At 43.1% G+C, this 144,179-nt stretch overlaps 2 protein-coding genes across 2 annotated transcripts; one reads left to right on the forward strand and one right to left on the reverse strand.

Moving 5' to 3' along the window:
- The first annotated feature begins 23,310 nt into the window (after positions 1-23,310).
- ERMN (ermin) lies at positions 23,311-35,808 on the forward strand. The gene is made up of 3 exons (XM_073634128.1): positions 23,311-23,821; positions 32,463-32,573; positions 34,538-35,808. The coding sequence occupies exons 1-3, from the start codon at positions 23,611-23,613 to the stop codon at positions 34,963-34,965; spliced, it is 750 nt and encodes a 249-aa protein (XP_073490229.1). The 5' UTR covers positions 23,311-23,610; the 3' UTR covers positions 34,966-35,808.
- Positions 35,809-41,248: 5,440 nt separating this feature from the next.
- On the reverse strand, positions 41,249-118,174 carry GALNT5 (polypeptide N-acetylgalactosaminyltransferase 5). The gene is made up of 10 exons (XM_073634129.1): positions 115,837-118,174; positions 83,406-83,572; positions 80,197-80,316; positions 78,547-78,682; positions 72,736-72,855; positions 67,395-67,512; positions 63,388-63,711; positions 58,461-58,541; positions 55,995-56,153; positions 41,249-48,803 (listed from the first exon to the last, which is right to left on the reverse strand). The coding sequence occupies exons 1-10, from the start codon at positions 117,768-117,770 to the stop codon at positions 48,663-48,665; spliced, it is 3,300 nt and encodes a 1,099-aa protein (XP_073490230.1). The 5' UTR covers positions 117,771-118,174; the 3' UTR covers positions 41,249-48,662.
- Positions 118,175-144,179: the final 26,005 nt, after the last annotated feature.

Genomic DNA, 144,179 nt, shown 5'->3' on the forward strand with positions numbered 1-144,179 from the left:
TATTGTGGATGTGATTGTTTTTGCCATATTAATTGTCCCTGTACATCACCAGTGTCTTTATCCTGCTCCTCTTCTTCCTTCACTTCCTCAGGCACCTCGTTCCAAGCTCGTTTTTAGTTCTAATATAGAAGTAGCTTATGTTAATTTTAGGTACCTGGCAACTGGACATTCCTTTGCAAGTTTGCATTTTGAGTTCTTGGTTGGCAAAACTACTGCCAGCAATATTGTACATAATACCTGCAGAGACATCTGGAATGTTCTTAGGGATCTGGTACCGAAGAAGCCCACTCCCTAATGCCCCGTACACACGGTCGGATTTTCTGATGGAAAATGTCCGATCGGAGCGTGTTGTCGGAAATTCCGACCGTGTGTGGGCTCCATCGGACATTTTCCATCGGATTTTCCAACACACAAAGTTGGAGAGCAGGAGATAAAATTTTCCGACAACAAAATCCGTTGTCGGAAATTCCGATCGTGTGTACACAAATCCGACGGACAAAGTTTATATGTCTGTTATGTGTAGTTGCATTCACATGCTGAATAAAAGGGCTTTAAAACAAAATATAAAAAGGGATAATTAAAAAACACATAATGTAACCAGAATAATTTTTATTTTCCAAATTTTTGTGCAAAAATGCACCAAAAATAAAGTTTGTTTTCAGTGAACTACACCATTTTTTGGTTGTTTATTTTTGCCAACCACAACAAAGAAAAATAAATTAACATATATCAATTTGAACAACACAAAAAAAAGGCATACAAAAAAGAACAATATAGAATCTGAATATTTTTTAGCAGCAAAATCTTTTTGCAAGAATGCAACAAAAATTAAAACTTAGTTTCCATGAACTATACCATTTCTGGGTTGTTTTGGCAACCACAACAAAGAAACATAAATGGACAGGTATCAAAACAACACCAAAAATACCCTTCTGCCCGCCCTGCACTGTACCCTCCTGCCCACCCTGCACTGTACCCTCTTGCCCGCCCTGCACTGTACCCTCCTGCCCATCCTGCACTGTACCCTCCTGCCTTCTCTGCACTGTTCCCCTTCTGCCTGCCCTGCACTGTACCCTGCTACCAACCCTGTACTGTACCCTCCTGCCTGCCCTGCACTGTACCCTCCTGCTTGACCTGAACTGTACCCTCCTACCCACCCTGTACTGTACACTCCTGCCCACTCTGTACCGTCCCCACCTGCCCACAATGTACTGTCTTTGTGAGAAATGCTTTATATCTGGCTTTGTGAGCAATGCTTTATAATTGGCTTTGTGAGTACTGCAAAGCCAGTTATAAAGCATTTTTCCAAAAGCCAGTTACAAAGTATTTCTCACTAAGCCAGATATAATGCATTTCTTACAAAGTCAGTTATAAAAGAGTACTGCTTTATATCTGGCTTTGTAAGCAATGCTTTATAACTGGCTGCGCTATACACTGGTATAAAATTCCAAAACTGTGTATAAACAATAGAGGAAAAAGAATCAACATATAATACTGTGCAATAAATTTTAATGCAAATATTAATAAAGTGAATAGTGCTTAACCACTTGCCTACTGGCCACCTAAACCCCCCTCCTGCCCAGACCAATTTTCAGCTTTCGGTGCTCTCACACTTTGAATGACAATTACTCAGTCATGTAATACTGTACCCAAATGAATTTTTTGTCCTTTTTTTCCATACAAATAGAGATTTATTTTGGTGGTATTTGATTACCTCTGAGTTTTTTATTTTTTGCGCTATAAATGAAAAAAGACCGAAAATTTTGAAAAAAAAACGCATTTTCTTTGTTTCTGTGATAAAATTTTGCAAATTATTAATTTTTCTTTATAAATTTTGGCCACAATTTATACTGCTACATATCTTTGGTAAACATAACCCAAATTAGTGGATATTATTTGGTCTTTGTGAAAGTTAGAGAGTCTACAAGCTGTGGTGCAAATCATAAAAAATTGATCACACCTGATGTACTGGTGGCCTCATCTCATTTCTTGTGACCCTAACAAGCCAGGAAAGTACAAATACCCCAAAAATGACCCCTTTTTTTAAAAGTAGACATTCCAAGGTACTTAGTAAGATGCATGGTGAGGTTTTTGATGTAATTTTTTCCCACAATTCTATGCAAAATTAAGATTTTTTTTTCCCACAAAATTGTCATTGTAATAGGTTATTTCTCTCACATGGCATGTGTATACCACAAATGATGCCCCAAAATACATTCTGCTACTCCCCCTGAGTATTACGATACCACATATGTGGGACTTTTTCACAGCCTAGCCACATAGAGAGGCCCAACATGCAGGGAGGACCATCAGGTGTTCTAGGAGCATAAATTACACATCCAATTTGTTGACTACCTATTACACCTTTAAAGGCCCTGGAGCACCAGGACAATGACACGTGACACTGATGTGGCACTGATGACAGATGGCACTGATACGTGGCACTGATGGTACGTGACACTGATGTGGCACTGATGACAGATGGCACTAATATGTGGCACTGATGACACGTGACACTGATGCCAGATGGCATTAATATGTGGCACTGATGACACGTGACACTGATGTGGCACTGATGACAGATGGCACTGATACGTGGCACTGATGACACGTGACACTGATAATAGATGGCACATGACACTGACAGATGGCACTGATATATGGCACTGATGACACGTGACACTGATAACAGATGGCATGTGACACTGACAGGTGGCACTGGGGACAGGTGGCACTGGAGACAGATGGCACTGATAGGTGGCACTGGAGACAGATGGCACTGACAGGTGGCACTGGGGACAGATGGCACTGATAGGTGGCACTGGGGACAGATGGCACTGATAGGTGGCACTGGGGACAGGTGGCATTGGGGACAGATGGCACTGATAGGTGGCACTGGGGACAGTTGGCACTGATAGGTGACACTGGGGACAGATGGCACTGACAGGTGGCACTGGGGACAGATGGCAGTGATAGGTGGCACTGGGGACAGGTGGCACTGAGGATAGGTAGGCATGTATGTTTTGTTTTAGTTTGGCACTGTAATGTTTTTTTCACACACGTTGCAGTTACGAAGCTCTCCCTCCTCACATGCGGGAGAGCCGGCAATGAGAGATGATCTCATATGTTTACATACGAGATCACCTCTCATTGGACACTCCGATCGAGTGCTAAATGGGCGCTGTGATTGGCCATTTAGCACGATCTGTGATTGGCTGTGTCCAAGGGACACGGCCAACACAGATTTCCCCTGATGCGCGCCCGCGGTAGCGCACAGGGAGGAAGTAAACAGGAGGATGTCCAGGGACGCCCTCCCGGCAATTGAGCGCCGCGCTGTAGCCGTCTTTCGGCTATAGCGTGGGCACGTAGTGGTTAAAGTGCATATACTGTATTTTAAACATATGTTTACTCATTCAAGTGCATCAATAATAGTAATTCATCAATGAAGTCCATTCAAGATATGCAGTGAGTCAAATTCTTGTGATGGTGCTCCAAACTCTTCAATGTGACAGCACGCCTGTGCTCCCCCCCGCACGTAGATATGTAACAATATTTTATATATATACATACACACACATGTATATTATATACATATGTATGCCCACCCAAGCGTATGACTTTCTTTACTTCGCTGCTATGGACTCTAGCCCCAGACCTTTTGTAGACCTAGCAATGCCCCTGATACACATTATTAACACACACCCATTGGTTGCTAGAGGTTACTGCACATTAATAACACACACCCATTGGTTGCTAGAGATTACTGCACATTATTACCACACCCATTGGTTGCTAGAGGTTACTGCACATTATTAACACACACCCATTGGTTGCTGCACATTTAAATAGGTGCAAGTCACAAAGTGCTAAGCAGCATATATCAACCACTTAATTTTTGCAGACCGTTCTGTAGCTGATAAAGAGTCCCAGGTACCATAATATATGCGAGCCACTTCTTACCATGCTCTCTTCTTCTTTACATGGATCTCTGAGGTCATATATTGCCAGACGTTATCTGACAAGCCGAATGATTTCCTTATTGTCATGAACTTGTCGCTTGTTCTTTCTAGCCCTAGGCATGCTTCCTACTGTCTTCCACACTCACGTACATCCATATAGGAAGTGATGTATTTGGGAGGAGCAGAGATCATGTGCTTCCGCAGACTTCCGTGGAAGTTGCAACAAAGTCGCAGTGTCATACATGTACATGCGCCTGCATTGCGTCTTGATTACTTTCTATGGAGAACAAGTCACACTGAAGACGGAACAAAGTAGTGCAAAAACCTTTTTTGGAATTGCTGCGGTTTGAGTCGCACCAGTTAAAACGGTTACTATTGAAATAAATTAATTTTGACTTGTCATGCGACTTCACGTGTGTCAAGTCACACAACAACTCGCAGTAGTGGAAACAGAGCCTTAAGGTTCTGATAAGGATATTCTGGTATTCAACCTAAACTTTGTGATTGTATAAACTGAAGGAGGAGGGAGGGGGAAGATCAAAAGCATACCATGACAAAATGGCAGGGGGGACTTGGAACCTGAACAACATGGCCGCTGCATACAACTTTTTATGGGCCCAATGTGCATGACCATTACAGGGGGGGGGGTCAGAGTCTTGACACCCAATGCTTATAGAAAGTAGGCATAATGCTGCTGGGTGTCAATTAAAACATAAGAGGATCAGTGCCACATTGTTGGACTTTAAAGCCGCTTTCGCACAGGCATTTAGCGGTGAACATCGAATGATTCTCAGCAGGGATTGACAGATGTGTGCAGATAGCCATGGCTGCCAAGCCCATTCAGCGCAATGACAGGCTGTTGGCAGCCACAGCTATTCATGGCTGTTCACACAGCCAGCGATTACCTATGCACAAAGTACATCCAGTCACAATCACCGCAGGCAGGCATGTACTGGTCATCGGGACTACCGGGAGTTTCCCAGTGGACTGATGGCTCAGTGGGCCGGTTTCAGTGACGGCCTGTCAAAGTAATGGCTGCGCAGCCATTAATTTGAGCACCTCTGTACTGCCTGTAAGACAGGCATCACTAAATGGCGGACTGCGCTCTGGTTCCGGCCCCAGTGACCATTCCACCCGGACCGCAGCCTCGACCGCAGCCTCGCCAAGTAGTTTTCTGTGTGCCCACTCCCCGTCGCCAGCTCATAGTTACATAGTAGGTGAGGTTGAAAAAAGACACAAGTCCATCAAGTCCAACCTATGTGTGTGATTATATGTCAGTATTACATTGTAGATCCCTGTATGTTGCGGTCGTTCAGGTGCTTATCTAATAGTTTTTTGAAACTATCGATGCTCCCTGCTGAAACCACCGCCTGTGGAAGGGAATTACACATCCTTGCCACTCTTAGGCCCAACATCTGAGAGTATAGTTTTCAGGCAGAAAGTTACCGCGATTTGCCACGTTTTTGCCACGATTTTGTACAGTTCAAAAGGTCACCAATGTAAAAAGCAGAAAAACGCCTGTAATCTGCCTAAGGCCCCTTTGACACTACTGCGACTTCAAAGTCGTGTGATTTTGCCGCAATTTTTGACGCTATTTTGCCATGATTTCAGGGAATGCCTATGTAAACTTGAGGTCTACGGACCTCAACTCACGTGAAAGTTGGACGAAAGTAGTACAGGGACTACTTTGAAGTCGGCACGACTTGAAGTCGCACAAATATAAATGGTTATCATTGGAAGCGACTTGCAGTCCCAAGTCGTAGGACAAGTCGCACAAGTGTGAAAGGGGCCTAAAAAGAGTTCCAGAACTTATTTGAGCTTCAGGCATCTTGGGGCTTCTGGCTTCAAGCGTTTTGGAGTGGAGATGTGAACCATCTCCATAGAGAATAGTAGATTTTTTCCCCTCTAGCGTTTTGTAGCTTGAGGCTTCAAGCTACAAAACGCTCAGGTGTGAATGGGGCCTTATCGTCTACGCAGTTTAAGGTTAAACCTCTTTTCTTCTAATTTTAATGAGTGGCCACGTGTCTTGTTAAACTCCCTTCCAAGGAAAAGTTTTATCCCTATTGTGGGGTCACCAGTACGGTATTTGTAAATTTAAATCATATCCCCTCTCAAGCGTCCCTTCTCCAGAGAGAATAAGTTCAGTGCTCGCAACCTTTCTTCATAACTATTATTACTATTACTTTACTACAAATAAAACACTATAACATATTATATGTACACCTAATGGAATATATTACTCTATTCTTAGATCTGGTTGTTTCCACGACATACATTCCTGTTCAGTGGACATACCTTGCCCCAATTTTTTGTTTTTCTTTTCCGCTTGCCCGATGTGGCACCTATACCTACGCCGCCTCGGCTACCGTAGAGAGGCTATGTCCCTGGCCCACCTTGCTCCCACCACCACGCACTGCACCTGCTGCCTGAGTTGGTGAGTGCGTTCAGCACAATCTGCTCTATATATTGAATGTTCATTTATCTATATTCTCTACTTTTTTACATGGACATTATGGTTCATTATATTTTTATATATACTTTACAGGAAAATTTGTTTACATCAGCTCCTGATGAGTGGGTATAGACCCACGAAACGCATCGAGCCTTGCCATTTGGTGCCCTAACTACATCTTACATGGAACCATAATCACTTATACTAATCGGTTTCCTTTGATTACATCAACTATTTTCCTACGTAGTTAATGCACATTTACAATGTGGGTGCATGTATTGTGATCAGGCATGTTGCTGCTAGCAACATCATGCTTCTCTACTTTCTCTATTAATATCTAATCACGTGCTGCTATTTGTCTATATTCTTTCTTATGCCTATACTATGTGTACATCATTTATACATGTATGTAATGAATTATTTTATTGTATATGAAATCAATACTCCTTTACTGTGTGTTATATTTTTTAGAAATCAATAAATATTTCATAATGCAATTCATAGATGGTTATTTTACCTCCACTACCCAATTGCTTCATTTTAAAGTCCCAACTTCCTATTTATTTGTTACCGAAAACCGGGATGGAGGAACATATTTGTTCCTCATTTAAAGTCCCAAAACCCCCTCATTTAATTCTAACTAATATCCTCCAGACCCTTTATTAGTTTTGTTGCCCTTCTTTGTACTCGCTCCATTTCCAGTACATCCCTCCTGAGGACTGGTGCCCAGAACAGGACAGCATACTCCAGGTAAGGCCGGACCAGAGTCTTGTAGAGTGGGAGAATTATCGTTTTATCTCTGGAATTAATCCCCTTTTTAATGCATGCCAATATTCTGTTTGCTTGTTAGCAGCAGCTTGGCATTGCATGCCATTGCTGAGCCTGTCATCTACCAGGACCACCAGGTCCTTCTCCATCCTTAATTCCCCCAGAGGTTCTCCCCCCAGTGAGTAGATTGCATTCATATTTTTGCCACCCAAATGCATTATTTTACATTTTTCTACATTAAACCTCATTTGCCATGTAGTTGCCCACCCTATTAATTTGTTCAGATCTTCTTGCAAGGTTTCCACATCCTGCAGGGAAGTTATTGCCCTGCTTAGCTTAGTATCATCCGAAAATACAGACATTGAACTGTTTACCCCATTCTCCTGGTCGTTTATGAACAAATTAAATTGGATTGGTCCCAGCACAGAACCCTGAGGGACCCCGCTTTCCACCCCTGACCATTCAGAGTACTCCCCATTTATCACCATCCTCTGAACTCGCCCCTGTAGCCAGTTTTCAATCCATGTACTCCTATGGTCTATGCCAACGGACCTTACTTTGTACAGTAAACGTTTTTGGGGAACTGTGTCAAATGCTTTTGCAAAATCCAGATACACCACGTCTATAGGCCTTCCTTTATCTAGATGGCAGCTCACCTCCTCATAGAAGGTTAATAGATTGCTTTGGCAGGAACGATTCTTCATTAATCCATGCTAATTACTGCTAATGATACCGTTTTCATTACTAAAATCTTATCTATAGTCCCTTATCATCCCCTCCAAGAGCTTGCATACTATTGATGTTAGGCTAACTGGTCTGTAATTCCCAGGGATGTATTTTGGCCCTTTTTTAAATATTGGTGCTACTTTGGGTTTTCAGCTGGTACCATTTCAGTCAGTAGACTGTCAGTAAAAATTAGGAACAATGGTCTGGCAATTACTTGACTGAGTTCCCTAAGGACCCTCGGGTGCAAACCATCTGGTCCCAGTGACTTATTAATGTTAAGTTTTCCAAGTCTATTTCTAATTCTGTCCTCTGTTAGCCATGAGGGTGCTTCCTGTGATGTATCATGAGGATAAACACTGCAGTTTTGGTTACTGAAGCCCCCCGATTCCCTTGTAAAGACTGAGGAGAAGAATAAATTCAATACCTTTGCCATCTCTCCATCCTTAGTAACCAGATTCTCTTCATTATTCTTTATGGGGCCAATATTGCATACTGTTCTCTTATTGGGTGTTCCGAGATTGCAAATAGGACTTGTTACTATACTTACCTCGGGTTTATGTGCTTTAGTCATTTTTAGTATGTCTGAGAATACTACCTTGGAGGTCCTTTTCCTCAATTTAGCTCCTAAGTCTCCAAAATCGTTCTTTAGGACACTCCATCTGTCTCTGACTTTGTCATTGGTGCCAACGTGCACCATGACAGATGGGTCTTCCCCAGCCTCTCCCAGCAATCTGTCCACCAGATCTGTAATGTGCCGAACCCGAGCGCCTGGTAGACAGCATACAGTTCGGCGCTTCAGGTCTTTGTCACAGATTGCCTTCTCTGTCCTTCTAAGAATTGAGTCCCCCACCACCAGAATCTGTCTTCCCTTTCCCTTTGCTTCCTCCCCACTCTCACTGGAGGAGTTCTTCCCCTGGTAGCTGGGAGAGTCCCTCAGCTCCAGCAGTGCTGGTCCCTGACTGGATTTACCAATGTCACTCAGGGGAGTGTACTTATTGGGATGTTCCAGCCCAGGAAAGGCCTCCCTGGCACTTTCCCCTCTACCCTCCCTGACTGTAACCCATCTACTTTTTTCTAGTGCCTGCACCTCTTTGTCTCCACCTGCCTCTGTGCTGGCCCCTGCCGGCACTTGCCGGGTACGTTCCTGGCTCTCCTTTAGTATGGAGGGACTTCTCTGTGCTGGCACTCACAATACACAGGTACACACAAAACACAGGTACACACAATACTCAGGTACTAATGATCCACACAATACTCAAGTACTAACGATCCACACACACTACTCAGGTACTACTCCCAACACTCACAATACTCAGGTACTCCCAAAACTCACAATACTCAGTTACACACAATGCTCAGGTAATGACAATAATCAGGTACTCACAATACTCAGGTACACACAATACTTGGGTACACACAATACTCGGGTACTCACAATACTCAGGTACTCCCAATACTCAGGTACACACAATACTCAGTTATCCACAATACTCAGGTACTCACAATGCACTGTCAGTCAGGTTTTGTAGTTTGTGTCTCTGTGTCACTCTGCACAGCCTCCCCTGTAATCTGACACTAGCAGTCAGTCACCTTCAGTGCCGCCGCTTCACTGATCAGCCTCTGACTCTCCCTCCGTTCTGCACTCCACTTACCCGCCGCCTCTACCTGTCAGCCTTCCACCTCCCGGTCCCACTGGATGTCCTCCTAGTCCCGCTGGATGTTCCTGCATGACGTTAGCCCTCCCACTTCACTTGTTCACTTGTTTTTGTGTGTGTTTTCAAAATTAAAGTGGGCCAGTCTGGATGAAGTCCAGGGCCCAATTTTTTTAACCCAGTCCAGCCCTGACCGCAGGTAATCATTAGATGGGCGAACAGTCACAAATAGCTGTGGCTGCCAACAGCCTGTCATTGTGCAGTATTGGCTCTGCATCTATCTGCACACAGCTGTAAATCCCAGGGTTATCAAAAACGAAAGATAAAAATAAATAACCCAATAAATGATAAAATAGCAAAACCAGTATCATCTTACACATGCGTTTTGGTTTGGTTATCTTTAAATAATTTTGTCCTTTCCTCAGTCCATAGCTAGGAGATGCTTTGTATAGAATTAAAGCTTTCTATGATCTGCAAGATGTCACTTGGATTGAGCCTGTCTGCTAATTCTACTGAGACTGTAAGTTACAGCTGTCTTTCCACAACTGGATCAGATATAGAGATCACAATTTCAGCGCTTAGATTGGAGAGGCAGAACAGTCAAAAAATCTGGAATATACTGTGAGATGTGATTTGGACCCTGGATATATAGCAGTACAGGACAGTGTAGCCAATTTCATACAAGCCTATACATGCCTGCAAGCTAATCACAGCTGTCTACAGCCTACAATACCAATACTACAGTGATTGCCTAAAGGGACTGTTATACAAATCAAGTTGTGCATTATACATGTATACAGTAGAAGCTCCCTGCATTACTACATGCTGATCAGATTTCTGCTTATAATACCAACAGTGTACATATCACCTCTAGGTTGTCATATTGGATTGAATTTTACAGAAAATGTAAATTACCGCAGCAGATTGAAAAGAAAAGGTCATTTTTAATAACACCAAATTACAACATGGCTTGTGTAGCAATTGTATATGCTATATTATTTATTTTTATATTTGTTATATTATTTTTCCACCAAAGTGGAGCTACCCTTCAAGATGGCCAAACACATTGCAATTTGATAGAACAACAGAAGTTTCTATTCTTTTTTTATCAATGGACTTCAAAGAGATGGGATAGACATGGCTCTTACTGAACCCAGTGAAAAAATCTAATTGTTTTCAAAGACATTGCAGTTTTTTTTTCCATCTTTGATTTGGATAACCTGTATTGCAATTGTCAATTTGTTGCCAAGTTTTTAGAAAAAAAACTCTTTAATCACTGGGACTTTTAAGATGCTAATTCAAACGCGTAAAACAATATTATCTAAAATGTCAATCAATTTATTCACAGTGTATAAAACAATTTCTTAGATCATCATAAAATACAAATGAATACTCTGCCTCCTCCAGGCTATTTCAGTACTTCATGTAACTGCAAAGTTGGCAACATCAACTAATTTGACTACACAGTGCCTCAGTTAACCACACCCCTGGACCATAACAATTCCTCATAAATCAGATTCTTTATTTCCACTGATGTCACTATTGTCTTGTAGGTTGGTCATCTGGTGAGGTCCAGGCAAATACTGTAATAATGTTTTTGTGGATTTCAAGACCCACTTCATCAGGTATCTGTGATTACTCTATTACATTAAAGATGGTGGACATAAAGGTTATTACATAGTGCCAAAACTCACATAAATCCATAAAAAACAATCCACAATTTAAAAAATATTTATTTGTGTACATAATATTGATAGCATTGAGTGATGGAAGGGTTGTAGACCTCTATATCACCAAGCCAACCCCTTTTCAGGAGAGGGCAATTAGAATGGTATTCATATGATGACCAACATATTGAAGGTTTCAATATCCCATCCACAACCCTCTGAAGGGGTCCAGATAATCTGTTAGTTAACCACAGATATCTATATTATAGACCAGATAAGTTGGATCCTATTAGTAGGGCCAGTGCCTATTGACATTGCAAATAATTTCCCATACCCATCTTCTTCACTTTCTGATGATCAGAGCAGTCAATGATGAACTTTGGATCTATGTAATTGGTGAAGATAAACTCTCCGAATTTAACTTCATCTATTGGGACCACACCACGTGAGCAGTGTACAAGACAACAATGACATCAGTGGGAATAGAGTCTAATTTATAAGGAATGGCTATGATCTTGGGGTTTGGTTAGTTAAGGCACTGTGTAGGCATATTATTGTTTAATGGTGATGTTGTACACTTCGCAGTTACATGAAGTATCAAAATAGCCTTGAAGAGGCTGAGTATGTACAAGTATTTTATACTATACACCACTTAACACAGCGCCTTGGAAATTCTTTAGTAATAACCCATTCAATTATATAAGTGCTTGTGTATGTATTAGTAAAACAATCTAAACCAAACAAATGTGTATAAAAAAAAATACTAAAATTAAAAACTTAAACTGGTAAATGTGAAGTGTTTGCTGCAGCCTCCCTAAAGTGTTACTAAACCCACAACAGTAAAATCAGTCTGTATATGCAGTAAAGCATGCTTGTTATACTCACTGTGGAACCTAAGGGGTTAATCCTCAGCATTGTGTAAAAGGCTGTTTGACCCTGGCTTCTCTAATCCTACCCTTCTTCCACAGTCCCCAAACCTTCTCCCGATAGTACAGAGCTTTATGGGCAAGTTGCATTTGCCGAGTTTGATATGTATTGCTAGAGTTATATTTTTTCTTAGGCCCCTTTCACACTGGGGCGGTTTACAGGCATTATTGCACTAAAAATAACGCCTGCAAACCGACCTAAAACTGCCGCTGCTGTTTCTCCAGTGTGAATGCCCGAGGGCTTTCACACTGAAGCGGTGCGCTGGCAGGAGAGAAAAAAATCTCCTGCAAACAGCATCTTTGGAGCGGTGAAGGAGCGGTGTATTCACAGCTCCTAAACCGCTCCTGCCCCTTGAAATCAATGGGGCAGCGTGGCTATACCGCCGCTGTAGCGGTGCTATGCGAGTGGTTTTAACCCTTTTTTGGCCGCCAGCGGGGGTTAAAACCTCACCGCTAGCGGCCAAATACCGCCCCTAAAACGACTGTAAAGCGGCGCTAAAAATAGCCCCGTTTTATCGCCGACACCCCCACCGCCTCAGTGTGAAAGGGGCCCTGGGAAGGTGCATGTGATTAGCAAAGGGCCAATCAGCACTGTCCAGACGGAGGTTCATGGTTCCTACATCCTCATAGGACAGTCAGAGGAGAATGAAAACTCCTCATACAAGCTTTAACTAGACACTGACAGAAGTCATAAGACTGCTCTATACTGCTGGTGAGAAAATGCATTCAGCAGTTTATATTTACTAAAATAATGGCATTTCCATGTTCTGTGTACTGTGGAAGACCAGATATAGTGAATGCAGGGTCAGTGGTGGCCGCTGCCCACCCATCCATACGTCCAGCCCCCTAATCTACATGTGGGGCACCGGACGCATGGATTTCAAGGTTTTTTTTTTATTTTGAAGCATGTGATTAGAGCCTGAGGCCCTAATTGGTTTCAAGAAAGGGTTGGCTCGGGGCGCATAGCACTGCACCCCAAGCCCACCTACTTGTGTGACAATAGCAAATTAATATTCGCTGTTGTCTTCCTAATTCTCCTCCCAGCGAATCAGGAAGCAGTTCCTGTGACCTGATTGGCCTGGGAGTCTTAGGACTCCCTGGCCAATCGTGTCTCAGGAAACACTTCCTGTTCACCCAGGAGGAGAATCAACGGCCCGGCTCTTCATTCCCCCTGACACCAAAGGTAATGCCCTGATTGCCGCCGTACCGTCCATCTCCTGTGGGAGGGGGGGGGGGGTTGGTGTTAGTTTGCCGCCCCCCCCCCCCCCCCAATATATTAAGCACCATCCACCACTGTGCAGGGTCCTGGGTTTAGTAACACTTTAATACAATAAATGTGTCAAACAGGAAATCAAAAATTGTAGACACCATAAGTTCTTTAGTTCTTTCTGCACTATTGGAACACTGCTATTGATCTGGTGAACCATTTGGGACTTTATATGAACTTGATAATTTGGGGAATGTAATCCAGATATTTAATAAGGATTTATCGCCTCCTGGAATTGATGAACACTTTTTGATTTCCTGTTTGACACATTTATATGTATTTTATGATGTTCTAAAAAATTTTGTTGTAAACATTGTAAATGCATTGATCAATATTCAGAGAATGTTATTTTACGTATTTGAGGAAGCTTCTAAAAAGTCCCAATAATGAAAGAGTTTTCTTTACATATTATGCTATAGGGGATGTGGTACGATGGACCAGTGTTTGTTAATTATTTTATTGCCCAGTTTTGACTTCACAATCAAAGGAATTCTGATGGTGACTCAAACTTGTGGGTGCTAGTTGCAGTTATGTTACGCAACCCTTTCATTTTTTTAAATTATACCTTTTGGCCAATAAAATCAAGTATAGTTATTAAAAAAAAAATCTTTTTTTAATACAAATACAAAAGTTTACTACTGACAATCTGAGTACTTTAGAATTAAATGTTCTGCTTATTGAAAATGACCTGAGAATCTTTTATACCATCCGCAGGGTATTCATGTTCCCTGCTTATAATTCATGTAACTGCATTGTGCAATTGCTCTGTGCAAAAAAAAACAACACAAATGACTCTGACACGAATGCCTTTGGCATTGCTTATTATCCAGGAGAACATTATTAAGTGAACATTCCATTCCATCCCATGTTTTTAATTGTTAATGATCCTTAAACTGAAATAATGGATGTGAAAACTCCCAATAAAACAGCTTTAAAGCAAAGTAATTATTTCAACTATATAACTATACAGTAGGTATGTTAACGTGACTAGAGTGGATGAAAATGTTTGACTACTATTAATGCATCAAGAATTTATCTCATTATCTCTTGTCAAAACAAGCTTTCTACACCATAGTGGATGGTTTTCATCTCCAAAAGTAACCTGCTTACAATTTTGTAAAAGGTTTTGACCATTACATCCTGTACAAGCCATGTTTATAACCACAGAGTTAAAAGAAAAAAAATGATCCTTATGTGTTCCAGACATTGAAGTCCTATACCCTCTTGATTGAGGAGTATAACATCTGAAATGTATAAGCAATATTTTGCATTCTAACTGCGCTGAAGTAAACATTTAGCCTTAAAAGAAACCCTCTGAGACCATAGTCAATAGTCTTTTTGTTTCTGTACATTTTATGAGAGACGCATGCTGTGTACTGATACGGAATATAATCAGCGCAACCCACAATTAGAATTTATGTGCACACTAACATTCAATATAAATTGCCTTCTAACATGGCTTTGACTGACGCTAATACCACCTAGAAAAGGTTTGTACACCTACACCGTAGTGCAGGATTGGAGCAGCCCCCTTGGACTTTTTAGGCAGAAATGATCAAAAAGATAATTTTATAGTAAAAGGCAATATAACTGCCACTTTTATTAATACAAAACATAAAAACTTGTTTATATTTAGACATAACCAACAAGGAAAATAATGTAAAACACACAATACAAAATTAGAAAAAATGGTGGTGCATCAAAACATATTTATCAAAACCAACAAAAGGCAAGTATGCCCTGTGCTGCCAGAGACGAGCTGTGGTCAGTCAATAGGGATTTCTTGCGTATAGACCAACATGTTTCGGAATGATAATGTGTATTCCTTCATCAGGAAAGATTATGTCTGGGTAACTTTAATTCTCATTTTCTGAAATGTAAACCTAGTCGCATGATAATCACACTGTAAAGCACGATGTGAACATAGCAAGCAATGTAAGAGTATAAATTAGGTATATAATATATTATGTAACCATTCTAATACTCACGTGATGATCCACAGTACAATAAACAAAAAAGGAAACACAAGGAATAAAATCAATGGGGACTCCCAAAGTGACTGAAGCAGTCCGCAGAGCAGCAGATGGGTGAGCGTGCATCCCAGGATGAGCAAGCTGCAAACATCCACAAGAAACGCCTTGTAGGCTATACCAGCCAAAAAGGAATCAGTATCTAAAGCAAAAAAAGCAATTGGAGGAGCGTATTAACACATACTTCCTAAACTTAAACATCAGCAAACAGGATGAATGTTGCATAGAAATAAGGTAGGGGAATCAGATATCTCATCACCCCACCATAGAGTATATTGTCTTTCAACACAACAATTCAGATAACCACACCATGGCAGCAATGCTCAATCAGAGACATGCCTGTCAGGTGTGTCTGCTTATATAGGGAGTATTTCTCAGGGAGCATAAGCAGTGGGGAGGAGGTGCTGGAACCCTGACATCAAAGACGCAGCCAATCAGGACAGCTCAGGACAGGGACAAAGCGGTTCTCTGATGTAAGGGCACGCGGCGCAGCCCCGCCCATAGAGCAGGATAACGTCACACGTCATGGGGTCACCGGCGCAAAGAATTCCGCAGCAGCGTCATCTGTGGCAGGGGTGGGTAAGAGCTCCTCCCCGCAAAAAGGCCGCGTGGATAGCAGGAAGTGTAAACCCCCAGTGCCGTCCACTAGCCACAAGCAGGTGGAGCCTACCCGCCGGGTGGTGTAAGCAGAAGACTCCACAGGGGACACGCACATAGCAGATCCGCGGGCAACGACAGTCACAGTGGGCAATTAATGATTCAAAAACCACAATGAAGAAACATACAAGAACAAAAAACAGTGATCGATTAAACAAAAATTATATACATCGGAAAAAGCAAACAGGGAAAGGAAGAAAAAATATAAAATATAATGGGAAAGAAAATAGACAAGGATACAGAATACCAGGGATGAGCAGATCTAAAATTAAAGATTAATGATTAAAGAATTACAGGGAGCTGTGATCAGTGTCCTGTCACTAGGCAGAACGGGGAAATGCTTGTTTACATTGGCATGTCCCCGTTCTTCTTCTCTGTGAAACGATTGCGGGTATCCCCGTGGACTTGGAGTCCACGGGACCCGCGATCACACTCACGGAGGTCATAGCAGGCGCGCACGCCCGCAAACCGCTTCTTAAAGGGCAATGTACAGGTACGTTAATCTACCTGTATGTGCCCTTCTGCCAACGTATATCGGCGTGAACCGGTCGGCAAACGGTTAATATATGTTGATATATGCTTTCCAGAATTAATTTATAGTTTTCCCGACAGCAACATCCACAGTCGCAAGAGAGTAGATCTACCACGGTGGGGGTCCTGCAATTTACTTAATGTTTAGGGTGAAAAGTGTGCCCCTTGGGTAACCAGATATTTTTGCATCTATCAATATATTGACAATAGGCACATCTAGTGCCTAAAATTTTACACGTCACCTCTTGAAGCCCTATATTCACTTGATACCAGCTTGTCGCCCACATTGTGGTTTTTGAATCATTAATTGCCCACTGTGACTGTCGTGGCCCGCGGATCTGCTAGATGGCGATGTACGTGTCCCCTGTGGAGTCTTCTGCTTACACCACCCGGCGGGTAGCCTCCACCCGCATGTGGCCAGTGGGCGGCACTGGGGGTTTACACTTCCTGCTATCCACGCGGCCTTTTTACGGGGAGGAGCTCCTACTCACCCCTGCCGCATCGTATGACGCTGCTGGGGAATTCTTTGCGCCGGTGACGCTCTGACGCATGGCGTTATCCCGCTTGATGGGTGGGGCTGCGATGCACACCCTTGCATCAGAGAACCGCCTTGTCCCTGTTTTGAGCTGCCCTGATTGGCGGCGTCTTTGATGTCAGGGTTCCAGCACCTCTTCCTCACGGCTTATTGGCTCTCCCTGAGGAATACTCCCTATATAAGCAGACACAACTGACAGGCATGTCTCTGATTGAGCATTGCTGCCATGGTAGGGTTATTTGCATTGGTGTGTTGAAAGGTAACGTACTCTATGGTGGAGTGATGAGATATCTGATTCCCCTACCTTATTTCTATGCAACATTCATCCTATTTGCTGATGTTTAAGTTTAGGAAGTATGTGTTAATACGCTCCTCCAATTGCTTTTTTTGCTTTAGATACTGATACCTTTTTGGCTGGTGTATCCTACAAGGCGTTTCTTGTGGATGTTTGCAGCTTGCTCATCCTGGGAAGCACGCTCACCCATCTGCTGCTCTGCGGACTGCTTCAGTCACTTTGGGAGTCCCCATTGATTTTATTCCTTGTGTTTCCTTTTTTGTTTATTGTACTGTGGATCATCATATGAGTATTAGAATGGTTACATATATTATATACCAAATTTATACTCTTATATTGCTTGCTATGTTCACATCGTTCTTTACAGTGGGATTATCATGCGACTACGTTTACATTTCAGACAATGAGAATTAAAGTCACCCAGACATAATCTTCCCTGATGAAGGAATACACATTGTTCATTCCGAAACATGTTGGTCTATACACAGGAAATCCCTATTGACTGACCACAGCTCGTCTCTGGCAGCACAGGGCATACTTGCCTTTTGTTGGTTTTGATAAATATGTTTTGATGCACCACCATTTTTTCTAATTTTGTATTGTGTGTTTTACATTATTTTCCTTGTTGGCTATGTCTAAATATAAACAAGTTTTTATGTTTTGTATTAATAAAAGTGGCATTATATTGACTAAAAAGTCCAAGAGGGCTGCTCCAATCCTGAACTACGGTGTAGGTGTATAAACCTTTTGTATGTTTAGGATGTTGGCAGTCCAAACACAAATATATCCCATTTCCTCTTTCCTCTAACACCAACTAAAGTGTGTCCACCCAACTCTTCTAACAAACATAAGGTACAAATAAAACGTGCAGTGCAATCACATAGTAAAATGACATAAATCAAAAAAAGATAATATTTGAAAAAAAATATCAAGTAAAGACCTAAATAAAAAACAATAAGAGTCCCATATACAAGTGCTCCACCGCAGTAAAAACATAAAGTGTCAGTTCATATGTTGATCTTTAATTATATCTTCCAATGTGTTCGCTCCCACGGCCTTCATATAAACTGCCTGATCACCTCCAATATCTGACCCCACTACAGAGTCATATTAGCCTTAGTGGATTCCACACTAGATGGTACTGGGGTGCTCCTTCTGCTATTGCCCCTATTGCCCCGAAATCCCGCTACTCCACTACTTGGTTCCCTATTATCAGTAAAACATGTTATAGAATACAAATAGAGAAACCGTAGTGCTCTCTTCTTCCAAATAATTATTATAGGTGAGCAAAGGATTAAAAACACTCACAAGGATATATAAAAACCAAGCATGTATTCAGCTCACCATGCTGACTCATATGACAAATCATAGGCTTCCTCCACCTGTACGTGTTACGCCCTCCTCATGGGCTTCTCCAGCAGGTCTGTGTACTCCATGTGACCTGAGAAAAGTGTGTGGGCCGCTCAGGCTTGATAGAGAGGGGGTATGTAGATAGTGCATTTGCAGCTGCTGCTAGAGTGCTAACAGGGGAGGGAGCCTATCCTGGCTCCTACAAAGGTTCAAGAAAGGAAGGGTGAGCCCTGGAAGTCACACATCTATGGTGTCCTGCTGCAATGAATGGAGTGGCAACCTCAGCCTGGACTCCAACCAGACCACGCCCCCTGCGCACTCCATGGTCTGGGTGAGTTTTTTTATTTTTTGCTGCATCCCATCCCTGTATACATCATATATTCTTTAATTGGATAAGGGAATTTTTAGGTGATAAAAACACACACTACACAGGTTATTACATAAAACGCACTAGAAACTTTATGACCTCTACCTATACATAAAAATTTAAAATGGTGATTCAATAGCAGTCTTTATATCAGCAAAACATTGTAAGATACTTAGAAAAATATGCCAGGGTTAATTGCCTCAATGCCATACAATATAGCAATGCCGAGTGAATATCTCATGAAAATCAAGGTACTGCAACTTGTTTCTGATGCATACGTATACAGAATTTCTATGTGTTATGGACAATCAATCTACGCATTTCGCTGCTTGCTTATTCAAGAGCACAGGAAGAAAAATTAGTATTTAAGCGGTGGCATGTACATATTTTTCGCACCACACCCACTAGAAACTGGTGGACAAATCCCTCTGTGTGGAGCTGCTAGGAAGAGGAGGTCAAAGCTCACACAAGGTCTAAGCGGAGATACTGAAATACTGATATTTTTTGGATCACTAGGGTGTAAGCAAAGATCTGCCTCTGGTGTACCTGTTTAATTGCTTACTTGACTGTCTTTTTTGCTGGGTGCCTGAGCTGCAACAGAGATCCAGACAAAAAATAATTTTAGTAGAGTGAAAAACTTTAGACAATGTTTTTAATGATCTGCATGTCTTCCTTTTCAGGTAACAATGGTATCCACCATTTCTTGTCCAGGTGTCGCAAGGACAGGAAATTAAAGAAAATCTCCCCAGAAGGGGCACAGAAAAACCAAAAAATAAAAAACCTGACACATCTTAATGCTTCTACACACTATCCAAAAGTAAAAAAAATGACTTAAAGAATGAGTAGTGAACTTAATTTAATGGGGAAAACCAACCGCAAGTGATACTGTATATTTTATTAATAGGTGAAGTTTGGTGGGCTGAATCACCCACAAAGAGATGTCCATTCCATAGTCGCTGGCCAATAGTGATTTTGAGCAGAGTTTGGCAAACATGACTATGTTAGAAAATTTTTCAAATAAGTAATTTTTCTCCTTCACTGATGTGTGCTGACGAGGCTGCACTGATGGGCACTGATAGGCTGCACTGATGAGGCGGCACTAATGGGCAGTGATGAGGAGGCACTGATGAGGCTGCATTGATGGGCACTAAAAGGCAGCACTGATGAGCACTGATAGGCGGCACTAATGAGGAGACGCTGATAGGCGGCACTAATATGCTGCACTGATAGGTACTGATTGGCAGCACTGATGGGCACTAATAGGTAGCACTGATGCGCACTGATTGGCTATGTTGAGGCTGCACTGATCATCAGGATACTAATGATCAGTGCCCTGATTATCAGAGTAGATGTCCCATGTCACATTTGCCAGTTTGACTGAGAGCAGCAAATTTAGTAATGAAACAATGAAATAGTAATAATAATAATTAAATAATAATAATGAAATGTTAAAAATGCAAAACACCATTAAATAACAAGTCTGGCAGCTGGTCTAACCCTGCCTGTGGAGTGGCACATTTGTGATATATATACAGCCTACTGGAGGAACAGTAACAGTGACATTTGCAAGCAAAATGACAGTCCCCATGCAAAGGGAACAATGTAAATTTTACTATCCATAGGCAACGCTTTAAAAGCCATTACAGGTTACCACTTTAGATTTACAGAGGAAGTCTGGTGCTAGAATTACTGCCTATAATCTGACTTTCACAATGATACCTCACATGTGTGGGACGATCGCTGTTTGTGTGTGTGCGGGACCGACACACGCGTTTGCCTTTGCATGCGAGCATGAGAGGACGGGGCACTTTCATTTTTATTTCTTACCATTAATTTTTTTAAACTGATGCTTTCATATTTTTTGTTAATTACTTTTATTGCTGTCACAAGGAATGTACACATCCTTGTGATCGCAATAGGCAGTGACCGATACTCTGTATGGAGAGATCTGGGGTCTTTGAGACCCCAAACTTCTCTCTGCCCTTAAAGGAATTCAAAACACCAATACCTGTGTTTTTAAATGCTTCGATTTTTCAAAACTGGCGCCAATGGTTACCGAGTAAACCGGAAGTTATGTCATGTCATTGTTTCCAGGTTTACTGTTACGAACAGCCGATCCGATGGGACGGGAGAGCCCGTGAGAGCTGCAGAACTTGGCAGGAGGGGAGGACGTTCCCTCTCACTGCTTGTAATAGCAATCAAGTGGCTAGTAAGCTGCTCCGCTTGCTATTACTAGAGAGAGCCGACTGCCGGCTCTAAAAAACGATACCAGTGTGATGTCTGCAGCTACAGGCATCATCCCGGTACAGACGCCGCCCAGTTTTGCTAACCGTCAGTGTTTCTACTGGCAGCCAGTAAAAACCGGGCACTTTTCTCCTGCTAGTGACAGGAAAAGTTTGTCAGTAAAAAATATGGCTGTGACACTGGGCATGTCAAGCTCCAGTCCGGAGCCAGCCAAGAATGCTACTGTGTGTTCGGGCAGCACCAGCTGGGGGCTGGTCTGGTGGAGGTGATGTCTGAGCATGTCGGGTGATGTCATGGTGCAAGGGAGCCAAGCTGAGCGGCTGGAGCCTCGCATGCGGTTCTGCGGGACAGAAAGCAAGGCAAGCCGGGAGCGGGACTGTCAGTGCTGTTTGGACTGGAGTGGACTGAAGGGGCCACCTGACGTGGAGAGAGAATGTCACTGTGACTCAGGAGGAATCGGTGCTGCTGCACACTGCTGTCAGTGTCACTGTGAAAGTCAATTTCATTTGTGTGTGCCGCCCATTCTAATTTCTGAGTCCTGTCCCCGAGCTACTTACTTACTATATCGACAATAAAATTGGAAATATGTTTTTTGCCTTAATATCTACCTTACATCATATTACTAATTGCATATTATACTTGTTTGTATCCTAAATACTGAAATTTGCACCTAAAATTGTAATTTTGTAACTTTTGGAAATGCCAGTAAAAACGTGGCGGTGCCAGTAAATGTTAGATGTCGTGTCAGTAAATTTCAATTTAGTAGGATGGCAACAGTGACGCCACCCCCCAAAAAATGGCACCCCAGTCAAACACCTTGCTTACCTTGTGGCAAATAGGCCCCTAAGTACAAGATCCTCTTCCTCACAACCGTGTCCAGGTGTTTGTAGGGATCTGCAAGCAGGGAGCATATCAGAATTTTAAGAATAAGGGGGTACCAAAGTAGTGCCCTCCCATGTGAATGTGTAAGGGGTACATATTACCAAAATTCCCTTTGCAAAGTGAGGTGAAGTACCCTTAGTAAATAAACCCCATAGAAGCTAAAAAAAAACAGGGCACGTTTGTGTTTTTTTCCAAGTGTGTGTGGTTTTTTTTTGGGGGGGGGCATGTTTACATTTTCTTCAAATTTCTTTTAAGTGTGTGTATTTTTTGTTTGGAGGGGGGAGGGTGCACATTTTAATATCTATTTATTTGCCATAAATAATTTGTTAAGGATAGAGAAAAAATGCATACTTTTCCCTAGCTGAGTGAACATAATAATATTCATTTTATATTGTATTATTTTACACACTAACTCCCACGTACATGTGCGGGACTAGTGTCATCTCACGCCAGCCAATCAACATGGCCGAAGACCCAAACCTGGAAGAAGACAGGGGGAAGATGGTGGTGCCAGTGATGGACATTGCAATGCTGGAGCTGAGGCAGAGTGTAGTTCTGCGTTAACCAAGCACTGAAATAGCAGTATTTAGCAGTATCGTATCATATATGTATCATGTATTACGTACATACCACCAATTCATGACATTCAACTGCTTTTCCAAGTTTATTCTATAATACGGCTGATCTACTAACCAACCAATAACCACAGATGGGTATTTTTTTTTTTAATTGTGTCAAAAGTTCAATAAGAATATTGAAGTAATTAGTGTTTTAAATTGGAAGCATTTGTCTAATGACGTTCCTGAGCAGATTAATAGAACAGAATGGTCAGTGTTGAATTATAAGCTGGTTGCCTGGACCTAATGTGACTAGCAGTGGTCATTTGCTCCGGATTAAAGATTAAGAACAATTGTTTCTCTTGTTTACAATCAAAGCACAAAGGGCCATTCTTGTAGGAACTGAAAATCTCCACTGCTATCGGCCTAAAATTTGTAATAACTACAGGCTGCTTACACAAAAGCTTTATTACACTGCCCGTCCCCTTATAAGAAAGGCAAATGTGTCTACAATGATTCATGCTAACTCCAAGAAACGCGTGGGGTAACATCTCTGGAAGAATGGTGTTTTTCTGGAGATCGTTTTAATCTCCATAATGTCATTGGACCCTGTTTGTTTAAGCTGCGCGCCTTTGCTTCAGAAGTCCTAACCCAACCAAGAAACCAAGGCTATCATTTATTCAGAATTATTTGACATTGTCAAGATTCACAACAAGGATTTACAGTTATCTTTAAGACAATTATAATGGCAGACGAAATCCAACTCTCTGAATGCAATGGAGATAGACATCCCGAAATACCACAGATAACCAATATTATAGATGATATGGATACATTTACAGTATGCGAAAAGCGTGAGATAAATCCAGTGGTTTCAAGTGAAAATAAAGAGGGATCTGGTATCTGTTTAGAAGACAAGATTGATTCTTTGGAAATCAAGGAAAACACTGAAGAAGGTAATAAAAATATTTTTTTTTTTTAGGTTTTTGTGAATTATTTACTAGGTTTATTTTACTACTATTTTTAGGTAAATTGGTCACTCAATAATTGTTGAGGTTTCCACAATCTGGTTAAATGTAGTAGTCAAGTAGTCCTGATGGCTAGAAAAGTGTTTGTATGGCCAATATTAAAAAAAAAAAAAAAAACTCTGATGTAGTATTATCATCTCCACAGGTGACCTAATGTGAGGACTTGTCCAAGAAACCAATTAATTTGTTTGTTTTACTTTATTCCATTTTCGGTTCTTGTTATGTTCTTACTTGGTATGTTAACTGACATCTTTCAGTGCTAAATGTTTGCTACAGATGTTACATCCTTGTTACATCCTTGTTATGTCAGTTATGTTATGTTAGTGCATAATTTGTTTTAAAACCCAATACAAATCTATTGAACAGAAAAAAATAAACTCAAGTTAACATATTTTTTAATAGGTTAATGTTAGTAAGGAAGCAAAATGAGATCTCACCAACATGGACAGACAGCAAGACAATTTTTTTTGTCTGGACTTCCACGTTAAGGTACTTTGCGTATATTATAGAAGGGCCTCCAGTGGATAAAAGATCTACTGTTTGAGTTGCCGTTTTTCAGCCAGAAGCCTAATCAGTAACATGAAGTGTATTGCAGGGCTTCATAGTACATGCACAGTTTTAGGATATAAGCTTATGCATCCATGTGTGCATGAACATAACTAAGACCTTTTAGTAGTCAGATACACAATACACAAATGAAAGACTGTTTTACCCTCCAAAGGAGTTACTGTATATGTCGTTCCATCCGGTCCTGAGATACACAGCTCTCTTACCAAGCACAGCCCTGCTTGGCAGGGCAAGAGACCTGATTTTTTTCTACTGCACCAAAAGTAGCACTTACTGGTCTTGACTTGACAAGGTCGTGAAAGCAAAAGCACCAGATTGATTAGCCCATTTGTTGCTGTTAACTCTCCTACTATCAGCATGTTCTTTGTTATCAAATGAGCATTGCAACATGGCTGATTGGCTCCTTGTGTTGCTTCTCCATCTCACAGTCTGAGTTCTGCTGCAAAAGGGATTGCAAGAGGCTGACACCAGGCCAAACTGAGGTACTAACACAGCTTACATAGAAAAAATACATATACAGTAAACACCTAAAAAAATAATACCTAAGAAAAATTCTGTAAAATAAACCTTTTTGTGAATTGAAATTACTTTCAATTACGTATTAATGATTACAGAGCTGAATGAATTTGTGTTTTTATATGTGCATGGAGTTTAGCTTTAAAGACCACCATACATTCTTTATTTTCCTATAATTTTGTATTATTTCTTGCCAACATTGGATGACATGAAGAAAAGAAGAGGCTAAATATGGGGCACATTTGTGCTTTTTTTTTCTCTTGTTGTGGATGTAGTTTTTTACCTAGTTGTCAAGATGCAGTTTTACAAATATCCCCTTTATGTTGTATAATTTTTTATACATTATTGACAGTTGCCAATTGCTAATGGCTACTTAGTTTCTTGCCTCACTATAATTAACTTTAAACATAAGAAGTCCTATGATTAAAGTTGAGAGAACTGGCTTATGAAAAGATGTGACCTGGATCATGCTATGCCAGCTTACCCAATTTCAATATCTGCAAACTTTTGACTGTTTACGCCAAAATAATTTGTGCCATTTTGATTGACATTGTGCCTTTGTGCAAATTGTTCCTGGTGACTTGTCATGTGTGCCCTCTTGTCACAATCATATTTAGGCATCAAAAATAGGATGGCCGCACTTCCAATTCGATGCAAAAAGAAAATTTATTGAGAAGTATGAAAACAAGTACAAAGGATCAATGACATAGGCAAAGACAGGGGGAAAAGGTGACGCGTTGCACCCGACTACAGTGCTTTGTCAAGCTAGTCGTGTGAAACGCGTCACCTTTTTCCCCTGCCTTTGCCTATGTCATTGCTCCTTTGTACTTGTTTGTATACTCCTCCTCGATACATTTTCTTTCGGAATCGAATTGGGGGTGTGGCCATCCTATTTTTGTTCATCTACATCTTCCTACAGCAGTGGCAGGGATTGCATACCACCTGATGCTTGTTCATTTACAGCCTAGCAGTTTTCAACTGGAGCAGTTATTTTGTTTCGTTATATTTAGGCATCATCTTGCCCACCATGATTCCCATTATAACATGTAACTATTTAAGTAAAAAAATATTTATTATAGAATGTGCTATAGATGCATGCATGCCATCTGCCATAAAATCATTTTTAACTATACAGATTAGAAACTAGAAGAGAGGAGAGGTGATTTCAAGTTTCTTGAACCAGAGTGAGTCTTTTGACTCCTGTCAACAAGCACTGGACACAGTTCCCCCTATAGTTAACTTATAGAATTTAACCACCAATGTCCAGAGGTGGCCAGAAGAGAGGCACAAAAAAAATTGCAGATTGCAAATTTTGAGGCTTGGTGCTGCCCCCTCTAATCCTGCTACACTAGGCCTTTGCCCCACAGCTCCCATTGTAGAAAATACAACTCTGTCTCCTATTGTTCTATGTCTCTCTGCCCACCCTTTCCCAAGACTAGTTGGGCAGGGTTGGGTCCTTAGACACAGCTCCCTTATTAAATCATCTTTACGTTCATCCTCTTCTTGGGAGGAAAAAGGCCCAGAATTAACATGCCCCCACTCCCTCCTCTCTCAACCCTCCCCCCTCTCTCAACCCTTCCCCCACTTTTTATTTTTCTTTTTCAGTGGTTGGAACCGCCTAATCTAGTTACTTGTTTTTACTTTTTTGAGCAGGTATTTTCCCGTTAACGGCCTATTTTGTACAAAGTCAAGTTCCTCATGCTCTGTATTACGATCAATCAGATTTTGTGCGTGTAATAAAAAATGTATTGAAACCCCCCCAAAAAAAACATAGGAGAACATCTCCCATCTTTGTCTGGGTGTAATCATTCCCGACATTATCTCTCAGGATCTTCATTATCTCAGCATCTTCATCGTCTTCCATTAGTATACTTTCACGTGGTGCTTTAATTTTATCATGATCATTATTTTCCATAGACACAGTGCATTTGGTAACTGCTAGCTGCCAGGAATTCTTATCAGTTCTTCTCAATTAGTGCACGATAACTGCAAAAGAAACTGAAAGTGTTGTCCATCTGCTTTACATAAGTGGAGGATAAGTTAGGAAGGCCAGTTGTTGTCGGTCTTTTAGTGACCTGTGTATATTCAGTACCCACATTTATCCCTACACCTCTTGCCCCCTCTGGAGCATGTCTCAGAACTATATTTTTCTTTTAGTTTGTTCCTGTAGAAAGAAACAGCTTTTAATACTCCCTGTAACATCACCAGGTTTGTAAAATGTTTTTAGGGACAGTACTGGGACGTTCCTATTAAGGTAGACAAGCCCCCAGAACTATATCTCCCAAAAGCCCTATCCCTAACTACAGAGCACAGACAGGCTATTGGGACAACATTGTTTTGCTGGTAAATAAACTAATGAATGCATGTAGAGTGGGACAGAAAGGTATGGGAATAGGTCCACAGAGTTCCACAGTCCAGCATTGAGTGCTGACAACCTTCTTGGGGTTTCCGTGCAAGGAAGGTACTGGGGTTGACTTACTAACTAAAGGCATATAGGTTGTTCACTTTGCGAGGGAAGTTGCACTTTGCAAGGAAATTTGTCCCAGAGCTTAATGAATGAGTGAAGTTTCACTTTGCAAAAAAATACCCATTCATGTGCAAGGCAAATAAAAAATCCCCCAAAAACAGCATTTCTGCTTGCACGTGATTGAATGATGGAAGTCAGCAGAGCTTTATCTAATTCTTTAAGCTATGGGACAAGTTGTTGGGGAGATGTACTGGGCGGGGGGTTAAGATATGCAGCAGGCTAGATAAAAATGTTCTATTGAATGTAAAGAAGCTATTTAGTAATTCTGACAAGGTGGAAAGCGGGTTATGGAATTCTCTGCCGTGTACACATGGGCGGACTTTTCGGCATCAAAGGTCCGACGGTCTTTCCGAAAGACTTTCGAACGAATGGACTTGACTACACACGATCACACCAAAGTCCGACGGATTCGTACGTGATGACGTACGACCGGACTAAAATAAGGAAGTTGATAGCCAGTAGCCAATAGCTGCCCTAGCGTCGGTTTTTGTCCGTCGGACTAGCTTACAGACGAGCGGATTTTTCGACCGGACTCGAGTCCGTCGGAAAGATTTGAAACATGTTTTGAATCTAAAGTCCGTCTGATTTTCGCCCGAAAAAGTCCGCTGCAGGTCTGATGAAGCCCACACAAGGGCGGATTGTCCGACGGATTTGTCCCGTCGGACCAGTCCGGTCGAAAAGTCCACCCGTGTGTACACGGCATAAGAATCTCATGGCTCTGTTACTATGATAGATTACTGTTTTTTTGTGTAGCACCTTCCTAGGTAGGCTGTTATTTTTTTTTTTTTTTGGTAAGGAAAATTTAGTAACCAGCAGAGCTGTGTGTGATTGCTTTGGGCTGCTCCAGGCTCTGCAGACTGCAAGTCTGGCTTCCTCCTGTTTTTCTGGAGCTTTCCAGAACATAGTGGGTGGGAGAGTCAGATGAGCAGTCTAAATATTTATGTAACCCCAATCATTCCCTGGGGAGGTGTTGCTCACAAAGTGGTTGGGGGTACATAAATAGTTCAGAGCCTCTGAGAGCAGTGTTCTTGTCCAGAAGGAGAAATTCCCAGCCAGGGAGGGCTGCCTGCCTTCCTGGCTGTATTGTTGAAGGTCCTGCCTGCTCATCAGGATCCCAGCCTTTGCTGAGAGGGCCTGCTCAGCCACAAACCCTTTCAGGGACTAAAGAGGGGTACCACAGAAGACCTGACTTGGGAGTTTACCTGTCTGCTGGAATTAGAGTTGCATTGTATGCTGGAAGGACACTGTGAGTACTGACCCAAATGGAGAAAGAATTTCAGTGACCGTTTGCCTTTATCACCCCTGCTGCACAATGTACGAGGCTTGCCTGGCCTGGGTCATTGCTATTGGTGCCCCAGTGCTGTCCACTTAATGTTCCACTGTTTAAGAGACTGTTCAGCAGAGCTGCTACAAGGAAGAATGTCCTCATTGCTCCATTTAGTAATGTGGAGTATCTCACAGCTCCCTGAACCCATTCAAGTTAATACTGCAGGGGTTTCCAAACTTTCTAAACAAAGGGCCAGTGTACTGTCCTTTAGGCAAAGTGTTGCCAGTGAGAGTAGAAATTGTCCTGGCATCAGTGAGAGTAAACAGTGCCCCATCTTTGGTATTATGGGGAATAATAGTGCCCCATGACTGGTGTCAATGGGAAGAATAGTGCCCCATTGTTGGTGTCAGTGTGAGAAATAGTATCCCATTGTTGGTGTCACTTGCAGAAAATATGCCCTATGTTTGGTGTCAGTTAGGGAAATAGTGCTCCAAGGGCCGAATGAAGGCAAGCAAAAGGCCACATCCAGCCCCCGGACCACAGTTTGGAGACCACTGTAATACTGCAATAATGCTTTTAAAAAGGCAACTCTTATGGACTGTGTTTCCTGAATCAGAGTGTGAAGATGCTGTTTGCCTGGATGCTGCACTAGCGGGAATAGAACATGGTGCACTAAATCAATGGCCCTAGTCAAGGGTAGCGTTACATGTGATTCAAGAGCTCTTGGCCCTCCACCCTCCTGAGGATCCTCTGTGGGATTTCTTTTCTGTACATTTTTTTTTTCATAAAGTGCCCCAAACAGCATTATCCTATAAATGCAAGCTGTTTCCATTATTGGAGTGCATTGTGAGCTGATTGCTGCCCACAGATTTACAGGTAACCAAACATATTCGATTAAAAAACAATCTTCTATTGTTGTCTTCTTTATTATGAACATTAGCAGTCTTCATAGCCAGTCCACTGGATCACTAATGGGCCCAATTTTTAAAGCACTTTTATCTCTACCAATGACAGTTCAGCATGTTTATAAAATAATGCAGGGCAAAGGTAATGGTTATCTTAGCCCCGCTTATCCCCAGCAGCATATACTAACCTCTCCTGGCTCCCCTCTAATATACTCACCCACTGGGAGTAAAGTGAAATACCAGGTTGTACTGGGCATGGGTAGATATAAGGCAAAGTGCTCTCATATGGTGTAGGGAAAGGAATCCATAGACCTGTGTGATCTCACCCTGGGCTTTCTTTGGCTCCAATGGCCATACAGAACAGCATGGGAGCAAGGAAAGGTGAGTATCTGCTGCTGGGGAGGGGGGGAACCTAAGTTAATTTTTTACTATGACTGCAAAGTACGGTTTAAGAAATTGTATATTTTGATAATATCCTGAAAATTAATGACAGTACCATTATATTAGATAATAGCAAAAGGGCTGTATAAAATGGCCACCTAAAGCATCAGAAATCTACATATATCCTACTCTTGTTTTGCCATAAAATACACTGGCATGTATATGTACCCATATCATATTCTGACTTTTTGTTTGGAATGTACAACCTGTGATGTCACAATGGGGTTAATTTACTAAAGGCAAATAGACTGTGCACTTTTCAAATGCAGATGCCCTCTGCAAGTGCAGTTGCTACAGACCTCAGTAAATGAGGTAAAGGGGTTGATTTACTAAAGGCAAATAGACTGTGCACTTTACAAAGTGCAGTTGTATTCTGCAAGAGCAGTTACTCCAGAGCTTAATAAATGAGCAGAAGCTCTTCTGACTTCTATCATCCAATCACGTGAAAGCAAAAATGTTGTTTTTTTTTTTTTCCTTGCATGTGATTGGGTATTTTTTGCAACGTGAAGCTTTACCTCATTTACTAAGCTCTGGAGAGTGCAACTACACTTTGCAAAGTGCACAGCCTATTTGCCTTTAGTAAATCAACCCAAAAACTTCACTTTGCAAAGAGTACCCAATCATGTGCAAGGTGAATAAAAAAAAAACACTCTTTTGCTTGCACATGATTGGATGATAGAAGTCAGCAGAGCTTCTGCTCATTTACTAAGCTCTGGAGCAACTGCACTTGCGGAGTGCACAGTTTATTTGCCTTCAATAAATCAACCCCATTGAGTCCTTATTTAGGCTCATGATAGCTTTCCCTTGTGAAGGGGGGAGGGGACTGACATAATGTTGCAGATAGCACAGAAAATCTCGGTACCACCGGTGTGCCCAGAGCGATGCATCCACTGTCTAGGAAAAAACTAATGGGGCGTACACACGGTCGGACTTTTCAGCTACAAAAGTCCGACAGCCTGTCCGACAGACTTTCGACGGACTTTCGACGGACTTGCGGCGGACTTTCTAACGAACAGACTTGCCTACACACGATCACACAAAAGTCCGTCGAATTCTTACGTGATGACGTACACCGGACTAAAATAAGGAAGTTGATAGCCAGTAGCCAATAGCTGCCCTAGCGTGGGTTTTTGTCCGTCAGACTAGCATACAGACGAGCGGATTTTTCGACCGGACTCGAGTCCGTCGGAAAGATTTGAAGCATGTTTCAAATCTAAAGTCCGTCGGATTTGAGGCTGAAAAAGTCCGTTGAAAGTCCGGAGAAGCCCACACACGATCGGATTACCAGCCAGCTTTAGTCCGTCAGCGTCCGTTGGACTTTTGTAGACGAAAAGTCCGACCGTGTGTACGCGGCATTAGAGATTGCAAAAATGGACTTTGCAGGCACACACATAAGAGAAAAGGTATTGAAATTTTTAATTGGATAAAGTTAAAAAGGTAATATACAAAACATAAAAAGAACACACATCATACTAATGATGACATAGAAAATATGACCGCAGAGACTCAAGTAACACCTCCAATTATTATAATCTAATCCAATTTGGATAAAAATGAAATGTAATATAACCAGTAGCAATATCCAAGAGGAATGGGGTGCATGAAGCAGTAGAGTCACAGTGTGGGGTCACGAGAAGATATTCCGCTCTACATGTTGCGCACACAATTGCGTGCGTTCAGGAGCTTATAGATATAGTATGAAGGTTTTTAAGGTATTAAAGTATGGGGATCATGTATGAATAAAATCAGACAGATAGAGAATCCCCAATATTGAAATAATATTCAGTGACTGAAAGGCCTATAGAAAGCGAGGGTGGGGAACCATAGAAGCCGGGACTTGTGTTATAAACGCACTTTTTAATAAAAGGTATTATATCGCCACGATCTGGACTGGCAATTATCGTAATGAAATTAACCAGTAGGGTAGGCTGTCCAATAGTTAGCAACAATATCAGACAGATAAAGCCTTAAGTAGTAGTTATAAGTATCACAGAGTGAGCGAATCGTGCGTGTGATCCCAAGCAGAAGCCTGTCTAGTTCCTTTAGATAATTTGAGTGCTGGCTTCAAGAAATATGTAATATAAGCTTGATGATGGGGAACATTTTCTAAATTTAATTTATTTTTGCTTTAAAGTCACTAAATCCTGTGTCCACTATTGCCAAATCTGTATTACCTAAAATAATAATGAAAATGACAAAATAGAACATGAATAATAATGTACAGATTATTAATAGGGATATAAAATGTTTATCCAACCAGTGGCTCCCTTACTGTACAAGAAATCTGTCATTCAAAATGATGATTGTTGTATAATTCTAATGTACTTATATTTTCATCTTCTGCAGAACATCAGGCAGAACAACACACAGTTCCTGCACAAGATTCTGGAATGTTAACCAGCCATAATACCCATTCCGAGGAGCACAACAATGGAGAAGATTGTCAAACCACATTAGGTAGAAACAGAACTTTTACCATTTCTATCTTATAGCACAATTATATTTTAAATTGGCTATGGAACTTTTTACTTCACTTTATGTGTGACATAAACGTTTGCCCTTACGCGTGGCTGGTATTGGATGTAGTATAAAAGCCTTACTCCAGTCAAATGCTTTTCTTGTTTTAAATAGCAGAGGAAGTAAAAACACCTGGCGGGTATTTATTGCTGGCTGAGTTCCAACGGGGAGATTTCCCCTCACTTCCTGTCCTGTGTAAGAGGGCAGAAGTAAGCAAGGGATAGGAAATTTCCACAATAAGGGGAACAAAAAACATTTTTTACAGAGTGGGTACAGTCTAAAACAGTGGTGACATTTCAACATAAAATTTTCCCAAATTGCACAGTTGGACACCAATATCCCTCAAATTATGAAGAATAGAAGATCAAACATACATTGTATTTTGAAGGTGCCTGCTTACTTGACACCAACCACAGGCAGCTTTAAGAAGAAGTACATCTAAAGCTCGTTCAGCTGTACTTCTCCTGTGGATAACATTTTCTTTTTTTTGAAAGGTGTTTATTTATTTTTCATCAACACAAAAAGAACAAACAATATAGCACCCTACAAGGGTAATATAAGTGTGCAGCATATAAACATATATGTATCATGTCTTGTAGGCCGACATGGCCAACTGAAATTAACGTGAAGGAGCAATACTACCCGGTCCCCCCACAGCCAAATCAGTGGCGGCGGGGGTAAGGGGTCATCATGAGCTAGACCAAGAAGGTACATTTTCAAAAGGAACTAACTGAACCAAAACATCCATAGCATACACACAAGTGGATAACATTTTCAGCAGATAGCAAGCTAAAGCTCGCTGTCTGCTAACGTCACAGAGCTGGTCCAGGCTCGGGCAAAATCGTGACAATGAAGTCAGGATCTGCCCACATGCCTGGACCAGCACCTGGCTCAGCCTCTCAGCGGGCTGCTGAGAGCCTGAGCCAGCCACTCCTGCCCCCTCCACAGCCCAGCACTCCAGTGAGCACTGGGGGGGCAGAGCAGAGAGCTAGTGACTGACGGTCATCAGTTCTCTGCTCGGGGAGCCTTAAGAACCGAGTGTTCAGCGATGTTTGACCGCTCAGTTCTCAGTACAGATGCGGCATCGGACTGATGTTAAAAATTATGGGGCCCCATACAGCCTACCTGACAGGGCCCCCCTTCCCAACTAAAATAATAAATGAAATTTTTGCTTAAAATAATCTAAAATCATTATTAGTGGACACAAACACGACAACATTTGTGCTAAATCTAAAAGATAAAAAAACTATTGAGTTAATAAACAAAGTTGTGTGTGTGAATGAGGTTTCCATCCTAAAATGACCCGACTGTGTGCTCTTAGCAGCTGTCAGCGGGAGGGAGAGAATAGGAGGGAAGCTGGCAGCATTGCAAGGGAAAGGGCAAACAGGGGGGGCCCGGACAGCAGGTGAAAGGGGGGCTCACAGGGGGGCCTGAACAGCAGAGGAATAGTGATGATCAGAGCAATGGAAGGAGGGGATGGGGGTGCAGTTACTAGAACCAATCCCCCTGCTGTGAAGCAGAAGAGGAAGAGGAGAAGCTGGCATCTCTGCAGGGGGAGGAACAAGAGGTGTCAGCAATAAGGCAGTACAGCCGGCCTTCATGCTCGACAGGTGCCCACGCCCCCCTTTTGAACTGATGGGGCCCGGTAAAGGAGAGCTGGCTGTACTGCGTTATCAGCGGCCATGAGAACATCTATAAAGAGATAGAAAGAGACTTTAGTAGAGTTTTAATTTTCCAGCCTTTGCTAAAAAAATAAGTTCTATTGATTGCTACTGGCCCTACCTTCTCTCACAATTTAGCATGAGATCTCAATATTACCATTTCATATTAATACACAATATCATGTACTTTGCTTTTTTCTTTTTTTTTTTTTTTTTTTACATTAACGTTATATACTTTTATAGAGGTGGAAAGTGACAATGCCCCAGCACATGACTCTCCTGGTCTGGAAGAAATAAACAAACCTGAAGACCAAGAAGAAAGCAAAGCCAAAGCAGAAGATCTATTTATGTACGAGCCGGCCAAAACCCTTTCTGAAACTAGGGAAGAAGAGATGCTGACTGAGACAGAGGAAGAAAACACATCCATTGAAACTGACAATGATTACGGACATGGGTCATGTGATGATGAAGAAGATAACAGCCCCGGGCCAATCTTCTCGCTCAGTCCAAGTGGCAGCCATCTTGAATCCTACTCAGATGAGCAAGTACATGGAAACCACCCCGACATCTCCAAGAACAGTTATTCCAGATACGACACCGTATCATATCGGAAGATCCGCAGAGGAAACACAAAACAGAGGATAGATGAATTTGAATCAATGATGAATTAACAATTGCCAAAGTTGATTATTTCCTGTTGATGTATGCAATGTGTTGACTAATCATTTCCTCTATGATTTCCTCTGTATAAAGAAAGCAGAATAACCCACTTTCCAGTAGTTAGCATCAAGTAATATCTTAACAAAGAATTTGCGGTATACATTACTATGTCCTATTTAAAAAGATACCGTAATTGTGTGGAAATGATATATTCTGAGGGAAGAGTTCCCATAGCTAGAAAAAAAAAAAAAATTGAAAAAATTTGTAAAATATAAATGAAATAATACACTTGTATTCCCACTCCTATCTGGTACTTCATGTAAAAAAGGGTATAGAAATATAAAAATACGGCCATGGTTTAGCACAGAACTAGTCAGAAATTAAAAAAAGAAATAAAAATGATGTAATGTAAACTTTTAACCTTGGTAACCAGTTATAAACCGTGTGCTTGCTTACAGAGCCAGCTATACACTCACTGGCCACTTTATTAGGAACACTTTGCTAGTACCGGGTTGGACCTCCATTTGCCTCCAAAACTGCCTTAATTCTTCATGGCATAGATTCAGCAAGGTGTTGAAAACATTCCTCAGAGAATTTGGTCCATATAGATATCCTAGCATCACGCAGTTGCTGCAGATTTGTCGGCTGCACATCCATAATACAAATCTCTCGTTTCTGCCGTTTCACCACATCCCAAAGGTGCTCTATTGGAATGAGATCTGGTGACCGTGGAGGCCATTGAAGTACAGGGACCTCATATGGTTTTGATGAAGACCTAAGGCCAAAACACGTCAGCATTTTTGGATGATGTTATTGCTGTAATGCTTAGATAAATATTTTCTATGGAGAAGCTATCGAGTTGCCGGCCTGTACTTTCTATGGATCTTTAGTGATCTCATTGTCATGTTCAAGAAACCAGTGGTGAGATGATTTGAGCTTTGTGACATGGTGCATTATCCTGCTGGAAGGAGCCATCAGAAGATGGGGACACTGTAGTCATAAAGGGATGGACATGGTCAGCAACAATACTCAGGTAGGCCGTGGCATTTAAATGATGCTCAATTGGTACTAAGGGGTCCAAAGTGTGCCAAGATAATAACCCCCCCCACATTACACCACCACTACCTGCCTGAACCGTTGATACAAAGCAGGATGGATCCATGCTTTCATGTTGTTTACACCAAATTCTGATCCCACCAACTGAATGTCACAGCTGAAATCGAGACTCATCAGACCAGGCAATGTTTTTCCTATCTTCTATTGTCCAATTTTGGTGAGCCTGTATGATTTGTAGCCTGTTTCCTGTTCTTAGCTGACAGGAGTGGCACCCGGTGTGGTATTCTGCTGTAGCCCATCTGCTTCAAGGTTCGAGGTGTTGTGCGTTCAGAGATGGTATTCTGCATACCTTGGTTGTAACTAGTGGCGTACACACGAGCGGACTTTACGGCAGACTTTGCCCGGCGGACGGGATTTAGTCGGACAATTCGATCATGTGTGGGCTCCAGCGGACTTTGTTTTCTCAAAAGTTGGACGGACTTAGATTTGAAACATGTTTTAAATCTATCCGTCGAACTCGAGTCCGGTCGAAAAGTCTGCTCGTCTGTATGCTAGTTCAAAGGACAAAAAGCCAAGCTATGGCAGCTATTGGCTACTGGCTATGAACTTCCTTATTTTAGTCCGGTCGTACGTCATCACGTACAAATTCAACGGACTTTGGTGGATTGTGTGTAGGCAAGTCCGTTCATTCGGAAAGTCCGTCATAAAGTCCGCCAGGCAAAGTCTGCCGTAAAGTCCGCTCGTGTGTACGCAGCATTACTGTTGCCTTTCTATCATCTCAAACCAGTCTGCTCATTCTCCTCAGACATCAACAAGGATTTTTCATCCACACAACTGCCACTCACTGGATATTTTTTCTTTTAGGACCATTCTCTGTAAACCCCAGAGATGGCTGTGCGTAAAAATCTCAGTAGATCAGCAGTTTTTGAAATACTCAGACCAGCCTGTCTGGCACCAACAACCATCAGTCAATTAAATCCCTTTTCTTCCCCATTCTGATGCTCAGTTTGAACTTCAGCAAGTCGTATTCACCACATCTAGATGCCTAAATGCATTGAGTTGCTGCCATGTGATTGGCTGATTAGCAGCTTGTAGCAAGCAATTGAGCAGGTGTACCTAATAAAATGGTCAGCGAGTGTAGATATTAGAACAAAGATGGGTAGTTAGGCACTCACTGAGATCTGGAGGTCATTGAATACTGCCATTGACTGCTCTATAGGGTTGAATGTTTTCTTTTTAATGCCTTAAAGATGAATTTCAGACATTGTTATATTATATCTGTACATTAGCCTAGTTTGGACCAATGTTCCTGGAAGATGTAAATCAGTGAAGTAGACATCCAACGCATTTTGGGGGTCAGAAAAAAACTCCACCTTGATCAGGACTTCAGTTAAAATAAGAGCCTTGAATGGGCACGAAAAATAGTTTCCCTGTGTAAATCTATGTAGGGAAGCCAAGTACTCGATCAGGAGAGTTACTGGACAGCAGTATATGAATGAGCAACCAAGATCTTGTTCTTGATTGATCACACAGATACTGCTGTCCAATAACTCTCCTGATCCAGTACTTGGCTTCCCTACATAGATTTACACAGGGAAACTATTTTTCAAGCCCATTCAAGGCTCTTATTTTAACTGAAGTCCTGATGAAGGTGGAGTATTTTCTGCCCCCCAAAATGCATTGGATGATTTTTAGTATAAACTAATAAATGATTTTAGGCTCTTTTACCCTTTGGTCTGGCACGTCTTTTATTAGTGCATGTTTTTTTGGAAAACTTCCCGGGGTACCCACTGGAGGATAGCCTTGTCTGTTGTGAACACCTGAGCTTTTCAAATGTTTTTGTCCTCGCGTTATTTTGTATGAACTCGCATCAAAGTCCCAGTGGATGCTTTTTTCTTCATTGTAGATAAAAGCAAACCGTGCAGTTTTGTCCAAAGATGAATAATTGCCCTGGGTATGGGTGTAGGCCAGAGGTCTCAAACTAGCGGCCCTCCAGCTGTTGTGAAACTACAAGTCCCATGAGGCATTGCAAAGATGACAGTTACAAGCATGACTCCCACAGGCAGAGGCATGGTGGGACTTGTAGTTCTGCAACAGCTGGAGGGGCACCAGTTTGAGACCCCTGGTGTAGGCCATCTATGTACCTCCTGCAGCCTTGCTAAAAAATTCCCAGAAATGGTATTCCCCCCCTGACCTGCCTTGGTGCTAGGACATTGCCAAGACACTCCCAGCTGGTACCGCTCATCCTCTCCAACCAGGAGCAATCTCTCAAACACCTGCACGTGCATGGTTCACTATCTCCTGCATTGCAGCATCACTGAGCTACGGCAACAGGGAAGAGAGAACGCATACAAGCGGGTTTGAATCAGAGAACGTTTGTTCCTGTGATGGTGAAAGTGAACAGTAATAGCTGGAAGTGTCTTAGCAATGTCTTAGCAACAAAGCAGGATGGGATAATGCCATCTCTGGGAGTTTTCTGGCCAGGCTTTGAGAGGTACATAGATGGCCTACACCTATCAAGGACAAGGGTCAAAGCCAGTGAATTTTTGTTAATCTACAGCTGCCCCTTACCTGCATAGGCAGTTTTTGGTAAAGGTGAACTAACCCTTTAAATCTCTTGCAAATGTTTGTAAAATATCGGTTTAAGATTGTAGATGCAAGGGTTGCAAATAAACACAAAAACTATAATAAGTCCTTACAAGAGAACCAGCACGATTTGTACCCGGAAGAAGTCTGATTATGTCAGTTTTGAGACACAGAACACTGCTGAAAGAAAATAAACAGCAAAGTTCTGTCAATTAGATCACATTTTCTGGGAGAAGAATCTTTCTTTTGACACCAAAGAACATCAAACCAGCTAGTGTTGTTTGTGTTTCTTTTGTTTCCCAAGCACAAAGCAGGATTGACTACGCAAGTCTCAGCAATTCCTTCTTCTTATATTAGAACAGTCGTGTGTTTGTTCCTCCCAGCTGCTTGTTTGCCGCAGCCGGCCTCGGTCAATTCAGGCTATTGCGTCCAGTGCTAAAAGCTGCGTCCTTGTGTCCGAAATTTACACAATAAGCTTAGAAGCCGCAGAGGTAAACACATTAATACATTAACCACTTGCTTACTGGGCACTTAAACCCCCCTCCTGCCCAGACCAATTTTCAGCTTTCAGCGCTGACGCACTTTGAATGACAATTGCACGGTCATACAACACTGTACTCAAATGAAATTTTTATCATTTTTTTCCCACAAATAGAGCTTTCTTTTGGTGGTATTTAATCACAGCTGGGGTTTTTATTTTTTGCTAAACAAAAAAAGATGGACATTTTTGAAAAAAAAAAAAATCATGTTTAATAGTTTGTTATAAAATTTTTCAAACAGGTAATTTTTCTCCTTCATTGATATGCGCTGATGAGGCGGCACTAGTGGGCACTGATAGGCTGCACTGATGGTCATTGATGGGCACGGATGGGTGGCACGGATAGGTGGGACTGATGGGCACTGATGTGCAGCACTGTTGCACTGATGTGGGCGCTGATGGGTGGCACTGTGGGCACTGATGGGTGACGCTGGCGGGCACTGGTAGGCGGCACTGCTGACTATTGCTTTTTGACAGAGGATCGCCGGTGATCGGGTTTTTTTTCCTCCTCACGCTGTCAGCGCGAGGAGGAAAAATAGCCGATTACCGGCTCTGTTTACATCACAATATATATGTATATATATATATATATATATATATATATATATATATATATATATTTTTTTTTTTTTTCCCCAGACACTCTAGAGCAGGGATATGCAATTAGCGGACCTCCAGCTGTTACAAAACTACAAGTCCCATCATGTCTCTGCCTCTGGGTTTCATACATTATTCTGTAAGGATAAAATCACATATTTATTGAAATATCATTAAAAAATAACCCCAATGAGAAATTTAGGGGAACATTTAGCAAAATATCACAACTTCATAAAATGTATCAAACATCACTTATACAATATGGTAATCCTGATTGGATAGGTCCAGAGCACCGATGCGTTTCAACTCATTAGGTCTTCCTCAGGGGGATGGCACCTGTTAGTATATCACAGGGATCTCTAAAATACATACAGTATGTATACTTACCTCTGTATTTAGGGGTTAAAGGCTTATTTTTTTAAATTAAAATAATAAACATGTCATACCAGCTCTGTGCAGTGGTTTTGCACAGTGCAGCCCAAACCTCCTCTTCTTGGGTCCCCTGACAGTGCTCCTGACTCCTCCCCCCCACTAAGTGCCCCATAACAAGCCGATTGCTATGGGGGCACTCATGCGTGTTCACTTCCCAGCCCCACTCTGTGTCCATTTACACACAGAGCAGAGCTTAGCCCTGCCTCCCTGCTCCCTCCTTACTGGCTGTGATTGACAGCAGCAGGAACCAATGGCTCCCGCTGTTGTCTCTGAGCCAATGAGGAGGGAGAGTGCCGAGAAAGCTGGTGCTCTCTTGTACATCGCTGGATTGAGAATGGGCTCAGGTACATATTTAGGGGGCTGGGGGAAGGGGAGCTGCATGCAGGTTTTGTTTTACCTTAATGCATAGAATGCATTAGGCTAAAAAGCCACCTGCCTTTAGAACCACTTTCACTTGTGCAGAGAGCACACCAACCTGAAGAGACCCTGTGACTAGACTATACATTTACACGAAAAGCTTCCCATTAGATTATATGGGCATTTTACATATTTTATGCATGTTATTTACCTGTAATTGCTTCCCTCGTGTACACATCCAAAAGCCCTGATACTACTGCTGGGTGCCACCATCTTAGATGTGATGTTAGCACCCCCACAAGTGACACTCTTTAGTATTCCACTCACTCCTTCCCCAGCAGCTCCACAGCAGGTTATATACGGTAGAGAGGTGAGGGGCAGAGGAGCTGGGCCAGCACAAACATTAATTAGACACCCCCGGAAGAGAAGCTATGGCATGCAAGAGAAAAGGCTCTACTAGGTAATTGACTAGTCAAGTTTTCAAAATTTCAAAAGGCACAGTGCAAGTGAATAAAAAAAAAAATGTACAAATCAGGAAAAAGCTGAAAAGACCCCATGGAAAAGCTGAACATTGTTCACTGCCCAAAACCAAAGAAAATAATTTTGACTAGAATTCTAAATTAAAAACATTTTTTAGAACTTACAAACAAAATAAAAGACACGTCCATGGTATTGAACTCTAACATATATCCCTGTTTGGAAATGTCAACAAATGAGTGCAAAAAAAATTCTTATTGTCCAAAAATAATTTATTGCAACATCTTCCCAATTTACACATGAAAATACATTAAGAATAAAAACAAGACTTAACCAAAATGAACATTTCCTTCACATCCACAAAACATTTTAAGTCCAGCTCAATTACAAAATGTCGATAATCATTCTACTGTACCTACTGTACCGTGGAAAAATACATTTCTCTACATTTTCAATCTTGGTAGAACAGAAAAACCTCCGATGACCTACTAAAGAATGTGGTACCTTTTTATGATTTTTTATATTGTTGTTGTAAACACACCCCCTTTCCATCTCTGTGCAGGGAAGCTTGTGCTGAGGGGTGTGGCTGTTACTCTGCTCTGCCAGCACAGCTATGGACCTGGGCAGCAGAGTGGAATTAGAGGAATTAGAGGATATTCCTAACTAATCTTAAAACTGTCCTGTCTTCCCTCCTAACACCTATACTTACTAACTTGTGTAAGAAAGATTCATATACTTAACTATTTTCAGGCCGCTCCCATGTGTTAGCCAGGGGAGAGGAAGGAGTGCCGACAATTGATGGGCCATTGAAGCCATCACTCCAGGCCTTGCTAGCTGTTGACGGCGTGCTCTTTCCTCTATCCCTGCAGCCACCGGTGACTGACACAGGGGATCACTACCGGCCTAAATATAGGTAGGTGATTTGTTGGGGTAGTTTTAAGGCTAGTTAGGATGAAGCTGGAATTCCACGTTAAGTGAGCAAAACATGTTTCAGAAGATATAAAAAAAAAATGTCCTGGATAAGTGATGGGGTGGGGTGGGAAGGGAGTTAACTTTTACCTGCAGATTGAAGTTTAAAGTATTTATTTATTTTTTACATCATTTTTGATTAGATGCATGACCAATACAATAACAATTTTAATATTTAAATTATAACTAGGAAACCCATTGTGATCGGAACATCAAAAATCGAAGGCCTCATTCACACGGCCGCAAAAACAAAAGAAAACAAAAAAATTACGGATCTGAACGCGGCTGCATTGTTTTCCATGGAGACATTCACACAGGTGCGTAAAACATGCACTGCGTTCAGATCCATAACACAAAATCAAAAAGTCTGTATCTAAGGACAAATATATACAGGTATGCCAGATGCAGGTATTGGAAAAAAAAAAAAAAAAAAAACAAACAGGACAGTTTTACACAAGTATTTACTGATCATTACAAAGGAACATTTGTGCCAGAAAAAAAAAAAAACATGCGTAATAAGATCAGGAAAATGTTTACGGCCATGTGAATGTAGCCTTTATGCAGCATATGGAAATTATCAGCTTTGTTCTTTCTCCAAAACCAATGGTCACAGCTGACATCATTAAATAAAACCTCTCATTTAAAGTGGATGTAAACCCGATTTTTTTTTTTTTTTTTTTAATGTCATAATGTAGAGTATAAGATTTCCTATCATTTGAGCCCAGTCTTGCCACACAGAGTTAATCCATCTCTGAGCAATCCTCTTTTATTGTTCAGTGAGATAAAACTTGACAAACAGAGAAAAACTTTGTCAAATCCTCCCCCTTGCTGTGAGTGACAGGTGATTTACATCTCGTGCATTAGCCTAAGACACATGCATTATTTTTTAATTCCCACCCCCACTCCTTTCTTCAGCAGCTCTGCAAGGATTGGCTGTTCTACACCTCAGCATGATTGGGCATGCTGAAGTCATGTGGTTACTTTCCTGTCTTTTCACTGGTTGTTAGAGATCATAGCAGAAGTTCAGTGTAAGAAATACACAGGAGAAAATGCATATTGACAAGGGGAGTGTAGAGGTGGGCGGGGAGTCTACTGACATCACGACTCCACCCACCGAGCTCCAGACAACAGACCCGCCCACAGAATCTGCAGTTTTTCGGGTCTCATAACAGACAGAGGGGAGACATTTGACAGGTAAAGATACATGCAGGAGGCATGTCTATCCTTATAGATAACCCCTATGGCAGTAGTTTAGAAAGGATGACATTGGGTTTACATCCACTTTAAGCCAGGTACACATGGGTCGAATGTCCGGAGACAACGGCAAGTTAAAAAAAAATGTCTGACATTCGGCCCGTGTGTATGTCAGTCTGACAGAAGACGGGAACTCTCAACATCACAGTCCCTGACTGATGTATACCATTAAGTCAATGTGCCAGCATCAACACATTTCATTTAGGTGAGACTGACTCTTTAAAGCGGAACTAAACCCAGCAATTTAAAAGTTTCAAAAAACAGTTGCATTTCCAGCACGTTCCTAGGAACATAACTGTCAAATTTGCTGGTGCTCTCAACCAAACTGTCAAACCATCAAATGGCTGGTGTCATTACTGACCCCATGTGCAGCATTATGGCAGTTGAAGATCAAACAGAAGCCAAAATGGCATCTTCCCTGGTTAAAAAAAGATAGAAGGGTTTAGTTCTACTATAAAACGGCAAAAGAGCTGGACCAGGTATAACCTCAAAGGGTACTTGCAGTTACTGCAATGGATGGCAGTGTGCATACAGTGCCTTGAAAAAGTATTCACACCCCTTGAAATTTTCCACATTTTACCAAAAACGTAAATGTATTTTACTGGGATTTTATGTGATGGACCAACACAAAGTGGCACATAATTGTGAAGTGGAAGGAAAATGATAAATGGTTTTCAATTTTTTTTACAAATAAATATCTGAAAAGTGTGGCGTGCATTTGTATTCAGCCCCTTTACTCTGATACCCCCAACAAAAATCTAGTGGAACTAATTGCCTAATTACTAATTCAGAAGTCATCTAATTAGTAAACAGTCCACCTGTGTGTAATTTAATCTCAGTATAAATACAGCTGTGCTGTGAAGCCTTCAGAGGTTTAATAGAGAACTTTAGTGAACAAACAGCATCATAACGTCCAAGTAACACACTAAACAGGTCAGGGATAAAGTTGTGGAGAAGTTTAACAATTCAGCCCTGGATAGTTTTACCCACTTCCTGACCAGGCCATTTTTTGCGATACGGCACTGCTTTGATTTAACTGACAATTCTGCGGTCGTGCAATGCTGTACCCAAAAAAAAATTGATGTCCTTTTTTCCCACAAATAGAGCTTTCTTTTGGTGGCATTTGATCACCTCTGCGGTTTTTATTTTTTTGCGTTATAAACAAAAAAAGACTGACAATTTTGAAAAAAAAACAAACATTTTTTTACTTTCTGCTATAATACATATCCCCAAATAAATGTAAAATTTCTTCATCATTTTAGACCAATATGTATCCTGCTACATATTTTTGGTAAAAAAATCCCAATAAGCATATATTGATTGGTTTGCGCAAAAGTTATAGCGTCATCTACAAACTACGGGATAGATTTAGGGACTTTCATTTATTTTTTTATTTTTTTTTACTAGTAATGGCGGCGATTTGCGATTTTTAGCAGGACTGTGACACTTTTTGGTGACCAGTGACACCAATACAGTTATCAGTGCTATAAAAATGCACTGATCACTGTATAAATGACACTGGCAGGGAAGGGGTTAACACTAGGGGGCGATCAAGGGGTTAAATGTGTTCCCTGGGAGGTGTCCGTAAATGTAAATGTGGGGGGAAGTGTTACACTGGAGGAAAAGAGATCGTGATTCAGCTCAGCTTTTTCTCCCTGACAGATCAGTGGTGTGCTTTGTTTACATCAGTACACCGCTGATCCGTCTCTCCACAGAACGTTCGGCAGGTCGCGGCAGGCATTGCAGCCGCCGGACCCGCTGATTGGCTCCTGCTGTGTCCAATCATAGCAGGAGCGGCGCGTCGGCCGCCCTGCCACAGTAAATGTACGTGGGGCGGTCAGGAAGTGGTTAAAGCAGGGTTAGGTTATAAAAAATATCTCAAGCTTTGAACATCTCACAGAGCACTGTTCAATCCATCATCCGAAAATGGAAAGAGTATGGCACAACTGCAAACCTACCAAGACATGGCCGTCCATCTAGACTGACAGGCCGGGCAAGGAGATCATTAATCAGAGAAACAGTCAAGTGGCCCATGGTAACTCTGGAGGAGCTGCAGAGATCCACAGCTCAGGCGGGAGAATCTGTCCACAGGACAACTATTATGCCCCGTACACACGGTCGGATTTTCCGATGGAAAATGTGTGATAGGACCCTGTTGTCGGAAATTCCGACCGTGTGTGGGCTCCATCACACATTTTTCATCAGATTTTCCGACACACAAAGTTTGAGAGCAGGCTATAAAATTTTCCGACAACAAAATCCGTTGTCGGAAATTCCGATCGTGTGTACACAAATCCGACGGACAAAGTGCCACGCATGCTCAGAATAAATAAAGAGATGAAAGCTATTGGCCACTGCCCCGTTTATAGTCCCGACGTACGTGTTTTACGTCACCGCGTTCAGAACGATCGGATTTTCCAACAACTTTGTGTGACCATGTGTATGCAAGACAAGTATGAGCCAACATCTGTCGGAAAAAATCCTAGGATTTTGTTGTCGGAATGTCCGAACAAAGTCCGACCGTGTGTACGGGGCATTAGTCGTGCACTCCACAAATCTGAACTTTATGGAAGAGTGGCAAGAAGAAAGTCATTATTTTAAGAAAGCCATAAGAAGTCCTGTTTGCAGTTTGCGAGAAGCCATGTGGGGAACACAGCAAACATGTGGAAGAAGGTGCTCTGGTCAGATGAGACCAAAATTGAACTTTTTGGCCTAAAAGCAAAACGCTATGTGTGGCAGAAAACTAACACTGCACATCACCCTGATCACACCATCCCCACCGTGAAACATGGTGGTGGCAGCATCATGTTGTGGGGATGATTTTCTTCAGCAGGGACAGAGAAGCTGGTCAGAGTTGATGGGAAGATGGACGGAGTGAAATACAGGTCAATCTTAGAAGAAAACCTGTTAGAATCTGCAAAAGACTTGAGACTGGGGCAGAGGTTCACCTTCCAGCAGGACAACAACCCTAAACATACAGCCAGAGCTACAACAGAATGGGTTCAATCAAAGCATATTCATGTGTTAGAATGGCTCAGTCAAAGTCAAGACCTCAATCCAATTGAGAATCTGTGGCAAGATCTGAAAATTGCTGTTCACAGAAGCTCTCCATCCAATCTGACAGAATTTTCCTTCCACTTCACAATTATGTGCCACTATGTGTTGGTCTATCACATAAAATGTCAATAAAATACATTTACATTTTTGGTTGTAACATGACAAAATGTGGATACCAGCACTTCAATAAATGCATTTCCCTAATTTCCAGTGACTGATTCACCCTGAGAAAGGGGACCCTGCAAGACCCTGAAACATTGGCATGGCAGTTTGACCCATGTGACATGATCAGGGGCGGACTGACCATTCGGGCACTGCCCGAGGGCCCCATGCCACTAAGGGGCCCCATCAGGGTTGCCAGCCTCAATAAAACCAGGGACAGCAAGTAAAAATATGTTTTTTTTTTAAATCCGAAGATTATAGCTGCCCTGCCTCTCCAGTACCTTTTCTGTGTGTGTATACTGTGTGTGTATATTGTGTGTGTATACTGTATGTATGTATGTATGTATGTGTGTGTGTATATACTGTGTGGCACCATAATCTATTGCCTGGGGGCCCCATAATCTCCTATTGCCCGGGGGCCCCATGAGTTGTCAGTCCGCCCCTGGACATGATACATTCACCATCATTTGTGGAGGCACATTTTTTGGAGTGCTGGTGAATTACTATTTGGCTCTTTACAGCTGGCTGAGACTGGGCCATTTAAGGCCAGCCTTGCATGAAAGTGCAAGGTCTACTTCTGTTGCAGCCTCCCACATCCTCAATGAAAAAAGGGCTTAGTGAATACTATAAAGCAATACGCTTTTGAAGAAAAATGACAAAAAAAAAACAAAAAAACAAAAAAAAAAAAAAAAAAACTTACTTTGCACATGGCTTCCAGCATACTAAGCAAATACAAATTAACAGTTACAGAGCTAATGTACAGTCTTCACATCAATTAGTTTTTAGAAATTTAACGTAGTTGATAATTTTTGATAATATATTTTACTTCACTGTGCATGATCCTGTTTCCATGATCAAACCAGGGCCAGGAATAAATAAATAATTTAATGGTGGCCAAAATGAACACATAGATTAAAATTATCCAACAAACAGACACATTGTAACAGAATCGTACCATTTGGCTTACAGTGAAACTCCAGTTTTGTTGAAAAAAACAAAAAACAAAAAAAAAAAAAAAAAACACAGCCTTTTTAAGTCTTCTATATACAGTATACTACGAGGATTTTTAGCAAACATTAATGAAACTGAGATAGGCCACTCGGGTGCACCTGCCTAGACGGTTAGCAATGGGTGCTAAGTGGAAGGTTTCTGTCTTTGTGTTTCCTAGTGTTGCAAAAAATAAATAATAATGTAGCACCTGCATCCTTTTAGATTTGCGAAGACAAAACTTCTAGTGCGGTAATCTTAAGGACATTCCCAGGGCTGGGTGGTGCATGACCTGGTATTAGGGTTGCTACCTGTCCGGTATTCACCCGCACAGTCCGGGTTTTGAATCATATGTCCGGGTTTCAGGCGGACTGAAACCCGGACACATTATTCAAACCAGGCTGCGGTTTTCCAAGGAACCAAGATAGTCACACACAAATCTCTTGCCATCCAGGAGCAGCAGGCGGCTGTCTGGGGGCAGGTTCTGCATTAATAGGCGGCAGGGCGATGATGTCAGCAAGACCAATTTGGCCACACCCACTGTTTTCTGTGTGCTATACTACTCTCCTTGAGGCACTCAAAGGTGTCCCAGGCCACTAAAGTGTTGGGGTTTGGCTTGAAGAAAAGGTGGCAACCCTACCTGGTATGTACTCAGGTATGAATACCCAGAAAACAAGCAGTCTCATCCCTGGGTGCCCTACAAGAATGTACAACTGAGTGCACCACCCACCCTCATCCAGCCACAGCAGCTGTCAGCCTCTCATATTTTTAGACCGGATGCTGGCAGTGGGGCTGGACAGCGTGCCTGTGCCTTCCACCCGAAAGCTAAACACTGGAGCATCAAGCACCAGGGTTAAATCCCTAACGTGCATGATGCCAATAGAGAACTATTACTATAGCTGAAATAAAAAAAAAAAAACCCTTTTTCAGCAGTTACAGAAATTGTTGCTGGCTGCAGAAACTGAAAGGTGTTTTAAATAATATAAAACTGCAAAAAAAAAGGCTTGTGTAGCTGTTGGATATGTTATATCCAATTTTCACAAATACTGGAGTTTTTCCCCTTCAAAAATCAGTACAACCCACTAACCCTGATTAAAACAAAAATGAACTACAGGCCTCCCAAAGTCTCATTTACAGTAAGTCCGTGTTCTGTCCATGGTATAAGGTCACAGTGTATGGTCCATGTCTCACTAACTACGTTATAAAAATAGACATAAGTCTGTAATAGCGGCACCTTCATGGCGCAAAGTATTTCTCAAACTGCCACTTTTGAAGCTTATTGGTAGGATTACAGGCATTTGTTCTTAGGGTCTTATGTGAAGGGTCCACCTCTAAACACGTTGGCCGCGGTATGCTTTCCAAAACGAAATGGGATTCCTGTAATGCAAAAATATAAAACAGCACTCAATTACTGGTCATTAGTAAAGGAAAAACAAATTATCCGCCTAAAGTGCCCACAGAAGGACCAGTAAATGATCTCATGTTTGTGAATTACTCCTAAGCTATCCAGATACATTTAGACTGACCAATCTTGGGGAAGGACATCCTCTTGAGGGACCAATCTTGGGGGAGGCCATCCTCTTGGGGGACCAATCTTGGGGGAGGACATCCTCTAGGGGAATCAATCTTGGGGGAGGACATCCTCTAGGGGGATCAATCTTGTGGTGGACATCCTCTTGGGGGACCAATCTTGGGGGAGGACATCCTCTTGGGGGACCAATCTTGGGGGAGGACATCCTCTAGGGGGATCAATCTTGTGGTGGACATCCTCTTGGGGGACCAATCTTGGGGGAGGACATCCTCTTGGGGGATCAATCTTGGGGGAGGACATCCTCTTGGGGGATCAAATCCTCTAGGGGATCAATCTTTTGGTGGACATCCTCTTGGGGGACCAATCTTGGGGGAGGACATCCTCTTGGGAAGGATATCCTCCTGGGGGACCAATCTTTGGGGAGCAGAGAGAGCCTCTGTTTCTCGTGCACATCACTGGATAGAGATTGGGCTAAGGTAAGTATAAGGGGTGGTTTGGCTGGGTGGGGAACTGCACAGAGAAGGTTTTTAACCTTAATGCAAAGAATGCATTACCACTCCAGCTCCGAAAGATTTACCCCCTTCTTGACCAGGTCATTTTTTGCGATACGACACTGTTACTTTAACTGACAATTGCACGGTCATGCAGCGCTATACCCAAATAATATGTATGTCCTTTTTTTCCACAAATTGAGCTTTCTTTTGCTGGCATTTGATCATCTCTTTTTATTTTTTGCGCTATAAACCTAAAAAAAGACTGAGAATTTTGAAAAAACACAATATTTTTTACTTTCTGCTATAAAAACATATCCAATAAAAAAAATTTGAAAAATCAAATGTCCTCATCAATTTAGGCCAATATGTATTCTGCTACATATTTTTGTTAAAAAAATCCCAATACGCATATATTTATTGGTTTGCCGAAAAGTTATAGGGGTTGATTTTTTATTTATTTTTAAATCTTTATTTAAGATTATTTATATCCATACAAAAGAAAACACATACAGAAATAACCATCACTTCTTCTTCAAAAGTACTTTCCCTTATAACCCATAAACCCCCCCACCCCCCACCCCCCTGTCCCTCACCCCCCCGAAACCCCACCCGCAGACTTTATTCAATCAGATACTTTTGCCCTCCTACCCCCTTGGTATCAGCTAGCTCAGCCTCTTCTCCGCATACCTCACGGATTCCTTAAAAGCCACCCAACTGACCCATCTGCCTTCCCCTCTCTCATACTCCACATTTGTCAGCTCTTTCTCCCTTCTCTCAAGGTTATATGTTTCCTGCACTCTTAGAAACCAATCCTTGATCAAAGGGCCATCAGCCTTCTGCCATTTTTTTGGGATCTCACTTTTTGCTGCGTTCAACAGCACAGGGGTGATGGACCTACTGTAGTCTCGGTTTCCACCCTCTGAGCTGTGAAACAGGCATATCCATGGGTCATACGGGATTACTTTACCAGTAATCTCCTCTATTATTTGTAACACCTCCAGCCAATATTTTTTGACAACCGGGCAGCTTCACCACAGATGAGCCATGGTCCCCAATACCTTACACCCTCTCCAACAGTTTGGAGATTTATCTGGTTGGAATTTGCTGATTATCTCTGGAGTGGCATACCATCTAGATAGGCACTTGTAGTTTGTTTCTGTCATTTTAATATCCAATGCTGAGCTGTGCGTTGCCTTCAGAACATTTCCCACTACGTTTTCTACTAGGGTCAACCCCAAGTCTTTCTCCCATTTTTTAATGAATGGCGGTACTTCCATCTCCCCACTATTTATCAGCATTTTGTATATCCTAGAGATGTATCCCCCAGGCTTCTTGCTACAGAATATTTTCTCTATTGGTCTAAAGTCTTTTTCCTCTCTAATGTACCCTGGTAGACTTTCTACAAAGTGAGAGTGCTGAATATACCGCCACTCGTTTATTCTCATTAAATTCCTCTGTGTATCTAGGTGCTGAAAAGTGTAAATTTTTCCTTTATTCATGATATCTTTTAGTTGTGTTTCAGTGTTTGTGATCCAGTTTCCTCCTACTTCCTCCATACCTGGAGGAAACATCTCATTATTTTTTTAAGTAAATCAGTGGTGAATTATACTCCCAACTATTAATTGTGTGCATCATGTCCCACCTTTTAAAAGTGTGTTGTGTAATAATATGTGTTTCTAATCCTAATTTTCTAAACCGTGGCGGATTCCATAGCAGGAATTTTAAACGTGCCCTACTTAATCCCATTTCTAGATTGACCCATCTTTTGTTATTACCCCCTTTAACCCAATCTACAGCCCGTGCTATTGCAATTGCATTACAATATTTTTTAAAGTCTGGCATAGCCAGCCCCCCTTGTGCTTTTTCTCTACATAACTCTTTATGTGCTACCCTTGCTTTCTTATGGTTCCACACAAACCCGTTTATTATTTGTGTTAGTTTATTAAAATATCTTTGAGGCAACGGGATTTGGAGCATCTGCATTTTATAGAATATCTTTGGGGCCACCACCATTTTAATTGAGTTGATACGCCCAATCCAAGAGATCGGGCGGTGTTCCATCCTTTTTGTTTCTGCTCGAATTTCATCCAGTAGTGGTATAAAATTTAATAAATATGTCCTCTTAACTGAATTTGCTAGTTTAACCCCTAAATATTGGATATTGTCTTTAACTGGGCATTGGAATTTCTCCCTAATCCATTCCTCTTCTTTCCTATTGATGTTAATGTTTAGCGCTTCCGATTTCCCCAGGTTGATTTTATAATTTGAAAGCTCTCCATACTTTTTTACTATGGCCAATATATTTGGTATTGAGATCCTCGGGTTCGTAATGTAGAGGAGTACGTCGTCCGCGTATGCGGCCAGTTTGTGTTCCTCCTCCCCCACTGTGCACCCTTTGATGTCTGGATTTTTCCGTATGGCCGCTAACAGAGGCTCTAGAGTTAAAACGAACAGGAGGGGGGAGAGCGGGCAACCTTGCCTGGTCCCGTTCATCATTTCAAACTGCGCTGAAGCCACGTTGTTGACTTTTACGAAGGCTGAGGGGCGACTGTATAAAATTTTAATCCATTTTATAATTTTTCCTCCTACTCCCATTATTTCAAGCGTTTTAATCATGAAACCCCAGTCTACTCTGTCAAAAGCCTTCTCGGCATCTATGGACAGAAATAGACCTGGGGTTCCGCCAATCTTGATAGCCTCTGAGATAAGCAAGGAAAGCACCCCATTGTCTCTAGCCTCTCTCCCTGGGACAAAACCCACCTGGTCCGGGTGTACCAGGTGCGCCATTCTCCCCTTGAACTGTGCGGCCAGTACCTTCGCGTACAGTTTGATATCTGCGTTAATTAGCGCTATGGACCTATAGCTTGAGCATAGGGTGCGATCCTTGCCCTCCTTAGGAATCAGGGTTATCGCAGCCAATAGCGCACCATCCCCCAACTCTCCCTGTGTCCCGAGCTCGTTCCAGAGCCGACAAAGTCTTGGAACCAGTGCGGCCTCACATATTTTAAAGAATCCGGATGTGAAGCCATCTGGGCCTGGACTCCTCCCAGGAGGAGAAGATTTTAGGGCCAGACGGATCTCCTCTTCCGTTATATAGGGGTTGATTTAATAAAGGCAAAAAAAGACTTCGCACTTTGCAAAGTTCAGTTGCACTCTGCAAGTGCAGCTGCTCCAGAGCTTAGTAAATGAGGTAAAGCTTCACTTTACAAAGAATACCCAATCACATGCAAAGAAAATTAAAAAAAACAAACAAAAAAAGCATTTTTGCTTGCACATGATTGGATGATAGAGGTCAGCAGAACTTCTGCTCATTTACTAAGATCTGGAGCAACTGCACTTTGCAAAATACACAGTCTATTTGCCTTTAGTAAATCAACCCCATACTGCCTACAAACTATGAGATAGATAGATAGATTATATCTATCTATCTATTTATATTACTAGTAATGGCGGTGATCAGCGACTTATACCGGGATACCACGATATTGTGGTGGACAAAGCGGACACTGACACTTTTTGGGGTTCAGTGACTCGAATACAGTGATCCGTGCTAAAAATATGCACTGTCACTATACTAATGACACTGGCTGGGGAGGGGTTAACATCAGGGACAATCAAAGAGTTAAATGTGTTCCTAGCCACTGCTTGTCTACTGTGGGGAAGGTGCTTTTACTAAGGGAAGGCAGATCCGTGTCCCTGTGTTATGGAAATATTTCTGATTGTGACTCTAAAAACAAAAGTTAATACTGCAGGAACAGATTCACAGGACGCAATCACTGTGTTTAAAATGTTCGTTCTTGAAAAATAGTATTATTTCATGTTATTTTATACATAGATAAGAAAGAGGTGGTGTGAGATGTCATTAAAAACGAACAAATAGAAATATATTATTAAAAGCCAGCGAAATAATTGCAAAAGTAAAACCTTGAGAGGGGAGGGGGGAGTAGAGACAGAGATAGAGCTTCTAGCAGAAGTTGTGTCTGTGTATTAGGTGAGGGTTACAGAACACATCTCAACAGTGAGAACAAAATAGAGTCTCTTGTGCTTAAAGTGACACTAAAGGTTTGTTGTTTTTTTTAAATGACAAACATATAATACTTACCTCATTTTGCACAGAGTGGCCCGAACCTCATCTTCTGGGGTCCCTCAGGGGCTCTCGCAGCTCCTCCCCACATCAGATAACCCCCCAGGAGAACCGCTCTCCCGGTGGGGTTACCTTGCGGACACTCTCCCGAGTCCAGCATTCAGCGTCCATAGAGGCCGAATGAAGGACTCGGCCCCGCCCCCTGCATCATTGGATTTGATTGACAGCAGCGGGAGCCAATGGCTGCGCTGCTATCAATCTATCCAATCAAGAGCCGAGAACCCCGAGCAGAGAGACAGCGCGTCCCCGTGGGGCAAGTTCTAGGGCTCCGGTAAGTTAAACGGGGGGTGGGGTGCCGGTCACTGCCAGGTGTTTTTTCACCTTAATACATAGGATGTATTAAGGTGAAAAAACACATAGGTTTACAACCCCTTTAAATTAACAATACAGTGAAAGTCCATGTCACTCTGCTTTGCATCAATGCTTTCCCTACTGACAGAACAGCAAATCTGCCTTGTTCACATTGGCGATCGCCGTTCTGCATGTGTACTGAACAATTGTCGAGTGGCGGCGCAAATCGATACGTGCTGCTTGGCTACCGCTATGTGTGATCACAACAGGAGCGGGCCATCAGTGGCACGCCCCAGACCCAAAGGTGCCAGATCACGTACTAGGTATGTGATCTGGCGCAAGGCGGCCGCCCTGCTGCAGTGCATCTACGGTGGGCAGCCGTGAAGCGGTTAGGGTATAAAAAACCTTCAGCATTTACAACCAGTTTAAAGTGAGGGTTAGTGTCAAGGTCAGTCTTACAAGGAGGGTTAAGATGAAGCATTTGCTCTGCTCGGGACTGAAAACTACCATCATCTGTTTTCCAGCACTAAGGGCTGATACATTATGTATCCCTTCTACACTCAACACTAAAAAGTGTTTTTTGCTGGATCTGAAATGTAACCACTTCCGGATCGCCCACCATCATTATACAACGGTGCTTTGAAGAGGAGTGTCGTTGTTATGGCAGTAGCTAGCTGCCATAACCCCAGTATCCTCTACTTCAATGGGCGGTCCGCTTCAAGATAAAAGTGGTCTCTGTGGTGGATTCGCCGCAAGATCACTTTTATCGGTGGCGGGAGAGGGCTGGGATGTTTGCCCTTGTGTGACATGGAGACGAGTGAGGAGAAGATGGCCCGCACCTGTCTCCATAGCATTGCAGGGCGGAGTCGACATCAAAACATCACTTCCGCCCATAGCTCTTAAATGGACATTTTTTTTTTTGTATTTTTTTAAATGACAACATTTTTATTCATTTTTTTTTTTTTTATTGCATTTTAGTGTAAGTATGAGATCAGAGGTCTTTTTGACCCCAGATGTCATATTTTTAAAGAGGTCCTGTCATGTTTTTTTTCTATTACAAGGGATGATTACATTCCTTGTAATAGGAATAAAAGTGACACAATTTTTTTTTTTTTATAGAACAGTGTAGAAATAAAAACTAAAAGGTAAAATAAAGAAGAAAAAAAGAAATTTTAAACGCGCCTTGTCCCGACGGGCTCGCGCGCAGAAGCGAACGCATCCGTGAGTAGCGCCTTCAATGGAAAACGGTGTTCAAACCACACATGTGAGGTATCTCCATGATCGGTAGAGCGAGAGCAATAATTCTAGCCCTCGGCCTCCTCTGTAACTCAAAACATGCAACCTATAGAATTTTTTAAATGTCGCCTATGGAGATTTTTAAGGGTAAAAGTTTGTCGCCATTCCACGAGCGGGCGCAATTTTGCATGACATGTTGGGTATCAATTTACTCGGCATAACATTATCTTTCACAATATAAAAAAAATTTGGGCTAACTTTACTGTTGTCTTATTTTTTAATTTAAAAAAAGTGTATTTTTTCCAAAAAAAGTGCGCTTGTAAGACCGCCGCACAGATACAGTGTGACAGAAAGTATTGCAATAACCGCCATTTTATTCTCTAGGGTGTTAGAAAAAAAAATGTATGTTTGGGGGTTCTAAGTAATTTTCTAGCAAAAAAAGCCTGTTTTTAACCTGTAAACAACAAATCTCAGAAAGAGGCTCGGTCCTTAAGTGGTTAATATGTTAGGATACTACATATTTTAGAAAGATTTCTTTATGCACATGACACAATCAGTGGCTTGGTCTCCCTGCCAGCCCAACCAAATGTAAACTATGGCTGGGGGATATCAGCGGCATGATTGCATCACAGCAAGAATGGCCAATGCCGAACTCTCACAGCAATGGGGAGCGTTTGTTTTCTTTATCCTAATAAAGCTTTCCCTGCCAGATCATTCCTCGGGGTGAAGCAGCCTGCTAGGGACAAGGTCAGCACACAAGATCTGCTTAAAATAGAGTCAACATCCCACCCGAAGGGCATTCTGTCCTCAGAGGAACCACCTTTTCCTTCTTCTGATTAAAATAAATACAGTGTGAAACTTTATAGACTCACCAGCGCTGGCTGAAATGCTGTCAGAGACTTGTGTAACCACCGGAGGCCGCTGTTTAGATTGTCACATTGTAATAAGGCCAATTTATCTTTGCCCCCAGGGGCGATGCAGAGACCCTTCTGTTTAATTAGTCTTAACCAGGTGAAGTTAAACTGCTGGTTCTGTAATTACAAGAAGAATGTTCAAAATCAAGTAAAAAAAAAAAAAACTTCATTGACCACAATTGCAAAGTCTTGCAATGCTCTACACATGACATTTATATGATTTTTTTCACCACAAATAGAGCTTTATTTTTCGTGGCATTTGATCACCACTGAGTTTTTTTATTTTTTGCGCTATAAACGAAAAAAGACTGATAATTGTGGAAAAAACAACCAAAAAAAAATGTCTTCATAAATTCAGAGCAATATGTATTCTGCTACATATTTTTGATAAAATAAAAAAAATCCCAATAAGTCCATACTGATCAGTTTACAGAAAAGTTATAGCTTCTACATACTATGATATATATACTGGAATTTTTATTTAATTTTTAAAATTTTTTATACTAGTAATGGCGGTGATCAGCGACTTATAGCGGGACTGCGATAGTATGGCGGGCAGTCTGAAACTAAGACCCCTTTCACACTGGGGTGGTTTGCAGGCACTATTGCGCTAAAAATAGCGCCTGCAAACTGACCCGAAACAGCCGCTGCTGTCTCTTCAGTATGAAAGCCCGAGGGCTTTCACACTGGAGCGGTGCGCTGGCAGGAGGAAAAAAAAAGTCCAGCTAGCAGCATCTTTGGAGCGGTGAAGGAGCGGTGTATACACTGCTCCTTCACCGCCCCGCCCATTGAAATCAATGGGGCAGAGCGGCTATACCGCCGGCAAAGCGCCTCCGCAGAGGTGCTTTGCGGTGGTTTTTAACCCTTTCTTGGCCGCTAAAATGATGGTAAAGCACTGCTAATAATAGCGGCGCATTACCGCCAACGCACCTCCCGCCCCAGTGTGAAAGGGGCTTAACTGACACTTTGTGGGAACCAGTAACGCTAATACAGTGATCGATGCTTAATATGCACTAATGACACTGGCTGGGAAGGGGTTAACATCTAGGGTGATCAAAGGGTTAAATGTGTGCCTAACAGTGCTTAGTGCGTTTACTGAGAGGTGCTTTTACTAAGGGATGTGCCGGTTTTTATTACCTGCTTCTTAGGGAAACCAAAACCGGCATATCGCCACTGACAGGACAGAGCCGTCTTGTCTTCCTCCTCGCCGATCAGCAAGTGCCGGCGGTCATCTATTGGCGTGCACCCCCTACCCAGAAGTGCTGGATCACATACTAGATACGTAATCCAGCACAGGAGAGCCGCTCTGACACCATACTCATATGTGAGGTGGTGGGCAAGAGGTTACACTAGCTGCATAATATATGGAAAAGGTAAAAAAACAATAGAAGAATATAGTTCAGCCATGTTTTACTGACTATATGGGCACAGATTCCCCCCTTTGTGGAAAGCCTCCTAGAAGGGTGCAAATTGGGTCAGGAAGCAACTCCATATTAATGGCCATGGTTTTGGAATGAAATATCCAACAATCTCACATAGGTGCGAGGTTTAGGTGTCCACAAGCTTTTCGCCATACATTATATATACAATAAATACAGTAGACCCCATTCACACTTGCAAAGGGGGCCGTTAGCAATTATATGTGGGAGACCAAGCAGGGGGGTTCCCGATGATTAGCTGTGGGTGGAAGCCCCATTGAAAGTAATGGGAGGCTGACAGCTCCTGCAGCTAATCGCACCTGCACACTTGTAATCACTCAAGCAGCGATTACCAGTGAATGATCTGGCCTGGACGCATCCAGGGCAGATCATTTGCAGGTAATCACTCCATGTGCGATTACATGTGAGCAGTCACCAATGGTTGCATGAGCGGTTAGCCTCCCATTACTTTCAATGGGGCTTCCGCCCACAGCTAATCATCGGGAACCCCTGCTCGGTCTCCCACATGTAACTAACGACCCCTTTTGCAAATGTGAATGTGGCCTAAAAAAAGACTGTTTGTGGCTCATAAGGACAAGAAGTGGAAACACCATGGGGTGGGGTGGATTTACTAAAGGCAAATAGACGGTGCACTCTGCAAATGTGCGGTTGCTCCAGAGCTTAGTAAATGAAGTAAAGCTTCACTTTGCAAAAAATACCCAATCACATGCAAGAAAAAAAAATAAATAAATGCATTTTTGCTTGCCCATGATTGGATGATGGAAATCAGCAGAGCTTCCCCTCTTTACTAAGCTCTCGGCAACTACTCTTGTAGACTGCAACTGCATTTTGCAAAGTTCGCAGTCTTTTTGCCTTTAGTAAATCAACCCCAAAATCTCCAAAGCACATCATCACCTCTCAATTTTTATGAACGTATCTAAAAGAAAAGCTGAATTGGGCAATTTATTACTTCTAAAAAAAAAAAAATAAAAGTAGTCACACATACCATTTTACTGGCATCACAATCATCGAGGATTAGAGTGGAGTTTTGTAGAGAAAGACATTTGCCCAGGGCGACGTTTGCTACCTAGGATACAATTAAATTCACAACATATAAGCCTGATTTCATTTCACCAATAGAAGAACAAACAAACACACTTTATGTCTAAAAGGAGGAAATCATTTTCCTCTTATTAAGTAGAGCTGTGTTCTAGTACACTCTAGTGGTAACTACGGAGAAATACAGGAAAGCTGCAAACTCTGTAGACCATGTGCAAATTTGCAAAAAAAAAAATCTGAAAAAGATTAGGGAATAGGTTTCTTACAGCAACAAGTTAGACTGCTGGAACGCAGGCCATAGAAGTAAAAAGTATCTGAAGCTAAAATTATTTAAAGTTTTGGATGGGCCATGCACTTCAAGCTCAAGAACATCAGTCATTAGTGTTGGAAGAGTCACGTTTAATTCATGAGATAATGGAGTTGATTTAAAATCTGGTGCAGCCATGCATAGCAGCCAATCAGCTTCTAACTTCAGCTTGTTCAATTAAGCTTTGGTTAAAAAAAAAAAAAAAAAAAAGAAAGCCGAATTGGTTTCTATGCAGAACTGCACCAGGTTTTGCACTCTCCAGTTTTAGCAAATCAACCACACATTGTCTGAGGCTAGTAAAAAAAAATAATAAGAATTCCACACATTTATTTGAAACTTTTAGCGTTGTCTCAAGAGCCTGCTTGTTTGTCTTGTAGGGGGAAAATGGGATGTAGGTGAAATAGATGGTGAAGCAATTGGTCATACTGCACTGTGCATATAGAACCCCGCACAATCATATCAGTGGAAAGATTCTCCCCCCTGCCCCAAATTAATGAAGAGATGAAGTGGACCTAATCCATGTGTTGTGGAGGTGTCCCAAACTAACCAGATATTGGAATGATGTTACTAGTACTATAGCCTTCATTTTAGACACTATTGTACTACAAGATCTTTTAATCTGACTTCTCAATGCATGTACTGCATTGCAATAGTCACTTACAGGCCTAACTGATTACCTAGGCAAGCTGGCCAACCCCCAAATCGGATATGTTGTAGTCCTGGGTCCCCTCTCAGTGCTACCCAAGTTTGGTGTCCTTGTCACTTATGGTTCGGGAGCAGTGCCATGTCAAGCTGACCAAGATTTCCCATAGCCGCCAATGTTAAAAACCGGGAGCAGTGCCATGTCAAGCTGACCAAGATTTCCCATAGCCGCCAATGTTAAAAACCGGGAGCAGTGCCATGTCAAGCTGACCAAGACCTCCCATAGATGCCAATGTTAAAAACCAGGAGCAGTGCCATGTCAAGCTGTCCAAGATTTCCCATAAACGCCAATGTGTCCGTACTCGTGAATGTACGTAAAGTGAAGGTACGTAGCGGGGTATGCCTGTATATATTGCTCGCAAATCGATAGCATTACAGTGGCTGTCACCCCATTCCTCTATGGATATCCTATGGGGACAGCTATGGGTTCAACAGGTGAATGCACTAATATGAGAAAAGCTGACCTATCAGCAACGCAAATTCACAAAGAAATTTATGAATATTTGGCAATGTTGGTTAGATATCCGGGGCCTAGCTTCCTCTTGATGAATTCCTCATAGGTTACTGCAGATGTATTATTTCTTCTAGAGGGGACACGCCCTGAGGATAAATAGTCCACACATTCTGTGTGGACGGTTAGGACTTCTGTTCTCAAACTGGGTGGCTATGCTCCTTAATAACTGAAGGCTTTGGTACTGTTGCCTGAATACGTTTTCAACCTGCCATTCTGTTTAATGAAGTATGTGGCTAAAACGGATAAAGTCCTGGCATTATTGGTGAAAGTGTCACACATAATTCTATATGCCTTCCCAGGTGACTATGTAACCTCTGTACTGTGCGCATGTAAATATGCCCAATAAAAAAGTTATTGTTTTAAAACATTTTGGATAGAGTGGCGATATTTTGAAATCACTTGTTGGATATTTTTCCTTTAAGTTACGGTAATTTATATTATACAGCGCTATGTTTATAAACCCCAGTGCAAACTGATATATAAGTGTCTGTGACTTTAAAGCGGTTGCAAAGGTTAAACTTTTTTCTACAATAATAAACATGTTATACTTACCTGCTTTGTGCAATGGAATTGCACATAGCGGTCCTGAAACCTTGTCTTCTGGGGCCCCCACTGGCACACCCAGCTCCTCTTTTTCTGTATCTGCCACCATAACAAGCCACTTGCTATGGGGGCAGACATGCGGGCTCACTCCAGAGCCGGGCTGTGTGTGTCCATAGACTCACACACTGTGGTTTGGGCCTGCTTATAGGATCTGATTGGCAGCAGCATAAGCCAATGGCTCGCACTGTTGCCTCTGTGTCTTGTGAATGCAGGAAGAGAGGAGAGAGCCGATACAGATGAGCACAGCATTGGATCAAGTGAGGACTCAGCTAAGTGTTTAGGGAAGTGAGGGGATGATACTGCTACTGGGACATTTAACTAATTACAGGGAATGCAATAAGATAAAAAATGTAAAGCTTTTAGAATCACATAGTGTTTACTACCCCAGCATTTTCAGATTCCTGATATGTGCCTGCTGTACCATGTACTTGTATGCAAACGTATCCTGTTCACTTTGTATTGCTTCCTTTGTTTGAAATCTGTGGTTTTCCTGCCAGTTCCTCTGCTTCTCTGTTAAAAGCTGACCACACCGCAGGAGAGCTCACCATGGTCAGTTACCTAGCTATGCTGGGAACTTAGTGTGCTCTCCTCCAATGATCAGACATGTCCTGACATGGCCCCCCCTCCCCCCAATGCACAGCCTTTCACTGAGAAGATCAGTGTGCTGCTGTTTCTTCCCCCTCCCAGCTCTTATGCAGCTGAGAACAGAGGGATTGTGATCACGTATAAAAAAGGGAAAAAAAGGTATTTAGAATGTTTTTTTTTTTTTTTTTTTATATCTGCCTTTCATTTGAATTTTAAACTGAATGGGTTGTAAACTATCCCTTTAAATATAATACTTAACTACTTAACATATAGTGTTCTGTGCTCCCAAAACTTATGTGCAGCACTATACCTGAAAACCTATGCAACCATGTGTAAAACCAGATACATTTTTTTTTTAGAAAACCTATGGATTAGTTTGTGTTATTATTTCATTCATCATAATGAAAAAATAATAAAAATAACCTTAAATTCTTACCATGTCTTTGGTTTTACACATGGTTGCATAGTGTTTAAGGTACAGCGTTGCACCTTTTTTCACTTGTATTGCATTTGTGTACCAGTTTTGGTCCACAAAATTGTGCTTAGCTGCTGACCATATTATTGACTTTCCCCATAAGCACGGAAATAAAGAATATACCGTATTTATCGGCGTATAACATGTACTTTTTTCCCCCTCAAAATAGGGGGAAAATCGCGGGTGCGTGTTATACGCCAACGGCGTACCTCGGAGGGGAAGGAGTGCCCCTGGAATTCACCGAGCTGTCATCTCCTCTCCACTCGGCTCTCCGCTCGGCTCTCACGTCACACACAGTGTCCCGCGTCCGCCACCGGCATTGGACCAGTGTTCTGTCTATCACAGGAGCTGGTCCAATGCCGATGGCGGAGGCGGGACTGTGTATGTGACTGCCAACTGAGAGCCGAGTAAACAGGAGATGACGGCTCGGTGATATCCTGCGAGAGATAAGAGATGGGCGCAGATCAGGCTGCAGATGGGGACAGATAAGGCTGCACTGAAGCTGCAGATGGGGACAGATCAGGCTGCAGATGGCGACAGATCAGGCTGCAATGAAGCTGCAGATGGGCACAGAGCAGGCTCCAGATGGGGACAGAGCAGGCTGTACTGAAGCTGCAGATGGGCACAGAGCAGGCTGTACTGAAGCTGCAGATGGGCACAGAGCAGGCTGCAGATGGGCACAGAGCAGGCTGCAGATGGGCACAGAGCAGGCTGCAGATGGGCACAGAGCAGGCTGCAGATGGGCACAGAGCAGGCTGCAGATGGGGACAGAGCAGGCTGCAGATGGGGACAGAGCAGGCTGCAGATGGGGACAGAGCAGGCTGCAGATGGGGACAGAGCAGGCTGCAGATGGGGACAGAGCAGGCTGCAGATGGGGACAGAGCAGGCTGCAGATGGGGACAGAGCAGGCTGCAGATGGGGACAGAGCAGGCTGCAGATGGGGACAGAGCAGGCTGCAGATGGGCACAGAGCAGGCTGCAGATGGGGACAGAGCAGGCTGCAGATGGGGACAGAGCAGGCTGCAGATGGGGACAGAGCAGGCTGCAGATGGGGACAGAGCAGGCTGCAGATGGGGACAGAGCAGGCTGCAGATGGGGACAGAGCAGGCTGCAGATGGGGACAGATCAGGCTGCAATGAAGCTGCAGATGGGCACAGATTAGGCTGCACTGTGGCACTAATCAGGCTTCAATGATGCTCACTGACCATTATTTTCCTTCAAAGTGGTTTATTAAAAGAAAAAAGTTTTTTCTCCCCTGAAACTTCCCTCCTAAATTGGGGTGCGTGTTATACGCCAATAAATACGGTAATACTCCCAAAACTTATATCATAAAGCCTAGAGCACACCAATACTTAATAATATCACATGTGCACACTGTGCTACACCAGTGTGCAAAACAATGCAAATATAGAAAAGTAAGTGTGCAAAAAATGTGCCCTTTGTGCAAAAACTGCACAGCTGTGCGTGAACACCAGTCTTTATCTACATTCAATTTCAGGCTGCTTCCAATCCACAAGATGACAAACATACTGAAAAATACATTTTGTGTTTACATACACATTACAGCAATTCACAGAACTTCTCTCTTCCTCACTTTAATGACTGGCTTTGTGATCTAACAAGCAGATGAGATGCCCAACAAACCTTTAAATAGATGGCACATTTCTGGGCAGAGATCCCGACACTTACCACTCCGGAAGCCCTGACCAGAGGAGCGTCCAAGTCTGGAAAGACGTTATCTATGTACCACTTAAAGCTTTTGCACTGTAACTTCTTCCTAAGTTCTTTTTGCTGGGTCAGGTCCCCGATTTTGGAAACTTCTTGTAGAAGATGGTATCCATGACCATAAAAAATCTCCTTGTAGTCATCCAGCCAGACTTCGGCAACACGAGCCAGGTTCCTCTCTACTGTTTTTACACGGTCCTTGGGGAACGAGTATGGGTTGTCGTTTCTGAAGATATGACCCACTCTGGAACAGGGGATAATCTCAATCTCTCCACCGCACATCCAGATCTAAGAAAGAAAGTGGTCAAAGTAAATATATGTAATAGTCAGGAAAAAAATGTATTTCAATTCAGGGGGGATTGGATGAAATGACAGGTGCTCTTTAAATATAAGGACTTATTTTTGCTGGTAGTTACAATCTTTAATATATGCAAACAAAAGGTTTTCTATTTAGAATAATAAGCTGTCAGGTTAGTAAATATCCCCAAACTGGGTTTCTTTTACGGCCTGCTGCCATTTTGCTCCTCAAGGGAGGAATAAAGCACTTCAAGCTATGTGCAGAAAGATCACAAGGTTCATAAGCTGCTTAGAAGGTTTCACTTTCATTTTTACTGCTTGCCCTTCCTCCTCACACTTAGAGCCTGGTACAGATGTATTTATCTTCAAACAATCATACAGTTTGTAGTGTACATAGATTTGCAAAACAATGGGATAAAGGAGAATTCATGAACTTTGTTTTATCTCATGGTTACTGTGAAATTGTGTGACTGCATCAATGCAGTGCATGTTATCTCAGCTTGAAGAGCTTGGTTTTGTTGAATGAGTTTACCAAAAATGATAATATTGCAGAATATACAGCCTCATGCCACATATCTAAGCTCCATTTCTTGCTGAATAAACTAAATTATTAATGTATCTTAAATAGAAAACTATTGTGATAAATTACAATTTCTGTCAGGATTTTATTGCTGTCTCCATTGAGGAGATTTTCCCACACAGACGTTAAATCCCAGAATTTTCGTGCACCCGGGAGGCACAGGTGCAGAGTACAGCTTGTTGCCATCAGCCTGTCCAAATCTATGATGAGCTGAGATTTGTGGTGGCTCTAGGTGTGTGCAGTCTATTGCATTAGTGTGTGCATCCCAAACCTCAAACACACATGACTTTCTCTGCAGCCTCAGCTGCTGTTCATTCACAAACTGAAGCATAGTAAACACTTAGTAAGTAAAACACTTTACTATGCTACAGCTATGAATGAACACAGCGAGTGTGTTCACTATGTTCATTTAGAAAAAAAAAGGGGACAGTAAATGACATCCCCCGCAGCAAGTGGGGGGAGAGGAGAGAAGCCAGCAGCACTGCAGGGGGTGCAACACAAGGGTAAGCCTGGACAGTAGGGGAAATCAGCACCACATGGAGTGATTAGGGTGTGCCCAGGCACACCTGGCACATGCCGTGTGCCCGCCTATGGATGGTTGGATGCTATACCGAGTAAAATATGCTCAGCTGAAGAAAATATGATCAGCTTGCTCATTGGAAAGAATGACACTAAATTGAATACTGTAGCCATATAATGTAAGTGACCCAGTGAAGATGACATTGATACAGGGAAAGAGTGAAAGCAAAAGAAGATGGCATTACAAAGTTTAAAGTGGTTGTAAACCCACTTTGAAAAAAAAAATTAACACCTGCAAGACAAAGGCATAATGAGCTAGTATGCATAGCATACTAGCTCATTATGTAATACTCACCTGAGATGGAAGCCCTCGCTGCGGTGCTCGTATAGAGCACCGGCTGGCGACATCACTACCGGGGTTTCTTCCGGGTATTGCGGCTCCGGCGATGTGATTGGCCGGAGCCGCAAAGACGTCACTCCCGCGCATGCGTGCGGTAACAGCACACTCACTGAAGCAATGGCACATACGTGCCGTTGCTTCTGTTTGCTTCAGTGCGCATGTGCCGATGACGTGAAGATCTCCTAAACTGTGCAGGTTTAGGAGATATCCAGGGTAGCTACAGGTAAGCCTTATTATAGGCTTACCTGTAGCAAAAAGTGGTCTTGAGAATGCTGCTAACTGTGGAACTTAAAAGAGAAGTATGGGACTTTTTTTTTTAATCAAACTTACCTAGGTGGATGCAGCATCTATCCAGTGCATTCTTTCCCCCACCGACTCTAAGGCTGAGAACCAAGTGATCAAACACTACTGATTGCTCGGTTCTCAGAGCTCCCTGAGAAGAGAGCCGTGACTGCCAGTCACCGGCTCTCTGCTCTGCCCTCCCTACGCTCACTGGAGTGCTGGGCTGTGGAGGGGGCAGGAGCGGCCAGCTCAGGCTCTCATTGGCTTGCTGAGGGGCTGAGTTAGGTGCCGGGCCAGGCATGTGTGCGGATCCCATGCATAGGGTGATGATCTTTCCGGAGCCTGGAGCGGCTCTGTAACATCAGCTGTCAGCGGGCCGAAGCCCGCTGTCTGCTGAAAATGGGTCACAGGAGTGCAGAACGATCTGTACTGTGATCCACAGGTGAAGTACAGCCAAACAAGCTTTGGCTGTACTTCTCCTTTAAGTGCATCAACAGAGTGCACAGGATGTTAATAGCTCACTGGATTTCTGGTTGGGTCAACAGATTTTGCTTTATTACGATTAAATCATTAAAAAAAAACGCGATCTCGATTCAACCCCCCTCACGATCTCTATTCAGCACTTACATTCATGTAACAAGTGCAGAGCCGTTCTCTACTCACTCAGAGCTGCCAAAAAAAAAAAAAAAAGCCACTTCGGTCTGTAAATGAGGTCAGTTTAACCACTTAAAGCGGAACTTCTGTTATTTTTTCAACTTTCCATCTATTAAATCTTCTGCTCTTGTTGTTTTAACTTAGTTAAACATTTTTTTTCTGCCAGTAAATATCTTATACAGCCCACTTCCTGTTTCTTGTCTGGTCATTAGCCTAGGCTTATGACATCATGCACAGCTCTCTCACTCTCGTGAGAGTTTGTCAGGAAGGGGGGGGGGGGGGGGGGTGAGTCATAAGAGGGCCAATGAGAGCTGCAGAGCTGGAGGTGTGCCTGTGTGTGTCTGTGTAAATCCAGTAATTGAACAGGCAGCAGCTTCAGCTGCCCACAGTTAAAATGGTTGCAGCCAGACTCAGTGGAGGGAGATTTCTGCAGCATATTTGGCAAGTACAGAATCGCAGTGTACATAAAATAATATGCAAAGTGGTTGGAGGGAAGCTTCAGAATGGCAAAGATGTTTTTATTACAAATTATGTGAGCAGACTGCAGTTCCTCTTTAAAAACCAAACCTTTTCCTGACACTTGTTGCTTACAAGTTAAAATTCTGTATTTTCTGCTAGAAAATTACTTGGAACACCTCAAACATTATATATATATATTTTTTAGCAGAGACCCTAGAGAATAAAATGGCGGTTATTGCAATATTTTATGTCTCACTGTATTTGTGCAGCGGTCTTTCAAACACAATTTTTTGGGAAAAAATTACACTTTAATTAATTAAAAAAAAAAAAAAAAAAACTAAATAGTAAAGTTATTTTTTTTTTGTATAATGTGAAAGATGATGTTACTCCACGAGAATCGTGATCTTTATTCTAAGCGAAAAGATTGTGATTCTCGTTTTAGCCAGAATCCTGCAGATCTAATTTCCAGCATTTTTAAAAGAGATAAAACATGGGGATATGTCTGTATTGCAGAGATGTACGAAATATGTTTTTACTTTTTATGAGATATGGAAAATTTTTACTCAACTAAACAACATCAGCGAGTCAAGCCAATAAGGCCAATAATTTGTGTTGTTTGTTAAGATGAATATTTCCTGCTCATGTTTAAAGAGCTTAAAAAACTAAATATAGAGCGGTCCTACAGTTTAAATAACACAGCACACTATATGGTCTACTATTGCCTTATGTTGATGATACACAAGCATGTACATAGACAGACATATGCATATTAATGGATACCTTAAACGATATTTCCATATTTTCTCCTCCCCATACGTCCAGTCCTGGGTCATAGGTACCAAGCTCATAGAAGTATTTCTTATCAATGGAAAACAATCCTCCAGCCATAACTGGACACCTGAAATAGCAGTTAAAGAATATGTTACCCCAACATTCCATATTCCTAATATGAGCCTGCTGTACCATGTATTTGTACTAAAAAGTATCCTGTTCTGTTCGTATTGCTTCATTTGTGAGAAATACCTGGTGTTCCTGCCAGTCCCTCTGCTTTGCTAATGAAAACTGACCAAACTAGGGATGTGAGCACAGTGTGGTCAGTTCTCTAGCTGCGTTGGGAACGCAGCCTGCTCTCCTCCATTCATCAGACTTGTGCTGACCCGCCCTGCAATTCACTGAAAAAAACAGTGTCCTGCTGTTTCTCCTCCCCCAGCTCACTAAACTCCTTATGCAGCTGAGAACAGCGGCTATGTGATCACTTATAAAAAACGGAAACGAAAGGTATTTATAATGTTTTTTATAGGAATATGCAAATGTTTTGCCTTTCATTTCTATTTCAAACTGAATGGTTTGTTTTACAAGGTGAGGGTTTATACTAGGGTTGTCCCGATACCGATACTAGTATCGGTATCGATACCGAGCATTTGCCCGAGTACTTGTACTTGTGCTTCACCCGATACCTGGACAGTCAAGGTGATCGGTGCGGAGGGGGAGTTACAAGCACTGATCACCCTGTATAGATTTCAATAAAGCCTGACAGCCGTTTCTCCGCTTCTCCTCCCCCCCCCCCCCTTTCAGCTGCTTTAGTGAAATCTACACAGCGGTGATCAGTGCTTGTAACTGCCCCCAAAGCCGCACCGATCACCGCTGACTGTCCCAGTATCCTCCTCCAGTGTCCCTCTGTTCTGCTGCTGTCCCCTTCATTGTTTCCCTCCGTGCTGCTGTCCCCCTCCGTTCTCCTCCATGTCCCCTTCCGTTCTGTTCCCCTCCGTTCTGCTGTCCCCCTCCGTGTGCCCTTCCATGTCCCCCTCCGTTCTCCTCCGTGTCCCCCTCCGTTTCCCTCCGTGTCCCCCTCCGTGTTCTGTTCCCCTCCGTTCTGCTGTCCCCCTCCGTTCTCCTCCATGTCCCCCTCCGTGTCCCCCTCCGTTCTGTTCCCCTCTGTTCTATGTCCCCTTCCGTTCTATTCCCCTCCGTTCTGCTGTCCCCCTCCGTGTGCCCTTCCATGTCCCCCTCCGTTCTCCTCCGTGTCCCCCTCCGTTTCCCTCCGTGTCCCCCTCCGTGTTCTGTTCCCCTCCGTCCTGCTGTCCCCCTCCGTTCTCCATGTCCCCCTCCGTGTCCCCCTCCGTTCTGTTCCCCTCTGTTCTATGTCCCCTTCCGTTCTGTTCCCCTCCGTTCTGCTGTACCCCTCCGTGTGCCCTTCCATGTCCCCCTCCGTTCTCCTCTGTGTTCCCCTCCGTTTCCCTCCGTGTCCCCCTCCGTGTTCTGTTCCCCTCCGTCCTGCTGTCCCCCTCCGTTCTCCATGTCCCCCTCCGTGTCCCCCTCCGTTCTGTTCCCCTCTGTTCTATGTCCCCTTCCGTTCTGTTCCCCTCCGTTCTGCTGTACCCCTCCGTGTGCCCTTCCATGTCCCCCTCCGTTCTCCTCCATGTCCCCCTCCGTTCTGTTCCCCTCTGTTCTGCTGTCCCCCTCCGTTCTCCTCCGTGTCCCCCTCCGTTCTATTCCCCTTCATTCTGCTGTCCCCCTCTGTTCTCCTCCTCGGTCCCCCCTCGATCTTTCAGGATGGAGAGCGGAGATAAGAGCCAGTAAATCTGGCTCCTTCCTTTTCCGAATGAACAGTCAGTGATAACTGACTCTGTCCATTCACATAACTAAAACATTGTAACCTGTGTTTACGATGCTTCAGTTTATGAATGGAGAGGAGCCGCTGTCTCCTCTCCATTCATTTTCAGTGCAGCTGAGGCTGCTGAGAAGGGGACTGGGAAACCTGTGTCCTCAGTCCCTTTCCCTGTCTCAAAGGGGAGATGCCTGATATCTTACCAAAGCCCCCCAACAGGACTAATAATAATAATAATAATAATAATAATAATAATAATAATAATAATAATAATAATAAAAGAAAGAATTGCAATAAATAATACAAAGAAATTAATTGTAAAAAATAATAAAAAAAAAAAAAAAAAAAAAAAAAAAAAAACACAACACACTGACACTGCCCACTCCCCCCCCCCTTAAAAAAAAGAAAGCATTTAAAAAAAAAAAAAAAAAAAAAAAAACATAAAATAAATTGTAAATAATAAAATTGTAAAAACAAAAACAAAATACTACAGACACACGTGCCACTGTCACATGACATTAAAAAAAAAAAAAAAAAAAAAAAAAAAAAGTATCGGTAATCGGTATTGGCGAGTACTTGAAAAAAAGTATCGGTACTTGTACTCTGTCTTAAAAAAGTGGCATCGGGACAACCCTACTTTATACTTTACCCTACAGGAAACATAGAACCGATAAAGGAAAAGTTAGAAGCACAAACGTCACTATGTTGTAGACCAGGGGACTCCAAATTTTCCAAACAGACAGTTTATTGCCCTTTAGACCTTAGGGGGGCCGGACTGTGGCCTGTGAGAGTGGAAAATGGAATACAGAATTATAGAATAAGGCCCCATTGATGGTGTCAGTGAGAAGAATAATGTCCCATCTTTGGTGTCAGTGGGAGAAATAGTGTCCCAAGGGCCAGATAAAGGCAAGCAGAGGGCCGCATCCGGCCCCCGGGCCGCAGTTTGGAGACCACTGTTGTACAGCATACTTTGACAGATTCTTCCTCATAGGCTGATTCTGTAGGGTTTCTTCTAAAGGCAAATAGGCCGTTTACTTTGCATGTGAAGTTGCACTTTGCATAAAAATTGTCCCCAGAGCATAGTGAATGCGGTGGCATTTTATTTTTACAAAGAATGTCCAGTCATGTGCGAGGAAAATAAACAAATATATATTTTTGCTTGCGTGTCATAAAAGTCAGAGGATCCTCACCTCATTCATTACTGAACAGCCTATTTGCCTTTAGTAAATTAATCCCTGTGTGTCTGGTTTAGGTGCACTGATAATACTTCTTAAGACCTTACTGATGAAAGACAGCTTATAGTGAATCATCATAAACTGGATATGCAGCTGCGTTTATCATTATGTTTTACCCTGAGTAGAAGTTGTAGGCCTCCAGGAGCTCATACACAGGGTAACTCTCAACCTCCCTCCCCCAATGGCGATTGTAGATGCTATAACTTTTGCGCAAACCAATCTATGGGATATATTTGTTCTTATTTATTTTTTTCTACTAATGGCGGCGATCAGTGTCTTATAGCGGGACTGCGATATTACGACAGACAGACACTACCTGACTACTTCTTTTGGGAACCAGTGACTCTAATACAGTGATCAGTGCTAAAAAAAATGCACTGTCACTGTACTAATGACTATGGCAGAGAAGAGGTTAACATCAGGGGCGATCAAAGAGTTAAATGTGTGCCTAACATGTGTTGCTGTGTGTGCTGTTTTTACAAAGCAATGTGCTGTTTTTTACTTCCTGCTTTGCAGGGGGGTATAAAAAACACTTTGCTGCTGTCAGAAGAGAGCCCTGTATTCATTTACATACACAGGATTCTCTTCGATAATTACCGGAGCTGATCGTCGGGTGCTAGCGACCAAACAGCGGCCGGCACCTGCAGATTGGTTCATGCTGCAGCCAATCGCTGCACATCCAGGGGTGGCGGCAACATGCAAGCACCTTACCCAGGCGTGCGGATCACATACTAGGTACATGATCCGGCGCAGAGCGGCCGCCCTGCCGCAGTAGATGTGCGGTGGGCAGTTGTTATAGAAGTGATGAGAAGGGCAAATGCTATTTTGCCTATTCAAACTACCTCTTGGTTATGCTGAGCGGACAGTCTAACGCCCCATACACACGATCGCACATTCCGACAACAAAAATCATGTTTTTTTTTCTGACGGATGTTGGCTCAAACTTGTCTTGCATACACACGGTCACACAAATGTTGTCGGAAATTCCGAACGTCAAGAACGCGGTGACGTACAAGCCGTATGACGAGCCGAGAAAAATGAAGTTCAATAGCCAGTGCGGCTCTTTTGCTTGATTCCGAGCATGCGTGGAACTTTGTGCATCGAAATGGTCTACACACGATCAGAATTTCCGACAACGGATTTTGTTGTCGGAAAACTTGAGATCCAGATCTCAAATTTTGTTTGTTTGCCGGAAATTCCGACGGAAAATGTCCGATGCAGCCTACACACGGTCGGAATTTCTGACAACAAGCTCCCATTGAACATTTGTTGTCGGAAAATCTGACCGTGTGTACGGGGCATAAGTGTACAGCAAGGGCAGGAGGTAAAAGCATCTGCCAACCCACTGGGGTTGATTTACTAAAACTGGAGAGTGCAAAATCTGGTGCAGCTGTGCATGGTAGCCAATCAGCTTCCAGGTTTTATTGTGAGATTCAGGCTGGGTTCAAACCATTGCGAATTGGATGTGGGATCCCCAGCAGGAGCATTTTGACTGGCTCTCTATGGAGCTGGTTCATATATCTACGCAGCAGGTCCAGTGCGTTTTGCAGAAAAACGCTGTGCGTCTTTTGCTCTGTTTCAGGTCTGAATTCAGCCTAAAATTCAAGCTGAAATCGGACCTGAAGTTAGAAGCTGATTGGCTACCATGCACAGCTGCACCCGAGTTTGCACTCTCCAGTTTTAGGGCCGGTTCCCATTGGTGCAATGTCCAACTTCGGATGTGATTCGCACCAAATCACATGCGATGTCTAGGCGATGCAATTTCAGCCATGCAGATAGTATGGCTGAATTTGCATCGCATTCAGACTAAACTCGCACGTGACCTTTTTTTGGTCCGCAGCAAAATCGGATTGCATGGGTGTTCACACCCATGCGATGCGATTCCTGTCCGAATTTGCAGTTCACACTGCGATATGCAAACTGATTTGGGTGCGTCATTGACTTTCAATAGACACTCCCAGCAGTTCGCACAGGGCAGTGTGAGCTGCCGCCGAGAGACATGCGATGTGTGGATTTGCAGGGTTCCCACATTGCTGCAGTGTGAACTGAGCCATAGTAGATCAACCCCACTGTGTGTTAAAAAAAAAAATTGTATAAGTAACATATTTGGTACATAAAGAACATCAATCTGTTATCAGCAGAGATGGGTTAATGGCAAAAAAACCCCAAAAACAGATAATAGGGTTAGAGCTTCACTTAAACTCGATTGACTTCCCTATTATTGACAGCTGGAGATGATAATAAAGAATTCATTTCTATAAAGACTAGACAAGCTTACTTTATTGGGTCCATTTCTGTTATGTTTTTCTCCCGAAGAACCTCGGTAGGGATCGGTTTCCAGCCAAAATTCATCGGCCATGAAAAGATACCTCTCTGGAAATTGTCCACGGTCATATAGCTGGGATATAAGAGTAGAAAGATTCAGATCAGGACCTGTGCATTGTTATTCTGCTACAGATATAAGACAAGGTTACTGTACATGTAGGTCACTGTGCATGGGAATAATAAAGAATACCTTTTCAGACTATGTTTCAATATTCCAAAAGTAAAGTGGTTGTAAACCTGTACATATACACAGTTAAGCGATTGCCCTCGGGTGATGCACAGAGGTGAAACAAATCCTCCTACATAAGTTGTACCTGTTTATCTGCAGTCTTCTCTACATACAGAATTTATAAAGCTTGTCTGAGTGGTTCAAAAATAGAGGGGGTGGAGAGCTGAAATTATACACTGCAGAGCTCAGTGAGGAGAGCTCTGACAGCTGATTGGAGACTGATTGGGACAGATCCCCTTTACACAGCACACAGGAGCAGAGTTGAGGCTGTCAATCACATGCTGTGTGTTGGAGATCCCTCCCTTATCACCTTTTTTTCTCTTTATGCCCTGTACACACGATCGGACATTCCGACAACAAAATCCATGGATTTTTTCCGATGGATGTTGGCTCAAACTTGTCTTGCATACACACGGTCGCACAAAGTTGTCGGAAAACCCGATCGTTCTGAATGCGGTGACATAAAACACGTACGTCGGGACTATAAACGGGGCAGTAGCCAATAGCTTTCATCTCTTAATTTATTCTGAGCATGTGTGGCACTTTGTGTGTCGGAATTGTCCACACACGGTCGGAATTTACGCAAACGGATTTTGTTATCGGAAAATTTTATAGCTTGCTCTCAAACTTTGTGTGTTGGAAATTCCGATGGAAAAAGTTCGATGGAGCGCACACACGGTTGGAATTTCCGACAACAAGCTCCGATCGCACATATTCCGTTGGAAAGTCCGACCGTGTGTACAGGGCATTAGTGTCAAGAAAACTTGTCAGAAGTGACAGATAGCAGAGGAATGGAGAAGCAGACAAAAATTACACTTAGGGATTGATTTACTAAAGGCAAATGGACTGTGCACTTTGCAAAGTAAAGTGGCACTCTGCAAGAGCAGTTGCTCCAGAGCTTGATGCCGCGTACACACGAGCGGAATTTCCGACAGAAAGAGTTTGATGGGAGCTTTTCATTGTATATTCCGTGTGTATGCCCCATCGGACTTCTCCTGTCGAAAATTCAGACGGACTTAGAAAGAGAACATGTTCTATATTTTTCCTACGGAACAAATTCCTATCGGAAAAAACGATCGTCTGTATGCTGTTCCGACGCAACAAAAATGACGCATGCTCTGAAGCAAGTACGAGACGGAAGCTATTGGCTACTGGCTATTGAACTTCCATTTTCTAGTCCCGTCATACGTGTTGTATGTCACCGCGTTCTGGATGGTCAGAATTTGGTGTGACCGTATGTATGCAAGACAGCTTGAGCGGAATTCCGTCGGAATTCTGTTGTAAAAACCTTCAGAGTTTATTCCTACGGCAAAACCGGTCGTGTGTACAGGGCATAAGAAATGAGCAGAAGCTCTGTTGACTTCCATCATCCAATCACATGCAAGTAAAAATGCTTTTTTTATTTATTTTCCCTTGCATGTGATTGGGTATTCTTTGCAAGTGAAGCTTTACCTCATTTACTAAGCTCTGGAGCAAGTGCAGTTGCTCCAGATTGATTTACTAAGGGCAAAAAACTTTTTGCCCTTAGTAAATCAACCCCTAAGTGCTCTGGATTGAGACAAGTACACACTATAGAGGGATATGCTTTGTTCATATATCATGTCTGAGGTTTACAACCACTTTAATGCAGAATCAGTCAGAATCCACTGAGGGCTGAAGTTTTAGAAATGCAGATGGAACTATCCTAAACTGATAACTCCAATGCAGGTATTTTAGCAAACTTTATTGCAGATTATTTTGCTCTGCTTTGGAAAAATGATTTTAGGCCAGAATCACACTATTGCATTAACGTGCTTGCTACTCTGCATCTTACCGCAATACATAGTACCGCTACAAACATGCATTAGAGCGTTGCAGTGCTATTCGTTTTCAAGGGCACCCCAATGCACTAAGGCAACGCACCTGCACTGCAGCATGCCACAACACACAGCAATGCACCACCATGTGTTGTGTTCCTGAAAAAGGGACAGAGAGGGTTTGCTGCATGCATTAAAGCTAAAAACGTGAACCTAGTCTTCCAAACATAACAGGTCTTCCAAACATAAGCTCCCTGCAATACAAGACACTGAATACTTTGACAGGTGGCAAGTCTGAACTCCTCTGTCTTCCAGGCAAAGACCTCCTTTTGCGTTCCTTTACCGCCCCCTATGTAACTAACGAGGTAAGTAGGGATTGTTTGCAGGAACATAAGAAACGAGACTTCTGGGAGTGTTCTGTACAAAACCTCTGCAAAGTGCCGTATTGCAGGGAATAGAAGTTTGAAATCTTTGCCAATTTAAGAAAGTCTTCGCAGCTTGCAGATTAAAACAGAATGGACTAGGAGGGCTTAAGGCTTTGAGCCTGACAGCATGGGTATGGGGTCGCCCCTGCTCTTAAAAAATAAAAAAATAAAAAAATATATAGGGTTATGTACATTTTATGCCGCGTACACACGATCGGACATTCCGACAACAAAATCCTGAATTTATTTCCGACGGATGTTGGCTCAAACTTACCTTGCATACACACGGTCGCACAAATGTTGTCGGAAATTCCGAACGTCAAGAACGCGGTGATGTACAACACGTATGACAAGCCGAGAAAAAAGTTCAAAAGCCAGTGCGGCTCTTCTGCTCGATTCCGAGCATGCGTGGAACTTTTTGTGTCGGAATTGTGTACACACGATCAGAATTTCCGACAAAGGATTTTGTTGTCGGAAAATTTGAGAACCAGCCCTCAAATTTTTGTTGTCGGAAATTCCGACAAAAAAAATGTCGGATGGAGCCTACACACGGTCGGAATTTCCGACAACAAGCTCACATCGAACATTTGTTGTCGGAATGTCCGATCGTGTGTACGCGGCATTAACTGTATTAGGGGCAAGGTTCCTTTAAGAAAATTTCAAATGGGATTGGGGGTGGGAAACATGGTCACATGACATTTGGGAATTTCTCAGAATGTCATGTGACCCCTGGGAATGTTCTGGAAAGGGGCTTATTATTTATATACGGGACCCTCTCACAGGAGTTTTCCCGCCAGTGTTCAGCTAGTCAGCGTCGGTGCAACAAGTCCCCACCCTCCCTCCCTAGTCGCTAAGTACCTTATGTGGTCTGTCACCCTTCATATTTGTAGGGGGGACTTTGGTTATAAATATTCTGTATGCTCGAGTCCTTTAAGACTGAGCTGTTTTAAGTTTATTGTTTGAAATTTAAGAATTTTATGAATTAATAAAATTATCAGAATGTTGTTATTATTATTTATTGATTTGAATACACCAATAAATGTACTGCGGCCAATTTTTTGCCAACAAGTGGTTTTGTGTTATTATTTAAATAGGTACTTGTCTTTGTGGAATTCGGGGAGGGTAGGTGCGGCCTGCATTCCCAGGGGATTTTTTAATATCATTCAAATACAAAATGACTTGTTTAGAACTTAAATTCTTATAGCAATTTTAGTGGAGTGTTCCTTTAAAGTAGGGCTTTTTTTCAGCGGGAAAGTGGGGGGAACGCAGTTCTGGCACCTCCAACACTGAATGGGGTGCGGGGGGGGGTGCTAAAGGGTCTATTGATGCTGGCTGCTGAGGGATCTTTTGTCACTGGGGTGGATTATTTATTGCTGGGGAGGTCTATTGTTGCTGGTGGGAGATCTATTTTTGCTGGGGGGACCTTATGTTGCTGGAGGGTAAATTGTTGCTGGCAGGGATCTACAGTTGCTGGCTGCTGGAGGGTCTATTGATGCTGGGAGACCTACTGTATTGTTACTGGCAGGATCCAGTGTTGTTGGGGGGTCTATTGTTGCTGGTGGGGGATCCTATTCTTGCTGATAGGGATCTTATGTTGCTAGGGGGTCAAGTAATGCTGGGAAGGATCTACTGTTGAGGAAGGGGTGAATTGTTGTGGGCTGCTGGAGGGTCTATTGATGCTGGTTGCTGGGAGATCTAGTGTATTGTTACATCAAAGGTCTATTGTTGCTGGAGGGATCTATTATTGTTGGGGGGGCATTTTGCTATGGGGGGTCTATTGTTGCTGGGAAGTATTGTGTTGCTGGGGGTCTATTTTGCAGTGGGAGAATGAATTTATTGTTGGGGGGGGGTCTATCGTTCCTGGGGGGAGGGGTCTATTGTTTCTGGGGGGATCTATTGTTCCTGGGGGGGATCTATTGTTCCTGGGGGGCGGAATCTATTGTTCCTGGGGGACGGAATCTATTGTTCCTGGGGGGCGGAATCTATTGTTCCTGGGGGGCGGAATCTATTGTTCCTGGGGGGAGATCTATTGTTCCTGGGGGGATCTATTGTTGCTGGTTGCAGAGGATCCTGCTCAGAGGTGGGTAGTGGATGGAAACAAGGGGTGACTCAGAAGAGGGGAGTACCTACACCCATTCTCTGAGAAAAAAAGCCCTGCTTTAAAGTTTAACTAAAGGCAATTTTTTTTAGTTTTGGAGAGAGTGGCAAGGGATTAGAACACCTGTCAAATTTTATTGCTGTCGTTTCCGCTATCAGGGAGGATTTGCTCTCCCTATTTGTCCTTTTTATCACTATCATCGAAAGTGAAAGAAAATCCCCAATATCTGTTTGCCCTCAGAATAGTAATGAATGGAAAATCTTATAATGGGGACACTAGTTCTGGGGACAAGCGGCTTCCTCACTTTGGAGGAATTTTCTCTCATTTCCTGTTTTGGTTATGAGACAGGAAGTGATGTGAAATCTGCCCAATGGGACAAAGATGGCAAAAACAAAACAAAAAAATTGACAGGGGTTATAACCCACCCTTATACTCTATCCAAAATCACTTTAGTTCTAATGTAAGTACAATTGGCCTGTAAAGAGACAATCAAACCTATCCCTAAGGCCCCTTTCACACTGGGGCAGTGGGGGCGTCGGCGGTACAACAGCGCTATTTTTAGCGCTGCTGTACCGTCGTTCTTGCAGCGGTATTCGGCCGCTAGCGGTGCGGTTTTAACCCCCCGCTGGCGGACGAAAAAGGGTTAAAAACCTCGTACAGCGCGGCTATAGCCGCGGTATTACCGCGGTATAGCCGCGCTGTCCCATTGATTTCAATGGGCAGGAGCGGTGAAGGAGCGGTGAATACACCGCTCCTTCCCCGCTCCAAAGAAGCGGTTTGCAGGACTTTTTTCACCGTACTGCCACCGCACCGCTTCAGTGTGAAAGCCCTCGGGCTTTCACACTGAACAAACAGCGGCGGCTGTTTAGGGGCGGTTTTCAGGCGGTATTTTTAGCGCAATACCGCCTGAAAACCGCCCCAGTGTGAAAGGGGTCTTATTATTATTATAATACAGGATTTATATAGCGCAGCGCTTTACAATCTAAAGGGAACCAGTACAGTTACAATACAATAAAATAAAAGAGGGTTAAGATGGTCCTGCTCATAAGAGCTTACAATCTAATAATGGAGCTTCCAAAAAACAACCCCATATGAATTTATGGAGGGGCGAGCAGAAAATTTTGACTTACAAACTTCTGGAGGGAAAAAGCACATCTAACAACCTGCACACGTAAGCTGTAATTATCAAGGATAGAAAAACAAACCAGCACCTTACCTCATGTCCTTATCGCTAATCACTTCAATTACCGGGCAAGCTACTTTCTTTCTGTTTACTCGAACTTGTTCCAGGAGAGGCTCCAGCCACCCGACATTACATTCGACGTGCGAGTCAAGGAAAGTCAAAACATCCCCTGCAAGAGTGAAAGGCCGCTTTATCATCCAGCAAGTGTAGGATATACGGTGTATACAGAGGCCTCGTACAGCAGAAGTCTGCACTGTGTGCTCTTCAAATATTTACACAAGGATGCAGATTGATTCTACGACACGACTCTGGGTGGAAAGCAGTTCAACGTAGAAGAAAGATCGGGGAGATTCATGTTCTAGGTACTACAAGGCTACAAAAAAGGACCTTTAATAAGATATTCAGGCTGGTCCAACTGGAGCCAAGGCAGAATGTGGCTTTCCAAACCTTTACAAAGTACAAGATTAATTAAAATTTTAGTAGATATGATAAAAAATGGGGAAAAGGAAAATAGGAGGAAAAATACACTGAAATGGGACTTTTGAGGCACAACGTATATATATCTAAAAACTAAATTTTTTAATTATCACTGATCATAAAACATATTTTCCATATTAATCCATATAACATCATATAATGTACATATCAAAACTTCAAAATGTGATGAAACCACATATATTATTAAATATCGTTCATTCCTTTCGTTCCAACGCGTTTCATGGACTTGATCCACTTCTCGGTTCGGCACTGCTCCTTGTGGGCCCTCAGTTCGTTGTAGCCTATAGGCTTGTTTTTCTTCTTCTTCATCTTCTCAGTATTCAATTAACAATTAAGATACCAGGATGAAGAATGTTGAATAATCATTTAGACTATTATTTGAATAAAAAATGTTTGACGACTCCTGAAGAAGTGGATCAAGTCGATGAAACGCGTCGGCCCGGAGAGGATGAACCATCTTTAAATAACATACGTTATTTCACCACATTTTGAAGTTTTAATATGTACATTACATGATGTCATGGGACTAATATGGAAAATATGTTTTATGATCAGTGATAATTAATAAATGTTGTTTTTAGATATATACGTTGTGCTTCAAAAGTCCAATTTCAGTGTATTTTTCCCCTTCTATTTTTCCTTTCCCTGTTTTTATCCCATATCTACTAATATAGTGCTACACAGGGATATAAGTACAGGCATAACACTACACAGGGATATAAGTACAGGTATAGCACTACACAGGGATATAAGTACAGGCATAGCACTACACAGGGATATAAGTACAGGTATAGCACTACACAGGGATATAAGTACAGGCATAGCACTACACAGGGATATAAGTACAGGCATAGCACTACACAGGGATATAAGTACAGGGATGGATAGAGCTACACAGGGAAAAAAGTACAGAGAATAACACTAGACAGGGATAAAACCAAATTGTATGGACTAAAAAGGATGAACACATTTAGATTGGGGATTGGTCCAGATATGATTTTTTTTGGCACAACTCTCAAGTGTTGATAACCAACACGTTTAGGAGGTTATGCACAATTTCCCCTTCATCTGATTTCTATTATGTGAGAGAAATCTTGCTTGGTTAATTTGTCTGGCTGACAATACCTTATATGTGTTTAAACAGTAAATGAAGCCTTGGTCTTGCAATAGTAAAATGAACGTTACCTGTCGCGATATTTGCTCCAGCAATTCTGGCTCGAATTAATCCGTGCCTTTCCTTTAAATGGAGAATCCGCACCTTGGGATATTGCTTCATGTATTCATCTAGCTTTTCTTTGAGGTAAGCTAAAAAAACAAAACAAAAAAAAAAAAAAAACAGATCTTAAAAGGAGATACAACTAGGTGTAAAAGTATAATGAGCCTCATTCATCAATTGTCCTAAAGTGTAGCAGCAGTCACACTTATACTGTACTTTACCCCACCCTCAGCGACCCCTGCAAGTCCTATATTCACCTATCTCCAATCCAGCAAAATATTACCTATGAAACTGTAGACCTGCATCTTCTGAACCGGGTCTGTGCATTCTCTGTACACTTTCCATTCAATCCTATGAGGGTTTATACTTCGTTATCAGCAATATCTCACTAGATCGGAAACTAGGGAGTATACAGCTTACAGGGGGAGGGCAGGCGAGCAGTTACACTTTCAAAAGTACCAGTCACCACTGGGCTTATGGGAAAATCAAAATATTCAGTTTAACCGCATCAGCCCCGGATGATTTTACCCCCTTCCTGACCAGAGCACTTTCGGCGATTTGGCACTGCGTCGCTGACAATTGCGCGATCGTGCGACGTTACACCAAAACAAAATTGACGTCCTTTTTTCCCCCACAAATAGAGCTTTCTTTTGGTGGTATTTGATCACCTTTTTTTTTTTTTTTTTTAATAAAAAAACCACAAAAGCGACAATTGTGAAAAAAAGCAATTTTTTTTTACTTTTTGCTATAATAAATATCCCTTAAAAATATACAAAAAAACAATTTTTTTCCTCAGTTTAGGCCGATATGTATTCTTCTACATATTTGTGGTAAAAAGAAAAAAAAAAAAAATCGCAATAAGCGAATATTGATTGGTTTGTGCAAAAGTTATAGTGTCTACAAAATAGGGGATAGATTTACGGCATTTTTATTATTATTATTTTTTTTTTAATTAGTAATGGCGGCGATCTGTGATTTTTATCGTGACTGCGACATTATGGTGGACACATCGGACACTTTTGACTATTTTGGGACCATTGTCATTTATACAGCGATCAGTGCTATAAAAATGCACTGATTACTGTGTAAATGACACTGGCAGGGGAGGGGATAAACACTAGGGGGGCGATCAAGGGGTTAAGTGTGTCCTAGGGAGTGATTCTAACTGTGGGGGGGATGGGCTACCACTGACATGACAGCGATCACTGCTCCCGATGACAGGGAGCAGTGATCGCTGTCATGTCACTAGGCAGAACAGGGAAATGCTTTGTTTACATAGGCAGACATTGAGTCCACGGGACACGCAGGCACGGTCACGCTGTATGCAGCAGGCGCGCGCCCACTAGCCCCGCTAATTAAAGGGGACGTACAGGTACGACCATTTGCCCACCGCTGCCATTGTGCTGACGTATATCGGCATGCAGAGGTCGGCAAGTGGTTAAAAGGAGCACATCTGAACATCCTTCCTATGAAATATTTTATTTACCTTCTTACTTAGCTTTACCTACTTTGCTTGAGTCTGTCTTTTCAAAGACAGATGTAATACATCTCACTTCAAGCTGAACTCAACTGTATCTGAGCACCAGAACCTGAAAACGCTATTTAATTCACTTTTAATATTCAAAAGCAAACTCCCCCACCCGTCTAGGGCTCCATGCTTTATTTTTCTTAGAAATCAAATTGAAAAACACCCCCCCCCCTAGCATATCTAGCTGTAGTCATCTTAAGGGCAGATAATTCATATGGCATTTACTTTCTGGAATCCATCTGCCCTTAGGCATGCAGGCAGGGGGGTGTGCTTAGCAGAGAAAGCCCCTCCTCCCCTTCTCCACATAAAAAGGGAAAAAAAAGCCATGAAGACTCGTAGGATGTATGACATCATTTTGGCCTGGGCCAGAAACCAGGAAGCAACTAAGGATGCCAGAAAGAAATGTAAAAAATAGTTTTTTTTAAAACAAGTAGATATAATACACCTTCCTATCTATTTACTAAGTCTAGCAGCATAAGGATTAACAATGTTTTAAGCGGAACTCCATCCAAAAGGGGAAGCTCTGCTTGTTTGCCTCCTCCCCCTCTCTGTTGCCATATTTGGCACGTTTTGGGGAGGAGTAGGGGGGGGGGGGAATCGGGCACCTGGTACCTCCCCTTCCCCCGCAGCCAACCCATTCACAAAGTGCAGCATGTGGATTAGGAAACCGTCTGAAGCTGCAAGGCTTCACTACTGGTTTCCCTTAGCCAAGATGGTGGGGACAGCACCCGAGAGCAGATTCCAAAATCAGCTGGGGTGAGGACACTGCTGGATGCCTGGACAGCTAAGTAATAGTAAAAGTCAGCAGCTACAGTACTTGTAGCTGCTGACTTTTAATTTTTTGGTAGGGGGGGCCGGAACGCCTCTTTAATGTTGAATGAGAGAGTTTAGTTCCTTTTGCTGCTGCCTCGTTAACTGCCTGAACTCCTAATATCTTCCAGCTTCTCATTGTAGGAAAAGGCTCCAAGTCTGCACATTTTTTGAACTGCAGTCAACCTTGGAAGAAACGCCTCACTTTTTTTTTTTTTTAATTCGGGTCTGGTTCCCATTTCCAAAAACAAAGCTCTCCAACCTTTGTTATCCTGGGGTCACAATCAAGTACAATAAATAATGGTGAATACGGGATTGAAAACACGAGTGTAGTAAAAGTAGACATTAGCACCATGCCATACACAATCTGTGCAGACGGTAGAGCTGTGGGAGGGGTCCAACAGCTCCACCCACTACAGACTGCATACAGAAAACTACAGGAGGGGGCGGAGACAAGACCAGTCCCCCTGTATAAGAAGAGAGAGCAGCAGTGACTGGTCTTTATTACAGGAAACCTCTGGACAGAGGCAAAGTTTCACACTGGATTACCACACAGATCTGGAAGAAACACACAAAGCACTCCAAGATTTCAGTAAGAATACACATGCCTCCTGTATGTAGACAATATTTACTTATCCCAGAGTTCAGATTTAAACAGCTTGGGTTGAATGCTTTCATAATAATCACTTGTAATGTACACTGGACTGATCAAAGTAAATGTTGCCACAGTATATTCGTGCTCAATGCAGGTTTTTCTTTTACAAAAGCTTGGAAGAAGGTTTCCACACAATCTTTGCAAATGAAACAATGTGACATGTCACAGCAAATGTCTTACTCTACCTTTTGTGCTACAGTCATCCACTAGAATGATTTCTTTGATAAGTTCGGGAGGCGATCGGTTTAAAGCGCTCAAAACTGAGCGGAGAAGTGTAGACCAAACCTCGTCCACAAAGCAGATGATGATGCTTGTGTTGGGGAGATCGTCATGGATCAGTTGGTTGGAACACCTGGAAAACAGAGAGTGTAAATTACGATCCCATACTCTGGACAGATGAGTTACTCCAAAGGCTAAAAAATTCTACATGACTGTCAAAGGCACTTTCAGAAGAATTTCATGGATAAACTTTAGATGCCTTCAGGCTCTCTCTTGTTCCCTTTTGACATTGATGATAAAATGACTGTTCCATTGTTACCCATCTGCTATGTAATAGAAAAAAAAAAAGCCTTCTCTTTGGCATGGTCCAGAACTTTGGATCGGCCCAGCCTGTCTCGTTTGGACTGTTGGTAGCCTAGTGTTTTTTGTTGTTGTCTGTGACCCAATTTGGAATATTTCCCAACACTTGGAGGGCTATTTCTAAAATATTTGTTGGACATATGTTACAAGCCTTTGCTTGCCCTCGTGAATTCTGGCCGTATTTTTCTTAATACAGCAATTTGCTATGGTCGTCATCTCCATCCAGTGGTCATAATGTGGTATTTTCCTGATTAAGGTATTTAAAGCAGAGTTCCAGCCTGAGTGAAAAAAAAATGGAAAGTCAGCAGCTACAAATACTGTAGCTGCTGACTTTTAATATAAGGACACTTACCTGTTGAGGTAGCCCGCAATGTCGGCAACCAAAGCCGACCTGTCCATCGGCTCCGGGTGCAGGCACTGGCATCCTTACTAAGGGAAACAGGAAGTGAAGCCTTCCGGCTTCACAGCCTGTTTCCTACTGCGCATGCACGAGTTGTGCAGAGCTTTCTGAATGGTTCAGTCCTCTTCTGGGACACACACAGGTCCCAGAAGGCAATGGTGGGGAAAGAGGCGTGCACAATAAAACCGCAGAAGTGACGTGCCTCGCCGTAGCGACATGGGTCAAAAGTCCCACAGAAAACATACCAAAAAGGTATGAAAAAGAAAAAATATCCAAAAAATGAGGGGGTTTGTGTTCAATTTTTGCCTGGAACTCCGCTTTAAGGACAAATAACTCAATATGGCCACTAGATGGAGCCGACGATCATAGGAAATCGATTCTGACCATTAAGCAAAATATGGTCAGAATTTGTTATTAATGGTAGGGTTTTGTAGTGTGGGTGAATGACACATCAATTTATAGCACCACGAACCCTTGATGTTAAACAATATGCACATCTGTTACATGGTCATGTTATATTTATTTATTTCAGGTACTTATATAGCGCCGTCAATTTACGCAGAGCTTTACATATACATTGTACATTCACATCAGTCCCTACCCTCAAGGAGCTTACAATCTAAGGTCCCTAACTCACATTCATATATACACATACTAGGGCCACTTTAGACAGAATCGAATTACCCTACCAACGTGTCTTTGGCGTTTGGGAGGAAACCGGAGTATCCGTAGGAAACCCACGCAGGCACAGGGAGACTCCAGGCAGGTAGTGTGTGATTTGAACCAGCGACCCTTTTGCTGCTAGGCGAAAGTGCTATCCACTACACCACTGTGCCACCCAATTATATCCATTTTTGCAGCGGTATGACGGCATAGACTTCCAAGAAGTTTCAACCACTGGGGCTTCTTCAGGTAGTGATTCCCTGAAGAAGTCCTGGTGGGCGAAACATGTTGGGAGTCTATACTGTCATACCGATGCACAAATAAATATAACAACGACTGTGACAAATGTGCATATTTTTTAGTATGTAAGGTTTTTAACATTGCAAATCAATAAATTATGAAGTTTTAATCTCCAACTTTTCATGTATGAGTGTGTACATTTCCCATTAATCCCAGGAATTTCTCTACTCAAATTTGTGATGAATGTTTGTTACATTTGTACAGCAATTTTTTTTAGAACCCCTAGATGTTCTGGTGATTGATCCCAGCTGGGAGAGGAAGTAAAAGAAAAGAACCAATGGGTTTTATTAGATGTGTGGCACCTGAAATGACTCTTTCCCTGTTTGTAGGACAATATGGTCACGTGGAAGGCCAGCAGCCTTCGCTATTTAAAGTATGCGTAATTGAAATGTTTTAAAATGAACTGAGGAAATACAGTAGGAGTGGGTTACATGAATGGAGGAAGGCTTCAAGGGAGTTGGAGGGGTTCCAACATGGAATTCTTCTTTAAAATTCTGTAAGTATAGTGAGGAGGGTTATGTTCAGTCAAACACATTCATCTACTATAATCCAACAGTAAACATTTAGGGCCCATTCACACCACTATGTACCCAGCCCAACATATAGACAAGGCAATTTACCATTATCTTATGTCTATGTGTTCAGTTTACACCCCGCACTGTGAGGGTGTGCGCTGAGAAAAAGAATGACATGCTGCGTTTTTACTCAGTGAAACCTTTTGTTCTGACGCACTGCACTACACCACACCGCAATGTGCTGCCATGCAAAAGGATTTATTAAATTTCACTTTGTGACTCTTTAAAAAAAGTTACAAAAAAAAGTTTAAAAAAAAAAAAAAAAAGTGTCATGAGTTGTAATTAGCACATTGCCCTTTCCTTTCACAGCACACACCAGAAGCCACAATATAACTGGCTGTAAGGACCTATTCACACCAAAAGGGGTATCGCACCAAAACCAACCACAAATGGTGCATGTAGCATTTATTGCAGTGCGCTGAACTGAAAGGATCGCACAGTGCACCAAACCAAAAGAACAGCGGTGTTCACACAATCCGATTACTGAAGATGTCTTTTAGCACAGCTCCAGATATAAAACATTCAGGTGACCCGACGGCTTAAACATATTCCAATGACAGCAGTCCTAGGGCACACAATATCAACTGTCAGGTCCGGATTCATTATTAGGCACACTAGGCTTGCAGCTGGAAAAAGAGGTGGCTTTACCCTGTGCAGTTATCGGCCATCACTAGCAGAGGGACTGAGGCAGATTCACTAAAGGAGTTGAGAATCTTCACTCTAAGAATTGCATGAGTATTCAATTGAATTATCTAATCATGTGAAAAGAAGATTCCAATTTACTTTTAATACCAAATTATGTGCAGATTCCTTTCTCATGGTTGGATAATTGAAGTGAATATGTCCACTTTTTTTTTTTTTTAGTGAGGATTCTCACCTCTTTCAGTAAATCACTCCACCTGTTTTCCCATATAGAAGGGGTATTACATAAAACTTCAGGAGGGCCCAGTCAGTAAAATTTTCTTCCAGTAGAGGTCTAAATGACATGTTTGTGCTATGACACCAATCTTAGTATACAGTATATATAGTCATTGTTGTGTCTATCAAAAAATAAGCAATGTACAAGAGCCATAGCATTTCCATATTATTTATTATCAATTTTCAGTGCACCCCCTTACATCATGTGTCCCCATCAGAGTTCCCCTGTACCTTTTAGCACCAGACAGGCAGAAGGTAGGTGGTGGTATATGCTGCAGGTCTGTGTCCCCTTGCATCAGGTGTCCCCATCAGATTGCCCCCTTATATCAGGTGTCCCCATCAGATTGCCCCCTTACATCACGTGTCTCCATCAGAGTGCCTCCTTATATCATGTGCCCCCATCAGAGTGCCCCCTTACATCATGTGTCTCCATCAGAGTGCCTCCTTATATCATGTGCCCCCATCAGAGTGCCTCCTTACATAAGGTGTCCCCATCAGAGTGCCTCCTTACATAAGGTGTCCCCATCAGAGTGCCCTTTTAAATCAAGTGTCCCATCAGAGTCCTTACATCATGTGTCCCCACCAGAGTGGCCCCTTACATCAGGTGTTCCCATCAGAGTGCCCCCTTACATCACGTGTCCCAAACAGAGTGCCCCCTTACATCACGTGTCCCAAACAGAGTTCCCCCTTACATCATGTATCCCCATCAGAGTGCCTCCTTATATCAGGTGTCCCCATCAGAGTGTTCCCTTACATCATGCGTCCCCATCAGAGTGCTTCCTTACATCATGCGTCCCCATCAGAGTGCTTCCTTACATCATGCGTCCCCATCAGAGTGCTTCCTTACATCGTGTGTCCTCATCAGAGTACTTCCTTACATCATGTGTCCCCATAAGAGTGCCTCCTTACATCATGTGTCCCCATCAGAGTGCCTCCTTACATCATGTGCCCCCATCAGAGTGCCTCCTTACATCATGTGTCCCCATCAGAGTGCCTCCTTACATCATGTGTCCCCATCAGAGTGCCTCCTTACATCATGTGTCCCCATCAGAGTGCCTCCTTACATCATGTGCCCCCATCAGAGTGCCTCCTTACATCATGTGTCCCCATCAGAGTGCCTCCTTACATCATGTGTCCCCATCAGAGTGCCTCCTTACATCATGTGTCCCCATAAGAGTGCCTCCTTACATCATGTGTCCCCATCAGAGTGCCTCCTTACATCATGTGCCCCCATCAGAGTGCCTCCTTACATCATGTGTCCCCATCAGAGTGCCTCCTTACATCATGTGTCCCCATAAGAGTGCCTCCTTACATCATGTGCCCCCATCAGAGTGCCTCCTTACATCATGTGTCCCCATCAGAGTGCCTCCTTACATCATGTGTCCCCATCAGAGTGCCTCCTTACATCATGTGTCCCCATCAGAGTGCCCCCTTACATCATGTGTCCCCAGAGTGTCCCCTTACATCATGTGTCTCCATCGCGTTTTGTTTATAGGCATTTTTCATATTTTGGCTATTCTGAAAAAAAAAAATTATTTCCCCCCCCCCCCAAACTCTTCTAAACGCAAACGCAGCTAAACGCTGCTTAACGCGGCATTTAAACGTGGCCAAACGTGGGTTATTATCTGTCAGGTTAAATCATTCAGGGGAGGTTGTAAAAACGTCCCGTGTACATTAAGCCTAAGAGTGCTCCCTTACATCAGATGTCCCCATCAGAGTGCCCCCTTACATTAGGTGAAAGTGTGGCCTGATCCAACCAAAATCATTGTCAATATTTGGTAGTAATTATCACAGCTACACCCTACAGCTACAGTACTTGAGCAGTAGACGTGAGAAAAAAAATGATCATTATGTCCCTTCTTTAATTCACGCTTCATGTTTCACTTCACGCTTTAGCAGTGCCCCTGTGTATGTGAGAGATTTCATCTATCCCAACTGTGCAAATGGCAAGGTTTTTTCTTTCCACTTTACATGAGCCCTGAATTACATTGTAGGTCAATAGTGGTCAACTTTCTTGATATGGGGGCCTCAAGTGTGGCCCCAACATCACCAAAGGGCAGCACATAAGATTTGGTAAATTCTCGTTATCAGAGACAGAAGACACACAACAGTCTTAATAATAAGACTATGGGCATGAGACAAGAGATGGTCAGAGATTGCAAACATAATACAAGAGATGGTGAGAGACTGCAAACATAATACAAGAGATGGTGAGAGACTGCAGACATAGTACAAGAGATGGTCAGAGATTGCAGACATAATACAAGAGATGGTGAGAGACTGCAGACATAATACAAGAGATGGTCAGAGACTGCAGACATAGTACAAGAGATGGTCAGAGATTGCAGACATAATACAAGAGATGGTCAGAGACTGCAGACATAATACAAGAGATGGTGAGAGACTGCAAACATAATACAAGAGATGGCCAGAGATTGCAGACATAATACAAGAGATGGTGAGAGACTGCAGACATAATACAAGAGATGGTCAGAGACTGCAGACATAGTACAAGAGATGGTCAGAGATTGCAGACATAATACAAGAGATGGTGAGAGACTGCAGACATAATACAAGAGATGGTCAGAGACTGCAAACATAATACAAGAGATGGTCAGAGATTGCAGACATAATACAAGAGATGGCCAGAGATGGCCAAAGACTGCAGACTTAAAGTGATTGTAAAATCAGAAGGTTTTTTATCTTAACGCAATCAATGCATAAAGATAAAAAGCCTTCTGTGTGCAGCAGCCCCCCTCAGTCCCCTTAATACTTACCTGAGGTCCCTCTAGCTCCAGCAATGTTGTAGGAATGTCTCGGTTGTCCGGGACTCCCCTCCTCATTGGCTTAAACAGCAGCGCGGTGCCACTGACTCCCGCTGCTATCAGTCAAAGTCAGTCAGCCAATGAGAAAAGAAATGGGGTGGGGCCGGGCTGCAGCTCCGTGTCTGAATGGACATAGGGAACTGTGACTCGGCTTGGATGCCCCCATAGCAAGCTGCTTGCTGTGGGGGCACCCAACAGGAGGGAGGGGCCAGGGGAGCCGAAGAGGGACCCGAGGAGGGTCCAGGCTGCTCTGTGCAAATCCACTGCAATAGAGCAGGTAAGTATAACATGTTTATTATTTAAAAAAACAAAAAACAGACTTAATCACTTTAAGACAAGAGATGGTCAGAGACTGCAGACGTATGTAGCACGTTTAGGCAGGGTTGCTCCTAAAATTTACATGCCAGGTGTAGTTACCTTGGCTAATTGTTAGGGATCAATTGAGTTCACCCTAAGTCTGGAATTGCTGCACTTCTCTCTTCTGCTGCTAGGTGGCCGGGTACCTGGTGACATTAGATAAGAGAAGGACAAAGCGAGAACAGATTAGGAGTATATGGGGTATCTCAGCCAATGGGCAGGGGTTTTCTTGAATCCCTTGGCCTGCTGGGAGAACCTATATATTTGTAGATCAATGTTTTCACCATACCAGAACATCTAGTGAGTTTTCCACATACCTATGTACATAGAAAAATTGGAATACCCCCAGTTGGGACTTTAAATTGGCAACACTAGAAAGTAGGTAAAAATAGTTTATTAAACTAAGTGAAAAAAATAAACATACTATACTAACATACATATGCTAAAACATACATTGACATAAGACACAAATTGTCTTGCAATAGAATATAAAAAGGTACGTATATTAGGTAGTTGCTCTCCAGTATCTGAAGATACTTTCCGGTAACCAACGTCCGAGAAAAGCTTTCCGGTACCCAACGCGTTTCAGGTTCAACGCCCTTTCATCAGGGGTATTTATATAGGAGAATTAAAATTCTGGTAGATAACAGAAAATAGCATTTTTTGTACCCATTGATAGGAAGAATGTACTTGGTTTGCAGATTCTTAGGCTGTGCATTATGATTGTTGATGTATTGGTACTGGATTAGTATGTGATTTTGGCAAGGTCTGGTAGACTAGTATTATCGCCCCCCTTTCCCTTGTCTGTTCTTTCCCTTTCCAGCTCCTGTTCCTAGCTGTACATCCTCTTGCCTGAGGGACTAGTGAAACGTTATTACCTGCGGGCTATGACACTTTCAACCCTTAGGCTGAATTAGACCTCCATATACGCCATCCACTGACAACGAAAATTGCATCCTTGCCTGAATATTCTGTGTACTTGACTGCTGTGCCATTCACTCTATCTTGGTAGGTTGACTTTCTGAACCTGGGATGCACCATGCTCATTATACCTGTCAATGTGATGCTTTGCATTATAAACTATGTTATGCTCTATTTTCTGTTATCTACCAGAATTCAAATTCTCCTATATAAATACCCTTGATGAAAGGGCTTTGAACCTGAAACGCGTTGGTTACGGGAAAGCTTTTCTCAAACGTTGGGTACTGGTAAGTATTTTCGGATACTGGAGAGCAACTACTTAATATACGTACCTTTGTATTCTATTGCAAGACAATTTGTTATCTATATTTGTGTTTTATGTCAATGTATGTTTTAACAATCATCTTGTGATGATTTTTTTACTTTGTTTAATAAAACAATTTTTTTACCTACTTTTTAGTGTTGTTGCCAATTTAAAGTCCTGCCTGGGGGTATTCCAATTTTTCAACTTATATATTTGGGTGGAGTTAGGTGATCGGGGGTTCTGTGCCACCTGGATGGCTGTCTGGGTGGACGTGTGTTGTATTGCCCGGGTTGCTAAGCCAGAGTTTGGACCTATTCCGGGCACATCTGGCTGCTAGGCTGTCTGAGGGCCTATCCAGACGCAAGAGAGCAGTGCAGGATTGGGACTGCGGCTTGCAGTCCAACCAGAAGTGACGGTTCTGCCGGCCGGAGAACCTGTCGTGGTCGGAGGTAGAGGGGAAGCTAAGAGACCATCCACCTTATTACCAGGGACCACAGGGAGTAACTGAAGCAAGTACCGGAGCAGAATTCTCACCAACCTGGGAAGGTGAAGAGTCTGGAAACTTCAGTGGGTATCAAGCCAGGGACCCAGCCAGCGGAGGTGAGGCTTGCAGAGCAGCCTTGTGTGTCAAGCCAGGGACCAGCAGGCCAGTGGGGTGAAGCTTGAGAAGTATCTGGAGTGCCAAGCTAGGGACCCAAGACAGAAGCGGGGGTGACGCTTGAGGAAGATACTACAGTGAAGATTGGAAGAGCTCAGGGGATTCAGTGGCAGTGAATCATCTAGTTTATTGAGAGAAACTGGAAGCTCAAAACTGTTGCCATAGGAGACAGCATTCCTACACATGCAGATGTGGTGTCTTGCTGGATTCTTTCCCTGCATGGCTGTCCTCTTGTAGAAGTCTCTGAGTCTGCCAATTAACCTTGCACTTGCTTAAGGGTGTCCTGGCCCTAACCCTCTCTCCCAAAGCTCTGTTTAAGAGCAATAAAATCTCTTTGCATTCAAGAAGCGTCTGGCGCCCATGAATCTAACTTGCATTACACCCACTATACCTCACAACCCACTCTGTACAGAAGGATGTCAGCAGTTCTTGGCTCTAAAGGTTCTCAATAGACTAGAGGAGGCCTGGGACCTTGCTACACATAATACAAGAGATGGTCAGCAATTGCAGACGTATTACAAGAGATGGTCAGAGACTGCGGACGTATTACAAGAGATGGTCAGAGACTGCAGACATAATACAAGAGATGGTCAGGGACTGCGGACATAATACAAGAGGTGGTCAGAGACTGCGGACATAATACAAGAGATGGTCAGAGACTGCAGACATAAGAATACAAGAGATGGTCAGAGACTGCAGACATAAGAATACAAGAGATGGTCAGAGACTGTGGACATAATACAAGAGATGGTCAGAGACTGCGGACATAATACAAGAGATGGTCAGAGACTGCGGACATAATACAAGAGATGGTCAGAGACTGCGGACATAATATAAGAGATGGTCAGAGACTGCGGACATAATATAAGAGATGGTCAGAGACTGCGGACATAATACAAGAGATGGTCAGAGACTGCGGACATAATATAAGAGATGGTCAGAGACTGCGGACATAATACAAGAGATGGTCAGAGACTGCGGACATAATACAAGAGATGGTCAGAGACTGCAGACATAATACAAGAGATGGTCAGAGATTGCACACATGCTGCAGGAGACTGTCAGAGACTGTGAACATGCCATAGCAGTTGCTGGAGACTGCTAAGACGTGCTAAGGAGACAGTCATAGCCTGGAGACACATTACATGAGATTGATAGAAATCACTACTATAACAGGGCAATAGGGAACACACACATTAGTGTTTGCATGTGGCCCCGGATTCTAGGTGAACTACAGGGTTGCACTGAGGGTGGAAAACAAGCAGTCAGTGAGAATGATTACATACAGAATTGTCACTCAGGAAATACATTTATTACAAATTCACTTAAAGGGGTTGTAAAGGTTTGCATTTTATTCACCTTAATGCATCCTATGCATTAAAGTGAAAAAACTTCCGACAATACCGCCCCCCCCCCCGTTTTACTTACCTGAGCCCCTAAACCTGCTGCGCTCGCCCCCAATGTCCTCTTTGCCGCTCAGCCTGGCCGTTGATTGGCTAGAGTGGATGGCTTGAAAGCAGTGCAGCCACTGGCTTGCGCTGTTGTCAATCACATCCAATGACGCGGTGCGCCAGGAGGAGGGGCCGAGTGATACAGTGAGAGAGTACCACTCTGTGCAAAACGAGCTGCACAGTGGAGGCAAGTATAGCATGTTTGTTATTTAATTAAAAAAAAAATAAAAAATTCCTTTACAACCCCTTTAAATCATCCAATCATGTGCAAGAAAAGCATTTTCTTGCTAGTTTTCCTTGCACTTAATTGTGTGTTCATAGTGACCATTGCTATATTTCATTCACTAAACTGAGTGACCATTCTTTACTCCTCCGAGAGTGCGGCAAAACCCTAAATTTTGAGCTACCATCGAAACAGGTATTGAGGGGCCGAGCCTCGGTTTTACTGCAATCCCCCCCCCCAAACCGCCCGCTTTACCCTTATTCGGTGGATGGACGGGGTGGTCTATGTACTCCATTGGAGTGTTGTATACTAAGACAAGCTATATGATTACAGAAAAAAAAAAAATTCTGCATGATTACCAGCTTCATATCCTGATAGATAATAGAAGAGAAGTTATCTGGAATGTAGATTTCGTTTTCTGACCCGGTATCATTTATTAAAACAGAAATCCCCAATAAGGAAGAAATACAATAGGCAGGGCTCCGATAGGAGTAGATAACTCCAATACTATCAGCTCTCCCATTCTGTACACAGTGTGTACTCTGGAAGGCTGACAATGTGATATTGGGCGATTTCCAAAAGCATGCCAGTCACGCAGAACGTCTAATCCATCCAGAACGGATCTGCTGAGAACTCTCTAATCTCTGTGTATCTTTTTAGTGTCTAGTGCAAATGTAGACAGGGGGCAACTTTTTACAATAAAGTAGAACTTCAGCCAAAACTTTTAAAAGCCCTGAGAAAGGGAATGAACCGATTCAGACAAAAAAAAAACAAAAAAACAAAAAAACATGCAAGCGATAGCATACTAAAGCAGCTAAATTTGGGGTGGGCATCAAGGTTTTAATAACCCCTGATCGAGAAAGGGTTAAAGCCTATCTCTGGGTAGATCAGCTCTCTTGAAGTCCCTCCTTGTAGTGGGGCTCGGCGCGCACAGCGACCTTTGAAGCTCAACTCAAAAGCAAACATTTCATATAATGCGGCTTACCAATTCTTGGATTTTAGGCTTTTTAGGAATCTTAGGCTTTTTCATTTTCAGTAAGTCTGGGTACACTCGATCCGAATATGCGGTGCCGCACCTTTTTGAAAAAAGTAGTTCCTGCTCTCACTTTTGGTGATTTTGGGTGTGATTTGGATAGACATCTGTGCATGAAGCCGCACATATGTCTTCCAAGTCGCACACAAAGTCGCACTGACATGTGGCTTTGAAATAATGCAATTTCAGATGAAGTTGCACGATTTTAAAGCCGCAGTCAAATGTGAAGGGGGGGTGGGGGGGGGGCGGCTTAAGCTGTTGTGTTTCAACAGACCAAGCTGTCCAGCAGATGTAGCAGTGAAGCAGAGGGTTGAGGAAAATCATTTGCCTCTGACAGGGGTGCTTACAATGATCAGCTTTTATTTACCCCCCCAAAAAAACAAAATAAAAAAAAAAAGTTGCTGTAACTGCTTAATCAGATATACTGCGTTAAGTCAGCTCTCCTGCACGAACCGACGTACCTGTACGTCGGTCCACGCAAAGAGGATAGCATGCGCACGCACACCGCCATGCGCCACGGGGGAGTGCCCTCGGATTCCGCGGACTCGATGTCTGCCAGCGACCCGCAATCGCGGTGAGGAGAGGCGGAACGGAGAACTGCCTATGTAAACAAGGAGATTCCCCGCTTTGCCTGGTGACATGACAGGGATCTACTGTTCTCAGTGATCTCAGTCATGTTCCCCCTACAGTTAGAACACACCCAGGGAACACACTTAACCCCTTGATCGCCCCCTAGTTTTAACCCCTTCCCTGCCAGTGTAATTTTTACATTGATCAGTGCATTTTTATAGCAGTGATCAATGTAATAATGTCACCGGTTCCCAAAAAGTGTCATTTGGGGTCAGATTTGTCCGCCGCAATGTCGCAGTCCCGCTAAAAATCGCAGATCGCAGCCATAACCAGTAAAAACAATACAAAATAAATAAAAGTCCCTAAATCTATCCCATAGTTTCTGGTTGGATATCCAGCATACATTTTTAAACGTTGTCTAATAAAATGTAATTTACATTTTTTATCTTGATGTCTATTTAAACTTATTTTTCTTGGCACCCATAAAATCCCACCAAATTATTTCTCTGACCATACCTATCTCATAGTTTGTAGACACGATAACTTTTGCGCAAACCAATCAATATACGCTTATTGCGATTTTTTTACCAAAAAATATGTAGAAGAATTTATATCGGCCTAAACTAATGACTATATTTGTAATTTTATATATTTTTTTGGGGATATGTATTATAACAAAGGAAAAAAAAAAAATATTGTTCTGTTTACGTTTATAGTGCAAAAAATAAAAACCGCAGAGGTGATCAAATGCCAACAAAAGAAAGCTCTATTTGTGGGGGGGGGGGGGGGGGATACCTTTATTTGGATACATTTTTGAATTTTTTATTTGAAAAATCGCAGATCGCTGCCATTACCAGTAAAAAAAATAAATAAAAGTCCCTAAATCTATCCCATAGTTTGTAGACGCGATAACCTTTGCACAAATCAAATCAATATACGGTTATTGCGATTTCTTTACCAAAAATATGTAGAAGAATATATATCGGCCTAAACTGATGAACACATTTGTAAATTTGTATATTTTTTTGGGCTATGTATTATAGCAGAAAGTAAAAAAAAAAAAAAGTTGTTCTTTTTATGTTTATAGTGCAAAAAATAAAAACCGCAAAAGGTGATCAAATACCACCAAAAGCAAGCACTATTCGTGGGGGGGGGGGGGGAATACCTTTTATTTGGATAGTGTCAACATGACGTTTAATTGTCAGTATCGCAAAAAATGGCCTGGTCAGGAAGGGGGGGGGTAAATCTTCTGGCGGTGAAGTGATTAAGTCAGTCTTGTACTGGTAATCACTACGTGAGGATTCAGCGTTATCCAGCAAGGCAATGCAAACAGCGACAATGACAATGCAAAATCCAGTAATCAGTATCAACCAAATTTGAATTTACTGTCAGATCAGTAAACTATGACTATGGGTATGTATTATAATATATACTGTACACTCTCTATGAGACCTGAACCCTGTACTGGCAGGTGTTATTTAAACAGCAGAGAGGATTAGTATTGGGCGATCCTCCCATCGGTGGAGATGTAGAGATATCAGGACGTTGTAGCTGTAGGTGTTTCCCATGAAGCAGGTGTGATAGAATGTGTCACTTTACACGCACTTCATGGTGACATCACACTACAGGGAGTGATAAGGCAGAAGGTTGTCCTATGTACCTTCTGTGTGAGCCGGCCACCATAATGTGACACCGGCCTATAATGAGTCACGCTGAAGGAATTAGCTATAAGCTGCCAGAAAACAGAGGGCTGAGTGTAGTGTGAAGGCCAGGATTGACATTTTACACCAGGTTACCGATAATCAGCTCTGAGACAAGCTCTGACAAGCAGCCTGCAGAGTTCGGGGACACCTACGGATTGATATTATTATACAGGATTTATATAGCGCCAACAGTTTACGCAGCGCTTTACAACATTAGGGCAGAAAGTACAAGTACAATACAATTCAATACAGGAGGAATCAGAGGGCCCTGCTCCTTAGAGCTTACAATCTAGGATATGCATGACATCAGTGTGAAATATTCTTTTCTATATTAATGAACCACTTGCCGCCCAGGCCAATTCTGCCATTTCTCTCCTACATGTAAAAATCATCATTTTTTTGCTCGAAAATTACATAGAACCCCCAAACATTTTATATATATGTTTTTTTTTAGCAAAGACCCTAGAGAATACAATGGCAGTTGTTGCAACTTTTTATCTTGCACGGCATTTGCGCAGTAATTTTTCTAACGTGTTAAATCAGTTCAAAATCAAAAATCAAAATCAGTTTTGTGCTTTAAAAAAAAAAATACAAAAAAAACAGTAAAGTTAGCCCAATTTTTTTGCAGATGAAGTTACGCCGAATAAATAGATATCTAACATGTCACGCTTCAAAATTGCACACGCTCGTGGAATGACGCCAAACTTCGGTACCTAAAAATCGCCATAGGCGACACTTTAAAATTTTTTACCGGTTACATGTGTTGAGTGTGGTTTGAACACCATTTTCATATGTGGGCGGGACTTACATATGTGTTTGCTTCTGTGTGTGAGCACACGGGGACAGGGGTGCTCTAAATTTTTTTTTTTGAATGCGGTGAAGAACGTTCCAAAGGGCCATGCTGCAAGAAAATGTTGCCAATGTTTTATTGCATTCCTCTGTATGTATTATTACTATCAGACATCTCAAGTCTCCCGTGAGCCGCATTTGGCTGCGGGCTCCTGGACACTCGCGAGCGCAGTGCGATCTCCCGGCTGGGTCTGTCACTCAGCCACAGACAGACAGAGCAGCACGAGCGGCTGAATGGAGGACGGCCGCTCTGTCTGTGGCTGAGTGACAGGCGGATGCAAGGCGCTGCGAGCTGAAGGCAGAGAGGGGGACAGCCCATACTTCTGTCCCCAACCTGCTTTGGCTGCTGCATGGGTACTTTTTTTTGGGGGTCGGTGCGGCCGATTCAGCTGGGAAGGAGGGGGGTGCGCAGAGACAGAGACTGATCTGCAGGCTGTAGCAATTAATATATTTTGTCTTTTAATTGCTACAGCCCGCAGATCACAGTCTTCTCTCTGTCTCTGCGCACCCCCCTCCTTCCCAGCTGAATCGGCCGGACCGACCCCAAAAAAAGTACCCATGCAGCAGGCTGGGGACAGCAGTATGGGCTGTTCCCCCCTCTGCCTCAGCCCACCCCCTTCCTTCTGGGGAATTCTCTGACTGGGATGGCTCACCAGCCCTATTGCAGCCGGACCCCAGGACCAGCAGCCAGACCCTTGGCCCCAACAGCCATACTCCAGGACCAGCAGCCCAGCTCCAGCAGCCAGACCCCTGGACCAGCAGCCCAGCTCCATCAGCCAGACCCTTGGCCCCAGCAGCCAGGCCCTAGCAGCTGTGTGATCAGGCTGCATTTCATTGGGCACTGGTATAGCTGCATTTAATTTGCACTGATCAGGCTGCATTTAATTGGCACTGGTAAGGCTGCATTTTATTGGGGGTGGTGCCGATTCGAAGCGTCACCTCCCTGAAATGAGTTTGAAACCTCCCTGAAATTAGTTTTAGCAGATTTGGATGTCTGAACTATAAAACCATCAAATAAAGAATTAACAGCAACAAAATGTGTGTGCATGGACTTCATTATGGCAATAGAAAATTAATATTACTTAATCTACACTCATTAGGTATATTTGTCATTCCTATTTTCCCTCGCAGAGAACCCACAGAGAGCTCGGTATGACATGTTCTTCCTAGAATGGCGTCACTCTTGCAATCTCCTCCATGCACCAATTCCACTAAAGACAGACTTCCCTGAAAACAAACAGACTCCACAATATGAACAGCAAAATATCCAACTCAGCCACCAGTAAAACAGGAAAAACAACAATGCAGAATTAATGATGGGATGGGTCTGGTAAAGACAATAACAGTTTTAAATCATTAAGGAGATTTTTAGATTATTGAGGCCACTTTTTGCATTTCCCCAAATCACAGCTTTATACAAAGTAAACCTTTAAATTATGGGATTTATATTTACTTGTCAGACTGGTTTAATCCATTATACTAATCAGGGACATCACAAACCCCTTACAGCTTACATTTTTTTCTTTATTCTTCCTGTTTTGTATCTCGATATGGCTGGTCTCCTGCAGCCTCTTTCAGTCTATAGGACTCTTTCCAGTATTGGTTGCAGATCACTGCTCTGCATAAGATTCCTGATGTTGATAACAGTCCATGACTCCATGATGTGTGTTGGCACTGCCACTTCTTGTCTCCATCACTAGTTCATGTGAAGGGGTGACAACATAGAATCACAATTGGCAGACAGTTGTCACCGCATAATAGGAAGGACCTGAATAATTAGGCGTCATTTAACGAAAGCTGCAGTTTATTATATGATTGAAAGTAACATTAAAGTGTTTGTGAACCCAATTCTGTAAAGCACTGTCAGCCACTCTATTATGGTTAAGGATATCTAAAGGTAAATAAAAAGGTAAAAAATAAAAAAAACAAACAGTCAGCAGCTCTCCCATCAGGGATCTGTGAGAACCGAGCTATCGGCGATGTTCGGTGGGTCGGTTCTCAGTGCAGACAGCGGGGGACATCCTCAGCATCGGTCTGATGCTCCATCCACCCAGGTAAGTATGAATAAAAAAAACAAAAAAACAAACAAACAACACCATACTTCTCTTTTAAAGTGATATTAAAGTAATTGTAAAGGTTTTTTTTTTTTTTTTTTTAATAACAAACATGGTCTACTTACCTCCTCTGTGCAGGGGTTTTGCTTAGAGTGGCCCCAATCCTCATTTTCTGCGGTCCCCTGGCGGCGCTCCTCCTCTTCTCGAGTGCCCCCTCGGAGAGCCGCATTCCATGGGGGCACTCGTGCGGGCGCGCTCCTGAGTCCTGCTGCTGCGCCCATTGACACAGACAGCAGGACTTGGCCCCGCCCCCCGTGTCACTGGATTTCATTGAAAGCAGCAGGAGCCAATGGCTCCTGCTGCTATCAATCTATCCAATGAGGACCATAGACAGCGGCTGGAGCTGCTGTGCTCGTCCCCGTTGCTGGAACGATCGATTTAGGTAAGAAAAAAAGGGGGGGGGGGGTGCAGCACAAAAGGGTTTTCACCTTAATGCAAAGAATGCCTCAAAGCGGAGTTCCACCTGGATAAAAAAAAAAAAAAAAAAAAATTAAAGTCAACAGCTACAAATATTGTAGCTGCTGACTTTTAAAATAAGGACATTCCTGTCCAGGGAGCCCGCGATGTACTCATCCAAAGTCGACCTGTCCCTTGGCTCCGGGTGGAGGCGCCGGCATCTTAAGTAAGGGAATCAGGAAGTGCAGTTCACAGCCTGGTTCCCTACTGCACATGCGCGAGTCATGCTGCGTTCTCTGAATGATCCCTCCTAGGACCTGTGTGTCTCCCAGAAGATAGCGGGGGCGATGGAGGAGGGGCCGGACATGGACGGAAGAGGGGTCGGAAGTCGAGCAAATACCTGTATTAAATAGGTATGTGACACCAGAGGGGGGGAGAATTCCAGACAGCGGAAGTTCCATTTCTAGGTGGAACTCCGCTTTAAGTTGAAAAACCCTGAGAGCATAAAACTCCTTTAAAGTAAATTTAAAAAAACAAAAATAAACTTGTCATACTTACACTGTCATACATTGTTTTTGCACAGAGTAGCCCTGATCCTTCTCTTCTTGGGGATCCACCAGAACTCCTGGCCCCTCCCTCCTGCCAAGTGCCCACCAAGCAAGCAGCTTGCAATGGGGGGGGGGGGGGGGGACATGAGCAGGCTCGCTCCTGAGCCGCAGCTCTGCAAGTTCATTCACACACAGAGCCACGGCTCAGCCCCACCTCTTCCCATTGGCTCACTGGCTGCGACTGACAGCAGCAGGAGCCAATGGTTGTCTAAGCCAATGAGGAGGGAGAGACGAGGCTTACTTGCACTTTGCTGGAGGAAGATTGGGCTCAGGTAAGTATTAGGGGGGTTGAATGGTGCATGAGGGTAAAAAAACCTTCAGCCTTTACAAATGCTTTAATTGAACAAGCTGAAGTTGATTGGCTACTTTGCACAGCTGCACCAGATTATGCACTCTCCAGTTTTAGTACATCAACCCCTATGTGCCATGTTGTGTTCTAATTATGTAATGACTGAAGCTGTCACAATTTCACGCTGCATTCCATTTGTTTACATCGGTGTTAGACCTTGTTCATACTTGCTCAAATAATGCCGATAACCATGCCTATATCATTAATGCGCGTTGTTCGTCATGTTTGATGAACATTTATTGTGTGTTAAAAAAAGTGTCCCAAATACACATTAAAAACGCACCCCAGGCAGCTCTTTTTTATCTTTTTTTGGTGAACAAGGCCAAACCACGTGTTGGCACGTTTATGGCACGTTACCATTGGCTAGAAGGAGTTGAGATGGTTCAACTCCATCCAAACACGACATGTAGCTTCATTTCTAAAGTGCAGCGAAGCAAACGCTTCATGTTTTGATAATGCGAACTTCTCTGTGTGCTTTCAATATTATCATATGCAGATAGCTTTACTAGGCATTTGAGGATCATTAAAAACGTGCCTCAAACAGCTGCTTTTCATGCCAATGTGAAGAAGGCCTTAGGAGGTGTAAATGTCTTCACAGTCCTGACTGCAGACCACACCATGAATACGTCTGCACCTATTTTGGCATTAGGTTCGGTAGTAAGCATACTCTGCCTGTGCCAATAAAAGATTAAATCTTTTTAACCGCTTGCTTACTGGGCACTTTAACCCCCCTCCTGCCCAGACCAATTTTCAGCTTTCAGCGCTGACGCACTTTGAATGACAATTGCGCGGTCATACAACACTGTACCCAAATGAAATTGTTATCAGTTTTTTCCCACAAATAGAGCTTTCTTTTGGTGGTATTTAATCACAGCTGGGGTTTTTATTTTTTGCTAAACAAAAAAAGATGGAACTTTTTGAAAAAAAAAAAAAAAAATCATGTTAATACTTTGTTGTAAAATTTTGCAAACAGGTAATTTTTCTCCTTCATTGATATGCGCTGATGAGGTGGCACTGGTGGGCACTGATAGGCTGCACTGATGGGCACGGATAGGCACAGAAAAGGCGGCACTGATGGGCACAGTTAAGGCAGCACTGATAGGGACAGATAAGGCGGTACTGATGGGCACAGATAAGGTGGCACTGATGGGCACTGATAGGTGGCACTGATGTGCAGCACTGTTGCACTGATGTGGGCGCTGATGGGTGGCACTGTGGGCACTGATGGGTGGCACCGATTGATGGCACTGATGGGTGACGCTGGTGGGCACTGGTAGGCAGCACTGCTGCCTATTGCTGTGTCACTGGCAGGGACAGATGATCGCCGTGATCGAGACTGATGTCCCGATCACGGCCGCCGGTGATCGGGTTTTTTTTTTTTCCTCCTCACGCTATCAGCGCAAGGAGGAAAAATAGCCGATTACCGGCTCTGTTGATGTCACATGATCAGCTGTCATTGGCTGACAGCTGATCATGTGGTAAGGGGTCGGGACCGACCCCTTACTCTGATCTGTGATCAGGCGAGTCTCATAGACTCGCTGATCACCGAGCGCACCGCGCGCGCCCTGCAGGGGGCGCGCAGGCCGCTCGTGCACGGGGCGACATCAATAGACGTCGTCCCGGCAATGTAGATCCGCGCTGTTGCCGTCATTTGGCAATGGCCCGGATCTGAAGTGGTTAAATCAAGGCCATCCACAACATCGCCTCCAGCTACATCACCAACCTCATCTTCAGATATTGCCCAAATCGTCCCCTCCGCTCCTCCCAGGACCTCCTGCTCTCTGGCTCCCTTGTTACCTCCTCCCATGCTCACCTTCAGGACTTCTCCAGAGCCTCTCCCATCCTCTGGAACTCCCTGCCCCGGTATGTCCGATCAGCCTCCAACCTGTCCACCTTTAGGAGATCCCTGAAAACTCATTATTCAGGGAAGCCTATCCCACACCCATCTAAGAACTGTCCCCAAGCCACCCCCATCAAATCATTCCCCACATCTATTACCTTTATAACACCACCCTCTCCCTTTAGAATGTAAGCTCTACGAGCCGGGCCCTCCTGTACCTTCTGTATTAAACTGTACTGTAATTGTGCTGTCTCCCCTCTACATTGTAAAGCGATGCGTAAACTGTTGGCGCTATATAAATTGTGTATAATAATAATAATAATTAAATCCACGGAAATATATTTAACACAGCACCATTTTACCATAAATTCAATACAGGGAGAAATACAGAAGCATCAATAAAGCTCTACAGGGTTGTCAAATCATGCCTTTGATTAATGATACATAACTTATACAGGTTACGAAGATTATGTAAGTGCCTCACCTAGTTCTCATCAGTCTAGAACACGTCAAATTCCTATTTGTCTTGCATTTAGAAATAGGACGGATCTCCACACCCATCAACATGCTTTTGGTTATTATCATCAATTAAAGTTACTAACTGAATCAAGAGTAGAATTGGGATCCGCAGGAGGTACCGCATATAGGCAGGTGAAGACTACTTTCTCCATGGCAGGTGGCGCTCAGCCGCAGCAGAACTGCAGAGGGAGAGGAAATCAGGAGGCACATGATTTTCTGGATCACTGGGGGAAGTTATCCGGTAGAATGCTGCTGTCCCATGCGACTCTGGCAGCCATATTGGGTTAGGCAGAGTCTATTTAAAGGGACACTTAAGGTTCCCTTTTTTTTTCTTTTAAAATAACAAACATGTTATACTTACCTCCTCTGTGCAGTTGGTTTTGCACAGAGTGGCCCTGAGGCTCCTCTTCTGGGGTCCCTCTGTGGCGCTTTTGGCTCCTCCCCGCATCGAATGACCCGTCGGAGAAGCGCTCTCTTTCCGGGCACCCGTGCGGGTGCGCTCCCGCGTCCTGCTGCTGCATCCATAGACACAGACAGCAGGACTTAGCACTGCCCCCTGTGCCCGCATCATTGGATTTGATTGACAGCAGCGGGAACCAATGGCTGTGCTGCTATCAATCTATCCAATCAAGAGCCAAGACCCCGGCAAGAGAGGGTGTGCGCGTCTGTGGCGTGGAAACAAACGGGCTCAGGTGAGTAAAATGGGGAGGGGGGGGCCTGGTGCAATACAAGAGGTTTTTCACCTCAATGGATGGAGAGCATTGAGGTGAAAAACCGGGAGGGTTTACAACCCCTTTAGGATCCTGGCTCCCAGACTTGGCACGCATTTTATGTGTCGTTAGTGTAGGGACAGGGACAGTATTAGCAGTAGGGAGAGGTTCCAGATGAGTAGAGAAAGAGCAGGGACACGCAAGCCTTCCTGGAAGCCTCCCTATTTGGGCACAGACCGACCAGTCTGCATGTGGTGGTGATCAAATACCACCAAAAGAAGGCTCTATTTGTGGGGGAAAAAAATGACATTAATTTTATTTGGGTACAGTGTCGCATGACTGCGCAATTGTCAGTTAAAGTAAAGCAGTGCGGTATCGCAAAGAAACGGCCTGGTCATGAAGGGGGGGTTAAATCTTCAAGGTCAAGTGGTTAAAGGTAACTGTGACTTACTGGTCACCATTGCAGCACTATTATTATTATTATACAGGATTTATATAGCACCAACAGTTTGCGCAGCGCTTTACAACATGGGGCAGACAGTACACTTACAATACAAATCAATACAGGAGGGATCAGAGGGCCCTGCTTGTTAGAGCTTACAATCTAGAAGGGAGGGACACTAGAGTGCTTAGTTTGAATCCCAACCAGACCACTGCCTGCATGGAGTTTGCATGTTCTCCCTGTGGTTGTGTGGGTTTTCTCTACATACACCAGTTACCTCCCACACTCTAAAGACATGCTGGTAGGTTAACTGGCTCTATTGTGTGTATGTGAAATAAGGTCCTTAGATGGTAAGCCCCTTAAGAACAGGGACTGATGTGCGGGTCGGATCGCTGCGTATTCCTGTGCGGTGAACTTTGAGCCCCTTCATTGAAGGAGTGAAGTGAACAGGGCCTTAATGTATAACATGCAAAAATCACTTCATAACTTATTGGCACTATATAAATACTTGTAGATCTGGCTCATAATCTGTTTTATTACGCCTTTTATGCTCTGCAGTGCCATGACTGTTGAATTTACCCTGCAGGGATAACCGCCTTAATGGTAAAATGTGTTGTATGCTCGTGGTTGTTTAAAGTGGAAACAAAGTATAAACATTAAAGATTGCCAGCAGGTAGGCTCTTTTATTGCAGAACTGACATGCTGGAAGGGTGGAGTTGGAGCTTTAATATAACAGCTAAATACAATACCCCTGTGTTGCCTCTCCTTCTCCCAGCCTGAGCTCTGCTGTAAATGGACTGCAAGAGGCTGATACTGAGTCCAATTCAGGTAATTACACTGCTTGTATTTAAAAAAAAAAAATACATAAATACAGAGCAACATTAATTGGTGCCCTTTATATTTGCCTAGAGTTCAGCATTACTTTTACATTTGACATTTAAAAGGAAAGCCAGGAATAATGTCAGATCACGTCAAATTTTATTAAACCTGGACCCAGCACACTGCCACATAGGGAACATACTTTTGTAAGTACTGACACGGTGAGAGCCACTTAGACTTTCTCTTTTAGTAGACCCTCTCTGTTTTTTCTTTTTAAATTTTGTCTGCCTGCTGATTTACTTTACTCTTTTAACCTCAATATTTCTTAGCTTCTACGGTCTTCTCTTTGTATCTCCCTCCTAACTTCTAATAACCCTCCCCTCTAGGTCTCTTAATATTTGAAGACTTTATGACATGCCACGGCTCCAATCATACTATGTTCTCTCAACACCAGAGGACTCAATGCTCCCACCAAGCGATCCCAGATCCCGAACTCTCTCCACAAACAAAAGGTCAGTGTAATCCCCCTCAGGGGAAGTAACCCATCATCATCAGATATCTAGGGATCCACATCCCTCAAGATCTTTCTAAACTACTTCTACTACTTAAATTGAACTACTCCAGGATACTCCATTCTACCCAACAGTTTCTCAAAATGTACGTGAAATCCTCCTTTTCATGGATAGGCAAGATTAATATAACCATTCACTTTTTACCCAAATTGCTCTATGTAATTTAAGCTATCCCACTTACACCTCCTAGGAAAGCACTTGTCGTACTTCAGAAAGCAATAAAATCCTTTATTTGGGTCCACAAATCCTCCCGTATTAGCAGACCCACCCTTACCAATCCTAAGTTGGCTGGTGGCCTTGCCTTCCCAGATATTACCACTTACGGTACTTTAAAACGGCCTCTCTTACGAGAATGGTCGACTGGTTCCATAATACTGCCTCTAAATAATGAGTGATCTTAAAAGAGGATATCATATACTTAAAACTCAGATCTCTACCCTTGATAGGTCCTCAGCGGCGCCCTCATAGCGAAGACATATCCTTCACCCTATAAGTATGGGACACTTTGTTATATAAACAATCTTTATCCAAATAAATAGGCCCCATGACCCCTCTTATTTCTAACGTGGACTTCCCCCCCTGGTTCTCTGCACTCCCACCTTCCTGTTAAGGAAATCTTGGGACATCACTAGAATAGTCCAGACTTTGGTCAATGATAACATCCCATCAGCGCAATCCATTACACATCAGCTACTCACCAATAGGTCAGTATGGCCACAAAGACACCCACTTCATACTTTTATTCAGACTCTCAACACCATCTCTTCTCTGAACAGACCTCTCACAGAATTTGAGACATTTTAGTTTCAGGAGCAGAGCCTGACAGATGTGCTGTCCATGATATATAAATTGCTCTTGTCAATGATTTTCTCTGAGACCCCTTCTTTTTGGGCCAGATGGGCTTCCAACCTGGGGACTTCCATATCTCCTTCAGACTGGAATAGGTCTCTCTTGTTTACACATAAACTTTCTATTTCTGTTAAACATCAGGAACATAACTACAAGATTATCTCTCATTGGTACAAATGCCCTACAGATCTCCATGCGATGGATCCCAGCAACTCAGATAAATGCTGGAGGTGCTTGACAGCACCTGGGACCATGATTCATGTGTTGGCCACCTGTCCCCTATTGGACCCCTTCTGGTCAAACATTTTCCAGATTTAAACCAAGATTATGAATGCCTCGTTACAACCTGATGTTCGTATTTCTCTTTTAGCGATACTCCCTGAGTCCTTTAAATGCTATCTGAAAGATTTAATGTGTCACGTCGTGCTTACGGCAGCCAGAACCCTGAAAACATGAATATGTCATAAACTAACCTGCCCTTCTATGGCAGAACGGCTTTGTGAAATGGGTGAGACGCAATTCATGGAACAGATGATAAAAGCTGAAGAGAAACTTGAGAGGCTTCCAGTCGCATGGCTGCAATGGAAATGTTTCGGAAGCTCAGCTGCATTTTCTCAGTACCTGGGAGTGACAGTTGTCGCCAGCACCCCCTAAAACCTTTGGTCACATCCTCTAATTCTGAATGCGGAGCCCTGGATCACCCCTTCATACCCATCCCCCCCCCCCTACTCGTCCGTACCCCCACTTCTTTTTTTGTTCTCTCTCTTTCTTCTCCGTCTTTTCCTCCTATTTCTTCCTCACGCTCTCTCTTCTGTTTGCTATTTCACAATACCCACAATTATGTAGTAACTACGTGCCAGCCATAGGATATATTTATACGATCACAGGGTTGGTATTGACATCTTTTATGGCCAACAACATACTCTAATGGGGTCCCCCCCTCCTATTAGATTTGAACTTGTCATGATCTTTTCTCTATGTATGGGAATTGTTCTCCTGATGAACCACAACTTGATGTATTCAATCCTGTTTATTTCTCTTATATGTTTGTAAGTGACTTGTACCTATAAGTCTTCATTACTCAATGATGTACCATGTTACTTTTTTGAAAAACAAAGATTATACATAAAAAAGTAAGCTATTCAGTGTGTTGTAACATCACAATTCCCTATACAAAGCATGCATGTGTACTTTATACACCTAAAGCTTGTCTGCAGATTTGAACGAGCCCTACCGCATATTTGTAAAATATTTTTTTCCCACCAGTTTAGCGGTCTCTCTGTACACATATGGGTGATATAAATAGACACGACACAGAGAAGCATGAAGTAGGTCAGTTTAGGTGTTGATCTCAGTCATTGCTCTGTTTTGACAAGGTTTCTGATACTATACACATACATACTGTATGTACACATTCACTAAAATGTAAAAGTGAAATAAAAACAAACTATAAAGTAAACATATACATAAGTAGTTTTAAATCATTTTACTTTAAACCTTAGAAGTAGAGCTGTTAAAAAATCCCTAGATAGCAGCTGTGAAAACTCTGTGTGAATATTAACTTTACCTTCAGAAGTTGGATCTGCATTGTGCACAGTATGCAGATACACAGATATAATTACATTATCTCTCCTTTACCAATGTTCAATAGTAAAAATAATAATATCAACAATTCAGGACATAAGGGATGATGTCACTATATCTAGACGGACTTTGTGGCGGGGACTCTCAGGAGTGGGAATACCGGTAATTGTAAATAATTACGTACCGGTAGATGGAAGCCATTCTGGGGGGGTAGGGGGTACATTTCATCCCCTTAGGCAAAGTTCACACTGGTAGCTGAAAAACGGTTGATTATTTTTACCACCCACCTCCAAATTTACATAGTGGCCAAAGGAGTGAGTACACATCACCACAGCCAGGATGCTTTGCAGAAATTTCAACTTTAAGAGGAGCTTCAGTCAGGTATGTGAAAATTAAACTTCCAGATCACCTAGGCGATCCGAGTGTAGGTGGGAGCAGGTACCTATCAAAACCAGGTACCTACTCCCCCTCTCCACCTAAAAAATGTGCCAAATATGTCACAAGAGGGGGGGAGGGGGGGGGGGATGAGTGTAACTTGAAGTTCTCCTGTAAAACATTAGGATCCAAGTTTAATATTTCGAAAATACAGATTCTGTTACGGTGGGAAGGGGAACAAACTGCTGCTGGTATGAAGTGCAGGTCACTAGAGGTGACACCAATATCATGATTTTTTTGTGTAAAATATAGATTTTTTTAATAAATAGTAATAAATGCATTTGTGTCATACATGAAATATCCAAATGATGGGCTGCCCACTATGCAGTCACCAATAAAGTCAAACTAACCAAAATCCTGCTAAGTGTGACCAACTTTAAACTATTCCAACTGTCAAACTCCTGGGTTGTGCTACTTTTTGTAGATCTGTACATCAATCTAACTGTGTGGACTTTTTTTTTTTTAATGTAGCTTATCGCAGACTGACCCACTGCTGTATTCTTCTGCCTTTAGGAACACCAGAACACAATGCAGGAAAGGCACATTCCGCGTTTCCCGCACTGCGTCCAAAATGCACTGCCTTCACGATCTGCTGCGGGTGCCAATATAATGTTAATGGCACCCCAAACACAGGTTACAAACGCAGTGCATTTTTTGGGCACCAGACCACATCGTACCGCAGTACCATGCGATTTGGTGTAGCGTGTTTTTTTTAAAGTAGTGCACACACTACTTTTTGTGCGTTCCGGTGCACTCTGCAAAACCGTACTGCAGGAGAATGCGCAGGAATCGCACAGGAAAACAGATCACGTCCCTGTGAAATTCTGGTGTAAATCAGCCCTTAAAGCTGAAGTTTAGCCAAATATGTATTTTTTCTCTCCAGATATAGTCATATTACTTACCTGTAGTGAAGTATGTCCCACGATGTGCAGGCTGCTGGTTCTTCGGTGAAAGGATGCCCTGTCCTCTTCCTGTCTAAGACTTCTGGTGCCGCTGTAGTTGTTAACTAGGGATATACCGATACTTGTTTCAGTGCTGATAATGGACATTTTCACGAGTACTCATGAAAATGCTCCAAATACCGAAACTGATACTTTGCAGTGCAATTTGCGTCAATACAAAATGAATGGGCGCAAATCACACTGCATAGAATCACATGCGATTTGAACAGGAATGCGGTGCAATTCCTGTCCGAATCGCATTCAATTTCCCCCATCGCTCCTGTATGTGTGTGTATAAAAAGGGAAAGCGCCATCTAGTGGGCAGTTTTTAAAAATGTCCTGCTAACATTAAAACGGAACATCAGTCATTTTTTCATCTATTAAATCCTCTGCCTTTGTTGTTTTAAAACAATATATAGTAAAATGGTAGTCAAATGGATAGTAAAACATTTTTTTCTGCCAGTAAATACCTTATAGAGTCCACTTTCTGTTTCTTGTCTGGTAAAAAGCCTAGGCTTATGACATCATGCACAGCTCTCTCTCACTCTTGTGAGAGCTAGCCAGGAAGGGATGATTAATAAGAGGGACAATGAGAGCTGGATGTGTGTGTCTGTGTAAATCCAGGAAGTGAAAACGCAGCAGCTTCAGTTGCCCACAGGTAAAATGGATGCAGTGGAGGGAGATTTCTGTAGCATATTTGGTAAGTACAGAGTCACAGTATAAAAAAAATATATGCAAAGTGGTTGGAGGGAAGCTTTAGAATGGCAAAGATTTTTTTATTACAAATTATGTGAGCAGACTGCAGTTCATCTTTAAGAACGGTTCAAATGGAAAATCTGCATAGGTGTCCCGGTCACGCCGATGATAGAAAATCACAGCTGCTGTAAGTGCTCACAGGACTGGAGGAGATGAATAGGTGGTCCACCCCCCCAAGCTGACATCACTTATGCCCTATACCCACAAGGGGCCCGGAATTTCAGCCTCCTCCAGCTCTGTGAGCATCTCCAGCAGCCGTGATTTTCTATCATCTGCGGGACCAGGACACCTATGCAGATTTTGTAATTGAACCATAGTTAATGGGAGTTCTAACATTTTTAATAAACTGCCCACTTTTCCCTTTCTATACACACACAGGAGCAATGGGGGAAAATCACATGCGATTCAGGCAGGAATCGCACTGCATTCCTGTTCACATCGCATGCAAATCTTTGCAGTGTGATTTGCGCCCATTTTGTATTGACGCAAATGGCACCGCAAAGTATCGGTGAGTACTTGACCGAAAGTATCTTGCACTAAGAATGATCCAATGGGGACACGCTCCCTTCTTGCCATCTCCTCCATAGAGAAAAGTTCTTTCCTTGACTACACTGCCCAATTACACAGGGGAGAGTCTGATCGGTCACAGGATTCTCTCCCCCATTCAGAAATCATGTTACATGCAGTGTAACCAGTGAACACATTTATCTCAATGGATACAAAGGCAGGAGTGGACCCCGTCGGATCATCTTTAGTGCAGCTCGGCCCAAAGACCTGAAACTGTTAACCCCCACAATGCCAGAAGTTCAAAGACAGGAAGAGGACGGGGCATCCCTGCACAGAAGATTTCTTCAGAATCCAGGAGCCCGCACATTGTGGGACATACTTCATTAGAAGTAAGCAATGTGACTGAATCTGTAGAGAGAAAAAAAAAATAAAAAAAATGTTGATTTTCACTCACTTCCTGTTTTTGCTATAGGACAGGAAGTGAAGGGAAATCTCCCCAGTGGCAAAAAAAAAAACAAAAAAAAAAAAAACACCACTGACAGGAGTTATAACCCTCTTTTACTCTATCCAAATGGAAAAAAAAGGTTTGCATTTAGTTCTACTTTAACCACTTCCTGCAAAATGACATACTTGTATGTCATTTTACTGAAGTGGTTGTACCGGGTTGATGCCTCATTACTGTTTTTTTAGAGCAGATGCAGCAAAGCAGCGAGAGGGGATGTTACCCCCCCCCCCTCCCACTACCTTCCGCTCAGGTCTCCCGTCCCATGGGGAGCCTCAAGCCCCCAGCCAGGATGTCCACCGGCTGGCTTGAGTCGTGAACAAAGCTGGATTTGGCTTTGATCGGGTCTCCGATGTAGTAACCTGGAAGTGATGTCACTTCTGGTTTACTTGGCAGCCAATAGTGCCAGATTTTAAAAAAATCCACAGTATTCAAAAATGCAGATTTTGGCCTTTTGAATACTTTGAAGTGCATAGAAGTGGTTTGGGGTCTTTTAGACCCAGATCCCTCCATAAAGAGTACCTGTCATTGCCTATTACTGTCACAAGCGATTTTTACATTCCTTGTGACTGCAATAAAACTGATCAGAATTTTTTTTTGAAGGGACAGTAAAAAAATAAAATAAATATGACTTTTTTTTTTTTTTTTTTTAAAGTGCCCTGTCCCTTTGTGCTTGCGCGCCAAAGAAAACACATATGTAAGCAGTGTTCATCACACTGTGAGGTATCGCCGAGATCATTACAGCGAGAGCAATAATTCTAGCACAAGGCCTCCTCTGTAACTCTAAACAGGTAACCGTTACATTTTTTTAAAGCATCGTCTATGGAGATTTTTAAGTACCATAGTTTGTCGCCATTCCACAAGCATGCACAATTTTAGAGCATGACATGTTAGGTATCTATTTACTCGGTGTAACATCATCTTTCACATTATACAAAAATGAGAACTTTACTGTTTAGTATTTTTTTAAAATTAAAGTGTATTTTTCCCAAAAAAATTGTGTTTGAAAGACCGCTTCGCAAATACAGTGCGACATAAAATATTGCAATGACCGCCATTTTATTCTCTAGGGTCTCTGCTAAAAAATTACATATAATGTTTTGGGATTCTAAGTAATTTTCTAGCAAAAAAATACAGATTTTCACTTGTAAACAACAGGTGTCAGAAATAGGCCTGGTCTTGAAGTGGTTAATGGGTGGAACCCTTTTACAGGCTGCCTATATATTCCACAGTAAAATGGATATAAAAACCTATAACATGTGCTACAGTGTTATATGCATAGCTCCCAACTGTCCCTGATTTCAAGGGACTGTCCCTGATTTGGAGCAATGTCCCTCTGTCCCTCATCCTCCTCATTTTGGTCTGCTCTATATAGTTGTGTATAAAGCACACTTTATATCTTTCAAAAAGTGTTTCCCAGCGCTAAACTTTTCATCCAAATTCTAAATAGCTGCTTGTAAATTTTAAAAAGCCAATATAAAGGAATAGTAGTGATAAGAAAAAAAAACCCTTGTGGATTTAATTAACTTTTTTTTTTTGTTAATTCTCCTTTAAGGGGGTGTGGCAGGGGGCGTGTCTTATGCCTACATACGTTTGCTAGTAGGTGTCCCTCATTCCCATCTCAAAATGTTGGGAGGTGTGCTGTATGTGAAGAAATGGGCCCCCTGGCTCAATTCAGTAGATAAATAAGAGAACTCCCGGTCACTACACAGTTAAAATACAGGTATATGATCTGCTAAAAGAAAAAAAAAAAAAATACAGGTATGCTTTTAAAGCCCAACTCCAGGACACATAAAAACGATCCCTTTGGATCGTGGGGCTGCACCTGCACTGCAATTGTTAGCAGCTCATTTAGGTCTAGGGGAGTGGTTAAGGAAAATCCACCTACCTGGTCCTCCATTGCTGCAGACCGGTCCCCGTAGTGTCTTCTCCGCCGTGCCCCAGCGATCTAAGGTCCTGAGGTCATCAAGACCAATGCAGGGTACAAATTGGATATGATGATACCCAGGGACAGTCCACTGCCAGAGGGTGGGGGAGTGCCACCTGCCAGGGGAGCGGAGGATCAGGTATGTACAGGCACGTCTCTTCTTCCCTAGAATAAAACAATGAATCCTTCCAGTGCTGGGACAACCCCACTGCAAGGGATATTTTTTACATTTCCCGGAGTTGGGCTTTAAATTCTTTCCAGTCACTTTAATGATTCATACATCTCTGTCCAATAGCACAGCCAGGAGGATGACACTTCTTTCTCTGTCAGGGGTGTCACCTCTCTGCTTGCTGACTGGACAAATAAGGAGCAAACAACACCCATCATCTCGGATTATTCTGCTTTTACCTCCTGTTAGTGTGTTCCCTGTTAGCACATAGGCACACACACACCAGAACCTGATTGGATCCATGCTTTGCCCCTCCCTCTCCCACAGTGCTGTGTAAAAGGGATGACAGGAGGCTAAAAACAACATTCAGGTTCTGTTAGTTGTTTAAACATATATTTACTTATTTTTAAAGGGTCCAGTCACAAGGGGCGCTTGACTGTGTGCCCCGTTTTTCCCAGAACGAGGATGCACAGGTGTTGCATGCATCCTCTTGTCAGCAGTCCACAGAAGTCTATGGGGACATGTGGCTGCATGGACAGAGCTGCTGTGTCCCAATATGACATGTGGGTGCAAGTCCCTGAACTCACCCTGTGGAGTAAATGGTGTCTTTTTACCGGCCTTTAGTAGAACTAATGACAATATTTTTTTTAGCTTTGAATAGAGTGGAAAGGGATTAGAACACCTGTTATTGCTGTCTATGTCCCCATTAGGGAGATTCATCCTCTCTTGTCCTGGCGACCCCATTGACAACCAGGGATCCCCTCATTTTATAGCAATGGTCTCTGCAAACTGCAGCCTGGGGGCCAGATGTGGTTCTCCGCTTGCCTTTATCTGGTCCTTGGGTCACTATTCCCCCTACTGTGACCAACAATACGGCACTATTCCTCCCACCGACACCAATGATGAGACACTGTTCCTTCCACTGACACCAATGATGGAGCACTATTGCTCTCACTGACACCAATGATGGAGCACCACAGCCCCCACTGACACCAATGCTTGGGCACTATTCCTCTCACTGACACCAATAATCAGATACTATTCCTTGCACTGACACCAATGCGGGGGCACTATTCCTTTTATTGACACCAATGATGGAGCACTATTGCTCCCACCGACACCAATGATGGAGCACTGCTCCCACCGACACCAATGATGGAGCACTGCTCCCACCGACACCAATGATGGAGCACTGCTCCCACCGACACCAATGATGGAGCACTATTGCTCCCACCGACACCAATGATGGAGCACTATTGCTCCCACCGACACCAATGATGGAGCACTATTGCTCCCACCGACACTAATGATGGAGCACTATTGCTCCCACCGACACCAATGATGGAGCACTATTGCTCCCACCGACACCAATGATGGAGTACTATTGCTCCCACCGACACCAATGATGGAGCACTATTGCTCCCACCGACGCCAATGATGGAGCACTATTGCTCCCACCGACGCCAATGATGGAGCACTATTGCTCCCACCGACACCAATGATGGAGCACTATTGCTCCCACTGACACCAATGATGGAGCACTATTGCTCCCACTGACACCAATGATGGAGCACTATTGCTCCCACTGACACCAATGATGGAGCACTATTCCTTGCACTCACACCAATGATGGAGCACTATTCCTTGCACTCACACCAATGATGGAGCACTATTCCTTGCACTCACACTAATGATGGGGCACTATTCCTACCATCAAATGCCAATTATGGGGTATTGTTTACTCCGATAAATACCGCCAAGGTATTTTCTACTTACCCATAAAGTCTGAAGGTCAGTACACTGGTCTTATATAGAAAGTTTGGAGACCCCTGCTTTATAGGGATCTCTTCTCACTTCTTGCTGGGGTTATGGGACAGGAAGTAAAGGCAAAATATCCCCAATGGAGAACAGATAGAAAAAAAGAACTAAAAAAAAAAAAATAAAAAATAAAATGAGGGGGTTTAACCTTCGCTTAATCTATCCAAAATGGAAAAAAAAAAAAAAAAAACCTTTTGCCCTTAGTTTCACTTTAACTTTTTTTTTTGTAATATGTGAAATGGGAGTTTCATTTTAAACATTACACTACATAAACACCCGGCATAGTCATGGCCTAGTCTCCCGCGACACTGGAACAATTTTTTTCTTCTTACTGAATTACAGTTCTCATTAGTCTCATTGATATGCTGAGAGCTGCAAAGCTGACATTTATAGTAAAAAAGAGTGAAAGGAGAGAACTTAGAGCTCCTACCCTTTTGGCCTGGTGTCCTCGATGGCTCGATCCAGAGGGATGATGTCACTCAGATAGACGTTAAAGTTTCCTTCCTTCCAACGCTTGTTTGCCTCTTGCTCCTTGTCTTTAGGAACTTGCATAGGCTTCCCAAACTGGCCGGGTGCTTTGAGGTCTCTTGGTCTCACTGTTGCATCCAGTGTTCGTACTTTGTGCATTCGGGTTCCTGCCACTCTGCTCTCTTGATCATGATGGATTAACTGTTTATTTTCCACATCAGCATTAATGGAAGAACTAATATTGACATTGGCCAGTTTATGTGTAATATTCTTTGTCAAAGTTCCTTTTACGCCCTCATTCTCTGATTCTACTAAAAGCCCTCCTTTGAAACCAGTCCTAGAGTTTTTTACATCAACACCCGCGCTGTGTGTAGCTGGCAGTATGGCGTCCTTCGAATTGTTTAACTTTTTAACTGTCTCTTGAACTTGGGGCTCACCAGCTTTCTTTATAATGATGACTGATCCATTGTTGGCGGGTAGTGCATTAGGTCCATCATCTATTACGTTGAACTTTTCAGGATATTGTTTTTCTAGGCTTTGTTCTTTATATTTGTCCAGTTTTAAAGTAGCAGAAGGTGGACCTTCTGCTTTGTCTATTGAGCCTCCTGCAGCTTTGCCCTCTGCTGCAATTTTAGAGTCTAGTGCATTATTTTCCTTTACTATAACTTTAGCGGCCTTCGCCTCTTTGTCCTTACCTCCAACCTTAGAGCCCTCTGCATCCTGACCCTTGACTACAACCTTAGAGACCTCTCCATCCTTTTCCTTGACTAGAACCTTAGAACCCTCTGCATCCTTGTCCTTGACTTCAACCTTGGAGACCCTAGTATCTTTGGCTCCTCCTACAGCAGCGCCTAAATCCTTGACCTTATCACTATCTTTGGAAGCTCTGATATCAGGCTTAAGGTCTCCTATGTCTTTGGCCACTGCATCATGTTCAGGAGCCCTTGCATCTTTGGCCTTTACTTCATCCTTGGATACTATAACAAGTTTAGGGTCGAGAGGCTCCCCTGCATTTTTATAGGCTTCTGCACCCTTAACATCTCCTTGAATCTTAGAGATCTCATTATCCTTGGTTTCCGCAGTGTGGTTAGAGTTCTCTGCCTTTTTAGAGGCTTCTGCATCCTTGAGCCCCCCTTGAACCTGAGAAGGCCCATTTTTAGAGGCTCCTACATCCTTGGCCCCACCATCTTTGCCCTCCAATGCATCTTTAGAGCCTATTGCATCCCTGCCACCCACAACATCTCTAGAGGCCTCGACATTTAATATTTTAGGAACCTCTAAATCACCAACCTTCTTTGTGACTTGCACTGATTCTACAAGTTTGTCCACATTGTGTACCTCCACCTCCCTCACAACAGAAGCTGTCATATTTTGCTTGATAATGAAATTCTCCTTTGCAGGAGTTTTTGACAGATGAACTTTCGCCTCCAGCCTTTGTGTGTCATTTGCTGCCTGTAACTTGTTATATTGCTCCTGACCATGCAGACCAAGGGAGAACAACTTGGTCCCAGGTACGCCCATCGGAGCGATCATTTTATCCAACGCAAGAGGCTTCATAGTCCTTTTCCTCTGCCTGAACATACCTTTCGAGTCCGCATTAGCTACCTTACCCAATTCATCTCCAGGAGGGTGGAATATCCCTTTAAGCTTGGTGGTGTCTTCTCCCCAGGGCTGCCCACCGTTGCCCCACTTGCCGCGGCCCCTTCCCGGGGGCTTCCAGGACTCAGAGCCCCCCTGCTCCCTTTTGAAAAGTTCCTCTCTGTGCAGCTTGCTGTTCGTCTCGTTAAAGGAGAACCTCAGAGCTACCATGTCAAAGATCAGCCAGATGACAGAGGCGACAAAGATAAATGCCAGGGCTCTGCCACTGCCTCGGAAGTACTTTCTTACCCTGTGCATCCTGGAGGGCTGCTGGCTGGCAGAGCCAGGGGCCACTACTGCTGAAGCTGGTCACACAGCCGGCACCTGGGCTGCCTGGCTCACTGCTGCCTGCGTGGCATTCCTAGGACAGGCGATGGGCTCTCTGCTGCGGCGCTGCGCTGCGCTGGGCTCCCTCCTGCTGCGCTGCTCTGCGATTCGGCTCCGCGCTGCCCAGCAGCGTCATCATTGTCCTCCCAGCGCTGCCCTCCGCATGACTTATTATCCCGGATCGCCAGCGGAGCGGAGGTGGCAGCCCGGCAGACGTGGAACTCTCCCCACCCAGCCAGCGCACTTCTCCTATCCCTCCTGCTTGTAGTGAAACTTGAGAAGCAGCCACATATGAGGAAATGGTGTCAGTGAATGAGCCGGCAGAGCAGCCCTCACCTTGTCAGCCTGGCTGGGATAATAACTCTTTCCTTGCTGGAGAGAAGGAAGCAGAAGATGACAGCAAACTCAATGAAAGCTTGCAAAAAGAAAAGGCAAAACATTTTCATTAACCACTTCCTTGCCCAATTCTAACACTTCTCACATATATTCAAAAATCTCTGGTTTTTTTGCTAGAAAATTACTTAGAACCCCCAAACACACACACACATATATATATATATATATATATATATATATATATATATATATATATATATATTTAGCAGAGGCACTAGAGAATAAAATAATACAGCAGTCATTGCAATTCTTTACGTCACTCAGTATTTGCGCAGCGGTTTTGCAAACGCAATTTATTTTGGGAAAAAATACACTTTTAAACAGTGATCATCAACCCTGTCCTCAGGGCCCACTAACAGGCCAGGTTTGCAGGAAAACTGAAATACATCACAGGTGATATCATTTGCTGCTCAGTGATTGCAGTATTCTAGTCTGCATCTCACCAAGGGAATACATAAAACCTGGCCTGTTAGTGGGCCCTGAGGACAGGAGTTGATGACCACTGCTTTACCACACTTTCCACCCGCGCTATAGCCGAAAGACGGCTACAGAGCGGGCTTCCAGTGTCGGGAGGGTGTCCATAGATGTCCTCCCCTCAGGGCCGTCTTTAATATTGATTGGACCCTGGGCACAAATTTTCTTGGGCCCCCCCCCCTCCATGCAATTTCACTCTCCACCTGCTCTGAGACATACAACGAATAGCAACTAGACTTAAAATCAGTTTATTGTATCAGATCAGGCAGCAATTGTGATTGGTTGCCAGCAGTTACAGCATATCACTACCGCTTACTGACTGGTTGCTAGATGTTACAGCACACATAACGGCTCACTGATTCGTTGCTAGAGGTTCCAGCAAATTATTTCTGCTTGTTAATTAGTTGCTGGAGATTACTGTACAGTAATACGGCTCACCTATTGGTTGCTAGAGGTTAGAGCACATCATCTCCTCACTGCAGGGGAGCATGATATACATATGAATGCCACCTTTATTTACATATCAATACCGCCGACCACAGATTTTTTTACTTAGTAATGCCACCGCTATTTACATATGAATGCCAGTTATTTACATGTAAACACAGGGTCTGCAGGTGAGTCATCTGCACACAACAATAGGGTAGAGCTGGGCAGCATTAATACCAGCATTTCACACAGAGATATTAGGACACAGCACAGGACTAAAACTTCAATGGACAAGGGAATTTAAACTGGGATAGTTGGCAAGTATGAGGCAGCTGCTTTGGGCCCCACAACAATGACAGGGCCCAGGGCAGCTGCCCCTTTTGCCCTGTCTTAAAGATGGCCCTGCCTCCCCTAATTGTGTTGCTCGCATACCGGGCGGCGCGATCTGTGATCGTCGATTTCTTCGGACTCGACTGATCACAGAACAGGGTAAAGGGCCAATTATAGTGTCCCTTTACCACGCGATCAGCTGTCAGCCAATGACAGCTGATCACAGAAGTAAACCAAAGCTAGTCATCGGCTTTCTTTCTCCTCACGGTCAGCGTAAGGAGAAAGCTGGTAACTGGCTTCTGTTACAGGGACATCGGTCCCAATCTGTGCCCACCAGTGCTGCTAATCAGTGCCAACCAGTGCCACATATCAGTGCCCACCAGTGCTGCTAATCAGTACTCACCAGTGCTACTAATCAGTGCTCACCAGTGCTGCTATTCAGTGCCCAACAATGCTGCCAATCAGTGCTCATCAGTGCCTCATTATCAGTGTCACCTATCAGTGCCCATCAGCGCCACCTCTCAGTGCCCTTCAGTGCTGCTTATCAGAGCCCATAAGTGCCACCTATCAGTGTCCATCAGTGCTGCCAACCAGTACCTCATCATCAGTGCCACCTCATCAGTGCCCACCAGTGCCGCCTCATTAGTGCCCATCAGTGCAGCCTATCGGTGCAGCCTCATCAGTGCACATCAGTGAAGGAGAAAAAATACCTGTTTGCAAAATTTTATAACAAGCTATGAAAAATGTATTTTTTTTTCAAAATTTTTGGTCTTTTTTTGTTTCTTTACCATATAAAAAACCCCAGTGATGATTAACCACTTGTGTAACGTGGGCAATCCGTGCTACCCCCAGTGAGTACTAATGAAAAAACAATATATGAAAATATATATGTAAATATAAATGCAGTAGGTGTTAGTATTAATGTGACGGTGCTGCAATCTAAAAAAAACTGGAATATTCAGCTTGGAAGTATGGGTAATATGAGAAAATAGATGCGCAACCCAAACAAAAAAATGAGTTAATTATGTTCAAAATAGAAACACAAAAAAGGTGCAATGTATGTCCCGTCAGAACAAAACAATCAACTAAGAACATATACCAGCAAACTAAAAAGAATTATCTGAATTAAACCTATGTTAGGATATGTGTTGAGATAAAAAAGTGAAATAAAAATATACTAGTAAAAACAAGGAAATAGGTCCATGGAGTGTTCTATAGTCCAATATAAGGATCAGTAAAAAGAAGATAAGTGGAAAAACCCCCAATAAGTCCTTTCCAGAATGTAGTCCCACACTATAGCCAACAGATGATAAGGAATGCCGGATGGCCGCTTACCAGAACCGTAGGGCCTCTGTTACGGAGGTCTAGTGGGCACAGTCAAGAGGAAACACTCTGGCGAGGGCGGTAGATTCAAACGTCCGTCCGGCTCCTCTCCTCCAATGGTGAAACCTGGCTCCGCTATGCTCCGTGGGACCTACGTTGGCAAGTAGGAATGGGGGCTTTATCTCTAACAGAGAAGACTTGTTTCCTTCCCAGGCTTCAGACAGGGAAGTTTTTTTTTTTTGTCCTACCTAAAACCCACTGACACTAACTGATGCTGATGCTAATAAAAAAAAAAACCCTGCCCAAAATATACTGACCCTGACCTTTTACTTACTTAACCCAAATTCTAACCCTGCCACTGACCTAGATCAAACCTTGATTCATTTCTTTTTATAAAGACTTTTTTTCCCCTCTCTCCAAGGAAAGAGAATGATACATTGTATCTTTCCTCTCCATTCACAGAAAGAGAAAAACACAGGGGTGGGCTTCACAGTGACTGGTCACTTTTTTTCTTTTTTTTTTTTTAAATCCGCGGTGGTGCAAAAACCTACAACAAAAAAACCCATAAGTGTACAAAAAACGTGCATGTAAACACACACACAAAAAAGTGCACTTAAGGGTGTGCTTTAGTCCACCCCCCGAAGGAGTAGGACTTCTACCCTGACCCCCGGGGCGCAAAGCTCCTGGCGGGGACATAGGTTTACATGGTCTGCCTAGCCAGAGGGCCTGGCTGACCCCGTTCTCCTTGGACAGACGAAGCCATCATCACATACTAGGTCAGGTTAGCTCTCCCGAATGGAGACCCTAACAGAGACAGGGGAGGAAGGAACCTGAGGGCCACACATTCTCCACCTAGACGTCAGGGTAAGCCCGAGGACTCACATCCTTCATCCAGTGAAAACACACACAAAAGTGAAAGGTGACAAACGTGGGAGAAAAATAAAAATAATAAAGTGGCCGTGCCAAATATTGCACTGGCCGGGCCCTGAGGCCTGGTAAGCAAAAATTGCCCCAGACTTAAGCCAGAAGGTCCAGCCCTGAAGGCGCAGTGCATAAAAAGTGTTTGGAGCTGTGACCATGTGATCTTTTCACATCATGGGTTCCCACACCCAAGTAAGAGGACCTCTGGGGGAAACACTCCCAGAGGGCACAGACATCGCAGACACTCTGCCTTCCCAGCCCATGGCCAGACAAGGTAGACTACTCAAACCAGGAGCCTTCTAGCTTTCCTGGGGAGAATTTACTTTGCGATATTGGGGACCAGGAGTAAATTCTCTACAATGACTGGTCACCGTGGTAGCCAAAGGCTACCACAGCGATCAGGTGACCCGAAATCAGGAGATCCGGGTCCCGATCCTTAGTACGGTATCGGTAAGACCCTGGCCTTAGTATCGGTAGGACCCTGGCCTCTGTGCTGGGCTATATGCGGCTCCACTGAAAAAAGCCCACATTCACAATGCCGAATATATGTGTTACATTGGCAGGAAAGGGTTAATATAGACCAAATTTGCTCATGTTTTTACACATTTTAATTTTGTAATGAAGACTGTATATATATATATATATTTTTGTTTATGTGTATGATCTTTTTGTGGCACATTTAATGTCCCATAACTTTTTCTCCTCTATGCCTTTTGGGCAGCCAATACCTGCTTTACCCCTTGAACACCGCACTAGCATGCCATAACTGCATGCATTGCTTGTGTTTGCAGGGGGGCTTGCAGAGCTCCCCCATTCACTTGAAAGCATCGCACTCGGAGGGCGCTGTGACTACTGAGAGTGTCAGGGGATATAATACTGCCACGTTACTTGATTGGACTGATTTGGCAGGGCAGAAGCCCCAATTTGCTCTTCTGAAGATCAGTAACACTTACACTTCGACTGGACAGTGAAAGGAGAAGCAGCAGACTGATGAGCTCATCTCTCCATCACTCTTCTCTCTAATCCTATCAGCATGTTCAATGCACAACTACTTGGCTCCTCCCAGGGCTGGTGCAAGGATTTTTGACACCCTAGGCGAAACTTCATTTTGCCGCCCCCATTGGCTCCACCCCTGACCCCACCCCCTTTGCCCTGCCCATGTGACAGGAGGTGGTGCTATACAGGAAGCATCAGCTCTGCTTCCTCTAGCACGGACTCCAGTGCTGCACTGCGCCTCTAATTACACTACCAGTCGGACAGAGCAGCTGCCTGAGACTGAGTTAGTTACATGCTACAGCCTGCAGAGCATGGAGGGAAACCAGTGGCCAGGCTCCCCTAGGCAGCAGTGCACCCTAGGCAGTTGCCTAGTTTGCCTAGTGGTAGCACCAGCCCTGGCTCCTCCTTCTCACAGTATGAGCTCTGCTGTATAGAGCCTGCTAGAGGCTGATACCAGGTCAAGTGCAGGTACTTTCGCTGCTTGTATTAAAAGATACATTTAATGATGTATTATTGAACACAGAGTGTCGAGGAGTTGTTAAGACTCCACCTTCTGCCCTGTATGTGTCAGGGCTGGGCTCAGCCCTTCCTTTTCAAAACTGCTCAGCTTTAAGTTAATTGCCAGCTCCTTTCTCTTCACAGTGACTCACCTGTTGATGATATCCTGCTCGTCAGTCCTGCCTACTTCCTATCTCTGGCTTCCTGACGTTTTGGCTTGTCTGACTATCCGTTCCGGTTTCTAAACTCTGGCTATGTTTTGACTATGTTTACTCTGTTTACCTTTTTATTATTATTAATAAACAAGTGTGATTTAACTGTACTTCTGTACTAACTGTACTTCTGTCTCAGTATGATTCGTGGTTTCTGAAAGTAGGCGAAGGCCATGAATTCAGAGGATGCAGCCAATCCACTTGTTGGTAATATTTTTTCCAGATTGGATGACCAGGATCACCGCATAGATCAGTTTGCCATGGCGTTACAATCGCTCCTGTGTCACACGGCTCACCGGGAATCTCCCATTGTGGCTGCTCTGGTATAACCTGTGTTGCAGGCTGTCCCTGCTGCTGCTCCAGTCTCTGTGCAGGCACCCGCCTCAAGTATTATCTATACAAGATGTATGTCTGGTTCCGCTCTGCTTCCCCAGCGATTTGGGGGCGATCCAGTCCAATGCAGAGGGTTTCTCAACCAGGTTGAGATATACTTTGAGATGCTGCCCCAGGCGTTTCTCACGGACAGAAGCAAAGAGCCTTGGCCTGGGCAAACCCTTCTATAGGAGATGCAAAAACCTGTTGTGTTGGGTTACCCAGTGTTTGTGGCTTCTTTTAAAAGGGTATTTGACGTTCCCGCACGCTCCGCTTCTGCTGCCAAGTGCCTCATGTCCACCAAACAGAGTATGAGAATTGTTGCCGACTATGCCATTGAATTCCGTACTCTGGCAGCAGAGGTTGCTTGGAACTATGAGGCCCTCGTGGCCGTTTTTTCTCATGGTCTCTCGGATACCATCAAGGATGAGATAGCAGCCCGAGATATACCCACTGAGCTGGAGAAGTTGATCACGTTTGCCATCCTTATTGACTCCAGACTCAGAGAAAGACTCTCTTTTAAGGAGCGTTTGCAGAAGCCTCCTGTACATTTTTCTCCGAACTTTGCAGTCCCACCCTTGCCTCCTGGTACCGAGTCGGTCTGTGAAGTTGAACCCATGCACTCGGGCTTCACATGTCTCTCTGCGGATGAGAGAACCCTTAGGAGGAGGGAGAGATTGTGCCTTTATTGTGGACAGGTAGGTCACTTTTTAAAGTCTTGTCCTGCCCTTCTAGGGAAAGCCCGAACCTTAAAGCGGAGGTTCACACAAATATTGAACCTCCGCATTTTGGAACCCCCCCCCCTCCAGTGTCACATCTGGCAGCTTTCAGGGGTAGACAGGTATCTGCACCCACTTCCGGCACAGACTCCCATGGGAGTCTATGCCTCTTCCTGTCCCCCCGCGCTGTCTGCTGGGACACTCACAGGTCCCAGGAGATAGCGGGGACCAGTTAGGAGGCGCAGCGCGACTCGCGCATGTGCAGTAGGGAATCGGGAAGTGAAGCCGCAACGCTTCACTTCCTGAATCCCACACAGAGAATGGCGGCGGCAGCTGCCGAGGACCGAGGGAAGGTTCGGCCTCCGGTGCTGACACCGCTGGATTCGGGGACAGGTGAGTGTCCTTATTTTAAAAGTCAGCAGCTGCAGTATTTGTAGCTGCTGACTTTTTAAAAAAAAATTTTGCGGGACTCCCTCTTTAAGGTCCTGTCACAGACAGACCTTAGGTGGCGTTATTTCCTCCCGAGTTATCCAGAAGGATAAGCCCCTGGTTTCGGTTACCCTTTCTTGGGCCGAGTCGTCCGTCGAGATACAGGCTCTAATCGACTCTGGGGCTGCAGGTCTGTTCATTGATGCTTCCCTTGTATTAAAGCACTCGATTCCGCTGCAGCTGCATGACACTCCACTTGCCATTTAGGCTCGACGGGAGACCTCTACGGGCTGCCCATGTGACTCATGAGACTGTTCCATTGTCCATGGCCGTAGGGGCTCTTCACCATGAGATAATCCAATTCCAAGTTATTTCCTCACCTAAGTTTCTGCTGTTTATTAGTTATCCTTGGTTACAGAGGCACAACCCCTCTTTTGATTGGCTCTGTGCTGAGGTTCTCTCTTGAAAGCCACAATGCAGTAAGTCATGCTTCCAGAAGGTAGCCAAGGTCCTGTGCACCTCTTCACTCTCCTCCCTGCCGGAAGAGTACCACGATTTTAGTGTTGTCTTTGACAATGGTCAAGCGGGTAGTTTGCCTCCACACCAGTCGTATGATTGCGCAATTGACCTTCAACCTAGTGCCATACCCCCTCGTGGCCGGGTTTACCCTTTGTCGGTCTTGGAGGATAGGGCCAAGAAGGAGTGTGTTGCAGACGCACTTTCTCGAGGTTTGATCCACAAATCCTCGTCTCCTGCTGGTGCTGGTTTCTTCTTTGTGAAGAACAAGAGTGGTGAACTGAGACCTTGTATTGATTATAGGGGGTCTCAATTGTTTCACGATTAAGAATGCCTATCCGATTCTGTTGATTACGGAGTTATTTGATCGCCTCAAGGGAGCAATGGTTTTCACAAAGCTTGATTTGAGAGGGGCATATAATCTCGTGAGAATTAAGGAGGGCAACGACTGGAAAACTGTGTTTAATACCAGAACAGGCTGGTATGAGTACCTCGTAATGCCTTTTGGCCTTTTTAATGCCCTGGCAGTTTTCCAGGAACTTATTAACGATGTCCTCCGTGATTTGTTGCAGTTATGTGTGGTGGTTTATCTTGACAATTTCCTCATATTTTCCAAGTCCCTGGAGAGCCACAACACAAATATCTGTTATGTGCTTCAGAAACTAAGAGAGAACAATCTCTATTGTAAATTGGAGAAGTGGGAATTCCATCATGAACAGGTTAAATTCCTGGGCCATGTCATTTCCACTGCTGATTTTTCGATGGGCCCAGAGAAACTTTCAGCAGTCTTACGGTGGCCCCGACCTGTGGGTTTACGTCCTCTGCAGCGTTTTATTGGCTTTGCAAACTATTATCGGAAGTTTATTCGTAACTTCTTGTCTCTGATCAAGCCCCTGACTGATATGACCAGAAAGGATGGTAACTCACAGAGTTGGTCTCCAGAGTCCATTAAGGCCTTTGAGAGTCTCAAGGCTGCCTTTGTTTCTGCTCTTTGTTGACACATCCTGATCCTACGTTACCTTTTATCCTTGAGGTTGATGGTTCTGAGACTGGAGTTGGCGCCCTTCTGTCTCAAAGTCCTACCTCTGAGAGCGCTATGCATCCTTGTGGCTACTTTTCCAAGAAATTGTCACCTGTGGAGTGCAATTACGAGATTGGTGACAGAGAGCTGTTAGTGTTCATTTTAGCCCTAAAAGAATGGAGACATCTCCTCAAAGGTACCACTGTGCCGGTTCTCATTTTTACTCACCATAAGAATCTCACATTCTTGTCTGAGGCTAAACGCCTCTCTCCCAGAAGGGCGCGATGGGCTCTTTTCTTGTCTAATTTTAATGTCATTGTCTCATTCTTACCCGGTACTAAGAATGTAAGTGCTGACGCTTTGTCACAACAATTTTCCTCCACTTCCAAGATGGAGTCGGTTACGGTACCTATTGTGGCTACGGTTCGCACCAGTTTCACTTTTCCTTTGGGTGACAAAATTCTTGCCGCTCAGGTCCATGCTCCTCCTGAGAAACCTTGTGACCGCTGCTTTGTCCCAGAGAGTCTCCGTACTGCCGTGCTCCGGACTTACCATTCTCCCAAGGCTGCTGGCCACCCTGGGAAGAATCAACTCTTTTGGGCCATTTCCCAACAATTCTGGTGGTCTAGTCTACGTGCTGATGTAACCGCCTTCGTAGCTGCCTGTTCCGTGTGTGCTCAGAGTAAAACTCTACGGCACCTTCCAGTGGGCCTCCTACAACCCATACCCAATGGAGAGAGGCCCTGGACCCACCTGTCTATGGATTTCATTGTAGAGTTACCCAACTCCCAGGGAAAAACAGTTATCCTTATGGTGGTTGACTGGTTCTCAAAAATGTCCCATTGTATTCCACTTAAGAAATTTCCCACTTCTAAGGAACTGGCTTCCATTTTTGCTCGAGAGATCTTTCGCTTACATGGGCTACCCAAGGTGATTGTCTTGGACAGGGGTAGTCAGTTTGTGTTGATTCCGTTTGTGTTGATTCTAGCGAGCCTTTTGTGCACAGTTGGGAATTCAGCTTACTTTCTCCTCTGCATATCACCCGCAGTCTAATGGGTCCGCAGATTGAGCCAATCAGCCCTTGGAGCAATTCCTACGTTGCTATATTTCTGACCATCATAACAACTGGTCAGACCTCTTACCATGGGCAGAGTTTGCTCACAATAGTGCCTTGAATTCTGCTTCCCGATTGTCCCCGTTTATGGCGAACTATGGTTTCCAACCTTCCATGTTGCCTGACTCGTTTGTTCCTCAGAGTATTCCTGCTTTAGAGGAGCATCTCCGTGGCCTTCGTTCCACTTGGGCACAAGTCCAGGAGGCTTTGCGACATGCTAATGATAAGTACAGACTCCATGCTGACCGCAGACACCTGCCTGTACCTTCCTACCAGGTTGGGGACAGGGTCTGGCTGTCATCTCACAACTTTCGACTTCATGTTCCCTCTCTGACGTTCGCACCTCGGTTTCTTGGGCCTTTCCGTATTCTTCGCAGGATTAACCCAGTGGCTTACACATTAGACCTTCCTTCTAATATGTGTATCTCAAATGTATTTCATGTCTCCTTATTAAAACCTTTGGTTTGCAACCGCTTTACCACCTCGGTGCCTCGTCCTCCCACTGTACAGGTTGAGAAGCATGAGGAGTATATACAGTCCATTGTTGACTCCCGTAGGTTCCATAGGTGCATTCAGTACCTGGTGCATTGGAAAGGGAACGGTCCGAAGGAACGATCTTGGGTCTCACCCAAGGCCTCTAACTCACAATCTTACACACACACACTATGGGGTTTATTTACTAAAGGCAAATCCAATGAGGTTGATTTACTAAAAGTGCATTTTGAAAAGTGCAGTTGCTCCAGAGTTTAGTAAATGCGCAGAAGCTCGGCTGACTTCCCTTATCCAATCATGTGCAAGCCAAACTGCTATTTTGTTTTAAATTTTGCTTGCACGTGATTGGGGATTTTTTGCAAAGTGAAGCTTTGGGGTTGATTAATTTACTAAAGGCAAATGAACTGTGCACTTTGCATAGTGCAGTTGCTGCAAAGCTTAGTAAATGAGGTAAAGGTTCTCTTTGCAAAGAATACCCAATCACATGCAAGAAAATTTAACCACTTGCCGACCAGCCGCCGCAGTTTTACTGCGGCAGAATGGCACAGCTGGGTGAAATGGCGCTATGTTACGGTTCTACGCCCTGTGGCCACTAGGGGCACGCGCGTGTTGCTCGCCCCCGGAGCCGACGCGAGTGCTAAAGTGGGCGCGATGACCGCCGGGCTCCTCGTGGCACACCGAGAAGCGGGATCTGTATGTGTAAACACACAGATCCCAGTTCTCTGAGGGGAGTAGAGACTGATCGTGTCCCCTAGACAGTCCCCTCCCCCCTTCAGTTAGAACACAGAGAGGGAACACAATTAACCCCTTGATCACCCCTAGTGTTAGCCCCTTCCCTGCCAGTGACATTTTTACAGTAATCAGCGCATTTTTATAGCACTGATAGCTGTATAAATGCCAATGGTCCCAAAAATGTGTCAAAAGTGTTCAATGTGTCTGCCATAATGTCGCAGTCCCAATAAAAATCACAGATCGCTGCCATTAAATAATAAAAATGCTATAAATCTATGCCCTATTTTGTAGACGCTATAACTAATAACTTATAACTAATAAAGCGATTTTTATTACCAAAAATATGTAGAAGAATACATATTGACCTAAACTGAGAAAAAAATTGCTTTTTTTAAATAAAAATTGGGATATTTATTATAGCAAAATGTACAAAATATTGTGTTTTTTTTTCAAAATTGTCGCCCCTTTTTTTGTTCAAAAGGGCAAAAAATAAAAACCACAGAGGTGATCAAATACCACCAAAAGAAAGCTCTATTTGTGGGAAAAAAAGGATGTCAATTTTGTTTGGGTGCAAGGTCGCACGACCGCGCACTTGTCAGTTAAAGCGACGCAGTGACGAATTGCAAAAAATGGCCTGGTCATTCTGAAGCAGTTAATAAACAGCATTTTTGCTTGCACATGATTGGATGATGGAAGTCAGCAGAGCTTCTGCTCATTTATTAAGCTCTGGAGCAACTTCACTTTGCAGAGTGCACAGTCTGCCTTTGATAAATCAACCCCACTGTGCACTGCAAGTGCACTTGGAAGTGCAGTCGCTGTAGATCTGAGGGGGACATGCAAGGAAAATCAAAAACAGGATTTTTGCTTGTACATGATTGGATGATAGAAATCAGCTGAGCTTCCCCTCTTCTTAGATCTTCCCCTCAGATCTACAGCGACTGCACTTCCAAGTGCACTTGCAGTGAAAAGTGCATTTGCCTTTAGTAAATCAACCCCTAGGTCCTTTTAGACAGGAGCCAATTAACCTACCAGCATGTCTTTGGAGTGTGGGAGGAAACCACGTAGGCACAGGGAGAACATGCAAATTCAATGCAGGTAGTGCTATGGTTGGGATTCAATCTGATGACCCTAGTGAAGTAGCCATCCCAGGAGCTGTTTGCGATATGCAGACATACCGCAGAGTCTTTGCCGGACCTGCAGTGTGTCTGTGCATGCACGGAGTTCCCATGCATTAGCAGTAATGCCGTGGGGGTTTGTCAGCACATATGCTCGATCTCCATTAATGATGGTGGTGCTGGAGAAGAAGGGCAAAGGGAGAACTTTCACTTCAGGCAAAGCAACACTGGACTCAATGATCTAGTAAGTATGACTTTTTAAAAAAATTTTATTTAAAGAAAAGAACAAGTGCCAGGGATTTTTTTTTTTGTTTGGGGGGGTAAAGCAGAGTGACGTTTCTACATAATATTTATCTGGCTTCGGCTTCCATAAGTCCCTTCAAACATTTGAAAATATCATTCAGACCTAATGAAGGAGGAGAGTGTTTGCCCTGAATTGTGGTGGAAGTTTTACAATCATTTTATGAAACAATTAACCTATTTTTGGATGCCATTTGAGTTACTTTCCACTGAAGGAAGGCCTTGTTTCGCATGAGCAGCCTTACCAGAGAGAGTTCATTTATTGAAGGATTATGATATTTCCATGTCCTGGAATGAATAAGCTTTAACGTCCCAGTGCCTCTTTGATATATCTTTTTTAATCCTTTTATTAGGGCTGAGAAAGTTCTTCCATTGTCATGTGACAGAGCTTGGGCCTAACAATCGGCTGCTTAGGTACCAAACAACTGACTTGTGGGGCATATGATAGGTATTTGCTTGGATTCTGATGGTGGGGTAGCAAGGTAAGTCTGCATGGTGACTATTATGAGGTTTGGTTTGTTGTTGGTTTTCCTTTAAGTTACATTAAAAGATTTTGGGAAAAATTTACCCCAACTGGAAAATCCCTAATTCCACATATTATTGAAAATACATTCCCTACAGTTACAAAGTATATACATGTGTTTATGTTCATTTATAGTCTTATATTTTGCTGTGTAATCAGTGACACGGCTGGTCTGGAACGGATGCTAATGCAGCTGCAGCCTCGGGTCAGTTCTTGAAATCTTAAAAGCACATTAATAATGAATCTAAAATTGTCATCATCTGAGCTCAAGTCTACGGTAATAGCGGCATCTGATAACAACAGCAGTCTTCCCCAGGAAAACATCTCATCTCTTCGTAATATAATTATTTATATACAGTTGTGCTCATAAGTTTACATACCCTGTCAGAATTTATGATTTCTTTATGCTGCCATTTTTCTGAGAATATGAATGATAACACGAAAACTTTTCTTTCACTCATGGATAGTGTTTGGCTGAATTCATTTATTATCAATCAACTGTTTTTACTATTTTTAAATCATCACAAACACAAACTACCCAAATGACCCTGATCAAAAGTTTACATACCCCAGTTCCTAATACCGTGTATTGCCCCCTTTAACATCAATGACAGCTTGAAGTCTTTTGTGGTATTTGTGGATGAGGCTCTTTATCTTCTCAGATGGTAAAGCTGTCCATTCCTCCTGGCAAAAAGCCTCCAGTTCCTGTAAATTCTTGGGCTGTCTTGCATGAACAGCACATTTGAGATCTCCCCAGAGTGGCTCAATGATATTGAGGTCAGGAGACTGAGATGGCCACTCCAGAACCTTTACTTTATTCTGCTGTAGCCAATGACAGGTCGACTTGGCCTTGTGTTTTGGATCATTGTCATATTGGAATGTCCAAGTACGTCCCATGCGCAGCTTCCTGGCTGATGAATGCAAATGTTCCTCCAGTATTTTTTTTATAACATACTGCATTCACGTTGACATCAATTTTGACCAAATTTCCTGAGCCTTTGTAGCTCACACATCCCCAAAACATCAGCGATCCACCTCTGTGTTTCACAGTAGGAATAGTGTACCTGTCATCATAGGTCTTGTTGACTCCTCTCCAAATGTAGCTTTTATGGTTGTGGCCAAGAAGCTCAATTTTGGTCTCATCACCCCAAATGACTTTGTGCCAGAAGGTTTGAGGCTTGTCTCTGTGCTGTTTGGCATATTGTAAGCGGGATACTTTGTGGCATTTGCATAGTAATTGCTTTCTTTTGGCGACTCGACCATGCAGCCCATCTTTCTTCAAGTGCCTCCTTATTGTGCATCTTGAAACAGCCACGCCACATGTTTTCAGAGAGTCCTGTATTTCACCTGAAGTTATTTGTGGGGTTTTCTTTGCATCCCGAAACATTTTTCTGGCAGTTGTGGCTGAAATTTTAGTTGGTCTACCTGACTGTGGTTTGGTTTCAACAGAACCCCTCATTTTCCACTTCTTGATTAGAGTTTGCACACTTCTGATTGCCATTCTTAATTCCTTGGATATCTTTTTTAATATCCCTTTCCTGTTTTATACAGTTCAACTACCTTTTCCCGCAGATCCTTTGACAATTCTTTTGCTTTTCCCATGACTCAGAATTCAGAAACGTCAGTGCAGCACTGGATGAAAGATGCAAGGGTCTGTCAGGAGTCCAGAAACTCATTGACCTTTTATACACACACACTAATTACAAGCAAACAGATCACAGGTGAGGATAGTTATCTTTAATAGCCATTCAAACCCCTTTGTGTCAACTTGTGTGCATGTTATCAGGCCAAAATGACTGAGGTATGTAAACTTTTGATCAGGGTCATTTGAGTAGTTTCTGTTGCCATTATGATTTAAAAAGAGTAAACACAGTTGATTGATAATAAATGACTTCAGTCAAACACTAACCATGAGTGAAAGAAATGTTTTTGTGTTATCATGTGTATATATATATATTTTATATATATACACACACACACACACACACACACACAGTTTCTCACAAAAGCGAGTAAACCCCTCACATTTTTGTAAATATTTTATTATATCTTTTCATGTGACAACACTGAAGAAATGACACTTTGCCACAAAGTAAAATAGTGAGTGTACAGCTTGTATAACAGTGTAAATTTGCTGTCCCCTCAAAATAACTCAACACACAGCCATTAATGTCTAAACCGCTGGCAACAAAAGTGAGTACACCCTAAGTGAAAATGTCCAAATTGGGCCCAATTAGCCATTTTCCCTGCCTGGTGTCATGTGACTCGTTACTGTTACAAGGTCTCAGATGTGAATGGGAAGCAGGTGTGTTAAATTTGGTATTATTGTTCTCACTCTCTCATACTGGTTACTGGAAGTTCAACATGGCACCTCATAGCAAAGAACTCGCTGAGGATCTGAAAAAAAGAATTGTTGCTCTACATAAAGATGGCCTAGGCTATAAGAAGATTGCCAAGACCCTGAAACTGAGCTGCAGCACGGTGGCTAAGACCATACAGGGGTTTAACAGGACAGGTTCCATTCAGAACAGGCCTCACCATGGTCGACCAAAGAAGTTGAGATCACATGTTCAGCGTCATATCCAGAGGTTGTCTTTGGGAAATAGATGTATGAATGCTGCCAGCATTGCTGCAGAGGTTGAAGGGGTGGGGGGTCAGCCTGTCAGTGCTCAGACCATATGACGTACGCTGCATAAAATTGGACTGCATGGCTGTCGTTCCAGATGGAAGCCTCTTCTAAAGATGATACACAAGAAAGCCTGCAAACAATTTGCTGAAGACAAGCAGACTAAAGGACATGAATTACTGGAACCATGTCCTGTGGTCTGAGGAGACCAAGATAAACGTAGTTGGTTCAGATGGTGTCAAGCGTGTGTGGGGGTAACCAGGTGAGGACTACAAAGACAAGTGTGTCTTGCCTACAGTCAAGCATGGTGGTGGGATTGTCATGGTCTGGGGCTGCATGAGTACTGCTTACACTGGGGAGCTACAGGTCATTGAGGGAACCATGAATGCCAAAATGTACTGTGACATACTGAAGCAGAGCATGATCCCCTCCCTTCGGAGACTGGGCCGCAGGGCAGTATTTCAATATGATAACAACCCCAAATACACCTCCAAGATGAGCACTGCCTTGCTAAAGAAGATGAGGGTAAAGGTGATGGACTGGCGAAACATGTCTCCAGACTTAAACCCTATTGAGCATCTGTGGAGCATCCTCAAATGGAAGGTGGAGGAGCGCAAGGTCTCTAACATCCACCAGCTCTGTGATGTCGTCATGAAGGAGTGGAAGAGGACTCCAGTGGCAACCTGTTAAGCCCTGGTTAACTGCAAGGCAGTGCTTTAAAATAATGGTGGCCACACAAAAATATTGACACTTTGGGCCAAATTTTGACATTTTTACATAGGGGTGTACTCACTTTTGTTACCAGTGGTTTAGACATTAATGGCTGTGTGTTGAGTTATTTTGAGAAGACAGCAAATTTACACTGTTATACAAGTTGTACACTCACTACTTTAAACTGTAGCAAAGTGTCATTTCTTCAGTGTTGTCACATGAAAAGATATAATAAAATATTTACAAAAATGTGAGGGGTGTACTTACTTTTGTGAGATACTATACATTATATATATATATATATATATATATATATATATATATATATATACATACATATACACACACATATACACACATACACAGTGGGGTCGGAAAATATTCAGACCCCCTTTGTTATATTGCAGCCATTTGCTAAAATAATTTAAGTTCATTTTTTTCCCTCATTCACCACTTCAGCCTTGGAAGGATTTACCCCCTTCCTGACCAGTGCGTTTTTTGCGATTCGGCACTGCGTCGCTTTAACTGACAATTGCGTGGTCATGCGAAGTGGCTCCCAAACAAAATTAACGTCCTTTTTTCCCCACAAATAGAGCTTTCTTTTGGTGGTATTTGATCACCTCTGCAATTTTTATTTTTTGCGCTATAAACGAAATAAGAGCGACAATTTTGAAAAAAACACATTATTTTTTACATTTTGCTATAATAAATATCCCCCAAAAATATATAAAAAAACATTTTTTTTCCTCAGTTTAGGCCGATATGTATTCTTCTACATATTTTTGGTAAAAAATAAAAATTGCGTTTATTGATTGGTTTGCGCAAAAGTTATAGCGTTTACACAATAGGGGATAGTTTTATGGCATTTTTATTAATAGTTTTTTTTTTACTAGTAATGGCGGCGATCAGTGATTTTTTTCAGCGGACATTTCGTGACACAATTTTGGGACCATTGTCATTTATACAGCAATCAGTGCTATAAAAATGCACCGATTCCTGTGTAAATGACACTGGCAGTGAAGGGGTTAAGGTAGGGGTTAAGGTAGTACTAGGGATGTGTTCTAACTGTAGGGGGGATGGGCTGTGTGTGACACGTCACTGATCTCTGCTCCCGATGAAAGGGAGCAGAGATCAGTGACACTGTCACTAGGCAGAATGGGGAGATGCTGATGTAAATGCTGATGTTCGTCCTCTCCGTGAGGCGATCGCGGGTATCCCCGCGGCGATCGAGTCCGCGGGACCAGCGACCCGACTCACGGAGCTCGCGGCAGACGCGCGCACGGCGGCAAATTCAAAGTAACGTACAGGTACATTACTTTGCGCAGCCGTGCCATTCTGCCGACGTATAGCTACAGGAGGCGGTCGGCAAGTGGTTAATGTACACACAGCACTCGTTTTTCGTCCAGGATATCCCTGTACTTGGCCGCATTCATCTTTCCTTAAATTGCAACCAGTCGTCCTGTCCTTGCAGCTGAAAAACACTCCCACAGCATGATGCTGCCACCACCATGCTTCACTGTTGGGACTGTATTGGACAGGTGATGAGCAGTGCCTGGTTTTCTCCACACATATCGCTTAGAATTAAGGCCAAAAAGTTTTATCTTGGTCTCATCAGACCAAAGAATCTTATTTCTCACCATCTTGGAGTCCTTCAGGTGTGTCTTGCACTGAGGAGAGGCTTCCGTCAGGCCACTCTGCCATAAAGCCCCGATTGGTGGAGGGCTGCAGTGATGGTTGACTTTCTACAACTTTCTCCCATCTCCCGACTGCATCTCTGGAGCTCAGCCATAGTGATCTTTGGTTTCTGCTTTACCTCTCTCACCAAGGCTCTTCTCCCCCGATAGCTCAGTTTGGCCGGACGGCCAGCTCTAGGAAGGGTTCTGGTCGTCCCAAACATCTTCCATTTAAGGATTATGAAGACCGCTGTGCTCTTAGGAACCTTAAGTACAGCAGAATTTTTTTTTGTAACCTTGGCCAGATCTGTGCCTTGCCACAGTTCCTTTGACCTCATGATTCTCATTGCTCCGACATGCACTGTGAGCTGTAAGGTCTTATATAGACAAGTGTGTAGCTTTCCTAATCAAGTCCAAACAGTATAATCAAACACAGCTGGACTCAAATGAAGGTGTAGAACCATCTCAAGGATGATCAGAAGAAATGGACAGCACATGAGTTAAATATATCAGTGTCACAGCAAAGGGTCTGAATACTTAGGACCATGTGATATTTCAGTTTTTCTTTTTTAATAAATCTGCAAAAATGTCAACAATTCTGTGTTTTTTTTGTCAATATGGGGTGCTGTGTGTACATTAATGAGGAAAAAAATGAACTTAAATGATTTTTTTTTTGTTTACATTGTACTTTTTTATTTATTTTTTTTAAATAATTTGTATTCAAGTTTTTTGAAAATAAAGTATATTGAACAATCATTGATATGTTATGTTATGTACACAGTGGAGAAAGACAAACATAATTAATTATATGTGTTATACCTGGAAGTATAAGAATATTGCCAAACCCTGCTCCTTCTCCTCCAGCACCCCAACTGGGATCAAACTGTGCTGGGAGAGACTGGGCAGCACTTACACTGAACAGCATAAATCAACAGTATCTAAGGTGTACGTAACAGGGTATGGTAGGGATGATTTTCTTTTAGTTTTGAGTTAAAGGACATCCGTTTTAGAGAGGATATATAAGGAAGAAAGAGAGGGGCAAGGGGGAGAAAGAGAGAGGGGACTGGAAAAGGTAAGAAAAAAGAAGAAAGGCAAGAGAAGAGAGGAGGAGAAAATAAATAAAGTAAAAAGAAAAAAAAAAAAAAGAGGCGATTTAGGACAAAGAGAGAACACTTAACCACTTATAAGGATTACCACCTATACCATTCTTTAACACATTTCCAATAGTTGTCAAAAGTTGCGCAAGAGGTTTTTCTTATAGCTATAAGTCTTTCATACTGGTAGTTGAGGTTGACCTGTGCAAAAACTTCTGAGGGGTTAGGAGAATAAGTACTTCTCCAGTGTGATTAGAATGTGGACAACCACTATGCATGATGTCAGAGGGTATTTGTCTATACCTAGGTGAAGGATTGCCAACGCTGGCTCTAGGGTTTGTAGTATTCCGGTGATATCTGCTAAAACACTGAAGATTTTCCTCCAGAAACTAGACAAATTCTTGCATTGCCAAAATATGTGAAGAATTGTGCCAGGAATGCCACACTCTCTCCAACAAAGTGTGGAGTGAGCGGGAAACATTTTGGCTAGCAGATGGGGAGTTCTATACCATCTCATTAGGACTTTTTGAGTGAGTTCCCAATGACTAATGCAATGTGAAGCAGCGTAATTGTATCGAAACGTTGTGGTCCATTGTTCGGAGTCAAAGACTTTGTTCAGGTCTTTTTCCCAGGACAATATGGTAGGAGATTTAATAAATTGTTGTTTAAACTGAAGTGTATTGTAGAAAAAGAGAGATGCCTTTGCAGTTACTATTGGTGGTTGTGTAAAAGTGCCACACTCTTGAATTTAGTTTAATCGATGGGGGTGGATTTTTGGCTAGAAAGGAGGCGACCCATCTGTATAAAAAGTGGCTTGAGCTAGGGATGTTGTGTTTTGTCTGTAGGGATACAAATGGTTTAGGGGATCCCTCTTCAAAAAGAGCATCTACCCACTCTATACCGTTTTCTTTCCAAATGTTGACTGAGCAGTAAGGGATGAGCATTTCTAATGTTTGGATTGGGAGTCTGATCGTGGATATTGAGCTGTCATGCTTTGATTGAGACAGTAAATGTCTCCATGCTAATAATGAAGCTTGGGTTGTTGGAGGGAGGGTGGAAAGCGTGAATGGTTTCCACGTATCTGCCAACAGTAAGAGTTTCATGTTGGGAGTTTTAGCAATGGCAGCTTCGATGTCCACCCAGAGGGGTTCAGAGGGTGACATAAACCAATGTTTGATTTGTGTTAATATAGTTGCCCAGTAGTAGTCTTTTAGGTCTGGTAGACTAATCCCTCCCACCTTTCTATGTTGAATGAGGTTGTTGTGGGAGCATCGTGCTCTTTCCCCCTGCCAAAGATAATGTTTGAGAATCGTATTCAGTTCAGAGAAGTGAGTAGATTTGAATGGGACTGGTAGTGTATGAAATATGTATAAAATTTTTGGAAGGAAGCAATTTTTCCCACCCAAGATAATTCAGTTTTAGCTATGCGAGTTAGAGTTTTACGAATGTCTGATAGGAGGGGTTTGATATTGGTCTCGTTGTCAGCAGGGTACCTAGGTATGGGATGGAGTTTTCTGCCCAGGTGTAGGGAAGTAGTTGTTTTAAGTGCATGCAAGCATGGTGGTTGATGCCGAGATCTAGGATTAAGGATTTGCTGAAGTTTACTTTATAGTATGACAAGGTGCTGAAGAGATTCAAGGTATCATGGGCGAAAGGCAGCGATATGATGGGCTTGGTAAGGAGAAGAATGATATCGTCTGCAAAAAGGTTGATTACGTGTGATTTCTGTTGGAATTTGAAGCCTGATATATGGGGATGAGATCGGATGGCCTCCGCCAAGGGTTCCATCATTAGGTTGAAAATGAAGGGGGAGAGTGGACAACCTTGGCGGGTGCCATTCAAGATAATTAATTTTTTCGACAATAAGCCTGAGGTGAGGACCTGTGCTGAGAGATTTGAATACAATGCGAGTACTGCGGAGAGAATTTGACCCTGAAATCCAAATTTGTGTAGCACCGCTGTCATGTATCCCCAGTGAACTCTATCAAACGCCTTCTCTGCGTCAATAGAAAGAAGCAGAGAAGGCGTTTTTCGAGATTCAGCGTAGTGGATAATATTTAGCAAAAGTCTTGTGGCATCAGAAGCCTGGCGTTCTGTAGTAAAACCTGTTTGGTCTTGTCTCACCAATATTGGCATAATGCCGAAAAGTCTGTTTGCTAATAGTTTAGCATATAATTTGATGTCCACATTTAATAAAGAAATGGGGCGAAAGTTGGACGGTACGTCAGGGGATTTTCCAGGCTTGGGCAGGGTAATGAGCATTTCTCATTACCCTGTTGGGAAGTGCCCATGGACATGGCTTCATTGAATAGAGGAAGTAAGTTGTGAATTAGAGTGTGACTGAATGTTTTATAATATACATTCGAAAGTCCATCTGGACCAGAGGCTTTACCTGTCGGTAGAGAATGTATAGCACGCTCAAGCTCTGCTAAGGAGAATGGGGCATTTAGTGATTGTAATTGAGATATAGAAAGAGAGGGTAAAATGATTTTGGCCAGGAAGTTATCTATGTCCTCGCTGATCGGTTGAGGAGTTGTGGTATCATCTTTAAGATTGTACAACGAAGAGTAGTAGTCGGCAAAAGCATCTGCAATTGCCTGCGGGTTCTCCACTTTGGCAGAAGATATGGGATGGAAAATATGTGAAATTTTAGTTTTAGTTCTTTGTACTTTAAGACAGTTGGCTAAAAATTTGCCTGCCTTGTTATTATTCGCATAGTAATTTAGTTTAAGCTTACGCATATAGTGATCATTTTGGGCACAGAACGTTTCTCTAAGGCTGAAGCGAAGACCGGATAACTTTGAGGCCAAATATGTAGATGGGTTTGACTGGTTTTGCGACCGACTCCAGATTACGGATTTCGGTAAGGAGATCCGTAATTTTCGCTGATCGGGTGCGCTGTAATCTGGAGTTCAATTGTATAAGAACACCGCGTTTATATGCCTTATGGGCATTCCAATTGATAAAGGTATTAGTGTCGCATGGGTCGTTAAGGCGAAAGAACTCTTCTAGTTGTTGGGTTATCTCTTTTTGTGATTCTGGGTCTTGGATCAACGATTCATTGCATCTCCATATACATGTTGTTGCAAAGGCATTCCCCTCTCTATTTGAATTATGATGGGGGCATGGTCTGACCACGTTATGTCTTGGATAGATGAGTGGGAAATTCTCTGCAACATTATCTTATCTGATAAAAACAGATCTAGCCTGGAATAGGAGTTGTACCTAGGAGAATAGTATGTGTATGATTTTTCACTTGCGTTTTGACAACGCCAGACGTCATATAGTTCCTCTTTGATGAGGAGGTCCTGCAAAAGATGGGAGTGGCTCCTGGTCGAAGAGGTAGTATCTAGGTTGTTATGGACAATCATGTTGAAATCACCACAAATTAATATGCTCCCAGCTCGCATTTGAGTAATTTTTTTTAAAACTTTTTTGATAAATTTGATTTGATGCGAGTTGGGAGCATAAACATTAGTCAAGGTGATGGGCATTTTGTTAATTATACAAACCAATATGATATAGCGCCCTTCTGGGTCAATGAATGAGTCTTTGAGTTCGAAAGAAACCGTGTCTCTTATGGCGAACATTACTCCCCTCTTCTTTGCTGGAATAGAGGATTTGAAAATATGAGGAAATTTTGCATGTGAGCATTTGGGAGTGGCCAATTTGTGGAAATGAGTTTCTTGAACTGCTAGGATGTCGGCCTTTGTGCTGTAGTGTCTCTTTCCATAAGGATCTACGTTTGGCAGGATGGTTGAGTCCTCTTGCGTTTATAGAAAGGAGTTTAAGACTCATGAGTATAGTTCCAGATGATATAGTAATCCATGAGGGCGGTTTGTATGTTCTCGATCAGAGAGAAAGATCCTCTTATATGGTAAGTGAATAAATTTGGAGGTATAAAGATGTATAGTTCCGGATAAAATTGGGGGAGGGGTACTGAGGTGATGAGAGATATGTTCGAAATTCTATTGAGTGTAGACATGATATACCAATGCCTAGGGTTGAATGAATGTTCAATGCAAAAAAATAAGAACTGCAACGTTCCCAACGGGGAACAAAGAAATTGAGCTGTAATTAGCAAGCTAAAAGTTAAGAAAAATGGTCCGAAAGGACAAGACAGCGAAGCTGCCAAAAACAGTGGGGATATGGTACGGTGGTAGGTACCAAAGGTACTTGGGGAATCCTAATGAAGGAGTCGAGTGGATGGTCCGTTACAGGAAGACTCAGGTGCGCTTTGAAGCTGATTGCCATTGAGGTTTGATTTACCAATCCTGGGGGACTTTGTCGGGAGAAGAATTATGCTGCAGAAGTGGGTCGTGACCCTTGTCTAGTTGTAATATGCGCCAATTTTTCAGGAGGTGAAGGCCTTCTTCCAGGGAGTTGACAAAGTGATTGGAGCCTTTGTAGGAGATGTTGAGTTTGGCTGGGTATTTCCATCGGTAAATTATCTTGTTGTTCCTCAGAGCTTTGGTGAGTGTCGCCATGTTACGACGTTGTTGTAATGTGTGTTGTGAGAGGTCAGGCAGCACTTGTAGGCTGGCAGCTTGTTCTGGGAGGTTTTCTGATTTACGGAATGCATCAAGAATTTTTTCTTTGATTTGAAAAAAAATGAACTCTCAGCAACACATCTCTTGGAACCTCTTGGGGCAGGAAGGACGGTTTGGGTACCCTATGGATTCTGTCGATGAGGTCCATTGGGGACAATGATGGGATCACCGCTTGAAAGAGGTCATGGGCGTAGATAGGTAGTTGTTGTGCAGAAACGGTTTCGGGTATCCCGCGGATCTTCAAGTTGTTTCTGTGAGAGCGATCTTCAAGATCGGCTAATTTTAACTGGAGTTTGGATATGGCCTTATGTTGTGACGAATGAGAGTCCACCAACGCATTGAAGGATGACATGACTTCACACATCCTCGACTCCACTTGGTGAACCCTATCCCAGAGGTCATGCATTTCTGCTCTGCACTGTTGAATATATGATATCATATCTGACTGTAAAGAGGATCTTAAGGACATCAGCATCTCTTTCATAGTAATGTCAGAAATAAGTTGTCCCGTGGTGGGAAACAGTGCAATGGGATCAGCAATTGGTGTGATATTTGCATCTGTGTTTTGGGATACACTCACCTCCATAGACAATGCAGAATATCTGTTGTTGTGTGGATCTGTCTCTAGATCTAGTCTTGGTTTTGATTTAACAGGGCTCCTAGTTGAGGGAGAGCCACAGGGAGAATTAGCGTCACTGAATTGTGTGACATCTGCAGCAGCAGCTGCATCTGTGTCTCTCTCCTCTCTTCCTGTGTGATCAGGCGCTGCTGGCTCTAGAGGTCTGGTGATTCGCGACGCTTGTGGACTCCCGCCGCCATTTTGTTGAAGCCCGCGGGTCATGGCTGGAAAGAAGTCGCGCAATTTTAAGCAATGCGGCTGGTCCTGTAGTCTCCTTCGCATGCCGGTTAGCGGCAGTGAGTGTGGAGGGCTGAAAAACAGGCGCAGTACTGTTGATTCCCCTTGTGCTGTGTGGAGCTCTTCTCCTGTGTGACCATCTCAGTAAGCCCGTCGCCACGCCCCCTAACTTAAATGATTTTCGCAAATGGCTGCAATATAACAAGGAGTGAAAAATTTAAGGGGGTCTGAATACTTTCTGTCCCCACTGTATGTGTGTATATATATATATATATATATATATATATATATATATATATATATATATATACATACATACATACATATATATATACATACACATATATACACATATATATATACACACACACACACACACACACACACACACACAGAAACACAAAATGAAAGGTTATATACATAAATAGGTCAATTATAATACAAACATAATTAATGTAAAGTAGTCAAAAGAACAATAATGCTCAAGCCATGGTATATTAATAATAATAAATAATCTATAAGTAATATAGAGGAATCAATCATTTCTATTCATGTGTGTGCACATTAATATAAACGAGGGAAATACTAAACCCCACAATTCATCAGACCATAAAACATAATAGACAAAGATACACAGCGAAAAAACGCAACCTGAACTCATTAATGACAGAAGTCCCTGGGCGATCAAACTCTGCAAAATAAATGACTAAAAATAAAGTGACGTTTATGGTACAGCTCAAATCCTAATGGTACAGTACAAGCTACAAATCCTAATTATATAGACAAATAATTTAATAACAAGGATTAAAAGAATAACATAGCATGAGAAATATACCCAAAATTTGTAGACAATTGCCATGTGGGAGATGCAACTTGACATTTGCAGAGAGGGTGAAGCATTTGTTGGTGGGTACACAATCTCTCAGGGTTCCCCTGGAAACTCATGCAGGTTCTAGGGCTCACCATCTCTGTGAATTCTAATATCAACATTTGCTGTCCCCAAACTGTGCCACTTCTTTTTCTTGTGTGAGCAATATTCATGATCTATCCTTGAGCTGACACTTTCCCGAAGGAGAACCTGTCTTCTCAGAAGACCACTTGGGTAAGTAACCCACTTACTGGTGGTATGCATTAGCTTCTCAGCTCGAGAATAAGCCAGTGCTGTTTTCACCCTGAGATAAGCTAACACCTGTGTGCTCCCAATTACCCCCTACACAAACCAAACATTATTATTCACTTGATTTGTGGCACGATTGCTCATTGGCCAGATCGTGCATGCAGAGGTCCTTAGGTGCCTAAGGTTGCTGCACCCTAAACCAGCTCCGGTGTCACGTACCTGGTAGGTAGAGCCCGGAATGCAGGGAACGGCCTCTCGCATACCTCCGACTCGGGAACCCCTGGTAGTGATGACAGGGGCTCGAGAGTACAAAGGGGCACAAGTGCCTGACTGGAAGACTGGAGCAGAGGGCTGGATCCTGTAGTCAGCCGGGAGGTGTCCTGTAGTCCGGCAGCAGGATGCAGACAGCAGGATGGTGCTCTGTAGCTCAGCAACAGTATGCAGACAACAGGGAGGTGTCTTGTAGTCCAGCAGCGGGATGCAGGCAGCAGGGAGGTGTCTTGTAGACCGGCAGCAGGATGCAGACAGCAGGAAGGTGTCTTGTAGACCGGCAGCAGGATGCAGACAGCAGGAAGGTGTCTTGTAGACCGGCAGCAGGATGCAGACAGCAGGAAGGTGTCTTGTAGTCCAACAGCAGGGTGCAGACAGCAGGGAGGTGTTTTGTAGTCCAGCAGCAGGATGCAGACAGTAGGGTACAGGCAGACCGGGTCAAAACACAGGCGGGCAGATCAGGTACAGAAGGGCAATCCAGAAGAGTAGTCAAAGTCCAAAGCCGAGATCCGGGCAGGCAGCAAACAGGGT

The sequence above is a fragment of the Aquarana catesbeiana genome, linkage group LG06, assembly GCF_042186555.1.
Source record: "Aquarana catesbeiana isolate 2022-GZ linkage group LG06, ASM4218655v1, whole genome shotgun sequence".
Taxonomy (NCBI): domain Eukaryota; kingdom Metazoa; phylum Chordata; class Amphibia; order Anura; family Ranidae; genus Aquarana; species Aquarana catesbeiana.

Excerpts from the sequence above, each read along its gene's own strand:
- ERMN (XM_073634128.1), top strand. The coding sequence starts at position 23,611 with ATGGCAGACGAAATCCAACTCTCTGAATGCAATGGAGATAGACATCCC. Across the intron at positions 23,822-32,462 it reads CAAGGAAAACACTGAAGAAG|AACATCAGGCAGAACAACAC; the intron begins GTAATAAAAATA and ends CATCTTCTGCAG. Across the intron at positions 32,574-34,537 it reads AGATTGTCAAACCACATTAG|AGGTGGAAAGTGACAATGCC; the intron begins GTAGAAACAGAA and ends ATACTTTTATAG.
- GALNT5 (XM_073634129.1), bottom strand. The coding sequence starts at position 117,770 with ATGCACAGGGTAAGAAAGTACTTCCGAGGCAGTGGCAGAGCCCTGGCA. Across the intron at positions 80,317-83,405 it reads GGATGACTGTAGCACAAAAG|CTTACCTCAAAGAAAAGCTA; the intron begins GTAGAGTAAGAC and ends TTGTTTTTTTAG. Across the intron at positions 48,804-55,994 it reads CAGCATTTCAGCCAGCGCTG|GAATCCCATTTCGTTTTGGA; the intron begins GTGAGTCTATAA and ends TTTGCATTACAG.